Below are 144,179 nucleotides of genomic sequence, written 5' to 3'. Positions count from 1 at the left end.
CTAATTGAATGGTTGGGGAGGTTACCAATCTGGCCCCAAGCCGCTTGATCGACCCTTTCTTTGTTGACTCATAAGTTAAGAGTGAAAGCCTAAGGGATGGGGCAGAAAGATGTTGGGGAACACAATATTTCAAAAAAATTACCTACGATCATGCAAAATCTATCTACGTGATGCATAGCAACAAGCGGGAGAGTGTGTCCACGTATCCTCATAGACCGAAAGTGGAAGTGTTTTATCAACGCGGTTGATGTAGTCGTATGTCTTCACGGTCCGACCGATCCTAGCACCGAACGTACAACACCTCTGTGTTCAGCACATGTTCAGCTCGATGACGTCTCTCGTACTCTTGATCAAGTTGAGACCGAGGGTGAGTTCCATCAGCACGATGGTGTGGCGACGGTGATGATGAAGTTACCGGCGCAGGGCTTCGCCTAAGCACTACAACGATATGACCGAGGTGTGTTTCTGTGGAGGGGGGCACCCCACACGGCTAAAAGATCAACTTGTGTGTCTTTGGGGTGCCCCCTACCCACGTATATAAAGGAGGGAGGAAGAGGAGGCCGGCCCTAGAGTGGGCGCGCCAAAAGGGGGAGTCCTACTTGGACTCCCGGTCCAAGTAGGATTTGCCCCCCTTCCCTATTCCAACTAGGATAAGGAAGGGAAGGAGGAAGAGGGGAGAAGGAAGGAGGGGGGCACCCCCCTCCTAGTCCAATTCGGACCAGCCCATAGTGTGCGCACAACCACCCCTTGAGGCCCTTCTCTCCTTTCCCGTATGGCCCATTAAGGCCCACTACTTCCCCCGGTGAATTCCTGTAACTCTCCGATACTCCAAAAAATACCCGAATCACTAGGAACATTTCCGATGTCCAAATATAGCCTTCCAATAAATCGATCTTTACCTCTCGACCATTTCGAGACTCCTTGTCATGTACATGATCTCATCCGGGACTCCGAACAACCTTCAGTCATCAAATCACATAAACTCATAATACAAATCATCATCGAACATTAAGCGTGCGGACCCTACAGGTTCAAGAACTATGTAGATATGACCGAGACACATCTCCGGTCAATAACAAATAGCAGAACCTGGATGCTCATATTGGCTCCTACATATTCTACGAAGATCTTTATCGGTCAAACCGCATAACAACATACATTGTTGCCTTTGTCATCGGTATGTTACTTGCCTGAGATTTGATCGTCGTTATCATCATACCTAGTTCAATATCGTTACTGACAAGTCTCTTTACTCGTTCCGTAATACATCATCCCATAACTAACTCATTAGTCACATTGCTTGCAAGGCTTATAGTGACGTGCATTACCGAGAGGGCCGAGACATACCTCTCCGAGAATCAGAGTGACAAATCATAATCTTGATCTATGCCAACTCAACAAACACCATCGGAGACACCTTTAGAGCATCTTTATAATCACCCAGTTACGTTGTCACATTTGATAGCACACTAAGTGTTCCTCTGGTATTCGGGAGTTGCATAATCTCATAGTCTGAGGAACATGTATAAGTCATGAAGAAAGCAGTAGCAATGAAACTGTAACGATCATAATGCTAAGCTAATGAATGGGTCTTGTCCATCACATCATTCTCCTAATGATGTGATCCATTCATCAAATGACAACACATGTATATGGTTAGGAAACATAACCATCTTTGATAAATGAGCTAGTCAAGTAGAGGCATACTAGGGACACTGTTTTTGTCTATGTATTCACACATGTACTAAGTTTCCGGTTAATACAATTCTAGCATGAATAATAAACATTTATAATGATATAAGGAAATAAATAATAACTTTATTATCACCTCTAGGGCATATTTCCTTCAAAAGAACCACCTGATCCAAATCTGGCAGAGAGGCAATTCTACCCCTCACCCTTGTCATTCAGTGTGGCAGTGCTGAAAGCATGCTGATACATCCCAAATATATCTATATTTTTTGCTTGTTTCACGGTATAATTATATCATTTTGGCATGGTTTTATAATTATTTTTTTCTAGACTAGCCTATTTTTAGTGCCCGGTTGCTATTTTTTAAATGCTTTTGGACTTTTTAGGAAAATAAATTTTACGGGGCGCAAAAAAATCCCAGAAAAATATTCTTCATGGAGCGATTTCTACCAAGTCACTTCCGAGCTTAGCAAACACTACAAAGTCTATATTTGTCAAAGATGACATCTTTCATGCCCAATATGTGATCATCTTTGATCAACTTGTCGTGATTGCGCATTCCTACATGTCCAAGTCTCCTATGCCACAATCATTATTTCGAAGATATCACAAAAATACATGTACAGACTTGTGTTCCACATAAGAAATTAACAACATAAAGATCACAATCATGAACACTAGTGAAGACCATAGTGTAATCATCTTTGTGAAATACTTGGCAATGAAATTCTATAAATAGCACATGAAATCAAAAGTCGATTAGCTTTTGTACGGAAAGAAGATTTCAACCAAGTGATTCAACAAGGATGACATTCTTGATAGGGTTGATTTTTGAAATGACCACCTTACCAAGGCCTAATACCTTTCCTCTGGAGTTGTCACCAAAAGTGACACTTTCCTTGGGGGCACTATTCTTGTCGAGTCGATGGAACATGTCTCTATCTCTAGTCATGTGCTTAGTACATCCATTATTGGGTACCCATTATTTTCCATCTAAAGTTCAGTTCTTGTGAGTTCTAGACACGAGACACCTTATGATTCTATGACATTCATCATCTTCTTCAACATCATCATCATCATTTTATTCAACATCGTCAATGATACCCACCACATTTTTAGTAGAGATAGATGTTTTGGATTCATTCAAATGGTGAACTTCAAGAGAAGATGATAAGTTGATAACAATAGTTGGCACATCACCTTTCTTGCAAATAAGATCACAATGTTCACGCATTGCTTGGCAAAGCCCGAATCTGTTTCATCACAGTTCCTAGAGAAAATATTAGCTTTGATAAGAATTGGATCAAGTTTTTAAAGAGAAAGGTTTCTCTTAGAATGAAAGTGATGTTTCTCCAAATATTTTTGAACACTGTAAGCACTAGCAAAATTATACAACATCTTTACCATATCCGTAGTGATGTCTCTTATAATAATTTTAGTAGCTCTAGAATTACATAGCAAGTCATGTTCTTCCTTAAGAGTGGCGTGAAGAGGATCCACTGGGGGTGCATGTTCATTTTCAATAGAATCAAGCATTTCAACTTCCTTCAACAAGCTAAGCATCTCAAACTTCTAATAGTCCACGATGGGTGCACGAAGGAGCAACCAACCTATGGCATCATGACGTACTCCCATGGAGGACTAGCCTCACTCAAGGTAGATATTCATGAAGTAGGCGATCTCCAATCCCTTACAAACATATTGGTTTCTTCAGAATCTTAAGGTCTACCAAGAACCTAGCCAATCTAGGAGGTGCACACCCTCCAAAAATAGTAAGATTGAGGTTGCTTGGTGATGAATCCCTTGCTCTTGTGCTTCAAAATATTTCTCCTCCAAACTCAACTCTATCAAGATTTGGCATTTGGATTGGAGAAGTCGGAGTGGAAAGTGAAGATGTGATTAGATCTCAAAGACTTGGCATGTTTGCTGGAGTTGAAAGCTCTTTGAAATCAACACAAGAAGGTGGAGTTCTCTCTCAAAAAATATGATATGAGTGGAGTTTGCTTTGAGTGCACTGGTGGGATAGGTGGGGTATTTATAGGTTGGACCAAAAATATTACTTTACACACACTTTAACACAACTTGGAGGCTCTAAAGGGGTTAGCTTTGAGGCACCAAACAAAGCTAAAGGTGGCAAATTTTGAATGACTCGGATGGTCCGATCGGCTAGCATTCGGAGGCTCCGGCCTAGTGGATTGCCGCAACCGTGGGGCACTTTCTATAAACACTTCAGACATTTTGAGTGGAGGGTTTGAGAATTCCCATAGGGTAATAGAAGGTTTGCCAGTCACATTGGTGTTGCGAGTGGAGGACTTAACCACACTTAAGTGTTAGGGTTTGAAAAAGCTATATCTGGATGAACTGCTCAGTGGCTCTGACTGATCTTGGATCACTAAAATGAAAATGAAGAATCCTTAGCTTGGCCAACACTTGTCTTCACGATAATTTGTGGGGGTCACCGTCCATTTCCTTTGTTCCAACCTAAGGAAAATTCCTATATAAGCAAGTTAAAGATTTAGTCCCTTGAGATATATTGAGACTAGTTTTTTTTAAATCCACCAAGGGGATTAGATGGACTTTCTGCGCCGTCGGGCAAAGTCCGCATGGCATTCGCTGTGACAGGATTTTCTTCTCCCTCTGTGAGGCGTGTTATGATGCGGGGTAGTGCAACTGAGCTGAGACGTGCGAGGACTTGGCATGGTGGCCCAGGGTCGGCGTGATGCCTGACTAGGGGACGAGGAATGGTAGGCGTGGGTGCACAAGCGGTTGTGGGTGCTCTTGAATTTTTGGCCACGGAGTGCGTGCCATGGGGCATGATGGCGGCTTCTTGAGACATGGTGGGAGCTCCCAACACAGGGGTCGAGTGCACTAGAGATGTAGCCGTGACAGGCGTGCATGCGTTAGTGGCGCGATGAGATGGGCCTGGTCTGGACCTTTATAGTCAGCAACTTGGGGGTGACGTGCTGTGGTAAGTGATGTTATTGATGCTAGGGGTAGGAATGTCCCTATGGCAGAGGATCCAGTCCGGGGTGTCTATGGCTATGTAGTGCCATGGCACGGGCGATGTCGGCATCTCCCGTGTTTCGGTGCTCCTTTGGACAATACCTGCATCTCGAGCTTTGAGGGTGCCTCTGTCCCATGGCTTGGCTACCGGAGGGTCGAGGTTGAGCTTTGCCTTGTGATGGTTGCAGCTATAGAGAGTGGGGTGTGAAATCACCATGGCTTTGAGAAGCTACGACGAGTTGATGGGCTGTCTGTATGGATTTCTTTGGGTTGAGGATCAATGGTAAAGCCGACGGAAGCCCCGTTGAGGGAGTCTTGGATTAAGGGGTCCTCGGACGACCGGACTATTAACATGGGCTAGACTGTTGGGCTATGAAGATACAAGATAGAAGACTTCCTCCCGCATCCGGATGGGACTTTCCTTGGCGTGGAAAGCAAGCTTAGCGATTCGGATTTGTAGATTCCTTTCTCTGTAACCGACTTTGCATAACCCTAGTCCCCTTCGGTGTTTATATAAACCAGAGGGTTTAGTCCATAGGGCAGGATCATAATCATACAGGCTAGACTTCTAGGGTTTTAGCCATTACGATCTCATGGTAGATCAACTCTTGTAATACTCATATTCATCAAGATCAATCAAGCAGGAAGTAGGGTATTACCTCCATAGAGAGGGCCCGAACCTGGGTAAACATCGTGTCCCCCGCCTCCTGTTACCATTCGACCTTAGACGCATAGTTCAGGACCCCCTACCCGAGATCTGCCGGTTTTGACACCAACATTGGTGCTTTCATTGAGAGTTCCGCTGCGTTGTCACCAAATGGTTTCATGGATCCATCAATCATCTAAAACAATGCAGTCCAGGGGGAGATTTTCCTTCCTGGACATATCTTCGTATTCGGCGGCTTCGCACTGTGGGCCAACTCGCTTGGCCATCTAGAGCAGATCGACAGCTACGCCCCTGGCCATCGGGTCAGATTTGGAAGCTTGAATTACGTGGCCGATATCCGCGGAGACTTGATCTTCGACGGATTCGAGCCCATGACGGCTGCTCCCTGTCACCATGATGAACATGACCTAAATCTATCATCGGACCGTGGTCAAGAGATAGCACCTATAACTGCTCCGGCCCTAGATCCGGAGCAGATTGCGCCATCTGAGGACAGGATGCTCAACCTGCCACGGAAGCCGCAGACTCAGCGGCGTTGGAGCCGCACACAGGTCCAACCTCGAGCGGGGCCTGTCTCATCGGAACCTCGGATCCGTCTCCGGCCATAAGTTCCGAACCACGTGCATCCATGCCCATCAAACCTGATCAGGCGCCGATCGTCGAGTTCAGCTCCGCGGACATCTTCCAGCACTCACCTTTAGGCGATGTGCTAAACTCACTAAAAGCCCTCTCCTTGTCAGGAGACTCTCAGCCAAACTATATCTGGCTTAAATTGGAAGTTGACGGATTTTGCTTCCCACCCACCACCCACTACATAGCCACTATCGAGGACTTAACTGACATACTCGATTACGACTCCGAAGACATCAACGGTATGGACGATGATGCAGGAGAGGAGCAGGCACAAAAACCACCGCTTACAGGGCGATGGACAGCCACCTCCTCGTATGACGTATACATGGTGGATACACCCAAAGAGAACAATGGCGACAATGGAAATCCAGTCGAGAATAAGCCTCCAGAGATATAGCCAAAGCGCCAGCGTTAGCGCGCTGCTCTAAGCCATGCCATGGTAAAAATAGCAATACCTTCACAGGAGAAAACAATACTCTGGACGATGCCGAAGACAATGAAGACCCCGTTGAGCCAACCTCCGAACAGGACGAACGGGAAGATGGGCGAGTTATCCCTGATCAACAGGCCATGAACAAAGACTCGGAGGACAGTAACTACGTTCCACTCTCCGAGGACGAGGTGAGCCTCGGCGACGAAGACTTTATCGTGCCTGAGGAACCCGTCGAACAGGAGCGCTTTAAGCGCCGGTTAATAGCCACTACAAGGAGCCGGAAAAAGAAGTAGCAACAGCTTCAAGCTGATCAAGATCTGCTCAATGATAGATGAACTAATGTCCTAGCAGCCGAAGAATACGGCCTCGAGCACCCAACCAAAGTTATCCAAAGCGCAAACTATTACGACAGTTTGATGAAGAGGCACTGGAGCCCGTCCTACCAGCGCATAATGCGGCAGACCAGCCACCACGTGGCCGGGACAAAGCAGCACCTCGAGCCGAAAACCAGCCCGCACTAACTCGCCGTAAAAACAGAAATAGAACAACTCAGGGATATACATATGACCTGTGGCATGACCTAGAAAAGAGAGCAGGTCAGACCAGATCGATCTATGGATCGCGGGGGCGTGCCCCGAAGCGCGACAATGACCATCCGGCTGGACGTGAGAAACATAACCACGTCCGGGCCAAAAACCGTAGACGAACTCCATCCGAGCTACACCACGACTTGGCCCGATATAGAGGCGCCACACACCCCCTTTGCTTCATTGACAAAGTAATGGAACATGAATTCCCGGAAGGGTTTAAACCCGTAAACATCGAATCATATGATGGGACAACAGACCCCGCAGTGTGGATTGAAGATTTCCTTCTCCATATTCATATGGCCCGCTGTGATGATCTTCATGCCATCAAATACCTCCCCCCTAAACTCAAGGGACCAGCTCGGCACTGGTTGAACAGTCTGCCCGAAAACTCCATTGCCAGCTGGGAAGACTTGGAAGATGCTTTCCTCGACAACTTCCAAGGGACATATGTCCTACCTCCAGATGCCGATGACTTAAGTCACATTGTTCAATAGCCCGGAGAGTCAGCCAGGAAATTTTGGACTAGGTTCTTAACTAAAAGGAACCAGATCGTCGACTGTCCGGATGCCGAAGCCCTAGCGGCCTTTAAGCACATCATCTGCGATGAATGGCTTGCCCTACACCTCGGCCAAGAAAAGCCAAAGTCCATGGCAGCCCTCACGGCACTCATGACCCGCTTCTTTGTGGGTGAAGATAGCTGGCTAGCCCGTAGCAATAAAAATACAAGCAAGCCTGGCACTTCTGAAGCCAGAAACAGCAACGGCAAGTCCCGACGCAATAGACACAAGCGTCGAAACAACAGTGACAACACCGAAGACACAACGGTCAACACCGGATTCAGTGGCTCTAAGTCCGGTCAGCGGAAGAAGCCATACAAAATAAACAATCCGGGCCCGTCCAGTTTGGACTGCATACTCGATCGTCCATGTTTAATCCACGACACTCCTGATAAACCAACCAATCATACCTACAGAGAGCGTTGGGTTTTTAAACAGGCCGGCAAGTTAAATGCCGAGAATAAGGAGAAGGAGTCGCAAAGCAAGGACGATGATGAGGAGCCTCGGCCACCAAACACAGGGAGACAGAAGAAGTTTACCCCCCAAGCTAAAACGGTGAACATGATATATGCTACCCATATCCCCAAGAGGGAGCACAAGCGAGCGCTCAGGGACATCTACGCGATAGAGCCAGTTTCCCCAAAGTTCAACCCATGGTCATCCTGCCCGATCACCTTTGATCGCAGGGATTATCCGACCAGTATCCGTCATAGCGGTTCAGCCACATTGGTCCTCATCCCAATCATTGATGGGTTCCATCTGACGCGAGTCCTCATGGACGGTGGCAGCAGCCTGAACCTGCTTTATCAGGATACAGTGCACAAAATGGGTATTGATCCCTCAAGGATCAAGCCCACAAAAACCGCCTTTAAAGGTGTCATACCAGGTGTAGAGGCCCTCTGCACGGGCTCAATCACACTGGAAGTGGTCTTCGGATCCCCGGACAATTTCCGAAGTGAAGAGTTGATCTTCGATATCGTCCCCTTCCGCAGTGGCTATCACGCACTGCTCGGACGAACCGCATTCGCTCGATTCAATGTGGTGCCATACTATGCTTATCTCAATCTCAAGATGCCCGCACCACGCGGTGTCATAACAGTCAAGGGGAACACGGAAGCTCCCTCCGTACCGAGCAGCACACCGCTGCCCTTGCAGCAGAAGTACAGAGCGGCCTTTTTAGGCAGAACCTCAATTCGGCGGCCAAGCCCCCGGACACTGTCAAACGAGTCCGAACTACCCTGCAGCAGGACAGTCCAGCTCGTCAAGAGCTTGACTACCAATTCAGCCTCCGTCCCAGTCCTGACCAAGCGGTGACATTCTTACCACACGTACATAACTACGCACATAAAATACCATGGGCATAGACGGAGGCACAGCTAGATCGTGGTCCATAGTACGGCTCAACCGCTCCTGGATCCGCATACTTTTACTTTCCCTTTTTCTTTTTAGGTCTCTTTTCTTTCCTAGGTAGTTCCTGGTGACCTGATCGACGGACCTATAGAGGGACGGATACACCAAGACGGCAAGAAGCATTGACGTATGGGGGAATTTCCAGGTGGTTTCTTTAAATAATGGTTATGCCTGCTTTAAGGACCTGCACGCAGGTCTCCTTGGTCGTGGCATGTTAAATAGCCCTTTTGCTTATTGCACTATTTGTACAAAATACGCTTTGACATATTAATCAAACAACAAAGGAAAATGGTTTGCGGCCCAATTTCTGTGGCATTAGCCTATTACTTCATTTTTCTTTTTCTCTTGATATTTTTATCAATTGCACCCGTACACTATGGTACGTCTCAATCCGCCAGGGGCTTCATTATGCTCCATACTATGGCAACAAAGTCCGAACACTTTTTACAGTACAGTTCGGCACCCCGAACTTATAGCATTATATGCATCGGCTCCGAACCATGTCTTTGGTCAATAGTTGGGTTGCCCGGCTCCTATGCTTTCTACCTTACGTTCCGCTATATCGGCCAGGATAGTAAAGGGAGAACTACTACAATTGTGTCCTAGTTCATCCGGATGAGCACCTCAGTAGAGAAATACAAAAACTAACTGTCATGATGTGGCGTGAGCCGGTCAGCTGTTCGAGAGGTTTTTAAATCTTTTGTGATTTTTCCGCATTGTGCGGGGAATCAGTTTTTATCCGATCAGGTGTTGACAGCATCCCAAGTCCGGACTTCCAAACACTAGGGGCTGCGCCTAAATTTCTATTATCGAACTCCTATGTCTAAGTGTGGGTGATAAAGCCACATAGTCCAATTGCCTTGTTCGTTGCGCTAAGCACCTCCTTTAACGACCAAACTTTGGAGTAAAGAGTGTTTAGATTTATCCCGAACACCCCCGTACTATCTACGTGGGGGCGGAAGCCGTCGACTGGCCAACTCTCAAATTTAACAATACGGCTGCACAGGAGGTAAAATTTTAAATAACAAGCATTATATTACATAACTATATTTTTTCATAGTACATGAAGGGATGACTTATACGTCTCCAACGTATCTATAATTTTTGATTGCTCCATGCTACTTTATCTACTGTTTTGAACTATATTGGGCTTTATTCTCCACTTTTATATTACTTTTGGGACTAACCTATTAACCGGAGGCCCAACCCAGAATTGTTGTTTTTTGCCTACTTCAGTGTTTCGAAGAAACAAAATATCAAACAGAGTCCAAACGGAATGAAACCTTCGGGATCGTGATTTTCCAACCTAACATGATCCAGGAGACTTGGACCCTACTCCAAGCAATGCCCGAGGAGGTCACAAGGGTGGACGGCGCGCCCCCCTACCTCGTGGGCCCCTCGACGATCCACCGACATACTCCTTCCTCCTATATATACCTACGTATCCCCGAATGATCAGAACAGGAGCCAAAAACCTAATTCCACCACCGCAACCTTCTGTATCCACGAGATCCCATCATGGGGCCTGTTCCGGAGCTCCGCCGGAGGGGCATCCACCATGGAGGGCTTCTACATCATCACCATAGCCCCTCCGATGAAGTGTGAGTAGTTTACTTCAGACCTTCGGGTCCATAGCTAGTAGCTAGATGGCTTCTTCTCTTTTTTGGATCTCAATACAATGTTCTCCCCCTCTCTCGTGGAGATCTATTCGATGTAACCTTCTTTTTGCGGTGTGTTTGTTGAGATCGATGAATTGTGGGTTTATGATCCAGTATTATCTATGGAAAATATTTGATTCTTCTTTGAATTCTTTTATGTATGATTGAGTTATCTTTGCAAGTCTCTTCGAATTATCCTTTTTGGTTTGGCCAACTAGATTGGTAGTTCTTGCAATGGGAGAAGTGCTTAGCTTTGGGTTCAATCTTGCGGTGTCCTTACCCAGTGATAGAAGGGGCAGCAAGGCACGTATTGTATTGTTGCCATCGAGGATAACAAGATGGGGTTTTTACCATATTGCATGAATTTATCCCTCTACATCATGTCATCTTGCTTACGGCGTTACTTTGTTTTTAACTTAATACTCTAGATGCATGCTGGATAGCGGTCGATGACTGGAGTAATAGTAGTAGATGCAGAATCATTTTGATCTACTTGTTTTGGACGTGATGCCTATATACATGATCATTGCCTAGATATACTCATAACTATGCTCAATTCTATCAATTGCTCAACAGTAATTTGTTCACCCACTGTAGAATACTTATGCTCTTGAGAGAAACCACTAGTGAAACCTATGGCCCCCGGGTCTATTCTCATCATATCAATCTATATCACTTTATTTACTTGCTTTGTTTTACTTTGCCTTTTACTTTTTACTTTGCATCTATCTATCAAAAATACCAAAAATATTATCTCTATCGGATCTCACTCTCGTAAGTGACCATGAAGGGATTGACAACCCCTAAGCGTTGGTTGCGAGTTGCTATCGTTTTGTGTAGGTACGAGGGACTTGTGCGTGGTCTCCTACTGGATTGAGACCTTGGTTCTCAAAAACTAAGGGAAATACTTAGGCTACTTTGCTGCATCATCCTCTCCTCTTTGGGGAAATCCAACGCAGTGCTCAAGAGGTAGCAAGAAGAATTTCTGGCGCCGTTGCCGGGGAGGCTCACGCAAGCAAGTCAACCATACCAAGTACCCATCGCAATCCCTATCTCTCGCATTACATTATTTGCCATTTGCCTCTTGTTTTCCTCTCCCCCACTTCACCCTTGCCGTTTTATTCGCCCTCTCTTTCCCAATCTCCTCATCCTTTCCCTTTTTTGTTCGCTTTCTTTTGCCTTGCTTCTGTTGCTGCTATGTCTGAAATTGGGGAGATTATCGTTGATATGGACAATAATGATAACGCAGAAAATCCCGAGGCTCCGGCCGATGAACCCCCTATCTTGCATACTAAAAAGTTTCGAATCGGTAGTGGTAACATCATTGGAAAGGGTGTTATTCAAGATTTCTTTACTTGTGCCGGTGCTTTACCTTCCATGGGTTGTTCTATTTTTCATAGAACTAGTAGTCTAGCGGATGCTATAGCTATGCTTGTGGTTGAACTTGAAAGACAATTTATGCATATGCACCCTTGCATACAGAGAATTTTCTTAGAATTCTCTAATATTGAGCACTCTTCTATTAAACGCGCCGTTACTATCTTTTTGGCTCATGAATTTAGATTTATCATAAGAGAAGCCAAAGAAATCTTTGCGCACTATAGGGTGGATGCCGGTCGTCCACCCATAGAAGCAATCCTCTATGATCAAGAGGAAATTAGACGTTTTCAATCTTCGGACTATGTCGCTTTCAATGAAAACCTTAGAAAAAACATCCCTATCAATGTCTTGGTTGATTGCATTAACGAGATGAATAATGATTTTGCCCTTAGAAATAATGATCTAGGATACTCTCTCGAGTATAAGCTCACAAGATTTTGTCAAAAGAATGCTTTCAGTGATGAAATAGTTGTGCACTATGAAGGGCCAAGGGAGGAACCCGTTCCTCCCGTGATTGATCTCGGGGATTTTTGTCCCGCCAAATTTAGCCCTTTTGATTATTTTTGCTTGCCTCAAAGGAAACTCGCTGCCGAACATAGAGAATACGAGATGAGCTTTCAAGATCTATCTTATTATTATGGCACCACCTAGATCTATCCTTGTTTTTATGCCTAGCTAGGGGCGTTAAACGATAGCGCTTGTTGGGAGGCAACCCAATTTTATTTTGTATTTTTTGTTTTTGCTTCTGTTTAGGAATAAATAATCCATCTACCTTCTGTTTGGACGTGGTTTTATGTTTTAGTTAGTGTTTGTGCCAAGTAGAACCTATAGGATAACCTACGATGATAGTTGACTTGATTCTGCTGAAAAACAGAAACTTTGTGTGCACGAGTTTAGTTATTATAAATCACAGGAACGTGATTTTGCGTTGATTCTTTTTTCTGCTGATAAATAAACAAATTGTCCAGGACTTCCTATTTTAGTAGAATTTTTAGAGTTCAAGAAGTTTGCGTTAGTTATAGATTGCTACAGACTGTTCTGTTTTTGACAGATTCTGTTTTTGTGTGTTGTTTGCTTATTTTGATGAATCTATGGCTAGTAAATTAGTTTTATAAACCATAGAGAAGTCGGAATACAGTAGGTTTAACACCAATATAAATAAAGAATGAGTTAATTACAGTACCTTGAAGTAGTCTTTTGTTTTCTTTCTCTAACGGAGCTCACGAGAATTCTGTTGAGTTTTGTGTTGTGAAGTTTTTAAGTTTTGGGTGAATTCTTTTGATGGATTATGGAACAAGGAGTGGCAAGAGCCTAAGCTTGGGGATGCCCATGGCACCCCCAAGATAATCCAAGGACACCAAAAAGTCAGAGCTTGGGGATGCCTCGGAAGGCATCCCCTCTTTTCGTCCACTTCCATCGGTAATTTACTTGGAGCTATATTTTTATTCACCAACATGATATGTGTTTTGTTTGGAGCGTCTTGTATTATTTGTGTCTTTGCTTGTTAGTCTACCACAATCATCCTTGTTGTACACATCTTTTGAGAGAGCCATACATGATTTGGAATTTGTTAGAATACTCTATGTGCTTCACCTATATCTTTTGAGCTTGATAGTTTTGCTCATAGCGCTTCACTTATATCTTTTGAGCGTGATAATTTTTTCTCTAGTGATTCACTTAGATCTTTTAGAGCACGGTGGTGGATCTGTTTTAAAGGAACTATTGATCTCTCATACTTCACTTAGATTATTTTGAGAGTCGTTAATAGCATGGTAATTCGCTTAATGTTAATATACTTGGTGTTCAAGATATGTGAAACTTTCTTTTGAGTGCGTTGAATACTAAGATAAGTTTGATGCTTGATAATTGTTTTGAGATATGAAGATGGTGATATTAGAGTCATGCTAGTTAAGTAGTTGTGAATTCAAAGAATACTTGTGTTGAAGTTTGTGATTCCTGTAGCTTGCACGTATGGTAAACCGTTATGTGATGAACTCTGAGCATGGTTTATTTATTGATTGTCTTCCTTATGAGTGGCAGTCGGGGACGAGCGATGGTCTTTCCCTACCAATCTATCCCCCTAGGAGCTTGCGCGTAATACTTTGCTTTGACAACTTCTAGATTTTTGCAATAAGTATATGAGTTCTTTATGACTAATGTTGAGTCCATGGATTATACGCACTTTTTCCCATCCTTCCACCTTTGCTAGCTTCTCTAAATACCGCACACTTTTCGCTGGTATCATTCACCCTCCATATACCTTCCTCAAAACAGCCACCATACCTACCTATTATGGCATTTCCATAGCCATTCCGAGATATATTGCCATGCAACTTTCCACCGTTCCGTTTATTATGACACGCTCCATCATTGTCATATTGCTAGCATGATCATGTAGTTGACATTGTATTTGTGGCAAAGCCACCGTTCATAATTCTTTCATACATGGCACTCATGATTCATTGCATATCCCAGTACACCACCGGAGGCATTCATATAGAGTCATACTTTGTTCTAAGTATCGAGTTGTAATTGTTGAGTTGTAAGAAAAATAAAAGTGTGATGATCATCATTATTAGAGCATTGTCCCAAGTGAGGAAAGGATGATGGAGACTATGATTCCCCCATAAGTCGGGATGAGACTCCGGACAAAAAAAAGGCCATAAAAAAATAGAAAGGCCCAAATAAAATAAAAAAATGAGAGAAAAAGAGAGAAGGGACAATGCTACTATCCTTTTGCCACACTTGTGCTTCAAAGTAGCACCAAGATCTTCATGATAGAGAGTCTCTCATTTTGTTACTTTCATATACTAGTGGGAATTTTTCATTATAGAACTTGGCTTGTATATTCCAATGATGGGCTTCCTCAAAATGCCCTAGGTCTTCGTGAGCAAGCAAGTTAGATGCACACCCACTTAGTTTCTTTTGTAGAGCTTTCATATACTTATAGCTCTAGTGCATCCGTTGCATGACAATCCCTACTCACTCACATTGATATCTATTGATGGGCATCTCCATAGCCCGTTGATACGCCTAGTTGATGTGAGACTATCTTCCCTCTTTTTGTCTTCTCCACAACCACCCTTCTATTCCACCTATAAGTGCTATATCCATGGCTCACGCTCATGTATTGCGTGAAGATTGAATTTTTTTTGAGAATGTCATAAGTATGAAACAATTGCTTGGCTTGTCATCGGGGTTGTGCATGATTTAAATATTTTGTGTGGGGAAGATGGAGCATAGCCAGACTATATGATTTTGTAGGGATAACTTTCTTTGGCCATGTTATTTTGAGAAGACATGATTGCTTTGATTAGTATGCTTGAAGTATTATTATTTCTGTGTCACTATGAACTTTTGTCTTGAATCTTTCGGATCTGAATATTCATATCACAATTAAGAAGATTTACATTGAAATTATGCCAAAGTATCACTCCGCATCAAAAATTATTTTTTATCATTTACCTACTCGAGGACGAGCAGGAATTAAGCTTGGGGATGCCTGATACGTCTCCAACGTATCTATAATTTTTGATTGCTCCATGCTACTTTATCTACTGTTTTGGACTATATTGGGCTTTATTTTCCACTTTGATATTACTTTTGGGACTAACCTATTAACCGGAGGCCCAACCCAGAATTGTTGTTTTTTTGCCTATTTCAGTGTTTCCAAGAAACAGAATATCAAACGGAGTCCAAACGGAATCAAACCTTCGGGATCGTGATTTTCCAACCAAACGTGATCTAGGAGACTTGGACCCTACTCCAAGCAGTGCCCGAGGAGGTCACGAGGGTGGAGGGCGCACCCCCCTACCTCGTGGGCCCCTCGACGCTCCACCGACGTACTCCTTCCTCCTATATATACCTACGTATCCCCGAACGATCAGAATAGGAGCCAAAAACCTAATTCCACCGCCGCAACCTTTTGTATCCACGAGATCCCATCTTGGGGACTGTTCCAGAGCTCCGCCGGAGGGGGCATCCACCACGGAGGGCTTCTACATCATCACCATAGCCCCTCCGATGAAGTGTGAGTAGTTTACTTCAGACCTTCGGGTCCATAGCTAGTAGCTAGATGGCTTCTTCTCTCTTTTTGGATGTCAATACAATGTTCTCCCCCTCTCTCTCGTGGAAATCTATTCGATGTAATCTTCTTTTTGTGGTGTATTTGTTGGGACCGATGAATTGTGGGTTTATGATCCAGTATTATCTATGGAAAATATTTGATTCTTCTCTGAATTCTTTTATGTATGATTGAGTTATCTTTGCAAGTCTCTTCGAATTATCCTTTTTGGTTTGGCCAACTAGATTGGTAGTTCTTGCAATGGGAGAAGTGCTTAGCTTTGGGTTCAATCTTGCGGTGTCCTTACCCAGTGACAGAAGGGGCAGCAAGGCACGTATTGTATTGTTGCCATCGAGGATAACAAGATGGGGTTTTTATCATATTGCATGAATTTATCTCTCTACATCATGTCATCTTGCTTACGGCATTACTCTGTTTTTAACTTAATACTCTAGATGCATGCTGGATAGCGGTCGATGACTGGAGTAATAGTAGTAGGTGCAGAATCGTTTCGATCTACTTGTTTTGGACGTGATGCCTATATATATGATCATTGCCTAGATATACTCATAACTATGCTCAATTCTATCAATTGCTCAACAGTAATTTGTTCACCCACCGTAGAATACTTATGCTCTTGAGAGAAGCCACTAGTGAAACCTATGGCCCCCGGGTCTATTCTCATCATATCAATCTATATCACTTTATTTACTTGCTTTGTTTTACTTTGCCTTTTACTTTTTACTTTGCATCTATCTATCAAAAATACCAAAAATATTATCTCTATAAGATCTCACTCTCGTAAGTGACCGTGAAGGGATTGACAACCCCTAAGCATTGGTTGCGAGTTGCTATCATTTTGTGTAGGTACGAGGGACTTGTGCATGGTCTCCTACTGGATTGATACCTTGGTTCTCAAAAACCGAGGGAAATACTTACGCTACTTTGCTGCATAATCCTCTCCTCTTCGGGGAAATCCAACGCAGTGCTCAAGAGGTAGCAAGAAGAAATTCTCGCGCTGTTGCCGGGGAGGCTAACGCAAGCAACTCAACCATACCAAGTACCCATCGCAATCCCTATCTCTCACATTACATTATTTGCCATTTGCCTCTCGTTTTCCTCTCCCCCACTTCACCCTTGCCGTTTTATTCGCCCTCTCTTTCCCAATGTCCCCATCCTTTCCCTTTTATGTTCGCTTTCTTTCGCCTTGCTTCTGTTGCTGCTATGTCTGAAATTGGGGAGATTATCGTCGATATGGACAATAATGATAACACAGAAAATCCCGAGGCTCCGGCCGATGAACCCCCTATCTTGCATACTAAAAAGTTTCGAATCGATAGTGGTAACATCATTGGCAAGGGTGTTATTCAAGATTTCTTTACTTGTGCCGGTGCTTTGCCTTCCATGGGTTGTTCTATTCTTCATAGAACTAGTAGTCTTGCGGATGCTATAGCTATGCTTTTGGTTGAACTTGAAAGACAATTTATGCATATGAACCCTTGCATACAGAGAATTTTCTTAGAATTCTAATACTGAGCACTCTTCTATTAAACGCGCCGTTACTATCTTTTTGGCTCATGAATTTAGATTTATCATAAGAGAAGCCAAAGAAATCTTTGCGCACTATAGGGTGGATGCCGGTCGTCCATCCATAGAAGCAATCCTCTATGATCAAGAGGAAATTAGACGTTTTCAATCTTCGGACTATGTCGCTTTCAATGAAAACCTTAGAAAAAACATCCCTATCAATGTCTTGGTTGATTGCATTGACGAGATGAATAATGATTTTGCCCTTAGAAATAATGAGCTAGGATACTCTCTCGAGTATAAGCTCACAAGATTTTGTCAAAAGAATGCTTTCAGTGATGAAATAGTTGTGCACTATGAAGGGCCAAGGGAGGAACCCGTTCCTCCCGTGATTGATCTCGGGGATTTTTGTCCTGCCAAATTTAGCCCTTTTGATTATTTTTGCTTGCCTCAAAGGAAACTCGCTGCCGAACGTAGAGCATACGAGATGAGCTTTCAAGATCTATCTTATTATTATGGCACCACCTAGATCTATCCTTGTTTTTATGCCTAGCTAGGGGCGTTAAACGATAGGGCTTGTTGGGAGGGAACCCAATTTTATTTTGTATTTTTTGTTTTTTCTTCTGTTCAGGAATAAATAATCCATCTAACTTCTGTTTGGATGTGGTTTTATGTTTTAATTAGTGTTTGTGCCAAATAGAACCTATAGGATAACCTACGATGATAGTTGACTTGATTCTGCTGAAAAACAGAAACTTTGCACGCACGAATTTAGTTATTATAAATCACAGGAACGTGATTTTGCGTTGATTCTTTTTGCTGCTGATAAATAAACAAATTGTCCAGGACTTCCTATTTTGGTAGAATTGTTAGAGTTCAAGAAGTTTGCGTTAGTTACAGATTGCTACAGATTGTTCTGTTTTTGACAGATTCTGTTTTTCGTGTGTTGTTTGCTTATTTTGATGAATCTATGGCTAGTAAATTAGTTTTATAAACCATAGAGAAGTTGGAATACAGTAGGTTTAACACCAATATAAATAAAGAATGAGTTAATTACAGTACCTTGAAGTAGTCTTTTGTTTTCTTTCTCTAATCGAGCTCACGAGATTTCTATTGAGTTTTGTGTTGTGAAGTTTTCAAGTTTTGGGTGAATTCTTTTGATGGATTATGGAACAAGGAGTGGCAAGAGCCTAAGCTTGGGGATGCCCATGTCACCCCCAAGATAATCCAAGGACACCAAAAAGTCAAAGCTTGGGGATGCCCCGGAAGGCATCCACTCTTTTCGTCCACTTCCATCGGTAATTTACTTGGAGCTATATTTTTATTCACCAACATGATATGTGTTTTGCTTGGAGCGTCTTGTATTATTTGTGTCTTTGCTTGTTAGTCTACCACAATCATCCTTGCTGTACACATCTTTTGAGAGAGCCATACATGATTTGGAATTTGTTACAATACTCTATGTGCTTCACTTATATCTTTTCAGCTTGATAGTTTTGCTCATAGCGCTTCACTTATATCTTTTGAGCGTGATAATTTTTTCTCTAGTGCTTCACTTAGATCTTTTAGAGCATGGTGGTGGATTTGTTTTAAAGAAACTATTGATCTCTCATGCTTCACTTAGATTATTTTGAGAGTCGTTAATAGCATGGTAATTCGCTTAATGTTAATATACTTGGTGTTCAAGATATGTGAAACTTTCTTTTGAGTGCGTTGAATACTAAGATAAGTTTGATGCTTGATAATTGTTTTGAGATATGAAGATGGTGATATTAGAGTCATGCTAGTTAAGTAGTTGTGAATTCAAAGAATACTTGTGTTGAAGTTTGTGATTCCCGTAGCATGCACGTATGGTGAACCGTTATGTGATGAACTCTGAGCATGGTTTATTTATTGATTGTCTTCCTTATGAGTGGCGGTCGGGGACGAGCGATGGTCTTTTCCTACCAATCTATCACCCTAGGAGCATGCGCGTAATACTTTGCTTTGATAACTTCTAGATTTTTGCAACAAGTAAATGAGTTCTTTATGACTAATGTTGAGTCCATGGATTATACACACTTTTTCCCATCCTTCCACCTTTGCTAGCTTCTCTAAATACCGCACACTTTTCGCTGGTATCATTCACCCTCCATATACCTTCCTCAAAATAGCCACCATACCTACCTATTATGGCATTTCCATAGCCATTCCGAGATATATTGCCATGCAACTTTCCACCGTTCCGTTTATTATGACACGCTCCATCATTGTCATATTGCTAGCATGATCATGTAGTTGACATTGTATTTGTGGCAAAGCCACCGTTCATAATTCTTTCATACATGTCACTCAAGATTCATTGCATATCCCGTTACACCGCCGGAGGCATTCATATAGAGTCATACTTTGTTCTAAGTATCGAGTTGTAATTGTTGAGTTGTAAGAAAAATAAAAGTGTGATGATCATCATTATTAGAGCATTGTCCCAAGTGAGGAAAGGATGATGGAGACTATGATTCCCCCATAAGTCGGGATGAGACTCCGGACAAAAAAAGAGGCCATAAAAAAATAGAAAGGCCCAACTAAAATAAAAAAATAAGAGAAAAAGAGAGAAGGGACAATGCTACTATCCTTTTGCCACACTTGTGCTTCAAAGTAGCACCAAGATCTTCATGATAGAGAGTCTCACATTTTGTCACTTCCATATACTAGTGGGAATTTTTCATTATAGAACTTGGCTTGTATATTCCAATGATGGGCTTCCTCAAAATGCCCTAGTTCTTCGTGAGCAAGCAAGTTGCATGCACACCCACTTAGTTTCTTTTCTAGAGCTTTCATATACTTATAGCTCTAGTGCGTCCGTTGCATGGCAATCCCTACTCACTCACATTGATATCTATTGATGGGCATCTCCATAGCCCATTGATACGCCTAGTTGATGTGAGACTATCTTCCCTCTTTTTGTCTTCTCCACAACCACCCTTCTATTCCACCTATAAGTGCTATATCCATGGCTCACGCTCATGTATTGCGTGAAGATTGAAAAAGTTTTGAGAATGTCATAAGTATGAAACAATTGCTTGGCTTGTCATCGGGGTTGTGCATGATTTAAATATTTTGTGTGGGGAAGATGGAGCATAGCCAGACTATATGATTTTGTAGGGATAACTTTCTTTGGCCATGTTATTTTGAGAAGACATGATTGCTTTGATTAGTATGCTTGAAGTATTATTATTTTTGTGTCACTATGAACTTTTGTCTTGAATCTTTCGGATCTGAATAGTCATATCACAATTAAGGAGATTTACATTGAAATTATGCCAAAGTATCACTCCGCATCAAAAATTCTTTTTTATCATTTACCTACTCGAGGATGAGCAGTAATTAAGCCTGGGGATGCCTGATACGTCTCCAACGTATCTATAATTTTTGATTGCTCCATGCTACTTTATCTACTGTTTTGGACTATATTGGGGTTTAATTTCCACTTTTATATTACTTTTGGGACTAACCTATTAACCGGAGGCCCAGCCCAGAATTGCTGTTTTTTGCCTATTTCAGTGTTTCAAAGAAACAGAATATCAAACGGAATGAAACCTTCGGGATCGTGATTTTCCAACCGAACGTGATCCAGGAGACTTGGACCCTACTCCAAGCAGTGCCCGAGGAGGTCACGAGGGTGGAGGGTGCGCCCCCTACCTCGTGGGCCCCTCGACGCTCCACCGACGTACTCCTTCCTCCTATATATACCTACGTATCCCCGAACGATCAGAACAGGAGCCAAAAACCTAATTCCACCGCCGCAACCTTCTGTATCCACGAGATCCCATCTTGGGGCCTGTTTCGGAGCTCCGCCGGAGGGGGCATCCACCACGGAGGGCTTCTACATCATCACCATAGCCCCTCCGATGAAGTGTGAGTAGTTTACTTCAGACCTTCGGGTCCATAGCTAGTAGCTAGATGGCTTCTTCTCTCTTTTTTGATCTCAATACAATGTTCTCCCCCTCTCTCATGGAGATCTATTCGATGTAATCTTCTTTTTGCGGTGTGTTTGTTGAGACCGATGAATTGTGGGTTTATGATCCAGTATTATCTATGGAAAATATTTGATTCTTCTCTGAATTCTTTTATGTATGATTGAGTTATCTTTGCAAGTCTCTTCGAATTATCCTGTTTGGTTTGGCCAACTAGATTGGTAGTTCTTGCAATGGGAGAAGTGCTTAGCTTTGGGTTCAATCTGAAGGAAATATGCCCTAGAGGCAATATTAAAGTTATTATTTATTTCCTCATATCATGATAAATGTTTATTATACATGCTATAATTGTATTACCCGAAAACATGATACATGTGTGAATACATAGACAAACTTAATGTCACTAGTATGCCTCTACTTGACTAGCTCATTAATCAAAGATGGTTACGTTTCCTAACCATAGACATGTGTTGTCATTTGATTAACGGGATCGCATCATTAGGAGAATGATGTGATTGACTTGACCCATTCCGTTAGCCTAGCACTTGATTGTCTAGTATGTTGCTATTGCTTTCTTCATGACTTATACAAAGTTCCTACAACTATGAAATTATGCAACTCCCGTTTACCGAGGAACACTTTGTGTGCTACCAAACATCACAACGTAACTGGGTGATTATAAAGGTGCTCTACAGGTGTCTCCGAAGGTACATGTGGGGTTGGCGTATTTCGAGATTAGGTTTTGTCACTCCGATTGTCGGAGAGGTATCTCTGGGCCCTCTCAGTAATACACATCACTTAAGCCTTGCAAGCATTGTAACTAATGAGTTAGTTACGGGATGATGTATTACGGAACGAGTAAAGAGACTTGCCGGTAATGAGATTGAACTAGGTATTGGATACCGACGATCGAATCTCGGGCAAGTAACATACCGATGACAAAGGGAACAACGTATGTTGTTATGCGGTTTGACCGATAAAGATCTTCGTAGAATATGTAGGAACCAATATGAGCATCCAGGTTCCGCTATTGGTTATTGACCGAAAATAGTTCTAGGTCATGTCTACATAGTTCTCGAACCCATAGGGTCCGCACGCTTAACGTTACAATGACAGTTTTATTATGAGTTTATAAGTTTTGATGTACCGAAGGTTGTTCGGAGTCCCGGATGTGATCACGGACATGACGAGGAGTCTCGAAATGGTCGAGACATAAAGATCGATATATTGGACGACTATATTCGTACACCAGAAATGTTCTGGGTGATTTAGGAGAAAACCAGAGTGCCGGAGGGGTTACCGAAACCCCCCGGGGAAGTATTGGGCCTTAGTGGGCCTGAGGGGAGAGAGAGGGCAGCAGCCCAGGAGGTGGCGCCCCCCATGAGGAGTCCGAATTGGACTAGGGAGGGGGGCGCGGCCCCTCTTTCCCTCTCCCTCTCCCCCTCTTTCCTTCCCCCTTCCTCCTTCCTAGTTGACTAGGAAAGGGGAGTCCTACTCCCACTAGGAGGAGGACTCCCCCCTCCTTGGCGCGCCCCTAGGGCCGGCCGGCCTCCCCCCTTGCTCCTTTATATACGGGGGCAGGGGGGCACCCTAGGACACACAAGTTGATCTTCGTGATCGTTCCTTAGACGTGTGCGGTGCCCCCCTCCACCATATTCCACCTCGGTCATATCGCAACGGTGCTTAGGCGAAGCCCTGCGTCGATAGAACATCATCACCGTCACCACGCCGTCGTGCTGACGGAACTCATCCCCGACACCCTGCTGGATCGGAGTCCGGGGATCGTCATCGAGCTGAACGTGTGCAGAACACGGAGGTGCCGTGCGTTCAGTGCTTGGATCGGTCGGATCGTGAAGACGTACGACTACATCAACCGTGTTGTCATAACACTTCCGCTTACGATCTACAAGGGTACGTGGACAACACTCTCCCCTCTCGTTGCTATGCATCACCATGATCTTGCGTGTGCGTAGGAATTTTTTTGAAATTACTACGTTCCCCAACAGTGGCATCCGAGCCAGGTTATATGCGTTGATGTTATATGCATGAGTAGAACACAAGTGAGTTGTGGGCGATACAAGTCATACTGCTTACCAGCATGTCATACTTTGGTTCAGCGGTATTGTTGGATGAAGCGGCCCGGACCGACATTACACGTACGCTTACGCGAGACTGGTTCTACCGACGTGCTTTGCACACAGGTGGGTGGCGGGTGTCAGTTTCTCCAACTTTAGTTGAACCGAGTGTGGCTACGCCCGGTCCTTGCAAAGGTTAAAACAACACTAACTTGACAAACTATCGTTGTGGTTTTGATGCGTAGGTAAGAACGGTTCTTGCTTAGCCCGTAGCAGCCACGTAAAACTTGCAACAACAAAGTAGAGGACGTCTAACTTGTTTTTGCAGGGGCATGATGTGATGTGATATGGTCAAGACATGATGCTATATTTTATTGTATGAGATGATTATGTTTTGTAACCGAGTTATCGGCAACTGGCAGGAGACATATGGTTGTCGCTTTATTGTATGAAATGCAAACGCCCTATAATTGCTTTACTTTATCACTAAGCGGTAGCGATAGTCATAGAAGCAATAGTTGGCGAGACGACAACGATGCTACGATGGAGATCAAGGTGTCGCGCTGGTGACGATGGTGATCATGACGGTGCTTCGGAGATGGAGATCACAAGCACAAGATGATGATGGCCATATCATATCACTTATATTGATTGCATGTGATGTTTATCCTTTATGCGTCTTATCTTGCTTTGATTGACGGTAGCATTTTAAGATGATCTCTCACTAAATTATCAAGAAGTGTTCTCCCTGAGTATGCACCGTTGCCAAAGTTCATCGTGCCCAGACACCACGTGATGATCGGGTGTGATAAGCTCAACGTCCATCTACAACGGGTGCAAGCCAGTTTTGCACACGCGGAATACTCAGGTTAAACTTGACGAGCCTAGCATATGCAGATATGGCCTCGGAACACGAAGACCGAAAGGTCGAGCGTGAATCATATAGTAGATATGATCAACATAGTGATGTTCACAATTGAAAACTACTCCATCTCACGTGATGATCGGTTATGGTTTTGTTGATTTGGATCACGTGATCACTTAGATGACCAGAGAAATGTCTATCCAAGTGGGAGTTCTTAAGTAATATGATTAATTGAACTTAAATTTATCATGAACTTAGTACCTGATAGTATTTTGCTTATTTATGTTTGTTGTAGATAGATGGCTCGTGTTGTTGTTCCGCTGAATTTTAATGCGTTCCTTGAGAAAGCAAAGTTGAAAGATGATGGTAGCAATTACACGGACTGGGTCCATAACTTGAGGATTATCCTCATTGATGCACAGAAGAATTACGCCCTGGAAGCACCGCTGGGTGCCAGGCCTGCTGCAGGAGCAACGCCAGATGTTATGAACATCTAGCAGAGCAAAGCTGATGACTACTCAATAGTTCAGTGTGCCATGCTTTACGGCTTAGAACCGGGTCTTCAACGACGTTTTGAACGTCATGGAGCATATGAGATGTTCCAGGAGTTGAAGTTAATATTTCAAGCAAATGCCCGGATTGAGAGATATGAAGTCTCCAATAAGTTCTATAGCTGCAAGATGGAGGAGAATAGTTCTGTCAGTGAGCATATACTCAAAATGTCTGGGTATAATAATCACTTGATTCAACTCGGAGTTAATCTTCCGGATGATAGCGTCATTGACAGAATTCCCCAATCACTGCCACCAAGCTACAAGAGCTTCGTGATGAACTATAATATGCAAGGGATGAACAAGACAATTCCCGAGCTCTTCGCAATGCTAAAGGCTGCGGAGGTAGAAATCAAGAAGGAGCATCAAGTGTTGATGGTTAATAAGACCACTAGTTTCAATAAAAAGGGCAAAGGGAAGAAGAAGGGGAACTTCATGAAGAACAACAAGCAAGTTGTTGCTCAAGACAAGAAACCCAAGTCTGGACCTAAGCCTGAAACTGAGTGCTTCTACTGCAAGCAAACTGGTCACTGGAAGCGGAACTGCCCCAAGTATTTGGCGGATAAGAAGGATGGCAAGGTGAACAAAGGTATATGTGATATACATGTTATTGATGTGTACCTTACTAGAGCTCGCAGTAGCACCTGGGTATTTGATACTGGTTCTGTTGCTAATATTTGCAACTCGAAACACGGACTACAAAATAAGTGAACACTGGCCAAGGACGAGGTGACGATGCGCGTGGGAAATGGTTCCAAAGTCGATGTGATCGCGGTCGGCACACTGCCTCTACATCTACCTTCGGGATTAGTTTTAGACCTGAATAATTGTTGTTTGGTGCCAGCGTTGAGCATAAACATTATATCTAGATCTTGTTTGATGCGAGACGGTTATTCATTTAAATCAGAGAATAATGGTTGTTCTATTTATATGAGTAATATCTTTTATGGTCATGCACCCTTAAAGAGTGGTCTATTTTTGATGAATCTCGATAGTAGTAATACACATATTCATAATGTTGAAGCCAAAAGATGCAGAGTTGATAATGATAGTGCAACTTATTTGTGGCACTGCCGTTTAGGTCATATCGGTGTAAAACGCATGAAGAAACTCCATACTGATGGACTTTTGGAACCACTTGATTATGAATCACTTGGTACTTGCGAACCGTGCCTCATGGGCAAGATGACTAAAACGCCGTTCTCCGGTACTATGGAGAGAGCAGCAGATTTGTTGGAAATCATACATACAGATGTATGTGGTCCGATGAATGTTGAGGTTCGTGGAGGATATCGTTATTTTCTCACCTTCACAGATGATTTAAGCAGATATGGGTATATCTACTTAATGAAGCATAAATTTGAAACATTTGAAAAGTCCAAAGAATTTCAGAGTGAAGTTGAAAATCATCGTAACAAGAAAATAAAGTTTCTACGATCTGATCATGGAGGAGAATATTTGAGTTACGAGTTTGGTCTACATTTGAAACAATGCGGAATAGTTTCGCAACTCACGCCACCTGGAACACCACAGCGTAATGGTGTGTCCGAACGTCGTAATCGTACTTTACTGGATATGGTACGATCTATGATGTCCCTTACCGATTTACCGCTATCATTTTGGGGTTATGCTTTGGAGACGGCCGCATTCACATTAACTAGGGCACCATCAAAATCCATTGAGATGACTCCTTATGAACTATGGTTTGGCAATAAACCAAAGTTGTCATTTCTGAAAGTTTGGGGCTGCGATGCTTATGTGAAAAAGCTTCAACATGATAAGCTCGAACCCAAATCGAAAAAATGGGTCTTCATAGGATACCCAAAGGAGACAGTTGGGTACACCTTCTATCACAGATCCGAAGGCAAGACATTTGTTGCTAAGAATGGATCCTTTCTAGAGAAGGAGTTTCTCTCGAAAGAAGTGAGTGGGAGGAAAGTAGAACTTGATGAGGTAACAGTACCAGCTCCCTTATTGGAAAGTAGTTCATCACAGAAATCGGTTCCTGTGACACCTACACCAATTAGTGAGGAAGTTACTGATGATGATCATGAAACTTCAGATCAAGTTGTTACTGAACTTCGTAGATCAACCTTAGTAAGATCCACACCAGAGTGGTACGGTAATCCTATTCTGGAAGTCATGCTACTAGATCATGGCGAACCTACGAACTATGAAGAAGCGATGGTGAGCCCAGATTCCGCAAAATGGCTTGAAGCCATGAAATCTAAGATGGGATCCATGTATGAGAACAAAGTGTGGACTTTGGTTGACTTGCCCAATGATAGGCAAGCAATAGAGAATAAATGGATCTTCAAGAAGAAGACTGACGCTGACGGTAATATTATTGTTTACAAAGCTCGACTTGTTGCAAAAGGTTTTCGACAAGTTCAAGGGGTTGACTACGATGAGACCTTCTCACCGGTAGCGATGCTTAAGTCTGTCCGAATCATGTTAGCGATTGCCGCATTTTATGATTATGAAATATGGCAGATGGATGTCAAAACTGCATTCCTGGATGGATTTCTGGAAGAAGAGTTGTACATGATGCAACCGGAAGGTTTTGTCGATCCTAAAGGAGCTAACAAAGTGTGCAAGCTCCAGCGATCCATTTATGATCTGGTGCAAGCCTCTCGGAGTTGGAATAAACGCTTTGATAGTGTGATCAAAGCATATGGTTTTGTACAGACTTTTGGAGAAGCCTATATTTACAAGAAAGTGAGTGGGATCTCCGTAGCATTTCTGATATTATATGTGGACGACATATTGTTGATTGGAAATGATATAGAATTTCTGGATAGCATAAAAGGATACTTGAATAAAAGTTTTTCAATGAAAGACCTCGGTGAAGCTGCTTACATATTGGGCATCAAGATCTATAGAGATAGATCAAGACGATTGATTGGACTTTCACAAAGCACATACCTTGATAAAGTTTTGAAAAAGTTCAAAATGGATCAGGCAAAGAAAGGATTCTTGCCTGTATTACAAGGTGTGAAGTTGAGTCAGACTCAATGCCCGACCACTGCAGAAGATAGAGAGAAAATGAAAGGAGTTCCCTATGCTTCAGCCATAGGCTCTATCATGTATGCAATGTTGTGTACCAGACCTGATGTGTGCCTTGCTATTAGTTTAGCAGGGAGGTACCAAAGTAATCCAGGAGTGGATCACTGGACAGCGGTCAAGAACATCCTGAAATACCTGAAAAGGACTAAGGAAATGTTTCTCGTTTATGGAGGTGACAAAGAGCTTGTCGTAAAGGGTTACGTCGATGCAATCTTTGACACTGATCCGGATGATTCTAAATCGCAAACCAGATACATATTTATATTAAACGGTGGAGCTGTCAGTTGGTGCAGTTCTAAACAAAGCGTCTAGCGGGATCTACATGCAAAGCGGAGTACATAGCTGCTTCGGAAGCAGCAAATGAAGGAGTCTAGATGAAGGAATTCATTTCCGATCTAGGTGTCATACCTAGTGCATCGGGACCAATGAAGATCTTCTGTGACAGTACTGGTGCAATTGCCTTGGCAAAGGAATCCAGATTTCACAAGAGGACCAAGAACATCAAGAGACGCTTCAATTCCATCCGGGACCAAGTCCAGGTGGGAGACATAGAGATTTGCAAGGTACATACGGATCTGAATATTGCAGACCCATTGACTAAGCCTCTTCCACGAGCAAAACATGATTAGCACCAAGACTCCATGGGTGTTAGAATCATTACTATGTAATCTAGATTATTGACTCTAGTGCAAGTGGGAGACTGAAGGAAATATGCCCTAGAGGCAATAATAAAGTTATTATTTATTTCCTCATATCATGATAAATGTTTATTATTCATGCTATAATTGTATTACCCGAAAACATGATACATGTGTGAATACATAGACAAACTTAATGTCACTAGTATGCCTCTACTTGACTAGCTCATTAATCAAAGATGGTTATGTTTCCTAACCATAGACATGTGTTGTCATTTGATTAATAGGATCACATCATTAGGAGAATGATGTGATTGACTTGACCCATTCCGTTAGCCTAGCACTTGATCGTTTAGTATGTTGCTATTGCTTTCTTCATGACTTATACAAAGTTCCTACAACTATGAGATTATGCAACTCCCGTTTACCGGAGGAACACTTTGTGTGCTACCAAACGTCACAACGTAACTGGGTGATTATAAAGGTGCTCTACAGGTGTCTCCAAAGGTACATGTTGGGTTGGCGTATTTCGAGATTAGGTTTTGTCACTCCGATTGTCGGAGAGGTATCTCTGGGCCCTCTCAGTAATACACATCACTTAAGCCTTGCAAGCATTGTAACTAATGAGTTAGTTACGGGATGATGTATTACGGAACGAGTAAAGAGACTTGCCGGTAATGAGATTGAACTAGGTATTGGATACCAATGATCGAATCTCGGGCAAGTAACATACCGATGACAAAGGGAACAACGTATGTTGTTATGCAGTTTGACCGATAAAGATCTTCGTAGAATATGTAGGAACCAATATGAGCATCCAGGTTCTGCTATTGGTTATTGACCGGAAACAGTTCTAGGTCATTTCTACATAGTTCTCGAACCCGTAGGGTCCGCACGCTTTACATTACGATGAAGGTTTTATTATGAGTTTATAAGTTTTGATGTACCGAAGGTTGTTCGGAGTCCCGGATGTGATCACGGACATGACGAGGAGTCTTGAAATGGTCGAGACATAAAGATCGATATATTGGACGACTATTTCGAACACCGGAAATGTTCCGGGTGATTTCGGAGAAAACCGGAGTGCCGGAGGGGTTACCGGAACCCCTCGGGGAAGTATTGGGCCTTAGTGGCATGAGGGGAGAGAGAGGGCAGCAGCCCAGGAGGTGGCGCCCCCCATGAGGAGTCCGAATTGGACTAGGGAGGGGGGGGCGCGGCCCCTCTTTCCCTCTCCCTCTCCCTCTCTTTCCTTCCCCCTTCCTCCTTCCTAGTTGGACTAGGAAAGGGGAGTCCTACTCCCACTAGGAGGAGGACTCCCCCTCCTTGGCGCGCCCCTAGGGCCGGCCGGCCTCCCCCCTTGCTCCTTTATATACGGGGGCAGGGGGGCACCCTAGGACACACAAGTTGATCTTTGTGATCGTTCCTTAGCCGTGTGCGGTGCCCCCCTCCACCATATTCCACCTCGATCATATCGCAATGTTGCTTAGGCAAAGCCCTGCGTCGGTAGAACATCATCACCATCACCACGCCGTCGTGCTGACGGAACTCATCCCCGACACCCTGCTGGATCGGAGTTCGGGGATCGTCATCGAGCTGAACGTGTGCAGAACACGGAGGTGTCGTACGTTCAGTGCTTGGATTGGTCAGATCGTGAAGACGTACGACTACATCAACCGCGTTGTCATAACGCTTCCGCTTACGGTCTACGAGGGTACATGGACAACACTCTCCCCTCTCGTTGCTATGCATCACCATGATCTTGCGTGTGCGTAGGATTTTTTTTGAAATTACTACGTTCCCCAACACAATCTTGCGGTGTCCTTACCCAGTGACAGAAGGGGCAGCAAGGCACATATTGTATTGTTGCCATCGAGGATAACAAGATGGGTTTTTTATCATATTGCATGAATTTATCCCTCTACATCATGTCATCTTGCTTACGGCGTTACTCTGTTTTTAACTTAATACTCTAGATGCATGCTGGATAGCGGTCGATGAGTGGAGTAATAGTAGTAGATGTAGAATCATTTCAATCTACTTGTTTTGGACGTGATGCCTATATACATGATCATTGCCTAGATATACTCATAACTATGCTCAATTCTGTCAATTGCTCAACAGTAATTTGTTCACCCACCGTAGAATACTTATGCTCTTGAGAGAAGCCACTAGTGAAACCTATGGCCCCCGGGTCTATTCTAATCATAGCAATCTATATCACTTTATTTACTTGCTTTGTTTTACTTTGCCTTTTACTTTTTACTTTGCATCTATCTATCAAAAATACCAAAAATATTATCTCTATCAGATCTCACTCTCGTAAATGACCGTGAAGGGATTGACAACCCCTAAGCGTCGGTTGCGAGTTGCTATCATTTTTTGTAGGTACGAGGGACTTGTGTGTGGTCTCCTACTGGATTGATACCTTGGTTCTCAAAAACAGAGGGAAATACTTACGCTACTTTGCTGCATCATCCTCTCCTCTTCGAGGAAATCCAACACAGTGCTCAAGAGGTAGCCCAAAGTAGCTGCTGGGGATGGCTTCAGCAAGCTATAGCCGGATTATTAAATCCTTCATGGCTAGTTCGGCCGCCTTGTGCAGTTCGACTAGCAGTTTCAGCTGATCGCTAAAGGGCACCGAATGTTCTGGCGCAAGGTATTGCGACCAAAACAGCTTCTCCATGGAGCTCCCCTCTTTGGCTCGGAAGAATTTCGCAGCGTCTGACACGCTGCACGGTAGATCCGCAAACGCCCCTGGAGAACTCCAAATCCGGGTCAGTAAGAGGAACCTTTTCTTCACATATTTTCTATGCATAATAAAGGCCTTACCCACCACAATTTTTTTGGCCTCCTGGATTTCCTGGAGGGCGCCTTGGGCTTCAACCCGGGCATCGTGTGCGTTTTGGTGGGCCTTGTCCAGTTCGGACTCTTGATCCGCAAGTTTGTGCTCCAAGGACTCGCATTTCTTCACGGCATCCTGGAGCTCATGCTGAACCTCACTGACCCTGGCCTCGTGCTTTTCACGGGCGGCCTTTTCCTTGGCTGCTTTCTCCTCGGCCTCAGCCGGCGCCTTCTTGAGGGTCTCCACCTTGGTCGCCGCTCCTAACAAATCAAATGGCACTTTAGTCAGCACAAATCATTCATCCTTCCTGAATATATACAAGGTTACTTCATACCTTGGCTATCCTCCAGCTACTTTTTAACGCGGCCGAGCTCCTTCTCGGTCCGCTCCAGACTCTGCTTCAGTCCGGAGACCTCAGTAGTGTGAGAGGTCACAGCCAGCAGCGACGCCTGCTTATCCACATAGACATTTTAGGTTAGTCTCTTGCGAAAATTATTTGATCCTCTGTTCGGCTTTTCTTTCCAAACATCGGACAGAGTCTCAGGGGCTACTGTCTATACTGTGACATTCTTTCTGCATAGTTGCATTACTTACCTCAAAGCCTGTTAGAAGGCTTGTGCAGGCTTCGGTCAGTCCACTCTTCGCGGACTGAATCCTCTCAATCACCGTACCCATAAGAATACGATGTTCCTCAATAATGGAAGCGCCTCGCAGCGCTTCCAGCAAATTATCTGGTGCCTCTGGATGGACAGAGGTCACCGGTGGAATAGGCACACCTTCCTCTTTTGAAAGAGGCAGCTGGCCTGATTCCGGAGCCATATGGGTCTCCGAATTGTATTCGGCTGGGGGCCGAATTGGATATGGCCTCCGTCGTCAGTATTCATGGGGGTTTGCTCCCCCATGTGTCTGGCGGCCGAGGCTTCACCCTCCGGCGCCTCCCTGACGGCCTCCTGAATCTCTCCTGGGCATGGGATCCTTCGAGACGACGCTTCGGCGCCATCCATGTCCTTGGGAGAGGAGGCCGCTGGAAGGGTCCCATTGTCCATCACCTCCGGGTCTTGCGAATCCTCCGAAGATAAAGACCGCTCAAGGTTGGACCGAGTCGGAGTGCAAAATACATGATTCAACACGTCAAAATAATGAAGTAGAGGGGCCAGATATATGAATGTGTCCGGATACTTATGATTTGGCCAGGGGCTTGTCCCTAGGGTGCCACTCCAAGGTGCTATCGATGGCCGCGGTGGAGCTGTCCCGAAGGGAAGCTTTCCCCTTCTTGGACGCCTTGGCCTCCAGACGCGTGGAGGTCGGCCTCTTCTTTCTCCCCCATCAGTGGGGGAACGACTTTCTTCTTCTTCCTCCACTTCCTCGTCATCCTCGGCGACTGATGAATGAGTCTCGGCGTCTTCGGACATCGCGTCTGAAGTGCCCTTGCGATGGAGACCACCTCTGGTCCCCTTGGCCTTCTTCTACGGCGCCTGATAAGGCACCGGAACCAGCATCTTCGTCAGAAGCAGGATTTCTGGGTCCTTGGGCAGCGGAGCCGGACAGTTAATCCGCTCCGCCTTCTCTATCCAGGCCTGAAAGAATCAATAGGGAGGCTTAGACGCATTCCTCGAGTATGCAAGTAAAGGGTACACCTTGAAAACATGAAAAAACTTACCGGACTAGCAGGGTGGGTTAAGTCATGCCCGCGATCCTCGGTCGTGGCCGGCCACGCCTCGTTGGCCTTCAAGAGCATCTTCCAAATGTCTTCGTGTGTAGTGCCGAAGAGCTCCAGCAGGGTCTAGTGCTTGGCCGGATCGAACTCCCATAGATGGCAAGTCTGGTGTTGGCATGGAAGGATCCGGCGAATAAGCATCACCTGGATCACATTGACGAGCTTGATTTTCTTGTTTATCATGTTCTGAATGCGCATCTGGAGTGCTGTCAGCTCATCCGGAGAAGACTAGGTCAGGCCTTTCTCTTGCTAGGACGTGAGCCGCATCGGGACTCCGGACCAGAATGCGGGAGCCGCGGCCCAGGTGGTGCCGCGTGGCTCTGTGACATAGAACCACTTTGATTGCCACCCTTTGACAGTCTCCACGAAGGAGCCTTTGGGCCATGTAACGTTGGGCATCTTGCCCACCATGGCGCCTCCACACTCTGCTTGTTGACCGCTCACCACCTTCGGCTTCACATTGAAGGTCTTTAGCCATAGTCCGAAGCGAGGTGGGATGCGGAGGAAGGCCTCGCACACGACAATAAATGCCGAGATGTTGAGGATGGAGTTGCAGGCCAGGTCGTGGAAGTCCAGCCCGTAGTAGAACATAAGTCCATGGACGAACGGGTGGAGAGGGATGATACGTCTCCAACGTATCTATAATTTTTGATTGTTCCATGCTATTATATTACCCCTTTTGGATGTTTATGGGCTTTATTTTACACATTTATATCATTTTTGGGACTAACCTACTAACCGGAGGCCCAACCCGTATTGCTGTTTTTTTTTGCCTATTTCAGTATTTCCAAGAAAAGGAATATCAAATGGAGTCCAAACGGAATGAAACCTTCGGGAGCGTGTTTTTTGGAATGAACAAGATCCAGAGGACTTGGAGTACAAGCCAAGAAGTAGCCGAGGCGGCTAGGAGGATGGAGGGCGCGCCCACCCCCTGGGCGTGCCCCCTATCTCGTGGGCCTCTTGGGCGTCCACCGACCTACTTCTTCCTTCTATATATACCCACGTACCCCGAAAACATCCAGGGAGCCAACAAAAAACAATTTCCACCACCGTAACCTTCTGTATCCGCGAGATCCCATCTTGGAGCCATCGCTGGCGCTTCGTCGGAGGGGGAATCGACCATGGATGGCTTCTACATCAACACCATAGCCCCTCCGATGAGTTGTGAGTAGTTTACCACAAACCTTCGGGTCCATAGTTATTAGCTACTCCCTCTGTTCCAAAATAGATGACCCAACTTTGTACTAACTTTGTACTAAAGTTAGTACAAAGTTGAGTCATCTATTTTGGAACGGAGGGAGTAGATGGCTTCTTCTCTCTTTTTGGATCTCAATACCATGTTCTCCCCCTCTCTTGTGGAGATCTATTCGATGTAACTCTTTTTGCGGTGTGTTTGTTGAGATCCGATGAATTGTGGGTTTATGATCAAGTTTATCTATGAGAAATATTTGAATCTCCTCTGAATTCTTTTATGTATGATTGAGTTATCTTTGCAAGTCTCTTCGAATTATCAGTTTGGTTTGGCCTACTAGATTGATCTTTCTTGCAATGGGAGAAGTGCTTAGCTTTGGGTTCAATCTTGCGGCGTCCTTTCCCAGTGACAGCAGGGGAAACAAGGCACGTATTGTATTGTTTCCATCGAGGATAAAAATATGGGGTTTATATCATATTGCATGAGTTTATCCCTCTACATCATGTCATCTTTCTTAATGCGTTACTCTGTTCTTATGAACTTAATACTCTAGATGCATGCTGGATAGCGGTCGATGTGTTGAGTAATAGTAGTAGATGCAGGCAGGAGTCGGTCTACTTGTTGCGGACGTGATGCCTATATACATGATCATGCCTAGATAATCTCATAATTATTCTTTTTTCTATCAATTGCTCGACAGTAATTTGTTCACCCACCGTAATACTTATGCTATCTTGAGAGAAGCCACTAGTGAAACCTATGGCCCCCGGGTCTATCTTTTATCATATAAGCTTTCAATCTACTTTTATTTGCATCTTTACTTTTCCAATCTATATTATAAAATACCAAAAATATATTTATCTTATCATACTATCTCTATCAGATCTCACTTTCGCAAGTGGCCGTGAAGGGATTGACAACGCCTTTATTGCGTTGGTTGCGAGTTCTTTGTTTGTTTATGTAGGTGCGTGGGACTTCTGAGGAGCCTCCTACTGGATTGATACCTTGGTTCTCAAAAACTGAGGGAAATACTTATGCTACTATTGTTGCATCACCCTTTCCTCTTCAAGGAAAACCAACGCAAGCTCAAGACGTAGCAAGAAGGATTTCTGGCGCCATTGCCGGGGAGGTCTTCGCTCAAGTCAAGAAATACCAAGTACCCATCACAAACTCATCTCCCTTGCATTTACATTATTTGCCATTTGCCTCTCGTTTTCCTCTCCCCCACTTCACCCTTGCCGTTTTATTTGTCCTCTCTTTCCCAATCTTCTCCTCTCTTTTTCACTTGCCTTTTTCTGTTTGCTTGTGTGTTAGATTACTTGTTGCCATGGCGCAAGATAATACCAAATTTTGCGATTTCTCCAATACCAATAATAATGATTTCCTTAGTACTCCGATTGCTCCTCTTAATGATGTTGAGTCTTGTGAAATCAATACTGCTTTGCTGAATCTTGTTATGAAAGATCAATTCGCCGGCCTTCCTAGTGAAGATGCCGCTACCCATCTAAACAACTTTGTTGATTTGTGTGATATGCAAAAGAAGAAAGATACGGATAATGATATTGTTAAATTGAAGTTATTTCCGTTTTCACTTAGAGATCGTGCTAAAGTTTGGTTTTCTTCTTTGCCTAAAAATAGTATTGATTCTTGGAACAAGTGCAAAGATGCTTTTATCTCTAAATATTTTCCTCCCGCTAAGATTATCACTCTTAGGAACAATATTATGAATTTTAAACAACTTGATCATGAGCATGTTGCCCAATCTTGGGAAAGAATGAAATTGATGATTCGCAATTGCCCTACTCATGGTTTGAATTTATGGATGATCATACAAAAATTTTATGCCGGTTTGAACTTCGCTTCTAGAAATCTTTTAGATTCGGCCGCGGGAGGCACGTTTATGGAAATCACTTTAGGAGATGCTACAAAACTTCTTGATAATATTATGGCTAATTATTCTCAAAGGCACACCAAAAGATCTACTAGTAAAAAAGTGCATGCCATAGAAGAAATTAATGTTTTGAGTGGAAAGATGGATGAACTTATGAAATTGTTTGATACTAAGAATGCTCCTCTTGATCCCAATGATATACATTTGTCTACTTTGATTGAGAATAATAATGAGTCTATAGATGTGAATTTTGTTGGTAGGAATAGTTTTGGAAACAATGCTTATAGAGAAAACTTTAATCCTAGACCGTTCCCTAGTAATTCCTCTAATAATTATGGAAATTCCTACAATAATTATTATGGTAATTTTAATAAGATGCCCTCTGATTTTGAGAATAGTTTGAAAGAATTTATGTTTTCTCAAAAGAATTTTAATGATTTGCTTGAAGAAAAATTGCTCAAAGTTGATGATTTGGCTAGGAACATTGATAGACTTTCGCTTGATGTTGATTCTCTTAAACTTAGATCTACTCCTCCTAAGCATGATATCAATGAGTCTCTCAAAGCCATGAGAATTTCCATTGATGAGTGCAAGGAAAGAACCGCTAGATTGTGTGCTAAGAAAGATTGCTTTGTAAAGGCGTGTTCCTCTAGTTTCAATGAAAATAATGATGAAGATCTTAAAGTTATTGATGTGTCCCCTATTAGATCTTTGTTTTGCAATATGAATCTTAATAATAGTGGGACTGGAGATGAGTCAACTTTAGTTAGAAGGAGTCCCAATAATTCGGAGTTTTTAGATCTTGATGCTAAATTTGGTAAAAGTGGGATTTGAGAGGTCATGACTTTAAATAGCATTGAACCCACTATCTCGGATTTCAAGGAATTTGATTATGATAATTCTTCTTTAGACGGTTGTATTTCCTTGTTGCAATCCGCTGTTAATTCTCCTCATGCTTATAGTCAAAATAAAGCTTTTACCAAACATATCGTTGATGCCTTGATGCAATCTTATGATGAAAAACTTAATTTGGAAGTTTCTATACCTAGAAAACTTAATGATGAGTGGGAACCTACTATAAAGATTAAAATTAAAGATTGTGAGTGTTTTGCTTTGTGTGATTTGGGTGCTAGTATTTCCACGATTCTGAAAACTTTATGTTATATTCTAGGTTTCCATGATCTTGATGATTGCTCTTTAAATTTGCACCTTGCGGATTCCACCATTAAAAAGCCAATGGGAAGGATCAATGATGTTCTCATTGTTGCAAATAGAAATTTGGTGCCCGTAGATTTTATCGTTCTTGATATAGATTGCAATCTTTTTGCCCTATTATTCTTGGTAGACCTTTCCTTAGAACGATTGGCGCGATTATTGATATGAAGGAAGGGAATATTAGATTCCAATTTTCATTAAAGAAAGGCATGGAGCACTTTCCAAGAAAGAAAGTCAAATTACCTTATGAATCTATCATGCGAGCTACTTATGAATTGAGTGCCAAAGATGGCACTACTTGAATCTATCTTCACTTTTATGCCTAGTTAGGGGCGTTAAACGATAGCGCTAGTTGGGAGGCAACCAAAGTTTATTTGTGTTTTTTGTATTTGTTTCTGTTTAGTAATAAATTTTGCATCTACCTTCTGTTTAGATGTGTTTTTATGTTTTAATTAGTGTTTGTGCCAAGTAGAACCTATAGGATAACCTATGATCCTAGTTAATTTGATTCTGCTAAAAAACAGAAACTTTTCACGAACGAAATTAGTTTTGTTAAATCACAGAAATGTGATTTTGCGTTGATTCTTTTTGCTTCTGATCAATAGGCAAATTTTCCAGGATTTCCTATTTTGGTAGGATATTTAGAGTTCCAGAAGTTTGCGTTAGTTACAGATTGCTACAGACTGTTCTGTTTTTGACAGATTCTGTTTTTCGTGTGTTGTTTGCTTATTTTGATGCATCTATGTATTAAGTTGATGGAATATATCACCAAATTCTATAAAGAATTATTTGGACATCCTGAAGAGTCTAGTATCTCATTAATGGAGATGGAGATGGATAAAATCAATGAACAAGAAAGAGAGGAGCTTTTGACTCCTTTCTCCTTAAATGAAATTCATCAAGTGGTATTTGGGATGAAGAGAAATAAAAGCCCTGGCCCTGATGGATTCCCTGCTGATTTTTACCAAGATTTTTGGGAAGTGGTCAAGTGGGATTTGAAAAACCTAGTAGATAGTTTTGCTAAAGGGGAAATCAATATTGCTAGACTCAACTATGCCATAATTACTTTGATCCCAAAAACTAATGATGCTAAACAAATTCAGAAGTTTAGGCCCATTTGCCTGCTGAATGTTAGTTTTAAAATCATCACTAAGATTCTGATGAACAGGCTGGCTAAGTGTGTGGCCCCTGTGATTTCTAAAACCCAAACTGCCTTCATTAAGGGCAGATATATTATGGAAGGGATTGTGATTTTACATGAGGCTCTAAATTCCTTTCATAAGAATAAAGAAGATGCCCTGGTTTTTAAAGTAGATTTTGAGAAAGCATATGACAAAATTAAGTGGCCCTTTGTTATACAAATGTTGAAAATGAAGGGATTTCCTGACAAATGGTGTGACTGGGTGATGGAAACTATGAGAGGGGGACATGTTGGAATTAGAGTGAATGATGAAATTGGCCCATACTTTAAAACCTTTAAAGGATTGAGGCAAGGAGATGCCATGTCACCTCTGCTGTTTGACATTGCTGCTGATGCCCTAGCCTTTATAATGAGTAATGCCCTGAAACATGACTTGGTTAAAGGGGTGTTAAATAGTAATAGAGGGAAGGGGATCAATATGCTACAATATGCTGATGATACCATATTCTTGATAAAGGATGAGATAGAAAGTGTTAAAAACCTTAAACTCATATTAGGAGCTTTTGAGCAAATGTCTGGGCTTAAAATAAACTTTCACAAAAGTGAATTACTGTTGTTTGGCAAAGCCAGAGAAAAACAAATGATTTACCAAGAAATACTAACATGTAAGATGGGGGACTTGCCCATAAAATACCTGGGGATGCCTGTATCTGAGAACAGAATCAGAAACTCTCATTGGGGATGTGTAACTGATAAAATTGAAAAAAGATGTGGGTGTTGGCAGGCGAAGCTACTGGGTTCCATTGCAGGGAGAATTACCTTGGTGCAAGCCTGCCTAACTAGTATACCTTTGTTTATGATGTCCTTTTATGCTGTACCTAAGGGGATTATAAAGAAAGCTGATTTCTTCAGATCCAAGATGGTGTGGCAAGAGGATGAGAATATAAAAAAATACCACCTAGTGAATTGGAAAGAGTGTTGTTTGCCCAAAGAAATGGGGGGCTTGGGGATACTGAATATGGAAATAATGAATATTGCACTTCTAGCTAAATGGTTTTGGAAAATGGAAAATGAAAAGGGCCTATGGCAGGATATTTTGGAAGACAAATATAGAAAAGGGGGATGTTTGGCTTTAATATGTAAAAAGCTAGGGGACTCACAATCCTGGGCTAGCTTATTAAAAATCAAAGAGATATTCTATAAATTTGTAAAGAAAAATGTGGGGGATGGGAGAAACACTAGGTTTTGGGAAGATTCATGGGTTGATGATAAACCTTTGAGGGAGGCCTACCCTAGACTGTATGATATATCCTTTGACCACAACATTACTGTGGAGGAGGCCATACAGAAAGGTTGGCATGGATTTAGATTTAGAAGAACTCTGCATGGAGAGATTGTGGAGTTGTGGAACAGTCTCAAAAAAAGATGTGAGGAAATTCAAATGCAAGGAGGGGAGGACAAAATTCTTTGGACCCTCACTGCTGATCATAAATTCTCTGTGGGATCCTTGTATAGGAAATTGATTGTTGTTGGGATGAAATTCCCACAGAAATACCTATGGAAGATTAAGGTACCTGCGAAATTGAAAGTGTTTTTATGGTTGATTAATAAAAAAAGCATCCTAACTAGAGATGTACTGCTTAAAAAAGGATGGAAGGGTGAGAAAAGATGTGTCTTATGTGGGAAAGATGAATCAATTGATCATCTATTCTTTTCTTTCTCGGTTGCTTCATTGTTATGGAGTTTGGTCAGATGTGTATGTGGTTTTAAAACTATGCCAGCTAGTGTGAAAGATTGTTTTGGAGATTGGATTAGAAAATTTAACAAAGATGAAAAGAAACAGGTACTGGTGGGGATTTCAGCCCTGCTTTGGTCAATTTGGAAAAGTAGAAATGCAATTATCTTTGAGAATAAAAGGATAAATGATCCTTTATATGTTGTCAAGCTAATGTGCAGGTGGTTAATTGACTGGGCTATCTTGCAGATAAAGGAGTCGTCAAGAAAAACGTTGGAGCTGGGAGCAAGGGTGCTAGAGCAGGCAGCAAATGAAGTGTTCACAGCCAAGCAGGGGTGGAGGATCAATGTTGCTAGACTGGAATGAAGAAAATCTCTCATGCGGATGGTGAACCTGACGTTTGGTGCTCTTGTAGTTCCTTTGGCTCCTTTGCTACTTTTGCTTCTGTGTTGATGTAATGTCTTTCAGGGTGGTTTGGACCCTCGGTTTGGCAGCTGTAAACTTGGGATTATGTGTGGTGGCTGACCCCTTGTTGATCGTTGGGGGTTGCTATTTGATCCTGTTTAGTCCGGTTGGACTTTTTCGTTTACTTTTGAACTCTTGTGTAGAACTTTGTGGTTTTCAGTAATGAAAATCGGAAGGGGCAAGCCCTTCTTTGATCAAAAAAAATCTATGTATTAAGTGGTATGAACCATAGAGAACTCGAAATACAGTAGGTTTAACACCAATTTAAATAAATAATGAGTTCATTACAGTACCTTATGTGGTGGTTTTGTTTTCTTTCACTAACGGAGCTTATGAGATTTCCTGTTGAGTTTTGTGTTGTGAAGTTTTCAAGTTTTGGGTAAAGATTTGATGGACTATAGAATAAGGAGTGGAAAAAGCCTAAGCTTGGGGATGCCCATGGTACCCCAAGATATTCAAGAGTAGCCAAAAGTCTAAGCTTGGGGATGCCCCGGGAAGGCATCCCCTCTTTCGTCTTCGTTCATTGGTAACTTTACTTGGAGCTATATTTTTTATTCGCCACATGATATGTGTTTTGCTTGGAGCGTCTTGTATGATCTCAGTATTTGCTTTTTAGTTCTCCACAATCATCCTTGCTGTACACACCTTTTGGGAGAAGCCCACTTGATTAGAATTTATTAGAATACTCTATGTGCTTCACTTATATCTTTTGAGCTAGATAGTTTTTGCTCTAGTGCTTCACTTATATCTTTTAGAGCACGGCGGTGGCTTAATTTTGTAGAAATTGCTAGTCTCTCATGCTTCACTTATATTATTCTGAGAGTCTCTTAGAACAGCATGGTATTTGCTATGGTTATAAATTTGGTCCTAGAATGGTAGGCATCCAAGTTGGGTATAATAAAAACTATCATAGGAAGTGAATTGGATGCTATGATCAATTTGATACTTGATAATTGTTTTGAGATATGGAGGTAGTGATATTAAAGTCATGCTATTTGGGTGATTATGAATATAAAGAATGCTTGTGTTGAAGTTAGCAAGTCCCGTAGCATGCACGTATGGTTAAAGTTGTGTAACAAATTTGAAACATGAAGTGTACTTGGATTGTGCATCCTTATGAGTGGCGGTCGGGGACGAGCGATGGTGTTTTCCTACCAATCTATCCCTCTAGGAGCATGCGCGTAGTGCTTGGTTTTTGATGACTTCTAAATTTTTGCAATAAGTATATGAGTTCTTTTAACTAATGTTGAGTCCATGGATTATACGCCCTTTTACCTTTCCACCATTGCTAGCCTCTTCGGTACCGTGCATTGCCCTTTCTCACCTTGAGAGTTAGTGCAAACTTCGCCGGTGCATCCAAACCCTGTGATATGATACGCTCTATCACACATAAACCTCCCTATATCTTCCTCAAAACAGCCACATACCTACCTATTATGGCATTTCCATAGCCATTCCGAGATATATTGCCATGCAACTTTCCACCGTTTTGTTTATCATCATGACACACATTACTTTTGTCATATTGCCATTACATGATGATGTGGTTGACATCGTATTTGTGGCAAAGCCACCATGCATAATTTTTCATACATGTCACTCTTGATTCATTGCACCATCCCGGTACACCGCCGGAGGCATTCATATAGAGTCATACCTTGTTCTAGTTTTGAGTTGTAATTCATGTGTTGTAAATCAATAAAAGTGTGATGATCATCATTATTAGAGCATTGTCCCCCAAAAAAGGAAAAAAAGAAAGGAAAAAAAAAGGCCAAAGAAAAAAAAGAAAAAAAGAGAAAATAAATAAAAGGGGCAATGTTACTATCTCTTTTTCCACACTTGTGCTTCAAAGTAGCACCATGTCCTTCATATAGCGAGTCTCATATATTGTGCTTCAAAGTAGCACCATGTTCTTTATATAGCGAGTCTCATATGTTTTCACTTTCATATACTAGTGGGAATTTTTCATTAAAGAACTTGGCTTGTATATTCCTATGATGGGCTTCCTCAAATGCCCTAGGTCTTCGTGAGCAAGCAAGTTGGATGCACACCCACTAGTTTTCTTTTTTGTTGAACTTTCATTCATTTATAGCTCTAGTGCATCCGTTGCATGGCAATCCCTACTCCTCATGTTGACATCAATTGATGGGCATCTCCATAGCCCGTTTATTATCCTCGTCAATGTGAGACTTTCTCCTTTTTTGTCTTCTCCATACAATCCCCACTATCATATTCTATTCCACCCATAGTGCTATATCCATGGCTCACGCTCATGTATTGCGTGAAAGTTGAAAACGTTTGAGATTATTTAAGTACGGAAAAATTGCTTGGTTTGTCATCGGGGGTGTAGAATTTAGGAACATTTTTGTGTGACGAAAATGAAGCATAGCCTAACTATATGATTTTGTAGGGATGAACTTTCTTTAGCCTTGTTATTTTGAGAAGACGTGATTGCTTTTATTAGTATGCTTGAAGTATTACTATTTCTTGTGTCAATATGAACTTTTATTTTGAATCATTTGGATCTGAACATTCATGCCACAATAAAGAAAATTACATTGAGAATTATGCTAGGTAGCATTCCACATCAAAAATTCTGTTTTTATCATTTACCTACTCGAGGACGAGCAGGAATTAAGCTTGGGGATGCTTGATATGTCTCCAACGTATCTATAATTTTTTATTGTTCCATGCTATTATATTACCCCTTTTGGATGTTTATGGGCTTTATTTTACATATTTATATCATTTTTGGGACTAACCTACTAACCGGAGGCCCAGCCCGTGTTGCTGTTTTTTTTTGCCTATTTCAGTATTTCAAAGAAAAGGAATATCAAACGGAGTCCAAACGGAATGAAACCTTCGGGAGCGTGATTTTTGGAACGAACGTGATCCAGAGGACTTGGAGTGCAAGCCAAGAAGCAGCCGAGGCGGCCACGAGGGTGGAGGGCGCGCCCACCCCCTGGGCGTGCCCCCCTATCTCGTGGGCCCCTCGGGCGTCCACCGACCTACTTCTTCCTCCTATATATACCCACGTACCCCGAAAACTTCCATAGAGCCAATGAAAAACAATTTCCACCACCGTAACCTTCTGTATCCGCGAGATCTCATCTTGGAGCCTTCGTCGGCGCTCCGCTGGAGGGGAATCGACCACGGAGGGCTTCTACATCGACACCATAGCCCCTCCGATGAGTTGTGAGTAGTTTACCACAGACCTTCGTGTCCATAGTTATTAGCTAGATGGCTTCTTCTCTCTTTTTGGATCTGAATACCATGTTCTCCCCCTCTCTTGTGGAGATCTATTCGATGTAACTCTTTTTGTGGTGTATTTGTCGAGATCCGATGAATTGTGGGTTTATGATCAAGTTTATCTATGAGAAATATTTGAATCTCCTTTGAATTCTTTTATGTATGATTGAGTTATCTTTGCAAGTCTCTTCAAATTATCAGTTTGGTTTGGCCTACTAGATTTATCTTTCTTGCAATGGGAGAAGTGCTTAGCTTTGGGTTCAATCTTGCGGCGTCCTTTCCCAGTGACAGCAGGGGCAGCAAGGCACGTATTGTATTGTTGCCATCGAGGATAAAAACATGGGGTTTATATCATATTGCATGAGTTTATCCCTCTACATCATGTCATCTTTCTTAATGCGTTACTCTGTTCTTATGAACTTAATACTCTAGATGCATGCTGGATAGCGGTCGATGTGTGGAGTAATAGTAGTAGATGCAGGCAGGAGTCGGTCTACTTTTCGCAGACGTGATGCCTATATACATGATCATGTCTAGATAATCTCATAATTATTCGCTTTTCTATCAATTGCTCGACAGTAATTTGTTCACCCACCGTAATACTTATGCTATCTTGAGAGAAGCCACTAGTGAAACCTATGCCCCCCGGGTCTATCTTTTATCATATAAGCTTTCAGTCTACTTTTATTTGCATCTTTACTTTTCCAATCCATATTATAAAATAACAAAAATATATTTATCTTATCATACTATCTCTATCAGATCTCACTTTCGCAAGTGTCCGTGAAGGGATTGACAACCCATATATTGCATTGGTTGCGAGTTCTTTGTTTGTTTGTGTAGGTGCGTGGGACTTCTGAGGAGCCTCCTACTGGATTGATACCTTGGTTCTCAAAAACTGAGGGAAATACTTATGCTACTATTGCTGCATCACCCTTTCCTCTTCAAGGAAAACCGCAAGCTCAAGACGTAGCAAGGGAATCCCAGCCCGCGGACGAAGTGGGAGATGAACACCACCCTATCATGGGGGCTCCAGAGTGGGTACGATCTGTCCCTCGACCGGAAGCCGATGGACGATTTCCTTGGCCAAGTACCCGGCCTCCCGGAGCTTCGTTATGTCCTTCTCCTTGACGGAGGAGGCCATCCACTTGCCCTGTGCTCCGGATGCGGACATGGTTGGAGTGCTTTTTAGGGGTGGAGAAGATGAGGACTTGGGCGCTGGAGCTCGGGAATGGGATGGGCAGAGAGAGAGAAGGCATGGGTGAAAAAGGGTGAACCCTTATCCCTTTATAAAGGCAGTGAATATCATGCGCCTCCCCACTCGCCTTAAAACTCGCCTATTCCCCAAGGGCCGTGCAGGTGGCACGGTTGGGTTACCCATGCCCGTATTGATGAGAATTGGGATTTGTTTTGCAGAGCCGGACACGTTTTTTGTGTTCGAAGACTATTTTGGAGTATTCGGAGAAGGAACCCGCCTTGCAATGCCGAAGACAATCTGCGCACCGGATACCTCGTCATTGAAGCCTGGTTCAGGGGCTACTGAGGGAGTCCTGGATTAAGGGGTCCTCGGATGGCCGGACTATTAACATGGGCCGGACTGTTGGGCTATGAAGATACAAGATAGAAGACTTCCTCCCGTGTCTGGATGGGACTCTCCTTGGCGCGGAAAGCAAGCTTGGCGATTCGGATATGTAGATTCCTTTCTCTGTAACCGACTTTGTATAACCCTAGTCCCCTCCGGTGTCTATATAAACCGGAGGGTTTAGTCCATAGGGCAGGATCATAATCATACAGGCTAGACTTCTAGGGTTTTAGCCATTACGATCTCGTGGTAGACCAACTCTTGTAATACTCATATTCATCAAGATCAATCAAGCAGGAAGTAGGGTATTACCTCCATAGGGAGGGCCCGAACCTGGGTAAACATCGTGTCCCCCGCCTCCTATTACCATCCGACCTCAGATGCACAGTTCGGGACCCCCTACCCGCGATCCGTCGGTTTTGACACCGACACCCGTCTTCAACCATGGCCGGAGCCAAGACAATAGAGTCAATGGATGCCATGAACTTTAAGGCGTCGTTGGACTACTTGGGTTCCCTCTGATGTAGACACATTTGGGGAAACCCTAAACCCGATGAGGTCAGATGATGGCAGCGTCTTGATGTTGTCCCCCCCTCTCATGGGCATCATTTTTGGAGCTTCATCCAGCTAGCGGGGCAGCGACGATGGTGTCTTGGCTTCTGTGGCAATGACGGTGGGGTTAGTGTGTCATGGTTGTGGTAGTCGGCTCTTCTTTGGCGTGTTCGTGGATTTTGTCTTGGATTGTTTGTTTTTGTGAAGTTGGAGCTGTGGTGACGGGGTCTATGTGGCAGTGATGACGAGCGACATGTGGTTTGTTCAGGAGCTAGCTTTGCATTGTTCTCCTTCGTAGCTCTAGATTAGCAGAGCTTCTGCTGCATTGTCCTGTCCTGGTGGCTGGCTATTTGACATGAATTTTTATGTGGCTTTGCATGGCCTTTGCGGACTAGGCTGAGTCAACGGTCATATGCGGTGAAATCGGAGTCGCTTGCTCATGAAGAAGGGATGGCAATGACGCTGCTCGGGAAAAGTGATGATGATGATGACTCCAATGTGCTACCTTGATGAGACTTTCTTTGCGGTAGTGTGTGTGAGGTATCTTGTGTGCCGCTCAATGGGTTGTCATAGTTTTCGGTTAATTAAGCAGGTGACTCCCTTCTTCTCTATTAATGGACTAGGATTTTGTTTTTGCCTTTGCTTTGAAAATAAGAATACAAATATAGGGTAAAAATTGAAATTCACTCTTAGATTCATTTCTCAAACACTACAGATGTCATATGCGATTCGGTTCCCCTAAAGTGATTCTTTTTTAGAGAGATTCTTTCAAAGATTCCGCAAGTACAAAGACCTTACGTTTTCCTATTGGCGCTAGAATGCCTGAACCAGTAAATAACTATGGGAACGATTTGTTCGCTGATGACAACCACACACAGCCGGCATCAGGAAGTACGGAGATTAGAGTAATCGGCTGCCTCCATTTCCTTATAGCTGAAGAGAAGAATATTTTATACCAGAAATGTCAACCTGCTTGCCACGTTTCGCCGTGCCATCGGTACGTACTACATGGCTACTGGCTAATCACCATTTCTTAGCGCGCGTAAACGGTAAACTTCTACTAGTATCGATCTTAGGGCCTTCAAATAGAGTTTATTTTATAGTAGTATGTGTTGGTCATGTCACATGGTTGGTGGCGTAATTCAAGGAAAGGCGAACGATTTTTTGGCTAAAGTTGATGGTGCGTGAAAATCTAGGTCCCGTACAAGTTAATCCAATATACTCTCTATATTATTGTAGTACGGCCCCTTTGGACTAAGGAAATTTCATACGAACTTTTAAGAATGTCAATTCATAGAACTTTTTCTATGGAGACCCCTTGAATTATTGGATTTGGGTCACCAAGTTCATATGGAATTCATTTCTGCACTCATTAATTTCGTAGGAATCTCAACATCAGATGAAACCTCATTTTCAAATCCATTGGCACTCTATTCCTTCCTACTTTCCCTCATTAATTCTCTAAAACTCATGTGTTTTTTGGGCGCACCATAGAAAGACACCTCTTTAAAAATTCATTTTTTTTCGAAAAGGGAAAACACCCCGGCCTTTGCATCATCATGATGCACACAACCAACCTCTTTAAAAATTCATATGTCTTAAAATCCTGTAGAAATTCATAGTAGACACGATATGTTAGTCCTATGTTTTTCTTATTGCTACGTTTTCAATTTCCTTGGGAAGAGGCCCGTACTCTATCGTTGAACATCTAGAAGAAAAAGAACAACATTACTGGAATGAAATTAACCATGCAAACATTTACCAACTGTTCGCTAAGCAAATTTTCATCTTACAAAGATTTGACCTTAGGGCTTTGATTACATCTTCATTCAAGACTTTGAGCTGCAGGTCTTGGTCAGATCCAAGGAGATTAGTTGGAAGTTGGGAAGCAGGAGCGTACCTTGTCCGGGAGTAAGGGCGCCTCCATTAGTTTAACCACCTTTTTAAGTCAGTGCAATAAGTGCATTATAATTAGAGCAAGTGGAGCTCACGGAGCATGTGGGGGGAATCGAGTACATGATCTTGAGAATTTGGGTTTATCTCCTAACAGCCTGTGTTTTCTCTCTCTCCATTGGACAACTGTCCTTTGTTTGGATAGTATAGTGGTACTGCAATCTTATATTGGGACGAACCAGCCTAGATGTGTGTGTAAAGAATCAGGCTTATAAAACCTTTGTACAGCTAACCTCTGATAATAGCTGCTATTAACAACATTAATCTCCTTCACTCTCTGCAGAATCATCAACCAACCACTGTCCAGTGCCTTCTGCTCCTACATCTACATGTAAGATATCCATTCTTCAGCAACTTTCTCCTTGAAAACCTTGGTATGTACGTACTCTCCAATACTATCTTATAGGTATAAGTGTATAATCTACTTAGCCAGTAGTACGAATCACCCTTCAATTATTGTAGATATATACTTCCTTTCTACAGAAGTTGAGCTTGAGTTCTCTTGCTTTAATTCATGGCCAGATACAACTGCACTCTACAGCTTACGTGGTTCTCGTGCTAACCAAAACCGATCCATGTCCATCTTCTCGGTAGAGAGAGCATGCAAGTGATGTACGCTGTGTTGACAACGCATACGGATAACACGGATCCGATAAGTCTACGTGTTGATGCTTGCGGCCAAACAACCCCATGGCCGTGGACCCAGCGGGCACCTGCATTGCCAAGAACATCCATGGCGGCTAATATCTTTCTCGCAGCTTTGCGGGCCTGAGATTCGAAACTGGGAAGCGGATAGGCCTTACCGAGAATGCACAGGGCACAGGTCAACACGGGCAGTAGCGGCATCGAAAACTTGCCATTAGAAGGGCGATGAGCTGGGTGGTTGGTTGAGCCTGCCGTCGAAAGCTTCCGGTTCCACGCAGATGAGCCCGAGAATGAGATGCAGGCCATGGAAAATGGCTCATCGGCAGCATGTGCATGTGCATGCATGAGGGTGATGGGATTATTGGCTGTCGTGAATGGGTTGGATTAATTGGCCGAAATCGGTCCAGGATCCGGCCGAGTTGTTACACGGCGGGCTTTACAGTTCAGATAGTAGAAAGGAGTGCACCGTCAGTGACAGTACGGACACTAGAGATAGCTCAGAGGGTAAAGGTGCGTATGCTGAGTAGATAAGCAGCCACTCAGCTACTGTTGCTCTAGCACAAGGAATGGTCTGTCATCTTAGTCCGCAGGTTCAACACTCGCAAGTTGCAAGGCGCAGAGAGAAAACTAATGGGAATTAATGGATGGGCGGAGGGAGGAGCAGTGGCCGGCTCCTTCGGAATCCCGGGGCGAGGGAGGGAGGTAGCGGATGACGACACGTCCAGGGGCGCGGGGGCGGGTGGTCCCGTCGTGGGGGAGTCCGGAGCCAGCCGCTGGTCGACGCGTGGGGGATCCCTTCCTGTTCCTACTTGGCCCGCCACCATGTGCCTAGGCCCCTTGTTCCCGTGCTAGCAAGCTACCCCTACTCCCGCAGCCACAGTCTCGCCTGCGCCGCTCGCTGCATGACTTTGATTTGATCTTGATCTTGATCTTGATCTTGATCTTGATCTCTTTCTTTACTTTCCCTTCCTTCCTCGATCGCCGGCCACTAAACATCATCCCCTGCTCATTTCCGGGCCTCGCCCCTACACATACACAGTATGAATGCATGCACATATCTCTCCTTGTTGAGCTTATCCTAGAGCACATGCACGCGTCCTTTAATTTGCAGCTAATTCAGGCAGGTTGTGGTTACCGCATGCGTTTGTCATGCATGGCCGAATTGCCACTCGATCACTTCTTTCCCTTCATGGATATTGCGTGACCGGATAGATATCCCTTATCCGCACTGATCGATCGGATGGATCATGCAAACGCAGAGCCAGCGTGCATGTGTACCTTCTCGATCGTCGTCGACAGATAGATATGAGTTGAGGTCTCACTCTCCCTCTTTTTTGCTAATTGACACGTTTAATTTCCGACCTCGATCACCATCCTCTTCCTAGCTAGTAAAATAATTAACCGAGCTCTTCTACGTTGCAGCGTGAATGCATGTAGCACGGCGATGTATAACAAGTCAATCCACTGCTAGTTGTTGCGACGAAAGGTCGTTCGATCGCATTGGGCAGTTCAATTTAGAATCCACCGAGCCCTGTTTACTTTTGTCGCTAGCTAGGTAGTAATTTTGAAATTACTAATAGCTGCTACTACTACTAATTGGAGATCGAGCAGCTTTATAAAGCTCATGGAGAGTAAACAGTCGGCTATATCATGAGTAGTACACCACGCATCAAATTCAAAACTACGTAGTTGCCTGTATAACTATAAACTAGCTAGAGTGAGTTAAGGACCGGAGGGCCGATCTTTTCGACGAAAGCGAGAGCCCTTTCCAGGAGCTATAGCGTAGCAATGGTCACCTGTCGAGCCGCTCTCTTGTTTACGCCTGGGAGGCCGTGCATTCCCCCACTAACCCCCAAATTAAGCACTGTCAAATGCCATCCCGACTCCGGACCCCTACTTCCACAAAGTAAGAGAAAGAGACGGATAACAACAACTTTTGGTCGCGTGATAACGACGATCAAAACCGGATACAGTGACGGATAATCTGTTTGATTTTCGATCGCTCCAAGTAAATTGATGCATGCATATACGCTTTCCTTTCCGTGCTGCAAATTAACTGAACTTGTTGCTTTATTTTTTTTTCGGGTAACAAAACTGAACTTGCTGAAGCATGCATGTCATCAGAATGCAGAACTCAGTAAATCAATCTCCAAAATTACGTGATATAGACTATATATACAGGTCGTCAGCAAACACCCGCAAAAGAAAAGAGAGTTCGTCAGCAACGAGAGCAGATAAGGGCATGTACAATGCATAGCCTCAAGGTGATGCCTCGCATGCCATGTAGGATCGGATATGACGTAAAGTAGGTTCGGATAGGGAAGCGAGATCTTCTCAAGGAGGCAGGTGTTTGAAGAGAAAAAGTGTGGTCCGGTGACAAAAACTGAAAAGGTTGGAGTGAAAAGTAAAGATGCATATATACTACAGTCTTTATTTTTTATTTCTTAATTAGGCCCACTAGTGGTAGCTTTCATTGGGGAGAAAAAATAAATGTAGGTGCCTCAAATTACTTTTTGTCGTGAAGCATATGTATCCATATGCCATCATTGTACATGCCCCCTAAAGGCGCCGGCGAGCGAGGAAGTGAGTGAGTGCAACAGTATACGTAGTACTTGGCTGCATCATACGTTTGCATCTCCCCGCCGGACGGCCTGGCTCGGAAAGCACCTAGCCGGAGCCCCACCGGCGATTGCCGCTGGGCACCTTTGCCACCTATATATATTACTCCTAGGTCTCTCCCTCGAGACACGCACTCCCCTCCTCCTTACTTAACATCAAATAGTGCCTTGCGGTGGTCCTCCTCTCGATCCAGTTCCTCACCACACCAACACAACACAACCCACCGGGCCTCCCCTCCAACCTCCCCACCACCCCCCTTCTCTCCCCTCCTCAGCTCCCAACAGCAAGCATGGACAAGCAGCAGGTCTTTGGTTCCTCCTACGTGGACATGCCTTTCTTCGCGGCCAATGGTACGTGCGACGCCGCGCGCGCCCGGTGTTTCTTTGCGCATGCGATGATGCGGCTGTTTCACCGGCCAGGAGCCCAGGACACGCATGTGATGCCTTTTTTTCGATTCCGTGTGTGTAGGTGCAGCCACGGCACAGGGGGAGAGCCGGCCGAGGGCGCGGCGCAGGAGGCGGAGGGCCGCGAGGTGCGGCAGAGGGGACGGTGACGGCGGGGAGATGGACGGGGGAGGGGACCTCAAGAAGCGGCGGCTGACCGACGAGCAGGTGCACGGTCTGGAGCTGAGCTTCCGGGAGGAGCGCAAGCTGGAGACCGGCCGGAAGGTTCATCTCGCTGCCGAGCTCGGGCTCGATCCCAAGCAAGTCGCGGTGTGGTTCCAGAACCGCCGGGCGCGACACAAGAGCAAGCTTATGGAGGAGGAGTTCGCCAAGCTCAAGCACGCCCACGACGCGGCCATCCTCCACAAATGCCACCTCGAGAACGAGGTATGCTTGCTCGCACACACTCACACTGGCATACATATGGCGCCGTACATCATCAATTCTTCTCTGTTCTTGCACAAGCTGACTGACACACGTATGGCCAGGTGCTGAGGCTGAAGGAGAGGCTGGGAGCGACCGAGGAGGAGGTGCGACGCCTCAGGTCGGCAGCTGGGAGCCACGGAGCATCCGGCGACGGCGGAGACGCCGCTGGCGCCGTTGGCGCGTGTGGCGGGAGCCCGAGCTCGTCCTTCTCGACGGGAACCTGCCAGCAGCATCCGGGTTTCAGCGGCGCAGACGTGCTGGGGCCGGACGATGACCTGATGATGTGCGTCCCCGAGTATGGTGGCTACGCCGATAGCAGCGTGGTCGAGTGGTTTAGCCTGTATGGGCTAATTTGATATTGAGACGAGCTGGGTATCACTATCAACTTCATGCAGATCGATTACTATTCTAGTTAGCCATAGTGTTAATTAAGCTGGGGTGATCTCTAGGCGTGCCTGTTTAATTATGTAGATAGTGTTGATTAATGGCAAAAGCTTGCAAGCTAGCAAGTGTAGTACTGGTAGCTCTGTTGAAGTTCAGAGATGATGTGTGTTATCATTTGATATATATTTTACTTCAGCAGTAAATAGTCTTCTTGGGTAGTATGTGCTAGTTGGCAATCATCTTAACTAGAAGTGGTGCTGCTGCATTGTTCTAAATGAAGATCTAAATATTGATGATGGTGGTGGTGACTGGTAGTACAGTATACAATTTCGATCTGTCCAGTAATAACGAATTAAAATGACGATTAATCGCTGGTTTTGGTAAACTGAATGTAAAATTCAAAAGGATGACACTTTTCACGGCCACTGCGCTCTTACGAAGTTTTGTATGTTAGCCCTTGTGCACTAATATAACTTTGTAAAGCATGAACTTTGTTTATACACTACTAGAATTTGGTTTTGTCCCGAGTTCCAAGACTTTGCCAAGTTCATTCTATCTAGAACTCGGCGAACTTCTGTCTGCCGAGTTTGATTCAAAATCTGACTCGGCAGCGATAAGCAACTCGGCGGAGCTGTCCTTTGCCAGGTTCTGATGAAAAACGATTCGACGAATAAACAAAAACTCGGCAAAATTACATGTTCACCGAGTTCCCATCGAAAGAGACTCGGCCATAATCACTACTGGAATTTTCCTCTTTGCCGAGTGTTAGGCTCTTTGCCGAGTGCATTATGTCGGGCACTCGGCAATACTATCTTTGCCGAGTACCTAACTCGGCAAAAACGCGAAATTCGGCAAACATGTACTTTGCCGAGTGTCATGGATAAAACGCTCGGTAAAACAACAAAATTCGGCAAACAGGGCTTTGCCACTACACTCGGCAAAAGGGGATCTTTACCGAGTGTCACGCTCGGCAAAATGGGGTCGTCACTAAACTGGATGGTTTTGGCTGTAGAGGTTGCATACGACCTTGGATGAAGATGGTCCAAAAATCAAAGTTGTTCATTTTGACGAGACGGAAAACTTCAATGTTGAGAACTTTTTCATTTTAGGCCATATTAATTACACTTTTTGGCATGCCAAATATTAATATAGTCTCAAATGACCAAGGTGATGGCCATATTCATTGCATAGTTTATTATAATGTTCCCAAATTAGACACATGCGTGCGTCTTAACATTACAAACAATGTTGCCAAATAGAGTTGCTGACGTTTTTGTACAAAAAAAATTTAATTTTCATTTTCTAAGTGTCAAAAATGGGTGTTTTTTGTGAAGCAAGTACAAAAATCAGGGTGCAAAATGGCACCACTCCAATTATCACAGTAAGTAGACCATATTTTATGGGCAATTTCTAAGTTTCATATCTTTTCTAGTTTTCTAGCTAGTTTCGCACATTTAAATGACTTTATGGCAATTTCCCGAAAGTAATTCAAAATTGAACTGCAAGTGTGATAGCTCAGTCATAAAAATTAGCAAAACATATTTTTAGATACACAAGTAGTCATTATATGGGAGAAACGCTCAGAGTTTTGAGAGATTCAACCCCTTGTGAAGAATAGTCATGTCGATCATTTTGACCCGTTTTGGAAAAAACGAAAGAAAAATAATATAAAGTTTAAAAAATGCAATCCTTTCGCATGGAGTCATTTTATGTGTACTAGTTGCAATGGAAATACCAAACTTTCAATATAACGAATTTGAAAAAAAATCCTTCACAAAACGTGCTATCATGTATGAACATTCACGAAATTCAAGTGAAAGGATCAAGGTGATAGTCATATTCATTGCATAGTTTATTATAATGTTCCCAAATTAGGCACATGGGTGCATCTTGACATTACAAACAATGTTGCCAAATAGAGTTTCCTAGTTTTTTGTACAAAAAAAATTCAATTTTCATTTTCCAAGTGTCAAAAATGGGTGGTTTTTGTGAAGCAAGTACAAACTCAGGTGCAAAATGGCACCACTCTAATTATCACAGTAAGTAGAACATATTTTATGCACAATTCCCATGTTTCATGGATTTTCTAGATTTCTAGCTACTTTCGCACATTTAAATGACTTTACTCCAATTTCCCGGAAGTAATTCAAATTTGAACTACAAGTGTGTGATAGCTCTATCATAAAAAGTAGCAACAAATATTTTTAGGTACATAAATAGTCATTATATGGGAGAAACACTTAGAGTTATTAGAGATTCAACCCCTTGTGATGAATAGCCATGCTGAGAGGAAGACGAAGAAGAAGAGCAGCGCGACTCGGATGCGACCATTGAGGGGACGGGGGAGACCTCTCCCCGGTGCAGGGCCAGCATCCTCCGCACCTTGCCATACGACGACGAGGCCGATGCCACGCGGGAGGAAGAGGATCCACCTGCGATCGCGAAGAAGGACAGGTCGACGCTAATCTCCCGAGGGGCTGCTTCTGCCCAGGCACCGCCCGAAGCCGCCTCCAGCCCTTCTGCTGCGCCCTCTTCCGCTCCTGGACCTCTTGAGGCTGCACCCCGGACCACGAGGCTCTCGGGCTTCAAGCTCGGCAAGAGGTCGGTGACCTATGCCGCGATTGACCAGTAAGTGCTCAAACTCCATCTTATTCTTATTTTTGCTGCCAGGGCTTGACGTTCTCCATCACTTGGCTAGGCCGCCGGTTGCGGCGAAGAAGAAGAAGGGGGACACGGCGACTCCGTCTGGGGCAGACTCATCTGCCACGGCCGCTCCTTCATCCGTGGGAAGGGGAGGCGACGATGTTCGCACCTCCCCTTCCCTATCGTCCTTGCGAGGCCCGAAGGATCGCTCTGGTGGGGTGCCAGCCCCCGTGGCCCCGCTGGCTCCGGAGGTGCCGGTGCCTGATGCTGCTGTTGAGGTGCCCAAGGCTCAGGAGACCCCAGTCTCCTGAGCCGTGGTTACGCTGCCGCCTCCTCCTCCTGCGCCGCTGGTTCCGGGTTCTTCTGCCTTCTCTGTTGTCTTGGACTGTGCCCTTTCCGAGTTGGGACAGCTGCGAGGTAACCTCCAAGGCACTGACTCCCACCTAGTAGCCGGGCGCCTGGAGCTGGTCTCCGGCTGGATTCATTCCAACGCCCCCGTCCGAGCGGCGCTGAGGCGGGCCGAGGCAGCTTCTGAGGAAGACAAACAAGCCGCCACCAAGGCCGCAACCTCTTGCGAGGCGGCATTGAAGGATGTCGGAGTCGCCCAGGACTGCTTCAAGGTGCTGGAGGCTGAACTGCAGGGTTTGCACGATGAGCACACCAAAGAAGTTCGCGACCGAAGGAGGAGAAGATGAAGGCTCCGGAGGACGCTGTCACGGACCGCGACACTGAGCTGACGCGGCTGTCGGAGTCGCAGGCTGCTGAGCGCAGCCGGCTGGAGACGCTGGAGCAGAAGCTGAGGGCGGAGAGGGCCGAGCTGGATGCCAAGGTGAAGGTCCTAGCCGAGGACCACGTGGCCTTCGCAGTGATAGCTCATCGGACGAGGACCAGTTCAGGCCTTTCTCGGGCCAGGACGTGAGCCACAGTGGGGCTCTAGATCTGAACTCAGGAGCCACAGCCCACTTTTTGCCGCGCGGTTCGGTGATATAGAACCACTTCTGCTGCACTCCTTGTTGGAGTCATTGAAGGCGCCCGTCGGCCATACACCCTTGGGCATCTTGCTCACCATGGCGCCGCCGCACTCGGCGTGCTCGCCACTCACCACCTTGAGCTTCACATTGAAAATCTTCAGCCATACGCCGAAGTGAGGCGAAATTCAGAGAAAAGCCTCGCACACGACGATGAACGTCGAGATATTAAGGAAAGAATTTGGGGACAGATCATGAAAGTCAATCCCGTAATAATACATGATACCGCGAACGAATGGGTGGAGGGGAAACCCAAGCCTGCGGACAAAATGAGGAAGAAACACGACTCTCTCGTGGGGCTCCGGAGTAGGGAGATCTATCCCCCTGGTGGAAGACGGTGGCCGATCTTTTTGGCCAGGTACCCAGCCTCTCTGAGCCTCTTGATATCCTTCTCCTGGACGGTAGAGGCCATCCATTTGCCTCCTGCTCCAGATCCGGACATCTTTGGAGAACCTCTCTTTGGTGGAGAAGAAGAGTGCTTGGGCGCTAGGGCTCGAGCAGAGGGGAATGTACTAGCAGAGGGAAATGGCGTGGGTAAAAAGGAAGAGACCTTATCTCTTTATAGAGGTGGTAAAAGCTTTTGCGCCTCCCCACTTTCCTGGTGGAATCCGCTCGTTCTCCACTCGCCGCGATTAGCGGTGCGTTTGGATTACCCGTACCCGTATTGATGAGAATCCCGCAATAAGGGGACACGATCTCTGCTTCGGCGAGACATGCAGAGGAAACCGCCTCGTGATATGCGCTGCGGATGGTTGTGGGAAAACGGTTCGAATAATGGCTCAACCATAGTACCATGTCGCTACATCTAAATCTGCCAGCAGATCAAATTTATGCTATGCTCTCTACGACGATATGTGAAGATCATCTTACAGATCCGGACACGATCCAAGTGTTCGATAATTATTTTGGAGTATTCGGAGCAGGAACCCGCCTTGCAATGCCGAAGATAAACTGCGCGTCGGACTCATCGTCATTGAAGCCTGGTTCAGGGGCTACTGAGGGAGTCCTGGATTAGGGGGTATCTGGACAGCCAAACTATATACTTTGGCCGGATTGTTGGACCACGAAGATACAAGACTCAAGACTCCGTCCCGTGTCCGGATGGGACTCTCCTTTGCGTGGAAGACAAGCTTGGCGATCCGAATATTATATTTCCTTTCTTGTAACCGACTCCATGTAAACCCTAGCCCTCTCTGGTGTCTCTATAAACCGGAGGGTTTTATTCCTTAGAGACAGAATCATGATCATCATAGGCTAGCTTCTAGGGTTTAGCCTCTACTATCTTGTGGTAGATCAACTCTTGTACTACTCATATCATCAATATCAATCAAGCAGGAAGTAGGGTTTTACCTCCATTGAGAGGGCCCAAACCTGGGTAAATATTGTGTCCCTTGCCTCCTGTTACCATTAGCCTAAGACGCACAGATCGGGACCCCCTACCCGAGATCCGCCGGTTTTGACACCGACAGCAGCCCCGGTTGTTGCGCTCGGGGCGTCGACCGAAGCGTCCTTCTCGAACGGCCCTGAGCTCCTGGCATTCGTTGGTGTTGTGGGTGTGGAGGTCATGATAGGCGCAGAACGGTCGACTACCCTTGGACGACTCCGGCTGGTCCCTGCCATGCTTCGTGTCTGGTTCTGCTGCAAGCACGACTGCTCCTTTGCACTTCACGTCCTTGGCCTTGGCCTTCTTCTCTTTTGGGTCAGCAGCTGGAAGCTCGAGGAGGGAGAGGCGTCCCCCCTCAGCTCTTGCGCACTTGGTCGCCAGGTTGAATAGCTCCAGGGATGTGCACAACTCCTTGTGGATGGCGAGATCCTCCTTCATCTTGACGTCGCGGACACCATCAGAGAGTGCTGAGATGATGGCCTCGTCGGTCACCTTGGGGATCTTAAGGCGGGCGCTGTTGAAGCGCTGGATGTATTTCTGCAGGGTCTCTCCAGGCTGCTGCTTGATGCGGCGCAGGTCACCCGCGGCCGGGGGGGGGGGGGGGGTCGCGAGTGCCTTGGAAGTTGGCGATGAAGCGGCTACGCATCTCGTCCCAAGAGGAGATCGAGCCGGGAGGCAGGTTCAGGAGCCAGGTGCGGGCATCATCCTTGAGCGCCATGAGAAACCAGTTCACCATGACCTTCTCGTCTCTGTTGGTCGCCTCGATGCCCAGCTCATAGAGCTGCAGGAACTCCGCGGGGTCGGCAGTACCGTTGTAGCAAGGAGGCAGATCTAGCTTGAACTTGCCCAGCCAGGCGACGCTACGCAGCTCCGTGGTGAAGGCACGACAACCTGCCGTGGCCACCAGAGCCCTTTGCAGACGCGGGGCTTGCTCTTGGTGGTACCCGCGCATCGCTGCTAGGGGCGGCACGAGGTCTTGGCGCGCTGGTGCAGGGACGCGGTCTTGTCGTGCTAGTGAGGGAGCACGTGAGCACCTTCTTGAGGTCGAGGGATTTCTTGGCAACTTCTTTCTTGTCGCGCGGGCGCTAGACGCGGTGGGTCACGTCCTGAAGCCATGCGCCTTGGAGCTAGGGTGCCGTCTTGGGGGAGAGGTGGCAGAGGCGCTCCCTGAGCTGCATCACCCATGCATGACGGAGGGTGAGGCAGCGAGAGGGACGGCGCAGGAGAGACCCCTGCGACGCTGACAAGCTCGGTGATGCGAGCTAGCCATTCTTCGTAGAGGTCGTCGATGGGGCGGTAGTGCAGGAGCTCACGTGCCAGGAGCAAAGCGGCATGCGCGTCCGTGGGGGCGACGAGCGTGAGACGATGAACCAGCTGGGGTTAGAGATGGAGTGGCGGTGCGGCCTTCCCGCCGCACTGAGGGGTGCAGCGAGGATGCTTGCTGCTCGTTCCCCGCCAGGCCGGTGGCGCCGTTGGCGGCAGGCGATGAAGAACGACGAGGAGGGCCACCGACGGGAGCCATCTGGGCAACGCGGGCGGCGAGAGTAGATCGGCGCTCGGCACGAGCTCGGCGAGCATCTGCCATGGATGCGACGAAGTGATGGGACGTAGATCAGCGGAAAGAAGATTCTGGCGCACCCCTAGCTGGCGCGCCAAATGTCGGATATCGGGTTTCGGCAAAATCCTTAAGGTTCGAACTCTGGGGTGCACACGAAGATCTCTCCCTACCGAAACACGCCTTCAGCCTTGCCAGGATCCCTTGGCTATATCGATGAACAACACAAGAGACACGAGGTTTATACTGGTTCGGGCCACCGTTGTGGTGTAATACCCTAATCCAGTGTGTGGTGTGGTGGATTGCCTCTTGGGCTGATGATGAACAGTACAGAGGAAGAACAGCCTCGCGAGGAGAGGTGTTCTTGGGTTTGATGGGTGTGCTTGAGTAGGAATCGACCCGTCTTTGTTGGCTCTGGATGATATGCCTTCTACTATGGTGGCTAGCCCTATTTATAGAAGCCCTGGTCCTCTTCCCAAATATTGAGCAGGAAGGGATCCAACAACGGCCATTTTGAAAGGGGACAACTAGTACAAGCTATCCTGACTAAAGGTGGTCTTCGCCTACCAAAGGCACTGGTGATGACGCCGTCTTGGGCTCCACGGTGACCTCCGTCCTGCCGCTCCGTTGGCCTTGGTCTCGTTGCACCGATATGGAAACCTTTGCCTGATGCCTCGGTACCCCGCGCCTGCGCTTGCCCCCTTTGCACCAAAGAGGAAACGAGGACACTGCGCAGGCTGACGCCCGCCTAGCACCCACCTGGTCTTGATCGTCATGGCTTGCGTCACGGGCACCTCGCGAGGTACCCCTTGCCTTGATCTCTCCGCCTCCTCGCGAGCCTGCCTGGCGAGGCCACTCATGAGGAGGCCTTGTGTCGTCCGCCCCATGAGGCTTGGCCCCTCGCGAGGGTCTTGAGCTTTGATTGATGAAGACGGGCTTTATTGGGCCACTGGTTGAGCCACGCTGCAGGCCGCAGGCAGGCAAGTCTGGGGACCCCCGTTCCGAGAACACCGACAATGAGTAGCGTAGTTCTCTTAGTGAGGACGTAGATTTCTAGATAGATATGCTATGACTCTGCCTTCTTGCATCAGAACACCTCCAAGCCCGGTTCTTGATGCATCACAATATATCACAAATTCCTTGTGAATATCAGGTGTGGCCAGAACTGGGGCGGTGGTTAATCTCTTCTTGAGCTCTTGGAAGCTCTCTTCACACTTCGGTGTCCATTGAAACTTCTTGTCCTTCTTCAAGAGCTGAGTCATAGGCCGGGCAATGCTTGAGAATCCTTCGATGAACTTGCGGTAATATCCCACGAGTCCGAGGAAGCTTCTGACTTCCTTCACATTGCCTGGGGTTTTGCCATTCAGTCACGGCTTGAATCTTGGTGGGATCCACTGACAACCCTTCGAATTTCAAGACATGACCCAAGAATCCAACTTCACGTAGCCAAAATTCACACTTGGTGAACTTGGCATAAAGCTGGTGCTCTTGAAGCTCATCTAGGACCATTCTCAAGTGTTGCTCATGCTCTTCTTCAGACTTGGAAAATATGAGTATGTCATCTATGAAGACGACAACAAACTTGTCCAGGTACTCCATGAAAACTTTGTTCACGAGGTACATGAAGTAGGCAGGGGCATTGGTTAACCCAAACGACATGGTTGTGTACTCATACAAGCCATACTGGGTTACGAATGCCGTCTTCGGAATGTCTTGGGGTCTAATCTTCAGCTGATAGTACCCATACCTGAGATCGATCTTGGAAAATACCTTGGCACCATTCAGCTGATCAAACACGTCTTTTATCTTGGGGAGTGGATACTTGTTCTTGATTGTGACATCATTAAGGGAACGATATTCAACACATAATCGGATGGTACCGTCCCTCTTTTCCACAAACAGAACAAGTGATCCCCAAGGTGAGGCATCAGGACAGATGAATCCTTTCCTCAACTGCTCGGCCAGTTGCTTCTTCAGTTCTGCTAATTCCTCCGATCCCATTCTATAAGGCTTCTTAAAGATGGGTCTTGCTCCGGGCATGAGCTCAATAATGAACTCAATGTCACGATCAAGAGGCATTCCCGGTAACTCATCAGGAAAGACATCGGGGTATTGACATACAACTGGCACTTGCTCCAATCCAACTTCAATTAGACAGTTGACTTGGGTGGCTTGGGCAGAGGAGGGGTTGGGGTAAACTCAACTTCAACTCCTTGGTCATTGGCCATTGTGACAGTCCGGTTGGCACAATCTAACAAGCCTTGGTGCTTGCTGAGCCAATCCATTCCCAAGATCACGTCCAAGCCTTGTGATCTTAAGACGATAAGGTCTGCTAGGAATTCTACCCCGTTAATGTTGATCTCGACTCCTTGAGACCCTATCTTGGCTCTCATCTATTCTCTGGGGGTTTATACCACCATGGGATTATTCAGGGGTGTAGGGGTCATGCCACTTTTTAATGCAAACATTCGGGTGATAAATGAATGCGTGGCTCCAGAATCAGACAAGATAGTTGCAGGTGATGAGTTGACAAGGAACGTACCCAGCACAACGTCCGTGTCTTCCTGAGCTTCTTCTGTAGTGATGTGGTTCACACGCCCCTTGCCATTGTTGGGCGGGTTGCGGGGAGCTTGGTTCCTTGGTGGCATTCCTTGGCCTTGTCTTGGGTTCCGCGCATTGGGGCACGAAGCATCGGGCTTCTTGTTGGGGCACACCCTCGAGACGTGTCTTGACTGACCACATCCAAAGCAATTGACTTGGTTTGCATTGTTTATCTTGTTGCCACCATTGTTATTGGGGTTGTTGTAAGCTGGCCTGGGGTTGGTGTATTGCTGAGGCTGATAGTTGGTGCAGGGTGCGGGAGCTCTTGGCTGCTGATAGGTCGGCCTAACTGGGGCTGGCTACCATTGGCGAGGCTTCTGGTTGCTGGAGCTACCCTTGCTGATCATCTTGCGCTTACGGGTATCATCCAAAGCACATTGCTTGTCTTCAAGCATGAGTGCCTTGTTCACCAGATCAGGAAAGGTTGGGCAGTCACACACAACAAGCGAGTACTGAAGAGTCTGATTAAGGCCTTCCATGAAGCGCTCTCTTTTGGCAGCATCAGTGCTAACATCCTCAGGAGCATACCTCGACAGAACACTGAACTTCTACATGTACTCCTTGACAGTGCCACTTCCTTGCTTCAGGGCTCGGAACTCACGCTTCTTGATGGCCATGATTCCAGAAGGAATATGGGCCTTGCGGAATTCTGCCTTGAGGTCATTCCATGTGATGGCTTGCCCAACATGCATGACCTTGAATCCATCCCACCAAGCTCTAGCAGTTCCCCCGAGACAGTGGGCAGCATAAGCCACCCTCTCACAGTCTTCAGTGCAGCCAACTAGTTCCAATAGATCGTCAATGGTGCAGACCTAGTAGTCTGCATCCAGGGGTTCAGCAGTCTCAATGATGGTGGATGGTGCATGCTTCTTGAACTCAGGCAACATGGAACGTCCATTGCCGTTCCCTGCTAGCTGGCGGTTGTTGGTGACAGCTTGAGCAATCATTTGGAGGGCTGCAGTGTTGGCTTGGCATTCCTCTCGAAAGGCTTGGAGAAGCTGAGCACGTCCATGTTCGGAGGTGGAGGCGGTGGTGGAGTTTGTCCTTGGGTTTGGTCCTAGCTGGCTCCTCCTTGGGTGGATCCTCCGGCTCCTTGTTGTTGGGTAGAGTTACCAGTACGGGTTACAACAGGCATCCTATTGGAGCGGTCAAGGTATCATAATTGGGAAAGATGATGGGAAAGCAAGATAGATGGGATTCCTAGTAAGGGGGTTGGTATGACACAAGTTATTTTTATGCAAGGGCCAAAAGGGCCAAACACATTCATTAAGAAATCCAAATAGGTGATGTAGTCGTTTACAAGTTCCCGAAGGAAGAGTACGACTTCCATCAAGCACGACCAAAAGCAAACACAACACTACATGGTTTCATTTGAACCATTAATTGGACTCAACTTCGCATAGGGGATACACGACCTATCCTACCTTAGGGTTATGGACTAGCTCACCCTAGTCTAGAGAGGTGCCTATGTGGGGGAATGCTCGGTCGCGTACTCTGGCTCTTCAGGGTCTTCCTCCTTGTCATCATCAGCCTGACTTTCTTCATTACTTGAAGGAGTGGGGGAGTGGGGGAGCTCAACGCGGCATTGCTTTGCTGGTGGGGTGATGAAGAGCTTGCGGTTGTCCCTTGCCGTCATACGTCGTCGCTGGGGTGGTTCTCCATCATTGGCAGGTGCATCAACTGGGGGCCTTCGGCCTCGATATGCGACTGCGGGTTGTCCAGGGGGAGCACCTTCCTTCTTGATCCTATCCGTCTTCCCTTGCACTTGGCAAAGAAGTGCCTTAGTCTCGTGGAGTTCCTTTAGGAGCTCCATTGACTCTGAGGCCAAGTGTTGTGCCAAGCTGTCGGCACAAAGGCTGAAGTAGGTCTGGAATCGGAGTGGAAGTCCTTCCTCGAGTGGTGGAGCTGATGCACTGCTCTCGTCCTCACCCTCCTTCCGATGAGGCAAGAAGCTGGTTGCTAACTCGTCTGCCATCTCTAGAAGAAGGCCTCGAAGGCGAGTTAGTGCCTTGAGTGTTGTAGTCTCGACGACAAGGACCAGTGTTGCCATATGTGGCCCCTCCAAGAACCAACTTGTTGGAGGGTCATTAACCTTCTCGATTACTTACACATGGTACTCCGTCTTGGTGTCATTGATCCAATGCTCATGGTGTTGGGGAACGTAATAATTTCAAAAAAATCCTACGCACACGCAAGATCATGGTGATGCATAGCAACGAGAGGGGAGAGTGTTGTCCACGTACCCTTGTAGACCGAAAGAGGAAGCGTTAGCACAACGCGATTGATGTAGTCGTATGTCTTCACGGCCCGACCGATCAAGCACCTAAAGCACGACACCTCCGAGTTCTTGCACATGTTCAGCTCGATGACGTCCCTCGAACTCCGATCCAGCCGAGTGTCGAGGGAGAGTTCCGTCAGCACGACGGCGTGGTGATGATGATGATGTTCTACCAAGGCAGGGCTTCGCCTAAGCACCGCTACGATATTATCGAGGTGGAATATGGTGGAGGGGGGCACCGCACACGGATAATAGATCTCAAGGATCAATTATTGTTGTGTCTAGACGTGTCCCCTGCCCCCGTATATAAAGGAGCAAGGGGGAGGGGGCAGCCAGCCAGGAGGGGGCGCGCCAGGAGGAGTCCTACTCCCACCGGGAGTAGGACTCCCTCCTTTCCTTGTCCAAGTAGGAGAGGGGGAAGGAAGGGTGAGAGGGGAGGAAGGAAAGGGGGGCGCCGCCCCCTCCTTGTCCTATTAGGACTAGAGGGGGATGGGGCACGCGGCCTGCCCTGGTTGCCCCTCCTCTTCTCCACTTTGGGCCCATGAGGCCCGTTAAACCCCCGGGGGGTTCCGGTAACCCCCTGGTACTCCGATATATATCCGATAACTCCCGGAACCATTCCGGTGTCCGAATATAGTCGTCCAATATATCAATCTTCATGTCTCGACCATTTCGAGACTCCTCGTCATGTCCATGATCACATCCGGGACTCTGAACTATCTTCGGTACATCAAAACACATGAACTCGTAATATAATTGTCATCTAACTTTAAGCGTGCGGACCCTACGGGTTCGAGAACTATGTAGACATGACCGAGACATGTCTCCGGTCAATAACGAATAGCGGAACCTGGATGCTCATATTGGCTCCTACATATTCTATGAAGATCTTTATCGGTCAAACCGCATAACAACATACGTTGTTCCCTTTGTCATCGGTATGTTACTTGCCCAAGATTCGATCGTCGGTATCTTAATACCTAGTTCAATCTCGTTACCGACAAGTCTCTTTACTCGTTATGTAATGCATCATTCCGTAACTAACTCATTAGCTACATTGCTTGCAAGGCTTATAGTGATATGCATTACTGAGAGGGCCCAGAGATACCTCTCCGACAATCGGAGTGACAAAACCTAATCTCGAAATACGCCAACTCAACATGTACCTTGGGAGACACCTGTAGAGCTCCTTTATAATGACCCAGTTACGTTGTGATGTTCGGTAGCACACAAAGTGTTCCTCTGGTAAACGGGAGTTGCATAATCTCATAGTTGTAGGAACATGTATAAGTCATGAAGAAATCAATAGCAACATACTAAACGATCAAGTGCTAAGCTAATGGAATGGGTCAAGTCAATCACATCATTCTCCTAATGATGTGATCCCGTTAATCAAATGACAACTCATGTCTATGGTTACGAAACACAACCATCTTTGATTAACGAGCTAGTCAAGTAGAGGCAAACTAGTGACATTATATTTGTCTATGTATTTACACATGTATTATGTTTTCGGTTAATACAATTCTAGCATGAATAATAAACATTTATCATGATATAAGGAATTAAACAATAACTTTATTATTGCCTCTAGGGCATATTTCCTTCACATGGTAGTTGAAAATGGGGGCTCGGTGAAACTAGCACTTCCGGAGGCTATCCTCGAGAAGCACAGGGAATCCGGTAGTCAGGAAGTCTTCGGGTATGGCAACCATCTACAAAGGTTGAAAGGGAGAGGTCAACAAGGGAAGTATATCTTGGGTTGGGGAAGCTTCAGAAAAGAAGAGAAGTTTAGATGGTTTAGAAAAATGGTCTCATCCTAACTCACGTCTAAGGGAGTCCTGGATTAGGGGGTATCCGGACAGCCGGACTGTGTACAACGTCCGGACTATTGAAGCATGAAGATACAAGACTCAAGACTTCGGCCCGTGTCTGGATAGGACTCTGCTTGGCGTGGAAGATAAGCTTGGCGATCCGAATATTGTGTTTCCTTCCTTGTAACCGACTCCATGTAAACCCTAGCCCTCTTTGGTGTCTATACAAACTGGAGGGGTTGGTCCTTAGAAGGCCGATCACAATTACAATCATACCATCATAGGCTAGCTCTTAGGGTTTAGCCTCTACGATGTTGTGGTATATCTATGTCGGATTTCGGGTTCCGGCAGACCCTCAAGGTTCGAACACTGGGGTGCACGCGGAGATCACACCTCCAGCCTACCCATGTCTCACCGCCTCGCCAGGATCTAAACTACATGAAGAACAACACAAGGGACACGAGATTTATACTGGTTCAGGCCACCATTGTGGTGTAATACCCTACTCCAGTTTGTGGTGTGGTTGATTGCCTCTAGGGCTGACGAGGAACAGTACAAGGGAAGAACAGCCTCGCGAGGGTCTGTTCTTGGATGGTGCGATGAACTGCTAGGGGAAGTTCAGTCGCTTCTCTCTCTCTCTCTCTATCTATCTATCTATCTATTTATTTATCTATCTATATATCTATCTCTCTCTCTCTCTCTGTATTTTTATCCTTGTTCTTTCAATACCTCTACCCTGTGGGTGGCTAGTCCTATTTATAGGCGAAGGCCCCGGGCCTCTTCCCAAATATTGAGCGGGAAGGGCACCAACAGTTGGCCATTTTGAAGCGGAACATCTAGTACACTTATCCTGACTAAAGTTGGTCCTCGCCTGCCAAAGACCCTGACGATGACGCCGGCTTGCGCTCCATGATGACCTCCGTTCTGCCGTCCTGCTAGTCTTGGTCTTGTTGCACCGAAATGGTTGCCTTTACTTGATACCCTTGCCCGTGCTTGCCCCCTTTGCACCAGAGGAAACAAGGACTCTGCGCAGGCCGACGCCCGCCTAGTGCCCGCCTGGCCTTGGTCGTCATGGCTTGCGTCATGGGAACCTCGTGAGGTACCCCGCCTTGATCTCGCTGCCTCCTCGCGAGCCAGCCTGACGAGGCCGTGCCTGAGGAAGCCTCCAGTCGTCCGCCCCGCGAGGCTTGGCCCCTCGCGAGGGTCTTGGGCATGCGTTGATGAAGATGGGCCGTACTGGGACACTCCTTGAGCCACGCCGCAGGCCGCAAGCAGGCAAGTCTTGGTACCCCCATTCCCAGAACGCCGACAGTAGCCCCCGGGCCCAAGGCGCGCCCGGACTTGGCTTAGCAGAGAAGCGAAGAGGCAAGTGCGAAACGCCGCGGGCCCAAATAGCCTGCGGCCTAGGGCGTCGTGTGGCGATTGATTGTACGTGGGCGTCTTGGCTCCCCCACGACGCCTCGGTAACTGCGCGATTTGACAAGCCCATGCATGCAAAACGGGTCCGATTACCTGTGATCGTGGAAGCCGACGGTTGGCCTCCCTCGGCTATATGTACGGAACAGCGCGAGCCCCTTCAGTTCATCCCTCCTTCCTACTCTCCGTCTTCTTCTCGGCCGCTTGCCATACCCATGGCCCCACCGAAGAGGTTCTCGGCCGCGGAGAAAGGGAAGGCTCGCCAGGAAGGGCCCAGCTCTCCTCCGGCCAAGCGTGGCCGGGGCCGCCCTCGCAAGCACCCTACGGCCCCTGCTGCGGCCTCCCGTGGCCGTGGAAACGGCCCTCTGCGCAGCGGTGGGCGTCCAGCTACCATCGAGAGGTACGCTGGGGTTGCACGACCCCCAAGGCCGCGCTTCCGCTCGGTGGAGGTGCTGCCGGATTTTGTCGTGTGGTCGGCGGACCCGACCGGCACGTGGCTCCAGCTCCCCAACTTCTTCATAGGTGAGCTTCCGGCTGGTGCCCCAGGCGGCCTTTGGCTTCAGGCAGATGGTTGCTGCAGCAGGGTCTCTTGGGCTACCTTGGAGGTCTCCACCGCTGGGGAGGCGGCCTTGACCCGCGGCTGGCAAACATTTGCCCGCGCGCGCGGCCTGTGCCGACGATGCACTCTGCACTTCAAGTTCGATGGCGATGCCACCCTCTATGTGAGGGTGTTCAAGGAAGATGGCCGCCGTGCCGGATGCTGCCCCGAAGACGATGACCGCGGCCGCGCGCCCAGCCCCGGCGTTGGTCGGGGTGAAGGTGGCGAAGGGCGCGTGGGCAGCGGGGCCCGAGGCCCGCCAAGCTCCGGTGACTCCCCTTCTGATAGCAGCTCCTCCAGTGGTGGTCGCGACCAGCCCCCTCGCCACCGCGCTCGCCTGGGAGAGGGCAGTGGGTCGGTCCGACGTCACGCCTCGATGAAGCGGGAGGCGGAATCCATCTGAGCTCCGGAGGCAGTACGAGCCTTCCCTGAGAGGTGGCGCTGGGCAGGTCGTGCCCCCTTTTGCTTTCCTTTCTTTCCTGCGCAAAAAGAATGTAGTCTGGTCCCCCACGGGGGTGTGTTGAATTGTTGCTATTTAATTGGCACGCTGTTTCTACCGTTTCTGTGCTATATTTTGTTTCGTGTGCTTATGCGTGGAAATTACTTATCTTGGCGCGGGGGGGGGGGGAGCTTGTTGCGATCCTCGCCTCTTGAGGCTAGGGCCTTGTCGTGCGCCTTGTGTCCCGCAGGGTTTAGCCAGTGGGGATAATCTCCAGCGTTGGTAGCAAGGACAACTAACCCAAGTCCCGTGACTACGTTGCGATGCCCGTGGGGCACGGAATGGGAGGGGTGCTCCCGCAGCGGACTCGGATAAGGAAGTTCCAAACCACCGGGGCAGAAAAACACTCGCGAGGGTGCCCGTGTTCCTCCCTCGTGAGACTTCATGCGAGAGAAAACGAAAACCAGCAAGTGAAACAGACGAGGGGTTGCGAGTCCGGAATGGTAATAGCTTCAGAAAAACTTCAAATAGGAAAAAACAAGCCAACTGCGGAAAGCAAATGAAAGAAGCCGCGTCCGGACCTAATCTAGTCTTCGACGTCTTCTCACCAGCGTGGAGCTAAGTGCTGCCACTGGGCATGGGCGGGAGCCCCCGAGGCTCGAGGGCGGCACTCCAGAGACTCCGGGGCATGTACAGCCCCACTCATTATTACGTGAGAGTGTCACGGGCGGCGAGCTTCACAGGCGTTTGCCTTCTTCATAGGCATCGGGCCTTTTCCAAAACACAGCTACTTCACAGGTATTCGCCTTCTTCACAGGCACCAGGCCTTTTCCAAAACACAGCTACTTCACAGGCATTCGCCTTCTTCACAGGCACCGGGACTTCTCCAAAACACAGCTACTTCACAGGCATTCGCCTTCTTCACAAGCACCGGGCCTTTTCCAAAACACAACTACTTCACAGGCATTGAACTTCTTCACAGACACCGGGCCTTTTTCAGGGGTAAAACCTTTGGAGATGTTGGATGTTCCACGCGTTCTGGATGGGCACCCCCTCCTGGGTCTCCAAGCGTGCGGAGCCAGGCCTGGAAACATGAACAACCTTAAACGGGCCCTCCCACATGGGAGAGAGCTTATGCAGCCCCTCCCTGGAGAGAACCTGTATGAGCACGAGGTCCCCTACCTCGAGAGTCCTGGGGCAGATGTTGCGGCAGTGGTATCGCCGCAGTGCTTGTTGGTACCTTGCTGCCCGCAGCGCGGCTTCTTGGCGATGCTCCTCCCCCAGCAAGAGATCCGTCCCCCGCATGGCGTCCTGCTGTGCTTCGTCGAATGCCAGGACCCGTGCGGAACGACGTCTGACCTCGTGAGGGAGAACGGCTTCAGCTCCATAAACCAGAAAGAACGTGGTCTCGCCAGTTGGCTTGGTTGCGGTCGTGCGGATTGACCACAGCACGGACTGGAGCTCGTCGTACCAGCCCCTGCCGTAGGCCTCCAGCTTCTTCTTGAAGTTCCTGGTCTTGAGGCCCATCAGGACCTCTGCGTTGGCTCGCTCGGCCTGACCGTTGCTTCGCGGGTGCGCCACCGAAGCGTAGCATACCTGCATTCCAAGGTTAGCATAGTATGTTTTGAAGAGGTTACTGGTGAACTGCGAATCTTTGTCGGAGATGATGCGGTTCGGCACCCCGAATCGGCTCACGAGGCCCTTGATGAACTTGACCGCGGAGCTTGCGGGGATGGTGCAGACAGCTTCCACCTCAGCCCACTTGGTGAATTTGTCCACGGTGACGTAGAGGTAGCGGTAGCCCCCTGGCGCCCGAGGGAACGGGCCCAGGATATCCAGTCCCCAGACTGCGAAGGGCCATGAGAGGGGTATAGTCTGCAGACCTCCCGCCGGCTAATGGATCTGCTTGGCATGGAACTGATAGGCCTCGGAAGCTTTCACCAGTTCCACAACGTCATTGAGTGCCATGGGCCAATAGAACCCGCTGCAGAACGCCTTGCCAACGAGGGTTCATGACGACGAGTGATGCCCACAGTCGCCACCATGTATGTCTGCCAGTAGCTCCTTCCCTTGCTCCCTGGAAATGCAACGTAGGGACACATCATTCGGTCTTCTTCGGTAGAGCTCCCCATCCTTAAGGCAGTATGCTGTGGCCTGCCGTGCCACATGCTTCGCTTCCTCCTCCTTTTCCGGCAACGTGCCTCATGTCAGGTAACTCCTGAGCTCCGTGATCCAGCACCCCTCCTGAGGTTCCAGCGCCAGGAGCAGGCGCGCTCTAGATGTCGGGCCGCCACTACTAGGAAAAGGCCTACTAATGGCGCACTGGTTTTGCCTACTAATGCCGCATTACCAGTGCGCCATTAGTAGCACGCCACTAGTATTTTTTTACTAATGGTGCACCACTGGTGCGCCATTAGTATCTGGTATACTAATGGCGCACCAAGCAGTGCGCCATTAGTTTTGCCCACAGTGCGCCACTTGTGTCTTCTATACTAATGGAGCATCACATGGTAGTGCGCCATTAGTAACAATTTTTTTAATTTTTTTCTTAATCTCAGGTCACTATTTCACCTATGAGATATCCAACACATATATATACAACAAGCATCCATATAAAAATCATAGCCAACACACAAGTTCCATCATATATACATACATAGCCAACACACAAGTTCCATCATATATACATACATAGCCAACACACAAGTTCCATCATATATACATACATAGCCAACACATAGTTCCATCATTACATATTACAAAAGTTTCACATTGTTCATCCAACACAGTTATCCATCAATTCACAAAAGTTTCACATTGATACAAAATAAAAACACAAATGGAAAAGAAGCACTCCATCCACGCAAGCTTCCATCAATTAAATCAAATCTGCAAAATGATAAACAAGAAGTTAGAAGAAGAAAAAGAAGAAGACTAGAAGAATACTAGAAGAAGAAGAACACTAGAAGAAGAATAAGAAGAATTTTGGAAAAGAAGAAGAATTAGAAGAAGACTATAAGCTTATTATGTAAACTTGATCATTTTGTGCTAACATAAGTTATTTTGGAGCTAACCTATAGGAAACTAAGAATATAAGCTCTAAGTTAGTATATTTGAGCCAACTTAGGTAAAATGAAGCTAACCTATGTCATTTTGGAAAAGAAGAAGAATAAGAAGAAGACTATAAGCTTATTATGTAAACTTGATCATTTTGTGCTAACATAAGTTATTTTGGAGCTAACCTATAGGAAACTAAGCATATAAGCTCTAAGTTAGTATATTAGAGCCAACTTAGGTAAAATGAAGCTAACCTATGTCATTTTCGAAAAGAAGAAGAATAAGAAAAAGACTATAAGCTTATTATGTAAACTTGATCATTTTGTGCTAACATAAGTTATTTTGGAGCTAACCTATAGGAAACTAAGCATATAAGCTCTAAGTTAGCATATTAGAGCCAACTTAGGTAAAAATGAAGCTAACCTATAGGAAACTAAGCATATTAGAGATAACATAGGTAACTAAGTATATATATATCATTTTGGATAACTAACCTATAGGAGATCTGACATACCTGACAACGTTCAGTTCTCATGCATTGTTCTTCTCCTTCTCCTTCTCCTTCCTCTCCCTGATGCGCCTAGAGCAGCGAGGCGGTGGAGGCAGTGGAGGCAGTGGGATGTAGTCTTCTACCACAATTGGCATGGTCATGTCGCCCAGCTGTGGGATCGCCGGCGCCACCACCGGTGCGTGGTCATTGTCAGGCACCACCACCATCGCGAGGCCACCTTCAGGCACGACCATCGCTAGGTCATCCTCAGCCATCTCCATCTCTTGCCCATGGTCAGCCACCACCATCTCTTGCCCTTGGTCAGCCACCACCAGCGCTAGGTCATCCTCAGCCTGATGCCCATTGCCATCCTACAGCTCCTCACCCTCACTCTGCTCCTCTTCTCCCGCACTCCAGTCCGGATCGTCCTTCTTGTTGTCTATGCTGCTGCCAGAATCGCCGCTGCTTTCGCTACAGCCAGAATCGCTGCTGCTTTCGCTACAGCCATAGTCGCTGCTGCTTTGGCTGTAGCCAGTGTCGCTGCTGCTGCCCCAATTACCTGTCCAAAATGCAACAATGACCGTTAACAATCAATGTGAGACAAAAGCCAAATGTAGAAGAATAAGAAGAGGCAGAACGTACCGGCATCATCATCGGCAGCGTAGCGCAAGCGACACATCGTCATGTTGAACACCTTCACGATGAGCATGGTGGCGTCGTCGTACCTGAAGAGAAGGAAGTATCCTAGCCACAGATCATAGGCACGGTAGAACTTCTCCCACCCACGAGACAAGTACATGTGGCCCTTCTTGATCACTAACTCCACATCCCACTGCCTACGAAACCCGCTGCCGGCCTATCGCAGCTTCACATTATTTGGCGAATCTTCACCCATCAGCATGTTCATAAAACTGTCAGGCAGCCTCTGTAGTTTGGGACAATGAGTGATGTAGCAAACAACAGATATCATAATGAGATGGGTGAAGGGGAGATATCTCATTTTATATACCTGCGTCATGGATGATACTGAAGTCTCAAGTATGATAGTGAAGAACTCGGAAGCATCCAACTCGTACTGCGGTATCGCAGAGCGACGGTGGCTGCTTCCCGCCATCTCTGATAAGCAGCAGAAGAGACCAATTAGTACCCTTAAAACAGATCATAAAACATGCATGATAACAGGCATTAGTCACAAGTACCCCATATGTCCTATTGTTAGCAAAGTCATGCTAAAATTCACGGAAAATTTCAGCATTACCTTTGCTGAAAATAGGACATATGGAGTACCCGAATTTGCCGGAACGGAAGTTAATCGACATTCCGGCAAACTCAAGGGCCTCTCGGGGTACCTGCAAATTCATCACGATACAATGGTCGGAGACAAGACCCAGCAAACTAGCACCACAATGTGCCTCTACTTTCATATGGATGAAAAGGCCACAGACCATATGGTCCTCTGCTTTCATATGGACACAGAAAGAATAGAAAGTTTGATGCCTATTTAAACACAGAAACAAAGCACTACTTGAAACTTCTGCTACATTTGGACCATGGCAATTTACTTTCATGGAGCATGACAAATGTATTTTACGGATCGTGGCATTGTTTTTAATATATGCACCATGGCAAATTTCTTTTCTTTTTGCAACATGGCAAATTTCTTTTGCACCGGGCCATGGAAAATATAGTCTATGCATCATGAAAATTATAGTGTATGGATCATGATATTTTTTATTCTACATTTTTATTCTATGGATCATGCCAGGAAATTATAGTCTATGCATTTTTTTAATCTCTGGATCATGACCCAACAAAATTGCCATCTCCCATGGCAAATATAGCCTATGCATCATGGAATTTATACTACTACAACCACTGCAACCACTACTGCAACCACTGCAACCACCATCTCCCATGGCAAATATAGCCTATGCATCTCCCATGGCAAAATTATAGTCTATGCATTTTGAATTTTTTCCATGCTTTTCTTAGGAATCAAATATGTTCGTAAACCTTGCCATTGTAAAAAAATTGGTGCACAAGGCATGGAAGATGGTGCACAAGGCATGGAAGTTCCGCTTAGTTAAACACAATGCATATGCAAGAAACTAAATCTAATTGATCTCACATGACTCTGCTACATTGCAATTAATCCTAAGGATGGTTTGAAAACTGCACCGTACCTCAACTGAGCCCGCATGAAATTTTTTGTCAGCCCAACCTCAACTGAACCCATTTAAAAAATTAACAACCAAACTTAAACCAAACCCACCAGATATTTTCACCGAACTGAACTAAACCGAGTGCCCATCTATGGGTTAAACCCATTTACTGAGTGGGTTGAAAACTGTTTGCTCTAATGGGTCAAGACATAAGGCAGCTCGCAAGGTCACATTCTGGAGGTTCAGCAAGATGGGCACCCGCAAGGTCCTGTTGGGATCCACGCCTGACAAGGTGCCATTGAACCTCGTCGCTAATTAGTACTAGATCAATTAATCCTATTTTGCGTTTTGATCTTGCTTCTCGATTCTCTCTGAACCTTTATTGGCAGTGCAACGTAGGGCACCTGCCGTGCTCGTCATGCAGCACTTCAATGGCGAGGCCTTCGGCCGCACTGTCGCCACCGTCACGGTGCCGTGCGAAGATACATCTGCGAGCGAGGTGGATGGCATCACCTACGCTGAGGCCGTGGACCACCATGGCGTCCCTGCGGCTGAGCGGCGGCGCATGCTCCTCCACGAGCAGCCGTGGAGCAACCATGCCTAAACTGTTCTCGCAAACCGGGTATGACCCATGGGTTTAACTACTTGGAACCAAAACTGTTTGATCCCATACTTGATTATACCCAACCATTTGGTAGACAAAACCAAACTAAACTAAACCATTGCCAGAGTCCGCCCGTTAACACCTGAACTACACATACCAACATAGAGGAACCGACCCAAGGAACCCGGTTATAGCAAAACCATTCTCAGATTTAATTGCAATTATCTAATTGTAAGATGTTGTGCACACAATAAAACATGGATAGCATACAAGAAGACAACAGTAAAGAATTTGCATAAGTTTGGATCAAGAATTACCTTCAACCTGGGAGAAGAACACCACTGCAATCTGGGAGAAGATTACCACTGCAACCACCAGTACACCACCGCAATCTCGGACAAAACAGCAGGTCAACCTGCGAAATAAAAACCAGCAGAGGATCAGGGTTCATGTCGAGCTGCTCGAATGAAGACCACATGATTCAAAATACCTTCAACCTGGGAGAACAACACCACTACAACCAACAGTACAGCTTGGCAATCTCGGACAGAATAGTAGCTAAACCTGAAAAAACAAACAACAGAGGGTCAGGGTTCATGTCGAGTAACCCGAATGGAGAGGGGGGTGGAGATGGGGCTCGGGAGGAGATGTGGACAAGTACTAGGTCATAGGAAAGGGATGGAGATGGGAAGGTAGCAGGCGGCAGAGGTCCGAGACGACGGCAGCGCTGAGCAGCCCGCCACGGACGCCGTGATGGGGATTAGGGATGGTGGTGGGGGGCGGTGTGGAAGGCGCGGGCTTTGGAGGGGGAGCGCGGCGGGTGGCGGCGAGCCGGGGAGCTTCAGACTTGGGGGCGGGGCTGATAGCGGGGAGGAGGGTGGAGGGCGTGGCGTTGTCGGCTGCGGGAGTGGCATTGGTGCGCCTGGGGGAGGCCGGCGTAGGCGCGGAGGCGGAGGCGCGGGGGAGGCCTGCACGGGCACGGAGGCGGAGGCGCGGGGGAGGCAGGCGTGGGCGCGTCACGGGGTGGGGAAGATGGCCGGAGAGGGAGGTGCCAGCGAGGAGATGGACGACACTGACTTAGGAGGGGAGGGGTCTGGCAATGGCCGCGGCTAACACGGCGGCAAGACTCGGGATCTGGCGGAGAAGGCAAGCGGGGGAGAGGGCGGGCGAGCATGGTGGCGCGGCGATGACCGGGCGGCGGAAGGAGGGGGCGGCGGAAGGAGGGGGCGCGCGTGTGGCGGCGGGGGGAAGTGAATCTGGCGAGGGTGTGGGACTGCCGAATTAGCTAGGGGGCAAGATTACTAATGGCGCACCCACTGGCGGTGCGCCATCAGTATGTTTTTTTAATTATTTTTTGCCATAAGTGAATTTATTATTATTATTTTTTGTTGCATCTAATAATTTTTTAGAAAATGAATATGAATATGAAACAGTAATAATTTTTTAAAAAATATCATCAAATTTGTTATTTGAAAATATTGATGAATATGAAAAAATATCATCAAATTTATTATTTGAAAATATCATCAAATTTTTTATTTGAAAATATAATCAAAATTGTTTTTTATTTTTAGTTGCATTCATTTGTGACGGTGGAGCGGGGGAGGGTGCGGGGTGTCGGCGGCGGCGGTGGAGCGGGGGAGGGTGCGGTGGGTCGTCGATGGCGGTGGAGCGGGGGGAGGGTGCGGGGGGTGCTCGGCGGCGGTGGAGCGGGGGAGGGTGCGGGGGTCGGCGGCGGCGGTGGAGCGGGGGGAGGGTGCGGGGGGTGCTCGGCGGCGAGGGGGATCTGGCGAGGGGGATAGCTATCGAGAGGGAGGGGGATCGAGATCAAGTGTCCTCATGAATATTCAATATTTTTTCATATTCATAAATATACTAATGGCGCACTTTCTATCTGGTGCGCCATTACTAGTTAGAACTAGTAATGGCGCACTTCGGTCGGATGCGCCATTAGTATGTATGTAAAAATGAAAAAAAAATATTACTAGTGGCGCACCTTTTATCTGGTGCGCCATTAGTGTCTTCCACTCTAATGGCGCATCACAAACTAGTGCGCCATTAGTATATAGTAGTGGCACACTACAGGCCCGATGCGCCATTAGAGTCAATCCTATCTATAGCCCTTTTCCTAGTAGTGCGCAGACCGGGGCTCCCGAGGTAGGCGGCTGGGGGAGCTCCCCCTGAGGCTGCGCCGTGCTTGACAGTGATGGCGTCACCGAGGGCTTGAAGAGCCGCTCCTCGAAGACGCCGGGCTCCTGAGGTAGCCGCCTGGATGCCCTTTTGGCGATGTCATCAGCCTCTTGATTGGTGCCGCGAGGCACATGCTGCAACTCCAGCCCCCAAAACTGCTTCTCCATCCTGCGGACCTCCGCGAGGTAGGCTTCCATGTGCTCATCCTTTGGTTCGTATACTTTGTTGGAGAAGTTGACGAGGAGCTGCGAATCGCCCTTGATGGTGGGGCGCTTCACCCCCAGGGCGACCGCAGCCTTCAGGCTTGCTATCAGGCCTTCATATTCTGCTATGTTGTTGGAGACCTTTTCCCCGTGCTGGAAACAAAGTTGTACGGCGTAGTAGAGCTTGTCTTGAGTGGGGCATATGAGCATCGCACCAGCCCCCGCGCCGTGCCGAGAGAACGCCCCGTCGAAGTACATGACCCATCCGTCCGGTGCCTCGTTCCCTGGGGAGAGCGATCGATCCTCGCCAGCTTCGAGGCCTGGCGCCACTGCCCATTACGCCATGAAGTCCACAAGCGCGGCCCCTTGATGACTCTGGTTGTGCTGAATTCTATCTGAAATGCTTGCAGCTCGATGTTCCACTCAGCGACTCTTCCAGCTGAGTTGGGGCTCCTGAGCACCCTTTCCAAGGGGTATGCTGAGACAACCTTGATGGGATGACCTTGGAAATAGTGCCGCAGGTTGCGCAAGGCCACCAATAGCACGAGGAGGAGTTTCTGAGGCATGGGGTACCGCGCCCTTGAGTCCCGTAACACCGTGCTGACAAAGGACACAGGGTTCTCGACTAGGTTGGGAGTGCTGGCGCCGCTAGTGTCCTCCGGAGGCCGGGGCGCCTCCTGAGACAACGGAGCCCCCAGCGACTGGTCGCCTGGAGGAGGGGCCTCCTCTGCTCCGGGTGTGCTTCCCTGCTGTGGCTGGTCCTCTCGGCTGCAGCCACGGTCTCTGTGAGGCCCTCTTGGCCCTGCTTTGCTTTAACCCAGACGGTTGCTGCGGCCTTGGCCCTACGCTCCTCCCTAACAGCCACCAGGGCTGTGCTAGCAGAGTAGGGGGTGGCCGCAAGGTAGAGCACCAGGGGCTCCTGAGGGCGCGGAGCCACCATCACCGAGGGGCTGGTCAACTACCTCTTGAGATCCTGGAACGCCTTGTCGGCCTCTTCAGTCCATTCAAAGGGGCCCTTCTTCTTCATCAGCTTGAAGAAGGGCAACGCTCATTCCCCCAGTTTGGAGATGAAGCGCCCTAGCGCGGTTACGCACCCGGTGAGCTTCTGCATTTCTCTGAGGGTCTTTGGCGGGCTCATGTCCTCGACTGCTTTTACCTTTTCTGGGTTGGCCTCGATGCCCCGATGGGATACGAGGAAACCCAGGAGCTTGCCCGATGGGACTCCAAACACACACTTCTCCGGGTTGAGCCACAGGTCCACTTCGTTTAGGCTCGCAAAGGTTTCCTCCAAGTCCTGTATCAGGGTTTTTGCCTCCCGAGACTTCACCACAATTTCATCAACGTAAGCCTCAGCATTCCTCCCGAGCTGCCGGCCCAAGGCGATGTGCATCAGCCGCTGGAAGGTCGCACCGGCATTGCGCAGCCCGAACGACATGCATGTATAGGAGTACACTCCGCATGGGGTCAGGAAGGCCGTCTTTTCTACATCTTCTACTGCCATCTTGATCTGGTGGTAGCCGGAGAAGGCATCCAGGAAGCACAACAAGTCGCACTCAGCGGTGGAGTCGGTGATGTGGTCGATGCGAGGGAGCGGGAACGGATCCTGGGGGCAGGCCTTGTTGAGGTTGGTGAAGTCGACACACATGCGTTCCTTCCCCCCTTCTTCGGCACGACAACCGGGTTAGCCAACCAATCTGGGTAACGGACCTCGTGGATGACCCCCGCCGCCTCCAACTTGCGGGTCTCTTGGACGATGAAAGCTTGCTTCTCAGTGGACTGCCGCCTCGCCTTCTGCTTCACGGGGCGCACGTTGGGGCACACATTGAGGTGATGCTCAATTATGCCCCTCGGGACCCCTGCCAGCTGATCAGGTTCCCACACGAATACCTTCTTGTTCGCATGTAAGAACTTCACCAAGGCTTCCTCCTGTTCGGGCTCGAGGTTGGCGCCTATGGTGAAGGTGGCGCTGGTAGATCCGTCTTCGTCGACCAGTACCTACTTGGTTTCCGCCTTGTCCTGAGTGAATAGCTGCTTCTTCTTGGCCGGTGCAGCCCTCTTGGGTTCAGGGGCGTCTGAGTCGGCGGGCTGCACCATCGCCGCGGCCTTGAAGGCAAGCTTGAGCGCTTGCAACGCATCCCCGGTGTCTCCAGACACGGTGAGGACGCTGCTACTCCCGGGCATCTTCATGAGGTTGTGCGCTGGGTGAGTTGCGGCCATGAACCGGGCTAGTGCCGGGTAACCAAGGATGGTGTTGTATGGGAGGCCGATGGGGGCGATGTCGAAGTAGATTAGCTCCGTACGGAAGTTGTCGTAGGTGGCGAAGGTCACCGGAAGGCGGATCTGCCCCAGGGAGCCGGTGGAGCCGCCTCCGACGCCCAAGAAGGGCCTGCTGGGCTGCAGCCGCTCCACCGGTACGTGGAGAAGGCTGAAGGCCTCCACTGAGAGCACGCTGAGGCCCGCACCACCGTCGATTAGGGTCCTGGTGACGGCCACCTGACAGATGGTGGGGGTGCATAGCATTGGGAGCGTGCCCGAGCTGGCCGAGTTGGAGGGGTGATCATCCGAGCTGAAGGCCAGATCGGCTTTAGGCGCCGCCCAGCCCGGAGGCGCCCCACGCGGCGCGGAAGCGGCACCGATCTGGCGGACGAATGACTTGATGTGGCGGCCTGAAGGTGGTGCCTGCGAGCCACCTAGGAGTGCTGCGACGACCGGGTGCGCCGGTGTAGCGTACTGGGCGAGGAAGAGGCCGCGCAGCTCCTCCCAGGAGGCCACGGAAGCTGTCGGCAGGTGGAGCATCCACATGCGCGGGACGCCAGTGAGGGCCATGGGAAACCAGTTAGCCATGACCCTGTCGTCGCCCCCGGCCTCGAGGACGGACTCCTCGTATGCCAGCAGGAAAGCTAGCGGATCGGCCGTGCCATCATAGCGCGGTGGCATCTCCGGCTTGAACTTGTTCGGCCACTACACCTGTCGCAGGGCGGGGGCCAAGGCTCGGAGCCCCCTGGCCCCCGTGCTGGCGACCGGAGCGGGTGGCGCGTCGCCCATCATGAGGGCGGACCGCGGTGCTGGCGAAGAGCGGGTTGGTGGAAGGGAAAGCTCTGGCGCACCCCTACCTGGCGCGCCAAATGTCAGATTTCGGGTTCCGGCAAACCCTCAAGGTTCAAACACTGGGGTGCACGCGGAGATCACACCTGCAGCCTACCCATGTCTCACCGCCTCACTAGGATCGAAACTACACGAAGAACAACACAAGGGACACGAGATTTATACTGGTTCAGGCCACCATTGTGGTGTAATACCCTACTCCAGTTTGTGGTGTGGTGGATTGCCTCTGGGCTGACGAGGAACAGTACAAGAGAAGAACAACCTCGTGAGGGTCTGTTCTTGGATGGTGCGATGAACTGCTAGGGGGAGTTCAGTCTCTTCTCTCTCTCTCTCTCCCTGTCTTTCTATCCTTGTTCTTTCGATGCCTCCACCCTGTGGGTGGCTAGTCCTATTTATAGGCGAAGGCCCCGGGCCTCATCCCAAATATTGAGCGGGAAGGGCGCCAACAGTTGGCCCTTTTGAAGGGGAACATCTAGTACATTTATCCTGACTAAAGCTGGTCCTCGCCTGCAAAAGACCCTGACGATGACGCCGGCTTGGGCTCCACAATGACCTCCGTTCTGCCGTCCTGCTGGTCTTGGTCTTTTTGCACCGAAATGGTTGCCTTTAGTTGGTACCCTTGCCCATGCTTGCCCCCTTTGCACCAAAGAGGAAACAAGGACTCTACACAGGCCGGCGCCCGCCTGGCCTTGGTCGTCATGGCTTGCGTCATGGGCACCTCATGAGGTACCCCGCCTTGATCTCTCCGCCTCCTCGCGAGCCAGCCTGACGAGGCCGTGCCTTAGGAAGCCTCCTGTCGTCCGCCCCGTGAGGCTTGGCCCCTCGCGAGGGTCTTGGGCATGCGTTGATGAAGATGGGCCGTACTGGGCCACTCCTTGAGCCACGCTGCAGGCCGCAGGCAGGCAAGTCTGGGTACCCCCGTTCCCAGAACGCCGACAATCTACTCTTGTACTACCCATATCTTCAATATTAATCAAGCAGGAAGTAGGGTTTTACCTCCATCGAGAGGGCCTGAACCTGGGTAAACATATGTGTCCCTTGCTTCCTGTTACCATCAGCCTTGACACACAGATCGGGACCCCCTACCCGAGATCCACCGGTTTTGACACCGACATTGGTGCTTCCATTGAGAGTTCCTCTGTGTCATTGCTGCTAGGCTCAATGGCTCGTCTCATCATCAGGGACAACATTACCTCTGGGGGAGCTCTGGCTGTAGGCCAAACTCTCCGACTTGGAGGCTTTATCATGGCCGCCCCATCGGCGGTAGCGCCGGCGATGGCCTCTCGGGTCATCAATCGTAACCTTCGCATCAGTTCAGAACTTGCCGAACAGATAGATCCGATGGAGCTCTTATCCCTTAATGAGCTCTTGGATCGCATCACCACTCTGGGAGTCACTATGGACTATGATCGGATCAGGCTTAAACCCGACCAAAGGGACATCAGATCCCCGCCGGCCACCCATGAGATAGCAGTAGTGGAGGAACCACACATGGACCGCCCCTCGACTTTGAGGACGAACTATGTCCGGATCACCGAACTCCTTGAGCTGAATACCTGCTCAAAGGAAGACATAACCCAAGTCCTGGACTTAGAACCGGGCATTGGGCCGAAGAAATTGGGCGGCACTCCGGATCCCGAGCTGTCAGGCTTGGAACCTCCCACACCCCTGAATGTTAGATCGGATCAGAATCCGGATTCAGCTAACAACACCCACTAGGACCTAAACCGTCTCTCCCGCATCATGCAAGAGCCCCAGGAGACTGTACATCGCTACTGGGCCAGATTCCTCCTTGCGCTTAACAAGGTCGAGGACTGCTGCGAGGAGGACGTAGTCTTACTATTCTACAAAAACTGCATGGACAAAGGACTCCTTAATGCTATAAGCCGCCGTGACATAGTACGCTTCTCGGATTTAGCAATCATAGTACATAAGTACTGTGCGATGGAAAGCGCCTGGAAAACCCAAACATAATTTTGGGACAGTACGGCTCTCACCAAGACCTTTGTCCGAACTAAATGGGCGAACCCTCGTTAGTTGGCCGATCTTGTCCCCAAGAAACAAAAACACACCCCGGGGCTGGGAACCATATTGGAAGAATGGCTCAATGGACCATGTAAACTCCATAGTATTCCGAACACGACACCAACTCATAGCCTTAGAGCATGTTGGATACTCCGGCAGGTTGCAAAAAGTGGCGAGGACCTTCTTGCAAGCCATAAAGCAGAACAACATCCTGCCAACGAACACCATGCGGTATTAACAGTCTTCGAGACTTTCACCTCAAACAATAGGCGCAAGCGAGCTCACCGAAGCTCCGCCGAAATTTGCCATGTGGCAAAGATAAACCCCTGGAACGACACTGCTATAACCTTCAATGCCAGTGATGAACCTCGATTCCAGAGTGTCCGGGCGCCGGCCGCTCTGGTCCTTAGCCCAATCATGGACGGTTTCCGGCTCACCAAAGTACTCATGGACGGCGGAAGCGGATTAAACTTGATCTATGAAGAAACGCTCAACAAGACGGAAATTGATAAAGGCCACATCGAGCAAAGCGGCACCACCTTCAGGGGAATCATCCCCAGTCGGGAAGCGCGGTGTGCGAGAAAAATCACACTCGATGTGGTATTCGGCACCCACAAAAATTACAGGTCCGAAGAAATCACATTCCAGGTGGCTCCCTTTAGCAGCGGATACCATGCCCTTTTAGGGCAGGACGCGTTTACAAGCTTTCAAGCCATACCCCATTATGGGTACATGAAGCTTAAGATGCCCGGGCCCAATGGAATCATCATTCTAGCCAGTGATCTGGACGTCGCACTTCGCACCGAAAACAAAACCGCAGCACTGGCCCTAGAAGCATTATCCGAGGCCCTAGCAGCCGAAGAATTAACAATGCTACAGGCCACCATGGACAGGGACGACGTGATACACGACAAGCGACCCAAGTCCACCTCATTTAAACCCGCAGATGAGATAGTCAAATTCCAAGTCCATCCAACAGACCCCATGAAGATAGCTTCCATCGGCACACAGTTGAGCCCCATAATGGATGCCGCACTACGAGACTTTTTACGCGAAAATTGGGACATTTTCGCCTGGCACCCATCGGATATGCCGGGCATCCCGCGTGGATTGGCCGAGCACAACCTTAATATACTAAAGGGATATAAACCTATCAAACAGACCCTAAGGCAATTCTCAGAGCCCAAATGACAAGCAATGGGGGAAGAGCTAGCTAAGCTACTTGAGGCCGGATTCATCAGAGATATTAAACATCCGGATTGGCTGGAAAATTTGGTAATGGTACCAAAGAAGGACAAATCCTGGCGCCTATGCGTCGACTTCAAAGACCTCAACAAGGCTTGCCCCAAGGATCCCTTTCCCCTCCCTCGCATCGATCAGATCATCGATGCCACAGCTGGACACGACTCGCTGTGTTTTCTCGACGCATACTCTGGATAACATCAAATAAAGATGGCAGAGTCTGACCAAGCTGCAACAGCTTTCATAACGCCAAATGGCCCTTTTTGCTTCAACAGTATGCCTTTCGGGCTCAAGAATGCCGGCGCCACCTATCAACGCATGATTCAAACATGCCTGGAAAAGCAAATCGGCAAAACAGTGGAGGCATATGTGGACGACGTGGTCATCAAAACAAGACACGTCGAAACCCTAATAGATGACTTGAGGCTTACATTCAATAACCTCCGGACATACAACATCAAGTTGAATCTAGAAAAATGTGTTTTCGGTGTCCCCTCTGGGAAACTGCTGGGCTTCATTGTTTCCAATAGAGGAATCAAAGTGAATCCGGCAAAAATCCGAGCTCTATCGCAATTGGCTATACCAACAGACCTCAAGCACATCCAGAAACTAGCCGGGTGCGTGGCTGCTTTGAGCCGCTTTATCTGCAGGTTAGGAGAAAAGGCATTACCTCTTTACCGCCTCCTTCGGCGCATCAAACACTTCCTGTGGACGGATGCAGCCGCGGCCGGACTCGATGAAATAAAGACTTTACTGGCTAGTAATCCAGTCCTAACAGTGCCGAACATTGGCGAGCCTATGCTACTGTACATAGCTGCAACACATCAAGTTGTAAGCGCAGTACTCGTCGTCGAACGAGAGGTTGACGGATACAAATTCCCGCTCCAAAAGCTAGTTTATTACGTATCCATAGTCCTCACTCCATGCAAATCCTGATACCCACACTATCAAAAATAGCATACGCAGTCTTCATGGCATCCCGGAAGCTGCGACACTACTTTCAAGAGTGTTTGATTATAGTAGCCTCTGAAGTACCACTCAATGACATAATAAATAACCGCGATGCTACGGGCCGGATTGCTAAATGGGCTATCGAGCTCCTTCCGTTCGACATAATGTACAAACCATGATGGGCCATGAAGTCGCAAGTACTGGCCGACTTTGTCGCCGAATGGACGGAAGCCGAACTCCCTAAAGAGTACAACGCATAATCCAACTGGATCATGCACTTTGACGGCTCTAAAATGCTGGCCGGATTGGGAGCAGGTGTAGTCCTGACGTCTCCCACCAGAGACACGGTCCAGTACGTCCTCCAAATATTATACACAGACTCCAACAATGCAGCCGAATATGAGGCTCTGTTGCATGGTCTTCGGATGGCAGTCTCTATGGGCATCCAACACCTGGAAGTGCGCGGGGATTTGAACCTCACAATATCACAAATAAACAGAGACTTTGATGCCAAGGATCCGAAAATGGCGGCCTACCATAATGCCGTCCTCAAAATGTCAGCTCGGTTCGAGGGGCTCGAATTCCACCATGTGGCTCAAGAAAACAATCAAGTGGCTGATGTCCTCGCCTGCATTGGCGCTAAACGTGACCCTATCCTACCTAACATATTCTTGGAAAGGTTGTTCAAGCCATCCGTAGTATGGGAAGGGGAGTCCGGCAGTACTAGCACGGATCCAAACATTCCCCAGATTCTGAACCATCAGACACAATCGGAGGCTCTGCCACCGAAATAACATCTTCGGCCCACGAAATCATGGCTGTAATCGCCCCGTGGACTGAGCCTTTCTTGGTGTACCTAAATAGGAAGGAGCTCCCCGAAGACCAAAATGAAGCACACTGCATTGTCCGGCGTTCTAAAGCTTACAAAGTCCATGAAGGGGAACTCTATAAGAAAAGCGCGACCGGAGTGCTCCAAAGGTGCATCTCCGAAGAGGAAGGGCAGCAGCTCTTGGCCAAAATCCATGCCAGACTGGGCGGACACCACACCGCGGCTCGAGCTCTAGTCAGCAAGGCCTTCCGTACAGGCTTCTATTGACCGATGGCCCGAGCAGACGCACAGGACCTTGTCCAACATTGTGTCGATTGCCAGCTCTTCGCCAATCAAAGTCATATGCCCCCTACCGCTCTCCAAACAATCCCCATAACTTGGCCCTTCGCGGTCTGGGGGCTGGATACGGTCGGACCTCTTAAAGGGGCAAGCCATAAGAAAAAAAATACTTATTGGTCATGATGGACAAGTTCACCAAATGGATAGAAGCCAAACTAGTCAAAACGGCCGAATCCGGACCGGTAATAGACTTCATATCTGGGGTTGTACACTGATATGATGCCCCCCACAGCATCATCACTGATATTGGCTCAAATTTCACAGCTGATGAAGTGAAAACTTGGTGCGGAAAAATGGGCATTAAGCTCGACTACGCTTCCGTATACCATCCCCAAACAAACGGCCAAGTCGAACGGGCAAACGGTCTCATCATGAGCGGCACCAAACCCATACTAGTGCGATCTTTAACAGAATCGGATATGCACTGGGTGGAGGAGCTTGACTCTGTACTCTGGGGGCTGCGGACCACACCGAATTGCACCACCGGATATACACCATTTTTATGGTGTACGGTGCGGAAGCAGTACTAATGTCGGTGTCAAAACCGGCGGATCTCGGATAGGGGGTCCCGAACTGTGAGTCTAGGCGGATGGTAACAGGAGACAAGGGACACGATGTTTTTACCCAGGTTCGGGCCCTCTCGGTGGAGGTAAAACCCTACTCCTGCTTGATTAATATTGATGATATGGGTAGTACAAGAGTAGATCTACCACGAGATCAAGGAGGCTAAACCCTAGAAGCTAGCCTATGGTACGATTGTTGTTCATCCTACGGACTAAAACCCTCCGGTTTATATAGACACGGAGAGGGCTAGGGTTACACAGAGTCGGTTACAATGGTAGGAGATCTACATATCCGTATTGCCAAGCTTGCCTTCCACGCCAAGGAAAGTCCCATCCGGACATGGGACGAAGTCTTCAATCTTGTATCTTCATAGTCTTCGAGTCCGGCCAATGATGATAGTTCGGCTATCCGGACACCCCCTAGTCTAGGACTCCCTCAGTAGCCCCTGAACCAGGTTTCAATGATGACGAGTCCGGCGCGCATATTGTCTTCGGCATTGCAAGGCGGCTTCCTCCTCCGAATAATTCATAGAAGATTTTGAACACCATGGTAGTGTCCGGCTCTGCAAAATAAATTCCACATTCCATCGTAGAGAGAATAATATTCACACAAGTTCAATCTGCTGACGTATTTCGCGGCATGACGTCACACCACGGCCAAGCCTTTACTTGAATTGTTTTTATTGTTCCACCTCAGCGCGTTTAGCGAAGCGGTTTCCTTGGCACGTCTTGTCACAGCAGAGATCGTGTCCCCTTATTCCGGGATCCTCATCAATACAGACGTGGGTAACCCAACCGCGCCCGTTGGCACACCCCCTCCATCGAAGGCGAGTCCCAAACGGTTAAGGGGACGGCTCTTCGTATTCAACCCCTTTATAACAAGACCAAGGCCTGTCCCTTTTCTTCAATCTTCAATCGAATCCGCCCCTCGCCCCGAGTTCCAACACCCAAGGCTCCAGATTCAGGCGCTTCAGACCTTCGACAATGTCCGGCTCCGACCTACAGGGCCGGTGGATGCCTTCTTCCATCACAGAAGAAGACGTGCTAAAGCTGAGAGACGCCAGGTATCTAACCAGCGAGATTTCGCATAGGCTGCCCGCCCAAGGGCAAGTCATTCCCACTCCCGAGCCTGGTGAGAGCGTGGTGTTCGTGTCTCACTTCCGTCGGGGTTTAGGCTTCTCGATGGACCCCTTCATGAGGGGGCTCATGTTTTATTATGGGCTGGAATTCCATGACTTGGATCCGAAGTCCATCCTCCACATCTCATTGTTCATTGTCGTATGCGAAGCCTTCCTCCACACCACTCCTCACTTCGGATTGTGGCTCAAGACCTTCAACATGGAGCCGAAGATGATCGAGGAGCGACAGGCAGAGTGCGGAGGGGCAGTTATAAGCAAGAGAGCTGACGCTCTGTGGCCCGAGGGCTTTTTTCAAAAGGAGCTCGGTTTGTGGCAATAGGAGAGGTTCTACATGACCGCTCCCAGGGGCACCAGATGGGTGGCGCCGCCTGCCTTTCGCTCGGGCCCTCCACAACGACTGGCGTCATGGGTCAACAAAGGGCTTGACTGGGGGCCGTCCAAGGACGTTCCATTATTGCAGGGCCGCATTCGAGATCTCCAAGAGAGGGAGATCAATCTGGTTGTAGTGGCGCAGGTCATGATGATTCGGCGCCTTCTGCCCTGCAAACGTTGCCCCCTCCGCTTGTGGGAATTCAATCTGGAGGGACCGCGAGCTCTCCAACACTTCATGGGTGCGATGCCCGTGGAGATGTATAAACTGTTCTTCGGATCACAAGAGATGTGTCCGGACTTGACCGAGGACGCAGGCCTGAGCTGCAATCGCCCGGATACTCAAGTAAGTAGTCCTGTGCCCGGACACGCTGTCCATACATTTATCATAAACTTGCCCTTTAACCAGCTATCCCTTGAACAGGAGTGGATAGCAAAAGCAAAACTGATACGGTGTCCGGCCCCCCTCCCTGAGACCATGCCAGATCCTGTGTTAATCAGGATGCTGGAGGCTGCGCCTTCGGAAGAGGGCGAAGGGGAAAACAGGAAAAGTACCGCCTCCGCTACGGAGGCTCTCAAGAAAGGGGGGATCGAGAATCCCTCCCTCCTGTGGGAGAAGAGGACCGCTTCTAAAGATCCGGAGGCCAAGGCCTCAAAGCGGGGGAAGAAATCTTCACCAGAGGGCCCTGCGCCAGGAGAAGCCCCGGCCGCACTATTTCCCCAAGGGAATCAGCCTTCCAGCGAGCCGTAAGTAGAAAGGGGAGTTTTGTAATAAGGGACATCCCTGTTTTTATTTCTGAAGATAACCGAAGTTTTACCTTGTAGTTCGGATCTCAGCCCTTCTCAGCAGAGCTCATCTTCGGGGGATCTTCATCCGGAGATGATGGAGAGCGAAACGCCTCCATCTACCGCGCCATCAGGCGGGGCGGATGACCCTGAGGTGTCGTCGCGGAGGGTCACCCCGAGTCCGGCGGGGCCAGAGAGTTCGGCACCAACTGGTGTATGGCCGGAGGAGCTGAAGGATCTGCTCGGGCGGGCGTCTATCTCAGAAGATCACCGTACATTAATGAGTATGGTGATTGAAAGGATTTCATCCGCTGAGAGCGGGTTGCATGAGGCCGTCAGAAGTTTACTGATGGGGTTTGAGGTACGCGAAAATGATATACCTTTTGATAGTTTTGCACATAGAATGCGCCCTGTATAGATAGTAGCCCCTGAGACTCGGTACGTTGTCGAAAGCGACAGCGTGCCGAGGATCATAATCTCAGTTGTAAGATGTCGCCCTTCCTATATAGGTGGCGGAGCATTCGGTGGCCAGCCGGACTGATGGAGTTGCCGAACTGAAGCGGCAACTTGACGTTGCAGATGCGGACATCACGCTGGTCAATAAACGACTTGACGAGTCACAAGGTATGTGGCTTCTCCGCGGACACCTGGTAAGGGAGCTTGATGCCCGTGCCTTACAACATGTATGCTTAATGCAGATGGCGCCGCTGCTATGGAGGACCTTCGGGCGGAGCTTGCCCGAACCAAGGAGCAAGCCAGAAAAAGTAATGCGGCTGCCTTGAAGGCGGCCGAAGAGCTAAAAGCCGAACAGGCTGCTCACTGCCGAAGCAAGGAGGGAATGGCCGAAATGGCCGTGAAGCTGAAGGATGATACCGACCGCTATGAGTTTCTTGAAAGAGAACGCCGAGCGGAGCAAGAGGACCTGAAGAAGGCCACCACCGAAGCCAAGGATGCCCGCTCCGCGATGAGGGCTATAAAGGAGGAGCTACGTCAGGCCGGGGATATTGCGGCTGGAAAGCCTTTTCTGCTGCGTAGGAAATTCATGGATCCAAAGTATGCTCAGTTGGGCCAGTTGTGGGGTGCTCAGGATGCTTATCTGAATTTGGCGGCAAGTGCCGCAGACGCAGTCGCACACTTCCGGGGCCAAAAGGATCACGGAATGGAAGAGCTTTTTTGGTCGCTATTCCATAGTCCGGAGCATCCACTTCCATTAACCGATCGGTTAGCCGAGTGGGCTGAGCTGAATAGGTTGTCCGGACTTGCCATGAAGGATGTCGTGGCTCATTTGTGGCCGAAAAGGCCCGAGCCGAAGAGTTATTTTGGCTTGGTGCAGCAGTTCCTTGATGCGGTGCCGCATATCAAGGCGATGAAGCGGTCGACATGCATAGAGGGTGCGCGGATGGCTCTCGCCTGTGTTAAAACATACTTGGCAGAGATGGAGGCCACCGACGTTGCATCCCAGGATTCGGACAGAAGCCGATTACCAACCGAGCACTATTTGGGGGAAGTCCTGCAGGGCGCTCGTTTAATAGAGATGCAGTGCTCGAAAAATGTTATGTTCAAATGACATGTACGATTTGTGAAACCATGTTTCAAATATAATATAAGGGCTTTTTATAATTGAGCGTTCAAGTGTTGGAATACCTCCTGTGCGGCTGTTTAACGTATATGTGTATATAACCTGAAAGATGGCAGTCTTCGGCTTCTTCCCCCACACACATAGTGCGGGGGTGTTTGCAAAAAAGGTGCATTTTCACACTTAATCCAACGTCTTGGTCCTGTGAAGGAGATGATAGCGTAGCAAACTAGGCAACCGGACTATAATGCTTTATCACTTTCACTTAGCCATAGGAGTTCGACGGTGGGGCTACTATATAGCCCCTAGGGGCACTGCTCTCTCCGAATTTCGAGGCGCGTATGTGCCTGACCGGGAAATGGTCCTTCGTTAAAGCGGAGGAATTCTAAACATTCCGGTGGTCGATCGAGTGGTTGAACAGTCTCTCGCTATATCATGACAGTCAGTTTTTGGCTTTCTCTACTGAGGTGCTCACCTGGGCGAACCGGGGCACAATCGCAGTAGTTCTCCTGGTGCCGCGTTAGCCAATAGAGCGGAACGTAAGGTAGCAAAACACAGGAGCCGGGCAAACCCAACATTTGACCAAAGACATGATTCAGAGCTGATGCATATACGGCCTAACTCGAGGCGCCGAACACTCCCTAAGGTATTCGGTCTTTATGAAAATGGGCAGAACAATGCCCTAAGCCCCTAGTGACTAGGTACGCGCGAAAATTTCTGGCGCGGCCGATGCCAAAACGCCAGCCTCCTCCTTGGTTATAGCAAAAACCAGGGGATGTGTATCAACAAGAGACAGTAAAAAAGGTTTACGTAGGGTCTTAATCTGAAAAGAATCCTTGCAACGGGTCCCTACTGGACGTCTGCGCCTGTGTCTCCGTTGTGCCGTATCCTGGACGGGTGTAGCACGGTCTTCATTTGTAAAAGAGAAGAACTTAGCTGCAAAAAGAGTTAATGCGAAAGATGTATTTCAAAATAAACAGAGTATGATTCAAATAATGAATAAAATTGAGCTTTATTGTATCTTTTGTACATGCGTGGAGCCCCTTGTAAAGGGGTATTTGGCTAGTAAGCCCCTTGTTTATTTATACCGGACTCGCCTAACCGTGTCTGGGGTCTGAATGACCTGTTTAGGGGCTTTGATCAGCAAAGCCGGATTAGTGTATGGCTGTCAAGGCAGTCTCACGTTCTTCCGTAGTCGAGGAACACTCAAAGTTACCCTTTAATGAGATGATGCCGCGTGGACCGGGCATTTTAAGTGTAAGAGACGCGTAATGCGGTATTGCGTTAAAGCGGGCGAAAGCTTCGCGTCCCAATAGTGCTTGATAGCTACTTTTAAATGGGGCGATGTGGAAGATTATCTTTTCGCGACGGAAGTTGTCGGATGAACCGAACACAACTTCTAGTAGTAGAGAGCCCGTGCAATGGGCATATTGTCCTGGCATCACTCCTTTAAAGGAAGTGTTGTTATGGCGTATTTTGGTTTGACTATCCCCATTCTACGGATTGTATCCTGATATAGCAGGTTTAGATCACTGCCGCCGTCCATTAGGACTTTTGTAAATTGTAGTCCATCGATTATTCGATCTTATATCAGAGCAGTCCATCCTGCATTCCGGATACTTCCGGAATAATCCTGATGGTCGAAAGTGATTGGTTTTGACATCCAGTGTCGGGACTCCGCTGGGGTGGACCGTGCAGTGCGTACTTTAATGGGCGCCACTCTATTTTTGCCTGTTGTCACATGAAGTGAGTTTACTGTTTTGACCTCCTGTGGGAAGTTCCTTTGTTTTCCGGTGCTTTGCTTGTGGAGTTCGTCATCGTCCTCACTTGGTGTTTCGAGCCCCTTGTGTTCGGCATTAAGTCGGCCGGACTGTTTGAAGACCCAACAATCTCTGTGGGTATGGTTTGCAGGCTTCTCGGAGGTGCTGTGGATTTGGCATATCTTGTCCAAGATTTTATTTAGGTTGGATAGCTCGTCGCTGTTGTCCTTGAGAGGCAGTGTTTTGTTGTTCTGCCGAGAGCTTTTGAACCTGGCGTTGACTGCCGTGCTCTTTGGGCCATTTCCCTTAGTCCGGCGTTGGTCCTTTCTGCGTCATGGTTTCCCATTTCCATCCCTTACCTCGGATGTACTTGGGTCGTTGGTGCTGCATCTTGCCAGCCAGCTTCTCCCGCGCAAAAGCGGGTCATGAGGCTTGTTAGTGCGGCCATTGTTCTTGGCTTTTCCTGGCCGAGGTGTCTGGCGAGCCATTCATCTCGGACGTTATGTTTGAAGGCTGCTAACGCTTCGGCGTCCGGACAATCGACTCTTTGGTTCTTTTTGGTGAGGAACCTATTCTAGAATTTGCGGGCTGACTCTTCGGGCTATTGAGTTATGTGACTTAAATCGTCTACATCCGGAGGGCGGACATAAGTCCCCTGAAAATTTACCCGAAACGCATCCTCGAGCTCTTCCCAACTTCCAATTCTATTTTCTGGGAGGCTTTTGAGCCAATGCCGGGCTGGCCCTTTGAGCTTGAGGGGTAAGTATTTTATGGCGTGGAGGTCATCTCTTCTAGCCATATGTATGAGCAGGATGTAATCCTCAATACAGACTCCGGGGTCTGTTGTTCCGTCGTATGACTCTATATTTATGAGTTTGAATCCTGCTGGAAATTCACGATCCAGCACCTCATCGGTGAAACATAGGGGGTGTGCGGTGCCCCTGTATTTGGGTGTGCCGTGATTTTCGAATACTCGACGTGTTGTGTTGCTTTCTGGAGCTTGCTTTCTTGGCCCGTAGATGGACCTCACCGGGCCATCCTTTTTGCAAGGATCCTTATGTGAATCATGTGTCGGCTTGTGTGTGGCGCCGCTTGTCGCTCTTTGTTTGTCATGTGGTCGTCTAGCCGACCTGGTGGCCTCTTTGTTTTTTGATTGTGGGGGCTCTACGGCCTCCTCGTCAAATTCAGGCAATAGCTTGCGCTTCGGGTAGCTCTTCGCTTGGCGACTATCGCCGTATTTGTCTGCGGTCTTGAGTACTTTGCTCCATCTCATTCTGAGTACGTCTTCCGCTGTTTTGAGCTTCCGCTTCTGCTTCTTCAGACTTCATGCAGTGGCAACGAGCCTTTTGTGGAGGTTCTTCTGCTCCAACGATGTGTCCGGCGTGAGATCATCCGGACTGTTGTTTCCGCCGGGGATGGGTTGCTTATCCAATTCATCCTGTTCAGATGGTTTCTTGGGGGCATGTTCGTCCTCCACTGGTTCGCCCTGCTCTATGGCCGGGTCTGTATGGGTGCTGTTGTTGTCGAGGCGGGACTTTGGCAGCGCTTGCGTCGCCATTTCGACTGTTTTTTGGGGGAATTATCCTTCGGAGCGTCCCATTGTTCCTCGTTATCGCTTTCTTTAGGTGTATCCACCATATATACATTGTGAGTTGAGGTGGCTTTCCAGTGCCCTGTGGGCGCTGGTTCTTGGTCGTCTTCGGCATTGTCGTTCATACCGTCGATATCTTCGGAGTCAAAATCTAGCATGTCGGTTAAGTCATCGACAGTGGCTACGAAGTGGGTGGTGGGTGGGCTTTGAATTTCGTCGTCCGCGTCTCAACCATCCTGGCCATAATCCGGCCAGGGCTCTCCTGATAAAGAGAGGCACTTTAGCGAATTCAGGATGTCGCCGAAAGGCGAGTGCTGAAAGATGTCTGCAGCGGTGAACTCCATGATCGGCGCCCAATCGGGTTCGATTGACAGGAGCGCGGAAGATTCGGGGTCCAGAGAAGAGTCCGTCACCTTGGAGTCACGAGCTTCACAAGGGACAGGGTCGGTATTCGGCTCCGTCGCTGTAGAGGTAGCAGCCCCCGAGGCGGTGTCTAGCCACCCATCCTCGATCGGCACAGTCGGCTCCGAGTTAAGGGTCGGAGCGGACTCTTGTGCGGCCTCCAGGGCACTGTCCGTCACAGAGCTAAATCATGCCCATCGTGATAGTGCGGCGCGCTCGGCTGTGGCTCGAATCCGTCGAAGATCAAGTCTCCACGGATGTCGTCCGTATAGTTCAAACTTCCAAATCTGACCTGGTGGCCACGGGCGTAGCTTTCGATCTGCTCCAGATGGCCAAGTGAATTGGCCCGCAGTGCAAGGCCGCCGAATACAAAGATCTGTCCGGGGAGAAAAGTCTCACCCTGGACCGCGTCGTTGTTGATAATCGAAGGAGCCATTGGGCCTATGGGCGACGACACAGAGGAACTCTCAATGAAAGCACCAATGTCGGTGTCAAATCCGGCGGATCTCGGGTAGGGGGTCCCGAACTGTGCGTCTAGGCGGATGGTAACAGGAGACAAGGGACACGATGTTTTTACCCAGGTTCGGGCCCTCTCGGTGGAGGTAAAACCCTACTCCTGCTTGATTAATATTGATGATATGGGTAGTACAAGAGTAGATCTACCACGAGATCAAGGAGGCTAAACCCTAGAAGCTAGCCTATGGTATGATTGTTGTTCATCCTACGGACTAAAACCCTCCGGTTTATATAGACACCGGAGAGGGCTAGGGTTACACAGAGTCGGTTACAATGGTAGGAGATCTACATATCCGTATTGCCAAGCTTGCCTTCCACGCCAAGGAAAGTCCCATCCGAACATGGGACAAAGTCTTCAATCTTGTATCTTCATAGTCTTGGAGTCCGGCCAATGATGATAGTTCGGCTATCCGGACACCCCCTAGTCCAGGACTCCCCCAACTACCCTGCGACATAATACATGATTCGCCACGCGTACGCATGTACGAAGAGAAGGAAGCCGAGTTAGATTGGCAGAACAACTTGGATGCCCTGGAGGAGGAGCGCGACATCGCAAAAGCCCGTTCCGCATTCTATTAGCAGCAGGCTCGACGATATCAAAGCAGAGAAGTGCGGGCCAAAACTTACAATATTGGCGAGCTCATTCTACGCCTACCGGAGAAGAAGAAGGACAAACTCAAATCCAAGTGGGAACGTCCCTTCATCATAGACAAAGTTCTCACCGGAGGAGCGTACCGCTTACGTAATGCATCCGATAATAGACTCGAGCCGAACCCATGGAACGCGGCCAGACTCCGGAGATTCTACGCCTAAACGCCGAACTCAGTGTTCGTCTCCTTACTCCCTCCCTTTTACTTATGCTCCACCCCACTTTTCCTGTCTCGACCCTTTTTCTCTTCACACAAAGTACTTAATACAGTGCGGACTCCCGGATTATTCCGACCGCAGTCTGTGTGTAAGCAATACCTGGGGGCTTCCTATACGAAAGCTAAAAATAATTACGCAAATGGCTTTTTGCCCATCACATATGAGTTTCTTTTTCATATGTGCCTTTTATTCACCATTATATGCATCGATATGACTTAAGACATGGCCAAGCTAGGTTGCCTGGCTCCTGTCTTTATGCCCTATGTTCGCGTTAATTCGGCTAGGGTATAAGGGGAGCACCTCTGCGATTGTTACTGCCGGTTCAGCCGGATGTGTACCTCAGACTAGGTGAAGCCGAAAGCTAGTTTCCTTAAGAGAATATTCGATCAGTGAACAAAAGACGTATTCGTTTATTACAATAAATCCCTAGAAGTCTTGTATTCTGCACCATAGTTCGCAGGCCGGGCATGCGTATTGCCGCATGCATACCCAGGGAAAGGAACCCCTAACGGAGCTATTCTCCCTGGAAGATGTTTCTTACTATCCGTGTAATATAACATAACTAGCTGGGTACTTTTCTTTTCAAGCACTTATGACCCCTATGCCCGGTCTCCACGCATACCCCGGTTTTGTATAACTGAGCGGGTATTCGGACACACCCTGGACTGTAGGATCCGGGGGCTGAAGCGAAAAGGTCCGCCATGACAACTGATTTTAATCCGGCTAGGGGCCAATTATGCCCATTAAAATACATAGTCACTTGGACTGACTATATTCTTCCTCTACACCATCTAACAGGCTATCTAGTTTACAATCCTGTTGAGAATACTTAGCGGCTAATGCTACCTGGTCATACACCAGACTTATGGGAATTTCTTGCCCATCGGGCCCCGCCGGTCCTACTTTGGCCATATGGTTCAGATCCAGCTTGGTGTAGCGCGTCTTCACCATTGCCCAGACTTCTCTTGCACCTTGCCGGCATGCTGATATCTTCCACAATCGGAAGCGCCGCCTATCGGTGTTCTGGGAACGGGGGTCCCTAGACTTGCCTGCCTGCGGCCTGCGGCGTGGCTCAAAGGGGGCCCAACAAGGACCATCTTCATCAACATAAGCTCAAGACCCTCGCGAGGGGCCAAGCCTCGTGGGGCGGGCGACAAGGGGCTTCCACAGGCACGGCCTCGTCAGGCTGGCTCACGAGGAGGCAGAGAGTTCAAGGCGGGGTACCTCATGAGGTGCCCATGACGCAAGCCATGACGACCAAGGGCGCCAGTCGGGCGCCAGCCGCGCATTGTCCTCCTTTCCTCTTTGGCGCAAAGGGAGCAAACGCAGGCAAGAGAATCAAGCAAAGGCATCCATTTCGGTGCAACAAGACCAAGACCAGCCCAATGGCAGGAAGGAAGTCATTGTGGAGCCCAAGAAGGCGTCACCACCAGAGCCTTTGGCAGGCGAGGACCAACTTTGGTCAGGATAAGTGTACCCGATGTTCCCCTTCAAAATGGCCAATTGTTGGCGCCCTTCTCGCTCAATATTTGGGAAGAGGCCCAGGGCCTTTGCCTATAAATAGGACTAGCCACCCCCAGGGGAGAGACACCTGAATCGAGAGAGAGAGACTAGAGAGAGCGAGTGAACTCCTCCTAGCAGTTCATTGCACCAGCCAAGAACAGACCCTCGCGAGGCTGTTCTTCCTTGTATTGTTCATCAACAACCCAAGAGGCAATCCACCACACCACACACTAGAGTAGGGTATTACACCGCAATGGTGGCCTGAACCAGTATAAACTCAGTGTCTCTTGTGTTGTTCCTTCCGTAGTTTAGATCCTAGCGAGTCGGCGAGGAGCAGGTAGGTAGAGGGCGAAATCTCCGCGCGCACCCCAGTGTTTGAACCTCAAGGGTCTGCCAGAACCTGAAATCCGACATTTGGCGCGCCAGGTAGGGGTGCGTCGGAATTCGTCTTCCGCCGCCCTGTTCTTCTCCGACCATCGCATCCATGTCTGACGCTCGTCGGGCCCGCGCCGAGCGCCAAGCCGCCATTGCTTTCTTGTCGCCCAGACGGCTCCCGTCAGCGGGCGCCCTCGTCGTTCCCCGTCACCTACCGTCAACGCCGCCACCGGCCCGGCGGGGAACGAGCAGCAAGCATCATCCCAGCATCCCTCCGTGAGGCAAGACGGCCGCACTGCTACCCCCTCGCTGACCCCAGCTGGTTCTTCGTCTCGCGCATTCCGCGCGCCCATGGAGGCTTGAGCTGCGCTCATCGCGGCAAACGAGCTCCTACGCTACCGTGCCGTCGACAACATCTACGAAGAATGGATCGACCGCGTCGCCGAGCTCGTTCGTGCCGTAGGGGGCTCTCCTGCGCCGTCCGTCCCGCTGCACCGCACCCCGCCCTGCGCGGGCGACGAAGCTCTGGGGGCGCCTCAGCCGCCTCCCCTTGAAGAAGGCGCCCTGGCCCCAAGGCGCGTGGCCCCTGGGCGGAACCCGCTCCGTCAAGCGCCGGCGTGGCAAGAGCAAATCTGCCAAGAAGTCCCTCGCCCGTGAGAAGCTGCCCGAGCGCTCCCTGCTCTGGCTCGTCGCGACTACGTTCCTGCTCCAGCACGTCAAGATCCCGCGCTACTCCCAGCTGGAGTGCATGGGGACCCGCAGGACCAAGCTCTTCGTCACCCAAGGCCTCCCGTGGCCACAGCGGGTTGCCGCGCCTTCACCACCGAGCTGTGCAATGTCGCGTGGCCCGGCAAGTTCAAGCCAGACCTGCCTCCTCGCTACGACGGTATGGCTGACCCGGCAGAGTTCCTCCAGCTCTACGAGCTGGGTATCGAGGCTGCCAATGGAGACGAGAAGGTCATGGCGAACCTGGCTCCTGAACCTAGCTCCAGGCACGATCTCCTCCTGGGACGAGATGCGCACCCGCTTCATCGCCAACTTCCAGGGTACTCGCGACCGGCCACCCGCCATGAGCGACATGCGCCTTATCAAGCAGAAACAAGGGGAAACCCTACAGAAGTACATCCAGCACTTCAACAACGCACGCCTCAAGATTCCCAAGGTGACCGAGGAGGCCATCATCTCAGCCTTCTCCGACGGCGTGCGCGACGTCAAGATGAAGGAGGAGCTGGCGATGCATGAAGACCTGTGCACTTCCTTGGAGCTGTTCAACTTGGCGACCAAGTGCGCCAGGGCTGAGGAAGGGCATCTCTCCCTCCTCGAGCTGCCTGCCGCAGACCCAGAAGAGAAGAAACCCAAGGCCAAGGATGTGAAGCACAAGGGGGCTGCCGTGCTCACGGCAGAACCAGACACCAAGCGGGGCACAAATCAGCCCGAATCTTCCAAGGGCAGTGGGCACTGCGTGTACCATGACCTCCACACCCACAACACCAATGAATGCCAAGAGCTCCGAGCCGTGCGCGAAGGAAGGATCGGTCGATGTCCCGACCGCTGCGACCGACGCTACGACCGAGGAGGAGGGAGGAACGCAGGACGCTGGGAAGACCGCGGCCCTCGCCAAGGGTGGCGCGACCAACCTCGTGAGGATCGCTGGCAGGACCCGCCTCGCGAGGGAGACTGGAGGGATCAACCTCGCAAGGATCGCCTGCAAGGCAACGCAGGCCTCCCTCCACTGCGGCCGCAGCCAAGGAGAAATGAGGACCATCATCAGGACGAGGGTGCTGGGGGCTTCCAGGAGCCACGTGCGATTGCCTACATCCTGGGTGGAGCTCAAGCCCCAGCCTCTCAATGCATCTTCAAGCAGTTCGCCCGCGAAGTAAATGCAGTCCTCCCCAAGCTCGAGGCCACGCGCTCTCTCAGGTGGTCGGTGTGCACCATCACTTTCAGCTCAGCGGATCAGCTCAAGTGCGCGGCCACGGCTGGATTCCTCCCAATGCTTTGTTCCCCAATCATCAGCAACGTGCTAGTCACCAGGACCATCATCGATGGCGGGGCATGGCTCAACGTCCTGTCCGTGGAAACATTCAACAATCTCCAAGCGCCCTACAATCAGCTTCAGCCAACCAAGCCTTTCTCCGGAGTCACCGACGGCTCCACGGTCTCGATTGGGCAGGTCCGCCTCCTTGTCACCTTCGGGGCACGCGACAACTACCGCACCGAACTCATGAACTTCGATGTCGCCCACATTCGCCTGCCATACAACACCATCCTCGGGTACCTAGCGCTGGCCAAGTTCATGGCCGTAACCCACCATAGCTACAACGTCCTCAAGATGCCAGGAAGTGGCGGAGTCATCACGGTGCCCTGCGAAGAGAAAGACGCAGTGTGCTCCCTGGAACGAGCCTTTCAGGCCGCATCACTAGAAGACCCGGATCGCGGAAGCAGGAGGCTTCCCGAGACCGCCCCCAAGAAGAAGAAGACATCATACAGCCCGGCCCCTCAGGAGGCAGGCCCCTCAGGGCCCGCGCCTGCTCAGGGGGAACCTCCTTCCATCGCATAGGGAAGCACGCCCGGCGCCCTCCTCAGGCAGGGCTCGGGGGCTCTCCCCTGGAGGGCCGCCGACCTCGCCAGGGTCACGAGGGAGGCGCTTGGGCACCACTTGGAGGCGTGTTTCAAAGCACGTTTCCCTCAAGAAGGAGCAAGGCAAGGAGGGCCAAACCCTCAGGAGTTCGTCAGCAAGGCCATTCAGGAGCTACAGGAGTCAAGAGTCATGAGAGGCAGCCGCCGCTTACCCGCTGTGGCCCCCCATCCAGGCGAGGATGGTGGACTGCGCGTCTGCATCGACATACCAAGGCTCAACCGAGCCGCCTCTCAGGAGCGCCTCTGGCCCTCGCAAGTGGGGCGCTGCGAAGGTCCACCCCACAGCTACGTTCGCATGCCTTACGGCTTGCCAAACGCGGTTGCCACGTACCAGCGCCTCATGAGGGGCATCCTGGAGGCTCAAGAGGTCAGGCGTTCTGCAGCCCTGGCGGAGATGGAGATGGCCCGCGAGGAGCCACCAGTGCCTCCGGAGCCTCCCGAGGCCCCAGGGCCTGGGGGCTCGTGAGGATCGGCTCCCGTAGCCCACCGAGTCTGCTACACCAACACCCCTTCGTCGTCAACACTATTAGGTGACATGTTTCAAGTTTGTCATTTTGGAAAGGGCCCAGAGCCTGTGAAGAAGGCGAATGCCTGTGAAGATTATCTTTTTGGAAAGGGCCCAGAGCCTGTGAAGAAGGCGAATGCCTGTGAAGATTATGTTTTTGGAAAAGGGCCAGAGCCTGTGAAGAAGGTGAATGCCTGTGAAGATTATCTTTTTGGAAAAGGCCCAGAACCTGTGAAGAAGGCGAATGCCTGTGAAGATTATCTTTTTGGAAAAGGCCCAGAGCCTGTGAAGAAGGCGAATGCCTTTGAAGATTATCTTTTTGGAAAAGGCCTAGAGCCTGTGAAGAAGGCAAGTGCCTGTGAAGCTGTCGCATTTTGGAAAAGGCCCGTAGCCTGTGAAGAGGGCCAATGCCCGTGAAGCTTGCTTCCCCGAAGAAAGGCCCGGAGCCTGTGAAGAAGGCTAGCGCCTGTGAAGCTCGCCGCTCGTGACACTCTCACGTAATAATGAGTTGGGGCTATACACAGCCCGGAGTCTCAGGAGCGTTGGCCTCAGGCCCTGGGGCTCCCTCCCACGCCCAGTGGTAGCACTTAGCTCCGTGCTGGTGAGAAGACGTCGAAGACTAGACTAGGTGCCTGACGCGGCTTTTTCATTTGCTTTCTGCAGTTGGCTAGTTCATTCTCATTTGAAGTTTTATTGAAACTATCGCCGTCTTTTGACTTATGGCTCTTCGACTTTTTGCCCTCCTGCCTCGATTTCTCTTGCGCAAGGTCTCGCGAGGGGGCAGCCTGAGCACCCTCGCGAGTGTTTTTGTCCTTATCATTCGAGGTTTCACAACCCGGGTCCACTACAGGAGCACCCCTCCAATTCGTGCCTCACGGGCACCGCGACATGAATACAGGGCCTGGGTCGGTCGCCCCCACGGCTGAGGCTAGGAATTACCTACGCGCGGGCGTGCGGCCGGAAGGAACAATACAAAAATAACAGAAACAGTGCAATGATTAACAACGGTAACCCAAACACGCCCCCACGGGGCCCCACACTACTGTCTTTTTACGCAGGTAAAAGGAAAAGAAAGAACAGATCAGGCGCGGCTCGCCCTACACCGGCCCTCAGGGAAGACTCGAGCCGCCTCCGGGGCTCAGGCGGACTCCCTCTCACACTTCACCGAGGCGCGACGGCGGGCAGACCCGCTACCACCCTCCAAGCAGTCACGACGGCGTGGAGGCTGACCACGGCCGCTGCTAGAAGAGTCGCTGCCCGAAGAAGAACCAATGAAGCTTGAGGAACCCTGGGCACCGCCAACCACGCACACGCTGTCCTCTTCGTCCTCGCCGGGGCTGGGTCCCCGGCCGCGGTCGCCGTCTTCAGGGTAGCACCCTGCGCGGTGACCATCTTCCCCGAACACCCTCACGTAGAGGGTGGCATCGCCATCGAACTTGAAGTGCAGGGTGCACCAACGGCTCAGGCCACGCGCGCGGGCAAACGTCTGCCAGCCGCGGGTCAAGGCCAGGCTCCCAGCTGCGAGACCTCCAGCGAAGCCCACAAGGCCCGGCTGCAGCAGCCATCTGCCTGGAGCCAGAGGCCGCCCGGGGCGCCAACCGGGAGCTCACCTAGGAGGAAGCGAGGGAGCTGAAGCCGGGCGCTAGTCGGCTCCGCCGACCACACAACGAACTCCGGCAGCACCTCCGCAGTGTGGAACCGTGACCTACGGGGTCGCACGGCCGAAGCACGCCCCCCGGTCGCGGCCAGCCGCCCGTCACCGCGCGGGAAGTCACCTTCGCGACCGCGGGGAGCCGCCGTGGAGGCCACAGGGTGTTTGCGAGGGCGGCCTCGACTGCGCTTGGGCGGGGGAGAGGCAGGCTCAACCTGGCGGGCCTTTCCTTTCTCTGCGGCCGAGAACTTCCTTGACGGAGCCATGAAGAAGAAGGAGAAGCAAGAGGGGATAAACTGGAAGGGCACGCGACGTGCCTACTTAAAGCTAGAGGAGGCCAACCGCCGACCTCCACGATCGCAGGTAATCATGACCCGCTCTGCATGCAGGGACATGTCAATTCGTGCAGTTGCCGAGGCGTCATGGGGAAGTGGAGACGCCCGCGTCCAATCAAGCGCCACGTGGCACCCAAGGCCGCAGGCTGTTAGGGCCCACGGCGCTTCGCACTTGCCCATCCGCCTCTCCGCTCGGCCAAGTCCGAGCGCGCCTTGGGCCCGGGGCTACTGTCGGCATTCTGTGAATGGGGGTCCCCAGACTTGCCTGCCTGCGGCCTGCGGTGTGGCTCAAAGGGGGCCCAGCAAGGCCCATCTTCATCAACACAAGCTCAAGACCCTCGCGAGGGGCCAAGCCTCGCGGGGCGGGCGACAAGGGGCTTCCACAGGCATGGCCTTGTCAGGCTGGCTCACGAGGAGGCGGAGAGTTCAAGGCGGGGTACCTCACGAGGTGCCCATGATGCAAGCCATGACGACCAAGGGCGCCAGTCGGGCGCCAGCCGCGTAGTGTCCTCCTTTCCTCTTTGGTGCAAAGGGAGCAAGCGCAGGTAAGAGCATCAAGCAAAGGCATCCATTTCGGTGCAACAAGACCAAGACCAGCCCAACAGCAGGAAGGAAGTCATTGTGGTGCCCAAGCAGGCGTCACCACCAGAGCCTTTGGCAGGCGAGGACCAACTTTGGTCAGGATAAGTGTACCCAATGTTCCCCTTCAAAATGGCCAATTGTTGGCACCCTTCCCGCTCAATATTTGGGAAGAGGCCCAGGGCCTTTGCCTATAAATAGGACTAGCCACCCCCAGGGGAGAGACACCTGAATCGAGAGAGAGAGAGAGTAGAGAGAGCGACTGAACACCTCCTAGCAGTTCATCGCACCAGCCAAGAACAGACCCTCGTGAGGCTGTTCTTCCTTGTATTGTTCATCAACAGCCCAAGAGGCAATCCATCACACCACACACTAGAGTAGGGTATTACACCACAATGGTGGCCTGAACCAGTATAAACTCTGTGTCTCTTGTGTTGTTCCTTCCGTAGTTTAGATCCTAGCGAGTCGGCGAGGAGCAGGTAGGTAGAGGGTGAAATCTCCGCGCGCACCCCAGTGTTTGAACCTCAAGGGTCTGCCGGAACCCGAAATCCGACACCGCCGGGCTCCTTGAAGCAGGTCCGCAAGCTCCCCCATGCCATTCGGCAGGAGGCTTGATGGCCACAAGGCCTGAGCAACACCGTGCATCACCCACCGAGCTCGCTCGTGCAACTGTGAAAGTTCTTGCAGTAAATCACTTGCAGATGAGGGCATCTCCTCTTCAGGGTGACCCGTTAGCATTCCTGCAAGCACTATTCTTTCAAAATACTTCCTCGCCGAACTATCATATAGTTTGTCTGGGTACTCACGATAAATGCCACGCCGAAGCCTTTTGTTCTCCTTCATGGAGTCCGCCAGTTGAGCGCAGACATCTTTTAATTCCACGTCCAGCCGAATATTGGCATCTTGGAGATTGTTCTTATCTTGCTTCACTTGCATAAGGATGCGATCGCCAGCCTTTAGCTGCCTTTTAAGATGCGATTCATCATCCGTCACGCCCTCCGGGTTCACCCTGGGATTGTGTGCAGAATCTTCTGTTAGACTAGTCATACCAGCCATTCACTAACTGGTGCATCTTCGTACAGTTAAGACAAATGTTACCAGAGGAGGCCTTCTGAGATTCCTCTAACTTGGCTACCGCGTCCCTCAGCTGGGACTTACATTCCTCCAGCTCCCGAGCCAATTGATCATTCTTGTCCACAAGAACCTGTGCATAAATTGATCCTTCAAATAGTTTTTCCAACTATTTCAAGTCTCAGGGGCTACTACTATACATACTTATCGAAATTTCTTACCCGTATATCTTTGGCATACTGGTTCATCGCTCGGGCAAGCCCGCCTTGAGCAGCTCGGTCGTATGCGTCTGCCAAATTAAAGGCATTAAAAGCCTCTTCGGAAAAGATGTTGTTCCGAAGCACGGCCCTCTAGCGCCGGTGATTCATGGCACTCTCCACTTCGGAGTTCGTGGCCGAACACATATCCGCATCCTCTGTCGGAGAACTATGCGGTACTGGCCCTATGTCCGCCTCCGCCCTCGAAGCCGGTTCTGGAACCCGGCTGGTGGAGGCGTGATTGGCGGGATCCCCGGATATAGTCCGGCTGCTCCTCTTCCTCCCAGACACAAAGGGCACTGTCATATTTCAAATACTATAATCATAGGACAGGTTATTACTTTACCTCTGTAGCGGTGTGTCAACCCTCACTGCCTTCCTCTTGAGCCTGCCCGATCCGGACGCCCGTGGTTGACGAGTCCCTAGGGGCTCGGCCCCGCGCTCCGACCGTCATCTCTGCAAATAGCACGACGACTCAAGTGTAAATCATGATACCTGAGGGGAGTCCCCTTCGGAGGATAGGGTTGTTAGTTCGTCTTACACGCAACACAGGGAGCAGTCCGGGATAGTCGGCCGTAATGGCCACTGAGGCGATATCCCAGCTCGCTTGATAAAATACCCCCCGTTGACAAGCTCCACGGTAATATTCGGATCTTCTTTGAGTCCCAGATCGAGGGCCCTTCCGGGGTCCTCTGGTTGCGGGGAGGGGTTGAAGATTCCCTCTACGGCCCTCCTCAGTTCCTTCTCGGACATCGATGTAGGTAATCTTAGCAGAAGGATGCTAAAGTAAGCAAATTAGGGCAAAGAATGACAACTTACCCACTCTGGGGGGTTGTACATGGAGAATCCGTCCCGCGTTTTAATGCGAAGGAATTCCTCCTCTTCCCCTTTGTATAAATTGGACAATATCCTTGCCAAAGCAATGGCGGAGTCTGGACCCTTACGGCCGTAGCGGGTGGCGTCGTCTTCCCCGTTGAAGTGCCACATGGGCTTCCCCCGATATTGAAGCGGTTGCACCCCCCGCCTTATGCATATCGCCATGACCTCAACTATCATCAGTCCGGATTTGGCCAGTAACTTTATCCTGCTCATTAGGAAGTGTATTTCCCTCGTATCCTCTTCTTGAGGGCCCTAGGGGCACCAGCATAGGCGTGCCCTCGGCAGGGCATTACTAAACTTGGGGTGACCTGTCCGGACTGGATCCGGAAGGGGAACATCATCAATGTAAAACCACTCTGAAGACACATTTTCTGGTGCCTTCTTAGGAGTGCCGGACAGGTATCCGGTCTCGGCGATGCGTCATACTTCGGCCCCGCTGGCATAGGGATTCTCCCTGGACGCAGGGGACAAGGCAGAACAGCTTCCTCCATAATCCGAAGTGTGGTTCGCAGCCTAAAAGCAGCTTGCAAAGGGCGACGTACCCCGCTATATGCAGAATGGAGGTAGGGGTAAGGTTGTGCAACTAGAGGCCATAGAACTCCAGGAGCCCGCTAAGAAACGGGTGGATGGGAAACCTGACGCCCCTTAGCAGATGCAGGATGAGGCATATACGCTCCTCTGGAGATGGATTAGAAAATCCCTCCGCTTGTTCCCCTCCGTCGTAAGTGGCTATTCCGGCTCGGACAGGGACCATGAACGCCGGTGGGAGAAACCCATGGAGTTGTAACTTTATCAAACGGCTATGAGGAACTGAACACTCTCCCCAATCCCTCGACTTGGAACGAGGAAGGCAAGCAGAAGAGCTGCGATAGACGGCCATGTTGGAATGGTTTTTCGCGGAGCGCTCTACTGGATGCTAGCTCAGGGAGGGAGAGTGGGGTTTGGATCTGAGGATCCCCGTCCCTTCAAATAGGCGTTCAGCCCGGAGGATTGAGGGTGTCAAATGCAAAAATGCCTCGGCTCCTCACATTCGCTCGACACGTGGAGGTGGTCATTATTGAGGCACTGAAGCCGAGGAGCACAACATTGATTGGAGGCCAGACACTATTCGTCGTAACAGGTACTCTGGAGTATACGGAGATGGAACACGCCTTGCAATGCCGAAGACAAGACTGCGCACCGGACTCATCATCATTGAAGCCTGGTTCAGGGGCTACTGAGGGAGTCCTGGATTAGGAGGTATCCGGACAGCCGGACTGTGTACAACGTCCGGACTATTGAAGCGTGAAGATACAAGACTCAAGACTTCGTCCTGTGTCCGGATAGGACTCTCCTTGGCGTGGAAGGCAAGCTTGGCGATCCGAATATTGTGTTTACTTCCTTGTAACCGACTCCATGTAAACCCTATCCCTCTCCGGTGTCTATATAAAAAGGAGAGGTTGGTCCTTCGAAGGCCGATCACAATTACAATCATACCATCATAGGCTAGCTCTTAGGGTTTACCCTCTACGATCTCGTGGTAAATGTACTCTTGTACTACCCATATCTTCAATATTAATCAAGCAGGAAGTAGGGTTTTACCTCCATCGAGAGGGACCGAACCTGGGTAAACATCTATGTCCCTTGCTTCCTGTTACCATCAGCCTTGACGCACAGATCGGGACCCCCTACCCGAGATCCGCCGATTTTGACACCGACAACGTCCATGCTACTAAGGCTTCCTATAGTCAGGATGGCTCTGATACCAGCTCTGTGGGGACCCCGACTCATAAGTCGTGATCACTGAATGCATGTGTATACTGATCTCAGATATCAATGCTCACTGAACACACAGAAGCTGAATAACAAAGTGTTGTAACGGCCCGGATACAACTTTCCATATTGGTAACTCCAACTCTTGCCTTTTCCGGAGATGCGATATGATATTTCCTTCATAGTTGGGTTTTTGTCTTTTGTTTTGCATTCTGTTCATGGCATTCATCTCATCTCATAGCATCATGCGCATTGCATCTGTATGTTTTCATAAAACATGCATCCGCTCGTAGTTGCCGCTCCTCGCTTCTCTCCGTTGCGTTCGTTGACCGTTCCGAGACCAACCGGGTTTTTCGAGTCCCTCTTGTCTGGACGCTTCTCTCTTTGTCTTCATTGACCTGTTGTCAGACCACTTGTCCTTGTTGACCTTATCTCAGACCAATTGGACTCCTCTCTTCTCTCTTTCTCCGAGACCAACAAAACCTCTCCAAAACAGCCCAATAACCCATCTAAGTCACTTCCATGCTCTCCGCCGTCGGATCACGATCGTGTGGGCGAAAACCGCACCTCATTTGGAGCCTCCTACCTCCCTCTACCTATAAATATAGCCTCTCCCCCGAAATTCATGGGCAAACCCTAGACGAAATCGTCCCTGTCGCCACCGGACACGTCCGGCCGCCGCCGGACGAATCCCGCCGCCGCCCGCGTCCATCCAGGAGCTGCCACGTGGGCAGCCGCGCCCACATCGCCGCCGCCTCCGCGCAGGCCCGCCGGGCCCAGGCGGGGCCCTCCCGGCCCACGCGCCCGGGCCGCGTTCGCCGCCCCGCCGTCTAGCGCCTCCGGCTCCAGCGCCCGTCGTGGCCGTCTAGCCCGCCGGCGACCGCCGCCGTCCTCCGCCTCCGGGCCGGGTCGCCGCGCGCCGCGCTCATCAGCCGCGCCGCCCGAAGCCCGGCCGCGCCGCCCGCCGCCCCGCCGTCCGGCGTCGTCCTCGACCGCCGCCACCCCAGATCCGACCACCCCGACCCTCCTACTCCGACGACGCCCGCGCCCTCCGACGAACCCGCTCCGGCCATCCTCGATCCGTGCGCCCGGATCGAAATCCACCCTGGTTGACTTCTTCCCCGAAATTCGTCCAAGTCCTTATCTGTCATTAATTTTGTTGCATGTTCATCGCACCACAGCTTTGCACCCGTGGCTCCGTTTTGGGCATGTAGCATACCGGGTTGTTCGCCTCGATGAGTACATCATTTCATCTCACTGCATCATTTTCATTTGAGCTCATCTTGATGCCCGAAATGCTGTTGGAAGAGTGCTTCATAATGTTAGTTTCAGATTCTTATCAGAACGAGCTCTTTTGTCATTTTTGCCATGATTGATGTGTGCATCCTATGGACTTGATCCCTAAAGGTGTTTTGAACTATGATATGCCATATTTACAGAGGTGCTTACCATGTATTTTTGTGATCAATGTGGTGACTAGCATAAGCATGCAAACTAGGCTTCGTGATAATGCTGATTTTAGTCCCTGTTTTGCTGTTATTGTGATGCCATGTAAACATGTTGCTACAGAGAGATACATGCATATTTTGAGATACTTCAGTAAGGGTGTTTTGAACATATGGTTATGCTCTATCCATTCGTGCCCCTGTATGAAATTATGGAGTAGTATAGCATGTCATTTTCGTGCTCTACTTTTGCTACAAAATGTTTCCTGGCAGATTGTTTACATGATATTCAATTTTTACAAGGTTGTTGTAGTTGATCCGTGTATGCTATGATGTTGTTCTTGCCATGTATAGCTTCTATGCCATGTCTTCTTGATGGATGTATGCTTAGTTTATCATGAAATGCTCTATAGTGAGTGCATCGAGCTCACGAAGGTGCCTTCGTAATTCTGTCAATGCCATGCCCAGTTTGCTGAATCTGTTAACGAAACTTGCTATGTTTACATGCATGCATCATTTCTTCTGACCCTTTTTGGCTTATGGTCAGTAAGGGACTTTTGATCTATACTTTGAGTAGATTCCTACCATGTCTTGTTTTGCTATTAAAAGTTCCTGTAGCTTGTTGTTTGCTTGCTCTAAACATGCCTTCCTGATGTTAATTTCTGGCATATTAGTGTTTTCACTAAGTCTGTGAATCTGATATCTTTTGCCCTTTTCCCATGCCTGTTTGAACCTGCTATGGTGTGATTTAGCCGTAGCTCAGTGTTCCTCTTTTGTCAAGCGTCTCCTGTAGATCACTGCCATATGCTTTGTTTTTATGTTGGGGTGCTGTAGCATAGTTTCTTGTTGCATGATAAGTAGCATCGTGCTGTTAATCGCAGCTTTGTGCCATTATTGTTTTGCTTGCCATTTGCAAACCGTGCATCCGTTTCCGGTGATCTTCACATCGATTTCAACCAATATCATCTCATCTTTCCGTCGGCATACTTGGTTTGCCAAGTTGATGCCTTGTTCATCCTTTTTCCTCCCGAAGCACACATATGCATTGCATATCACATCTCGCATATCATGACATGTATTGCATCATGTTGCTTGTGCATTGCACTGTGATTTATTGTGTTCCATTGCTTGTGTTCTTGCTTTGGGTAGAGCTGGGAGACGAGTACGTGCACGAGGAACCTGTTGAGTACGCTAACGAGGATCAAGCCTTTGACAACTCAGAGAACTTTGCAGGCAAGATGACCATACCCTTGAAATCACTTCTATCTTTGCTTGCTAGATGCTCGCTCTTTTGCTATGCCTATGCTATGTTACCTACCACATGCAATATTATGCCACCCATATTGCCATGTCAAGCCTCTAACCATCCTGTCCTATGCAAACCGTTGTTTGGCTATGTCACCGCTTTTGCTCAGTCCCTCCTATAGCGTTGCTAGTTGCAGGTGAAGATGAAGTTTGTTCCTTGTTGGAACATGGATACTTTGGGATATCACAATATCTCCTGTTTAATTAATGCACCTTATATACTTGGTAAAGGGTGGAAGGCTCGGCCTTATGCCTGGTGTTTTGTTCCACTCTTGCCGCCCTAGTTTCCGTCATACCGGTGTTATGTTCCTTGATTTTGCGTTCCTTACGCGGTTGGGTGATTTATGGGACCCCCTTGACAGTTCGCTTTGAATAAAACTCCTCCAGCAAGGCCCAACCTTGGTTTTACCATTTGCCACCTAAGCCTTTTTCCCTTGGGTTTTCGCGAGCCCAAGGGTCATCTTTATTAAACCCCCCGGGCCAATGCTCCTCTGAGTGTTGGTCCAAACTAGAGCCACTTGCGGTGCCGCCCTGAGGCAACTTGGGGTATCCTCGGTTGCCGTACGTACTGCTCATCCGGATGTGCCCTGAGAATGAGATATGTGCAGCTCCTATCGGGATTTGTCAGCACAATCGGGCGGCTTTCCTGGTCTTGTTTTACCATTGTCGAAATCTTATGCGAACCGGGATTCCGAGACTGATCGGGTCTCCCCGGGAGAAGGTTTATCCTTCGTTTACCATGAGAGCTTATGATGGGCTAAGTTGGGACACCCCTGCAGGGTATTATCTTTCGAAAGCCGTGCCCGCGGTTATGAGGCAGATGGGAATTTGTTAATGTCTGGTTGTAGATAACCTGAAGTTGACCTTAACTAAATTACATCAACCGCGTGTGTAACCGTGATGGTCTCTTCTCCGCGGAGTCCAGGAAGTGAACACGGTGTTGGAGTTATGTTTGACATAAGTAGTTTCAGAATCACTTCTTGATCGCTACTAGCTTCACGACCGTGCCTTGCTTATCTTCTCGCTCGCTTTTGCTAATGTAGTCACCCTATATGCTAGTCGCTTGCTGCAGCTCCACCTCACCACTCTGTCCTACCTATAAGCTTAAATAGTCTTGATCTCGCGGGTGTGAGATTGCTGAGTCCCCGTGACTCACAGATTCTACCAAAACAGTTGCAGTTGTCAACGATGCTAGTGCAGATGACGCAACCGAGCTCAAGTGGGAGTTCAACGAGGAACGTGGTCGTTACTATGTTTCGTTTCCAGACGATCAGTAGTGGAGCCCAGTTGGGACGACCGGGGATCTGTGTAGCATTTGGGGTAGTCTTCTTTTATTTTGGTTTCGTAGTTGGACCTTGAGTGTAATCTGGATGATGGATGTTTATTTATGTATTGTGTGAAGTGGCGACTGTAAGCCAACTATGTATCTCTTTCCCTTATGTATTACATGGGTTGTGTGAAGATTACCTCACTTGCGACATTGCTTTCAATGCGGTTATGCCTCTAAGTCGTGCTTCGACACGTGGGAGATATAGCCGCATCGAGGGCGTTACACTAGGGATTGTAGCGACGCTGAGAGAGAGATTCGGTAAGGGGAAATCTTCATGCACACCCCAGTGTTCGAACCTCAAGGGTTTTGCCGGAACCCAAAATTCGACATTTGGCGTGCCAGGGCGCCGGAGCTTTTCCTTTCATCGACCTGCTCTCTGCCAACACCGCACTTCGCCCTCATGGCGGACATCGCGCTTCCGGCTCCGTCGACCGGTGCCAACACTGGGGCCAGGGCTCCGAGCTTTAGCCCCCGCCTTACGGCAGGTGCAGTGGCCGACCAAGTTCAAGCCAGAGATGCCGCCGCGCTATGACGGCACGACAGACCCGGCAGTTTTCCTGCTGTCATACGAGGAGGCCGTCCTCAAGGCCGGGGGCGACGACAAGGTCATGGCCAACTGGCTTCCCATGGCCTTCACTGGCGTCCCGCGCGCATGGTTGCTCAACCTGCCAGCATCTTCTGTGGCCTCCTGGGAGGAGCTGCACGACCTCTTCCTCGTCCATTATGCAGTGCCGGCGCCCCCGGTCGTTGCCGCTCTCCTGGGTGGCTCACAGGCGCCACCCTCACACCGCCACGCCAAGGTGTTCTTTCGCTAGATCAGCACTTCCCTAGTGCGGCAAGGAGCTCCCCCGGGTTGGGTGGTGCCCAAGGCCGACCTTACCTTCGACTCAGAAGATCACCCCGTCACCACCACCTGCTCGGGTTCGCTCCCGATGCTCTACACGCCCACCATCTGCCAAGTGGCAGTCACCAAAACCCTCATCGACGGTGGTGCCGGCCTCAATGTGCTCTCGGTGGAGGCCTTCAGCCTCCTCCACGTGCGGCTGGAGCGGCTTCGACCCGGCAAGCCCTTCTTAGGAGTCGGAGGTGGTTCCTCGAGTCCCCTGGGGTAGATCCGTCTTCTCGTGACCTTCGGCACATGTGACAACTACAGCATGGATGAGGGAGTCCTGGACTAGGGGGTGTCCGGATAGCCGAACTATCATCATCGGCCGGACTCCAAGACTATGAAGATACTAGATTGAAGACTTCGTCCCGTGTCCGGATGGGACTTTCCTTGGCGTGGAAGGCAAGCTTGGCGATACGGATATGTAGATCTCCTACCATTGTAACCGACTCTGTGTAACCCTAGCCCTCTTCGGTGTCTATATAAACCAGAGGGTTTTAGTCCGTAGGACAGACAACCATTACAACAATCATACCATAGGCTAGCTTCTAGGGTTTAGCCTCCTTGATCTCGTGGTAGATCCACTCTTGTACTACCCATATCATCAATATTAATCAAGCAGGAGTAGGGTTTTACCTCCATCGAGAGGGCCCGAACCTGGGTAAAAACATCACGTCCCTTTTCTCCTGTTACCATCCGCCTAGACGCACAGTTTGGGACCCCCTACCCGAGATCCGCCGGTTTTGACACTGACATTGGTGCTTTCATTGAGAGTTCCTCTGTGTCATCACCGATAGGCTTGATGGCTTCTTGAATCAACAACAACGCAGTCCAGGGTGAGACTTTTCTCCCCGGACAGATCTTCGTGTTCGGCGGCTTCACACTACGGGCCAATTCGCTTGGCCATCTGGAGCGGATCGAAATTTACGCCCCTCGCCATCAGGTCAGGTTTGGAAGCCTAAACTTCACGGCTGACATCCATGGAGACTTGATCTTCGATGGATTCGAGCCACAACCGAGCGCGCCCCACTGTCACAGTGGGCATGATTTAGCTCTGTCACCGGACAGTACCCTAGAGGCCGCACATGAGTCCGCTCCGACCCATAGTTCGGAGCCGACCGCGTAGATCGAGGACAGGTGGCTGGACACCGCCTCGGGGGCTGCAATCTCTATGGCGATGGAGCCGAATACTGACCTTGTCCATTGCAAAGCTCGTGACTCCGAGGCGCCGGACTCCTTGCCGGACTCCGAACCTCATGCGCCCCTGCCAATCGAATCCGATTGGGCGCCGATCATGGAGTTCACCGTTGCGGACATCTTTCAGCACTCACCCTTTGGCGACATCTTGAATTCGCTGAAGTACCTCTCGTTATCTGGAGAGCCCTGGCCGGACTGCGGTCAGGATGGTTGGGATGCGGACGATGAAGAAATTCAAAACCCTCCCACCACCCACTTTGTAGCCACTGTCGACGACCTAACCGACATGCTAGACTACGACTCCGAAGACATCGACGGTATGGACGACGATGCCGGAGACGATCAAGAACCAGCGCCTACGGGGCACTGGAAGACCACCTCGTCATACGACATATACATGGTGGACATCCCAAAGGATGGGGACGGCGAAGAAGCAGCGGAGGCAGATTCCTCTAAGAAACAGCCCAAGCGCCAACGTCAGCGGCGCCGCTCTAAATCCCGCCACAGCAAGAATGGAGATTCAGGCACCGGAGATAATAACACCCCAGAGAGTGCCGAAGACAACCCCCTCCAGCAAGACTCAGCACAGGAGGACGGAGAAGCCAGCCCTCAAGAGAGGGCGGCAAACGAGGAGATAGAGGACGACAATTACATGCCTCCCTCCGGAGACGAGGCAAGCCTCAACGACGACGAATTCGTCATGCCAGAGGATCCCGTCGAACAAGAGCGTTTTAAACGCAGGCTAATGGCCACGGCGAACAGCCTAAAGAAAAAGCAGCAACAGCTTCGAGCTGATCAAGACCTGCTGGCCGACAGATGGACCGAGGTCCTCGCGGCCGAAGAGCATGAACTCAAACGCCCCTCCAAAAGCTACCCAAAACACAAGTTGCTCCCCTGCTTAGGGGAGGAGGCATACAAACCTTCATCACCAGCGCACAATACGGCTGACCGACCACCTCGTGGCCACGACAGAGAGGCATCTAGGCCCTCCACCAGAACCGTACCCCGGCACCGCTCGAAAAGCGCGAAGCCACGGGGGAATGCGCCGGACTTGCGAGACGTATTAGAGGACAAGGCAAAACAATCAAGGTCTATCTATGGATCACGCGGGCGCCCCACGATCCACGACGACTATCGTCACGCCGGATACAGCAACTCCGGCCGGGCCGAACACAACGGACAAAGCTCTCTTGAGCTACGTCGTGATATTGCCCAATATAGAGGCGCGGCACACCCACTATGCTTCACAGATGAAGTAATGGATCATCAAATCCCCGAAGGGTTTAAACCCGTGAACATTGAATCCTATGATGGCACAATGGACCCCGCGGTATGGATCGAAGATTATCTCCTTCATATCCATATGGCCCACGGTGATGATCTCCACGCCATCAAGTATCTCCCACTCAAGCTTAAAGGACCAGCTCGGCATTGGCTTAACAGCTTGCCAGCAGAATCAATTGGGTGTTGGGAGGACCTGGAAGCCGCATTTCTCGACAACTTCCAGGGCACATATGTGCGACCACCAGACGCCGATGACCTAAGCCACATAATTCAGCAGCCAGACGAATCGGCCAGACAGTTCTGGACACGGTTCTTAACAAAGAAAAATCAAATCGTCGACTGTCCGGATGCAGAGGCCCTCGCAGCCTTCAAACATAACATCCACGACGAGTGGCTGGCCCGGCACCTAGGACAGGAAAAGCCGAAATCCATGGCAGCCCTCACATCACTCATGACCCGCTTCTGTGCGGGGGAGGACAGCTGGCTAGCCCGCAGTAACAACCTCAGCAAAAATTCTGGCAGTCCGGACTACAAGGACCGCAATGGCAGGTCGCGTCGTAACAAAAACAAACGCCGCGTTAACGGCGATAACACTGAGGATACGGCAGTCAACGCCGGATTCAGAGGCTCAAAACCCGGTCAGCGGAAAAAGCCATTTAAAAGAACTACCCCGGGTCCGTCCAATTTGGACCGAATACTCGACCGCTCTTGCCAGATACATGGCACCCCCGAAAAGCCAGCTAATCACACCAACAGGGATTGTTGGGTATTCAAGCAGGCAGGCAAGTTAATTGCCGAAAACAACGACAAGGGGCCGCATAGCGATGACGAGGAGGAGACCCGGCCGCCGAACAGTAGAGGACAGAAGGGGTTCCCCCCACAAGTGCGGACGGTAAACATGATATACGCAACCCACATACCCAAGAGGGAGTGGAAGCGTGCACTTAGGGACGTATATGCGATGGAGCCAGTCGCCCCGAAGTTCAATCCATGGTCCTCTTGCCCGATCACTTTCGATCGAAGGGACCACCCCACCAGTATCCGCCATGGCGGGTTCACCGCATTGGTCCTAGACCCAATCGTCGACGGATTTCACCTCACCAGAGTCCTGATGCACGGCGGCAGCAGCCTGACCTTCTTTATCAGGATATAGTGCGCAAGATGGGCATAGACCCCTCAAGGATTAAACCTACAAAGACGACCTTCAAAGGCGTCATACCAGGTGTTGAGGCCAATTGTACAGGCTCAGTCACACTGGAAGTGGTCTTCGGATCCCCGGATAACTTCCGAAGCGAAGAGTTAATCTTCGGCATAGTCCCGTTCTGCAGTGGCTATCACGCCCTGCTCGGACGAACCGCGTTTGCAAAGTTCAACGCGGTGCCGCATTATGCATACCTCAAGCTCAAGATGCCAGGCCCTCGTGGAGTCATCACGGTCAATGGAAACACTGAACGCTCCCTCCGAACGGAGGAACACACAGTGGCTCTCGCGGCGGAAATACAGAGTAGCCTCTTAAGGCAATTCTCGAGCCCGGACGTTAAACGGCCGGACATAGCCAAACGCGCCCGGAGCAACATACATAAAGACCATCGGGCACGTTCCGAGCATGCGTAGCAATAAGGCCCCAACCCCAGCCCTTGCATGATTGCAAGACTAGCCCTCCGCGTACATCATTACGCTCTGGAGATACCATGGGCATAGGGGGAGGGGCACGACCACGATAGGCCTAGAGTGCGGCTCAACCACACCAGGGGCTCCCAAGTGTGTCGCTCTTTTTCTTTTTCATTTTTTTTCTATTTATCCACAGGACTCCGTTCACTAGAGACCCTGTCCGGCGGTGAATCTTCCGAACTCACAATGCAACAGCCAGGGAAGGAAAAAGGCTACGACGAATACTTAGGTGGTCTCCATTATGAGCATTAAATCTGTTAAATACACCATTCCGCAGCCTCCCCCTAGAGGGAGACATGTCTAATAGTCCAATCCCTTGCTTACCGCACTATTTGTATTGTTCTGCACTCATGGCAGAATTCCTTGAATAAACAATGCATCACTTTCCGCTTATAATTGCATTCCCTTTTTACATATATGTTCATTTATGAAGTTTTGCATCCGTACACTTTGGTACGGCTGAATACACCAGGGGCTTATGTTCCCCGCATTACGGTGTGATAAGTCTGAACACTTTCACAAGTGCGGCACTCCGAACTTATAGCATTATATGCATCGGCTCCAAATCATGTCTTGGGTCAATAGTTGGGTTTGCCCGGCTCCCATGTTTTGGTACCTTACGTTCCGTTCTATCGGCTAAGGTAGCACTGGGAGAACCACTGCGATTGTGCCCCGGTTGAGCTGGGCGAGCGCCTCAGTGGAGAAAGCTAAAACTAACCGTCATGATAAGGCGAGAGCTGGTCGCTGTTCGAGAGGTCTTTTCGAGTCCCTAAAGACTTATGCCGCTTAGAGCGAGGAACCGGCTGTCGTCCGGCCCAGGCGTGGATAGCGCCCCGAACTCGGTCTTCCGAACACTAGGGGCTTCGCTGAAATTTAAAATTATAGAATTCTATGGCTAAGTGAGAGTGTTCAAGCATTATAAGTCCGGTTGCCTTGTTCGTTGTGTTGAGTGCCTCCCTAGATGGACCCAAAAATGGGAACAAGAGCGCTCAAGTTTATCCCGAACACCCCAGCACTCGTGGCATGGGGGCTGAAGCCGATGACTTGCCATCTCTCAGATTTGATAAACGGCCGCACAGAAGGTAATATTTTAAATTAATAAGCGTTGCTTAGCACATATGAACAAAGTTTTCAGCGCACAGGATAACACATTGCGAGTCTACTCAAATATTACATCTTTGGGGCACTCGTCCGCAATCTTGCGGGCACCCTTCAGGACACTCTTATAATACATTTCGGGCATACGATACTCCTTTCCCGCCGGTGGAGCGTCTGGCAGAAGCCTCTCAGCATCCAGCCTGCCCCAGTGCACCTTTGCGCGGGCAAGGGCCCGACGGGAACCTTCAATGCAGGCGGAGCGCTTGATGACTTCCACCCATGGGCATGCATCCACCAGCCGCTGCACGAGGCCGAAGTAGCTCCCAGGCATGGCCTCTTCAGGCCACAGCCGGACTATGAGGCCCTTCATGGCCTGCTCGGCTACCTTGTGGAGCTCGACCAGCTGCTTCAGCTGGTCGCTAAGGGGCACCGGATGTCCGGCCTCAGCATACTGAGACCAGAAGACCTTCTCCGTTGAGCCCCCCTCCTCGGCCCGGTAGAATGCGGCGGCATCAGACACACTGCGAGGCAGATCTGCAAACGCACCTGGAGAGCTCCGAATCCGGGTAAGTAACAGGTAATTCACACTCACATGCTTGCTTTGCATGAAAAATGCCTTACCCGCCACTATTTTCTTCACCGCCTCAATCTCCTGGAGGGCCTTATGGGCCTCGGCCTTAGCGGCTTTGGCACTCTCAAGAGCCGAGGCAAGCTCGTACTCTCGAGTCTTCGAGTCGCGCTCCAAACTCTCATGCTTTTCCATGAGAGCCAGGAGCTCTTGCCGCACCTCCGCCACCCGCGCCTCCTGCTTCTCTTGCTCCACTTGTTCCGCGACCACATTATGTTCGGCCGCGGACACGGCCTCCTTCAGGGTCACCACCTCATTCGTGGCCCCTGCAGTGCCCACGTTATCCTTCTTATTTCCATTGTAACCAAAATCCTTTTCTATAAGGTACAAATTTAATACAATGTTACTCACCTTCTTTGTCCTCGAGCTGCTTCTTGGCAAGGCTGAGCTTGTTCTCGGTCCGCTCGACGTCCTGCTTCAAAGCACCGACCTCTGCAGTCAATGCGGCAGAGGTCAGCAGCGCAGCCTGCAATCCCATATTGACATAATTTTTAGAACTCCTGCGTATATCTTTTTAGATCCTCAGTCCGGCTTTTCTTTCCGAACACCGAACCGAGCATCAGGGGCTACTGTCTATGCGTTATTACATTACATATTTCAAAGCCTGTTAGAAGGCTACTTCAGGCTTCGGTCAGCCCGCTCTTGGCGAGCTAAACCTTCTGAATCACCGCACTCATGATAGTGCGGTGTTCTTCCTCGATGGAAGCGCCGTTGAGCACCTCCAACAAGTTGTCCGGCGCCTCCGGTTGGACGGAGGCCGTCGGTGCCACGGTCCTGCCCTTCTTACGAAGGGGCCGCCTGCCGGACTCCGGAACCACTGCAGGTTCCGTGGCGGAGTCCAGTGCGAAGTCCGGGAGGTTGCCCTGTGGCACCTCCGGAGCCGCACCCTCTTGGCGGGTCCCCTCCTGGGACCCCACCTCGGCGTCCTCGGCGTCGCGAGGGGTGGAGGCGGTCGGAATGGAATTCACATCCGACGGAGCCAAGGACCCGCTCGAAGAAGCGGGAAAATTGTCCTCGGCCGGACTACAGGTTGTATGCGGCATTAGAAGGACACTGTGTGGCCAAAAAGAGAAATTATAAATCATTCAGGAATCCGGATACTTACGATCTTGCCGGGGGCTTGGACCTTGAGGGCCACCCCTCGTCGCCTTCGTCGGCATTGGCGGAGCTGTCCGGAGGAAGGGTCCTTCCCCTCTTGGACCCTTCGGCCTCCCCCATTGGGGAAGCCTTCCTCTTCCTCTCTCCCCCCTTCGGGGGAGAGTCCTCTCCCTCCTCCTCGTCTTCAGGGGAGGAGTCCGCCTCGGAGCCATCGGATGATGAGTCCGATACCACCTGGCGCCGGGAACTCCTTCGGGTTCCCGCGGCCGCCTTCTTGGCCTTCTTCTCCGGCACCACGTAAGGGGCCGGAACCAGCAGCCCCGTCAAACGGGTATCCGCTGGGTCTTCGGGAAGGGGAGCCGGACAATCAACCTGTCCGGACGTCCTCTGCCAGTCCTGTTAAAGGCATTGGGAGTTTTAGATCCCACGTGGAGTCAAACTATGAAAAAAGTAAGTGTCCCATAAAGGATAGCAAAGCTTACCTCGCCGGCTGGGCGCTTTGTGCTGAATCCGCGATCTTCAGTTGCGGATGCGGGGGCTTCTCTGCCCTTGAACAGCACCTTCTAGGCAGCTTCGTACGTCATGTCGAAGAGCCTGCTCAGGGTCTGGTGCTGTGCCAAATCAAACTCCCACAAATTGAAGGCCTGTTGTTGGCAGGGGAGAATCCGGCGGACGAGCATGACTTGGATCACGTTGACAAGCTTAAGCTTCTTGTTCACCAGGGTCTGGAGATAGGACTGGAGTCCTGTCAGCTCCTCCGAACTACCCCATAGCAAGCCATTCTCTTTCCAGGAGGTGAGCTGCATGGGGATACCAAATCTGAACTCGGGGGCGCTGCCCATTTAGGGTCACGCGGCTCGGTGATGTAGAACCACCCCGATTGCCACCCTTTGATGGACTCCACGAAGGCACCTTCGAGCCAGAGGATGTTGGGCATTTTGCCTGCCATGGCGCCTCCGCACTCCGCTTGGACGCCCTTCACCACCTTCGGCTTAACATTGAAGGTCTTTAGCCCCAAGCCGAAGTGGGGCTGGATGCAGAGGAAGGCCTCGCACACGACGATAAACGCCGAGATGTTGAGTATGAAGTTTGGCGCCAGATCGTGGAAGTCCAGGCCGTAGTAGTACAGGAGCCCCCGGATGAAGGGATGAAGTGGGAAGCCCAGTCCGCGGAGGAAGTGGGGAAGGAATACGACCCTCTCATGGGGCCTGGGGGTGGGGATGAGCTGCCCCTTGTCGGGCAGCCGGTGCACGATGTCGCTGGACAAGTATCCGGCGCCACGTAGCCTTTCGATGTGTCCCTCCATAACGGAGGAGGCCATCCATTTGCCTCCCGCTCAGGACATGGCTGGAGAAGGTTGAGACGAGATGTGCGGACTTGGGCGCTGGAGCTCGAGTGCGCGGAGATGGATAAGCAAAAGGAGGAAGAAGGCGTAGGTAAAGAGGGTGGATCCTTATCCCCTTATATATGCACAGTTACCATCCGCCTAGATGCACAGTTCGGGACCCCCTACCCGAGATCCGCCGGTTTTGACACCGACAATGGAGCTTGTCGGCGTTCTAGGAACGGGGGTCCCCAGACTTGCCTGCCTGCGGCCTGTAGCATGGCTCAACAAGTGGCCCAGTACGGGTTGTCTTCATCAGCAAACACTCAAGACCCTTGCGAGGGGCCAAGCCTCGCGGGGCGAACGACACAAGGCCTCCTCAGGGGCGGCCTCACGAGGGAGTCTCGCGAGGAGGCTGAGAGATCAAGGTAAGGGGTGCCTCGCGAGGTGCTCATGATGCAAGCCATGACGTTCAAGACCAGGCGGGCGCTAGGCGGACGCCAACCTGCGCAGTGTCCTCGTTTCCTATTTGGTGCAAAGGGGGCAAGCGCAGGTGCGGAGTACCAAGGCATCAGGCAAAGGTTTCCATATCTATGCAACGAGACCAAGATCAGCAGAGCGGCAGGATGGAGGTCACCGTGGAGCCCAAGATAGCGTCATCGCCAGTGCCTTTGGCAATCGAAGACCACCTTTAGTCAGGATAGCTTGTACCAGCTGTACCCTTTTAAAATGGGAGTTGTTGGCTCCCTTCCCGCTCAATATTTGGGAAGAGGACCAGGGCCTCTATAAATAGGGCTAGCCACTATAGTAGAAAGGGGGAATCTGATCCAACCTAGCTCATCCACACTCCACGACCACAAGAACACTTCTCCTCGCGAGGCTGTTCTTCCTCTGTACTATTCATCATTAGCCCGAGAGGCAATCCACCACACCACACATTGGATTAGGGTATTACACCACAATGGTGGCCCGAACCAGTATAAACCCTGCGTCCCTTGTGTTGTTCATCGTGCTAGCTTAGAAATCGCGGCGAGGTTGTGGGCGTGTTTCGGTAGGGAGAAGATCTTCGTGCACAACCCAGAGTTCGAACCTTAAGGGTTTTGCTGGAACCCGATTTCCGACAATTGGCGCGCCAGGTAGGGGTGCGCTGAAATCTTTTTCGCTGATCTGCGTCCCATTGCTTCGTCGCATCCATGGCAGACGCTCGCCGAGCCCGTGCCGAGCGCCGAGCTTCTCTCATCGCCCGCGTTGCCCAGACGGCTCCCGTCAGTGGGCCTCCTCATTGTTCTCCATCGCCTGCCGCCAACGCCGCCACCGGCCCGGCGGGGAACGAACAGCAAGCATCTTCGTTGCACCCCTTGGTGCGGCGGGAAGGCCGCACTGCCACTCGTTGTCTAACGCTCGTCGCGCCCCCACGGACGCGCATGCCATGTTGCTCCTGGCACGTGAACTCCTGCACTACCGCCCCGTGGATGATCTCTATGAAGAATGGCTCGCTCACATCACCGAGCTCGTCAGCGCCGCAGGGGCTCTCCCGCGCCGTCCCTCTCACTGCCTCGCCCTCCGTCATGTGTGGGCGACGTGGCTCAGGGAGCACCTCCGCCACCTCCTCCCCAAGAAGGCGCCCTAGCTCCAAGACGCGCGGCCCCTGGGCGTGACCCACCATGTCCGGTGCCCGCGCGGCAAGAAAGAAGCTGCCAAGAAATCCCTCGGGCTCAAGAAGGTTCTCATGTGCTCCCTGCACTAGCACGACAAGACCGCATCCCTGCACCAGCGCGTCAAGACCCTGTGCTGCCCCTAGCGGCGGTACGCGGGAACCATTAGGAGCAAGCCTCGTGTCTGCAAAGGGCTCCGGTGGCCACAGCAGGTTGCCACGCCTTCACCACCGAGCTGTGTAGCGTCGCCTGGCCCGGCAAGTTCAAGCCGGACCTGCCTCCTCGCTACGACTGTACTACCGACCCCGCAGAGTTCCTACAACTCTAAGAGCTGGGCATCAAGGCGGCCAATGGAGGCGAGCCGGTTTCCCATGGCGCTCAAGGATGGTGCCGGCACCTGGCTCCTCAACCTGCCTGCCGGTTTGATCTCCTCTTGGGACGAGATGCATAGCCGCTTCATCGCCAACTTCCAGGGCACTTGCGACTGCCCCCCGGTCGCAAGTGACCTGCGCCGCATCAAGCAGCAGCCTGGAGAGACCCTGCAGAAGTACATCCAGCGCTTCAACAACGCTTGCCTCAAGATCCCCAAGGTGACGGATGAGGCCATCATTTCCGCGTTCTTTGATGGCATCCGCGACGTCAAGATGAAGGAGGAGCTCTCCATCCACGAGGATCTGTGCACATCCCTGGAGCTGTTCAACCTGGTGACCGAGTGCACAAGAGCTAAGGAGGGACGCCTCTTCCTCCTCGAGCTTCCAGCTGCTGACCCAGAAGAGAAGAAGGCCAAGGCCAAGGACGTGAAGTGCAAAGGAGCAGCCGTGCTTGCAGCAGAGCCAGACACGAAGCGCGGCAGGGACCAGTCGGAGTCATCCAAGGGCAGCCGATTCTGCACCTACCACAACCTCCACACCCAGAACACTAACGAATGCTAGGAGCTCAGGGCCGTTCGAGAAGGACACTTCGATCGACGCCCCGAGTGCAACGACCTGGCTACGACCGAGGAGGAGGATGAGGCGGAGGACGATGGGACGACCGAGGACCTTGCCAGGAGTGGCATGACTGACCTCGTGAGGATCGCTGGCAGGACCAGCCTCGCGAGGGTGCTTGGAGGGATCAGCCTCGTGAGGACCGCCCTTAGGGCAACACAGGCCTTCCTCCTCTGCTGCCACCGCCAAGAATGAACGACGACCACCACCAGGATGAGGGGGCTGGGGGCTTCCAGGAGCCATGTGCTATCGCTTGCATCTTGGGCGGTGCCCAGGCCCCAGCTTCTCCGTACATCTTCAAGCAGTTTGCTCGCGAGGTGAATGTAGTCCTCCCCAAGCTCGAGGCCACGCGCCCGCTCAGGTGGTCCAAGTGCGCCATCACTTTCAGCTCAGCAGATCAACTCAAGTGTGCGGCTACCGCTGGCATCCTCCCGATGCTTTGTTCCCCAGTCATCAGCAACGTGCAAGTTACCAGGACCCTCATCAATGGCGGCGCAGGGCTTAGCGTTCTATCCGTCGAGATGTTCAACAACCTTCAAGTGCCATATGATCAAGTTCAGCCTACCAAGCCTTTCTTAGGAGTTACTGACGGCTCCACCACCTCGATAGGGCAGGTCCACCTCCCTGTCACTTTCGGGGAGCGCAACAACTACCACACCGAGCTCATCGACTTCGACGTCGCCCACATTCGCCTGCCATACAATGCCATCCTCGGGTATCCAGCCCTGGCCAAGTTCATCGCGGTGACCTACCATGGCTACAATGTCCTCAAGATTCCAGGGAGCAGCGGAATCATCACAGTCCCCAGCGAAGAGAAAGATGCGGTGTGCTCCTTCGAGCGTGCCTTCCAAGCTGCATCAATCGAGGACCCGGGCAACAAGAGCGAGAACCCTCCTAAGGCAGTCCCCATGAAGAAGAAGACATCGCCCAGCTCAAGGCCTCAGGAGGTTGGCATTTCAAGAGGTGCCGTATCTGGATCTGCGCCCATGCAAGGGGCGCCTCCTTCCATTGCATAGGAAGGAGCGCCCGGAGCCCTCCTCGGGCAGGGTTCGGGGGATCTCTTCTGGAGGGCCTCAGACTTTGCCAAAATAATGAGGGAGGCGCTCGGGCACCACTTGGAGGCGTGCTTCGTGGCACGTTTCCCTCAGGAAGTCTCAGGGCGTGAAAAGCCCAACCCCCAGGAGTTCATCACCAAGACCACTCAGGAGCTTCAGGAAGCAAGAGCCATGCGCGGCGATCGCTGTTTTCCTGGCGTAGCTCCCCATCCAGGCGAGGATGGGGCTGCGCGTCTGCATCGATGTCTCAGGGCTCAACCGAGCCGCATCCCAGGAGCGCTTCTGGCCCTCGCGCATGGGACATTGCGAAGGTCCACCGCACAACTATGTTCGCATGCCTTTCGGCCTGTTGAACGCGGCTGCTACTCACCAGCGCCATCTGCTGAGCATTCTGGCGGCTTAGGAGGCCAGGCACCACGCAGTCCTGGCGGAGATGGAGATGGTCCTCAAGGAACCGCCTGGACCCCTAGAGCCTCCCAAGGCTCAGGGCTCCGGTGGCTCGTGAGGGTCACCCTCTTCACCGCGCATCATCAGCTACTCTGACACCCCTTCTACAATGGTATCAGGTGACATCTTTCGAGTTCATTTCAGCTGGGAGCACCCTCAGGGCTGCATCATTCCCAGGCCACATGGGTCTGTCCCTGCGGAATGTATCTCTTTTGCTTATGACTTTAGTTTACCTTGTCGGGGGCGCCCCTCGGGCTGCATCATCCCCAAGCCGCTCGGGCCTAACCCAGTGGCATGTATCCATTCTGCATTCATCTATGTTGATTTTCCCTTCATGCCTAACCTGCCTATGATTATAGCCTACTCAATTGACACCTACCTTTGGAGCCGCTCGCGCTGGCACGGCGCTTGCGCATGGGTCCGTCCCTGCAACATCGACAAATCTGAGTGGTCGAGCTCTGGTCTGCAGCAGCCCCGCAAGCGTCACCTCAGCAGGCCCTCAGTGCCCTCACCCCTCTCTCAGAGCAACTAATGGCCGGTCGACAATCATGATGGCAACCCGTGCTTTTCTTGTGTTGGTTGACAGGAACCTCCTAAGGTCTGAAGCGGGTGGCATCACGTGCTCTCTCTCTCTCTCCCACGTGATCCGCTTGCGCATTGAAAGGGGGGACTCCTGAGCATCATGACTCAGGAGCTCTTACTGGCTCTCCATCCCTCACCTCTGGCCTTGTCCACGGCATCGCGACCTGGCATACCAGCCACGACTGAGCTCGCTCGAAGGCCGGGACCTGAGGACGTAGAGCACAAAGGAGGGTGTGGGGAAGAGAGGTGAAGCTCGCGAGGGCCTAACCCAGCTAAATCCCAGCTGCCGACGTACAAGTCCGGCGCAACACGAAGGAACGACTCCATGTTTTCGAGATAAGTTTCGCGCTCGGAATAGCTAATTGATGCGGCACAAGATCTCCACCTAATGCGGCTCTGTGACGGTGATGTTGCCTTCCTTTATCACCTTTCGGCGGCTGCTTGTGCACTAGAGGGGAGCTCCTGAGCATCGTGCCTCAGAGGCTCTTCCTGGACCTCAGGCCGCTCACCTCCTGGCCTGGACCACGACATCGCGACTTGGCATACCAGCAACGACTGAAGCCTGCCTGGGGACCGGGACCTGTCAGCGTAGAGCACCAAGTCGTCGCGAGGTCAGAAAGGGGGAACCAAGCCAGGGAAGGACCAACATTCGCACCACTTCATAATAACGATAATATCAACAAAATACATCACGGACCCTTTACATGCCCCCACGGGGTGTTTCCTTGATTCCTCGTAGGGAACAAAAGACGCGAATCCTAAGGAGCCCAAACTACGCGTGCCTCCATGGCCGACGTCATCATCAACAGTGGGCCATGGGAGGCCGGCATCAACCCCATCTAGATCAGCTGCGGCGATGGCCTGACGCAGCCGCCTTGCTCCGGGCACGGCGCGAGCTCGGGGGCACGTAGCTGTCGTCGCTCGTCTCCGGAGTTGACACGTCTCCAACGTATCTATAATTTATGAAGCATTCATGCTATTTTATTATCTGTTTTGAATGATTACGGCTTTATTATACACTTTTATATTACTTTTGGGACTAACCTATTAACCGGAGGCCCAACCCATATTGCTGTTTTATTGCCTGTTTCAGTATTTCGAGGAAAAGGAATATCAAACGGAGTCCAAACGGAATGAAACCTTCGGCAGCGTGATTTTTGGGAAGAATATGATCCTGGAGACTTGGAGTTCATGTCATAAGATCCTTGAGGAGGCCAGGAGATAGGGGGGCACGCCCCCTACTGGGCGCGCCCCCTATCTTGTGGGCCCCTCGAGCACCCCCCGACCGACTCCTTTCGCCTATATAGTCCCACGTACCCTAAAAACATCCACGAAGAAGATAGATCGGGAGTTCCGCTGCCGCAAGCCTCTGTAGCCACCAAAAACCTCTCGGGAGCCCGTTCCGGCACCCTGCTAGAGGGGGAACCCATCGCCAGTGGCCATCTTCATCATCCCGGTGCTCTCCATGATGAGGAGGGAGTAGTTCACCCTCGGGGCTGAGGGTATGTACCAGTAGCTATGTGTTTGATTTCTCTCTCTCTCTCTCTCTCTCTCTCGTGTTCTCTCTATGGCACGATCTTGATGTATCGCGAGCTTTGCTATTATAGTTGGATCTTATGATGTTTCTCCCCCTCTACTCTCTTGTGATGAATTGAGTTTCCCTCTTGAAGTTATCTTATCGGATTGAGTCTTTGATTTGAGAACACTTGATGTATGTCTTGCCGTGTTTATCTGTGGTGACAATGGGATATCACGTGACACTTGATGTATGTTTTGGTGACCAACTTGCGGGTTCCGCTCCTGAACCTATGCATAGGGGTTGGCACATGTTTTCTTGACTCTCTGGTAGAAACTTTGGGGCGCTCTTTGAAGTACTTTGTGTTGGTTGGATGAATCTGAGATTGTGTGATGCATATCTTATAATCACGCCCACGGATACTTGAGGTGACAATGGAGTATCTAGGTGACATTAGGGTTTTGGTTGATTTGTGTCTTAAGGTGTTATTCTAGTACGAACTCTTGAATAGATCGATCCGAAAGAATAACTTTGAGGTGGTTTCGTACCCTACCATAATCTCTATGTTTGTTTTCCGCTATTAGTGGCTTTGGAGTGACTCTTTGTTGCATGTTGAGGGATTGTTATATGATCTATCTATGTTATTATTGTTGAGAGAACTTGCACTAGTGAAAGTATGAACCTTAGGCCTTGCTTCCTATCATTGCAATACCGTTTACGCTCACTTTTATCATTAGTTACCTTGCTGTTTTTATATTTTCAGATTACAAATACTTTTATCTACTATCCATATTGCACTTGTATCACCATCTCTTCACTGAACTAGTGCACCTATACTATTTACCATTGTATTGGGTGTGTTGGGGACACAAGAGACTCTTTGTTATTTGGTTCCAGGGTTGCTTGAGAGAGACCATCTTCATCCTACGCCTCCCACGGATTGATAAACATTAGGTCATCCACTTGAGGGAAATTTGCTAATGTCCTACAAACCTGTGCACTTGCAGGCCCAACAACGTCTACAAGAAGAAGGTTGTGTAGTAGACATCAAGCTCTTTTCTGGCGCCGTTGCCGGGGAGGCTAGGTAAGCGACACTCACACCTCGTCAACTAAGCTCTTTTCTGGCGCCGTTGCCGGGGAGTTGAGTGCTTGAAGGTATATCTTTAGATCTTGCAATCGAATCTTTTTGTTTCTTGTTTTATCACTAGTTTAGTTTATTAAAAAAATGGAGTTAAGTTTGTCTCATACGCTTCATCTTTTTAATATCTTTTGTGAGTATGATGAAAAGGAAAATTGTGCTCAAGTGCTAGAAGAAGAAATCTATAGAATGTTTGACACTAAGTCTTTGAATGATGAGCATGATTGCAATGTTGTTAGTATGAATTCCTTGAATATCCATGATGCTAATGATATGCAAAGCCACAAGCTTGGGGAAGCTATGTTTGATGAATATGCTATTTTTTGTTCCCCAAGTTTTGATGAGAATATTTATTATGATGAAAGCATGCCTCCTATTTATGATGATTATATTGATGAAAGTGGGTTTGGAAGAGTGTCAACTTTAGGAAGTAGTGATCCTACAATTTTGGAGGATGTTGAATTTTATTGTGATGAATACGGAAGTGGATTTGGAAGAGTGTCAACTTTATTTAGTGATTCCACTATCTTGGGAGAGGTTTCAATCGATTATGATGAGAACGAAGTTGCTACTTATGATGATTATTGTGATGAAACTTATGATATAAAAAGTAGTGATGATTATATTTACAAATCTTGTCATGATTATGATTACCCTTTTTCTGAACACTACTCTTTTAATGTGGAAACAATTTTTAGTGTTCAAGTCTCTTATGATACTCCCACTATTCTGAATGAGAAGAATTTTGCTTATGTGGAGAGTAGTAAATTTTCTATGCTTGTAGATCATGAAAAGAATGCTTTAGGTGCTGGTTATATTTTTGAATTCATTCATGATGCTACTGAAAATTATTATGAGGGAGGAATATATGCTTGTAGGAATTGCAATAATGTCAAGTTTCCTCTCTATGTGTTGAAAATTTTGAACCTATGCTTGTTTTACCTTCCTATGCTAGTTGATTATTGTTCCCATAAATTGTTTGCTCACAAAATCACTATGCATATGAAGTGGGTTATGCTTAAATGTGCTAGTCATATGCTTCATGATACTCCCACTATGTTTCAATTCTTATCTTTTATGTGAGCATCATTGTCATTATCATGCCTAGCTAGAAAGGCATTAAAGAAAAGCGCTTGTTGGGAGACAACCCAATATTTATCCTTACTGTTTTTGTGTGTCCACATGATTATTATACTGTAGTAATCATGTTTTATAGCTTTTGTTTCAATAAAGTGCCAAGTAAGACCTTTAGGATAGCTTACGGTGATAGTTGTGTTGATCCTGCTGAAAATCAGAAACTTTTGCACCCAGTAAATTAGTTTTGTTAATTCACAGTAACGTGCCTCTGATCTTATTAGTTTTGCTCTGGATTGGTACACAAATTGCTTAGGACTTCCTAATTTGGTAGGATTTTTCGAGTTCCAGAAGAATACATTTGATACAGATTACTACAGACTGTTCTGTTTTTGACAGATTCTGTTTTCTTCGTGTTGTTTGCTTATTTTGATGAATCTATGGCTAGTATTAAGTGGTATGAACCATAGATAAGTCGGAGTACAGTAGATATTACACCATTATGAATTTAGAATGAGTTCATTACATTACCTAAATGGTGGTTTTATTTTCTTATACTAACGGAGCTTACGAGTTTTCTGTTGAGTTTTGTGTTGTGGAGTTTTCAAGTTTTGGGTAAAGATTCGATGGACTATGGAATAAGGAGAGGCAAGAGCCAAAGCTTCGGGATGAACAAGGCTCCCCAAGGTAATATTCAAGGACAACCAAGAGCCTAAGCTTGGGTATGCCCCGGATGGCATCCCCTCTTTCGTCTTCGTTCATCGGTAACTTTACTTGGAGCTATATTTTTATTCACCACATGATATGTGTTTTGCTTGGAGCATCATTTTATTTTGTTAGTATTTGCTTGCTGTTATTTAGATTAGTGTTTTGCATCTTTAGTTTCAATAGAAATGTCAAGGATAGCCTTTACCATGCTTATTTTGCTACTATACATGTTGCTGTTTGAAAACAGAAAGTTTACCGCTGTTGCAAAAATTCCCTAGAAAAGTCATAGAATGATATAATGATGAAACCTTTTGAATAATGAGCTCTGATAATTCTTCTACATCTTAGTATTTTTCTCATAATTTTTGGAGTTAGGGAAGTACGATGAATCTTGCATTCTTTACAGAATGTACTGTTTTGGCAGATTGCTGTTATGTTGGCATTGTTTGCATATGTTTGCTTGTTTAATGATTCTATTCGAGGATAGGAGTATTAAATATGCAGAGGCATTTAGTATGCAATGTTGAATAATAATTTTATAAATTTTTTACCGTAGAAAATGATAAGGTTTTGCATTGGTTTATACTAACCTATCTCACGAGTTCTTGTTGAGTTTGGTGTGGATGAAGCTTTTGATAAAAGAGAAACCATGATATGAGAGGAATTAAGGAGACACAAAAGTTCAAGCTTGGGGATGCCAAAGGCACCCCAAGATAATATTTCAAGAAGTCTCAAGCATCTAAGCTTGGGGATGCCCCGGTAGGCATCCCACCTTTTTTCTTCAACAACTATCGGTTAGTATCGGTTGAACATAAGTTTTTGCTTCTTCACATGAGTTGTGGTATCCTTGCAATGTCATTTTATTTTGTTTTGCTTGCTGTTTGAATACAATACCAAGATCTGAAATTCTTAAATGAGATAGAGTCTTCACATAGTTACATAATTATTTAGCTACTCATTGATCTTCACTTATATATTTTTGGAGTAGTTTGTCATTTACTCGTGTGCTTCACTTATATCTAATGAGTAAATTGTTGAATGAGTTGATTGTCATAAATCTGAAATTAAATATGTTTCATTTGCTTATCCCATGGGAAGTGATGACTTCACATCTAAGAAGTAGAGGTTGTAAATTTATTGAAGGTTAGCAAGCATTGTATTGGTCATTTGAACAATTCATGAAAGAATATTTAAGGAAGAGAGATTTCACATAAATACACTATCCTAGATATCTTTTATAATTGGGAGCACTCATTAAGTATGACATGATAAAGAGTTGATGTTGGACAAGGAAGACAACGTAATGGGTTATGTTTTCCGACATCTCAGTTAAAGTATATTGTCGTGGATCATTCAAACATGTTGAGCTTGCCTTTCCCCCTCATGCTAGCCAAAATTCCTTGCACCAAGTAGAGATACTACTTGTGCTTACAAATATCCTTAAACCCAGTTTTGCCATGAGAGTCCACCATACCTACCTATGGATTGAGTAAGATCCTTCAAGTAAGTTGTTATCGGTGCAAGCTATAAAAATTGCTCTCTAAATATGTATGATCTTTTGGTGTGAAGAAAATAGCTTTATACGATCTTGTTATGGAAGCAATAAAAGTGACGAACTGCATAATAAAGGTCCATATAGAAGTGGCAATATAAAGTGACGTTCACTCGCATTAAGATTTTGTGCATCCAACCCTAAAAGCGCATGACAACCTCTGCTTCCCTCTGCGAAGAGCCTATCTTTTACTTTATGTCTTTTACTTTTATGCAAGAGTCAAGGTGATCTTCACCTTTCCCTTTTTCATTTTATCCTTTGGCAAGCACCTCGTGTTGGGAAGATCCTGATATATATATCCAATTGGATGTAAGTTAGCATGAACTATTATTGTTGACATCACCCAAAGGTGAATACATTGGAAGGCAACTCTATAAGCCCCTATCTTTCTCAGTGTCCGATTAAAACTCCATAACCATTAGTATTGCGTGAGAGTTAGCAATTGTAGAAGACTATATGATTTGAGTATGTGGAGTTTGCTATTCCTAAAAATAAGATGAATTGTAATTGTTTGATGACTGAGAATGAAGTTTGCTAGTTTTGAAGAAAGTTTATGGTCTATGCTTTGACATGTGAATTTCTTGTTACTTTATCGTGAGAAGTTTTATGAGATGAACTACTGTTATGACATATTATCATGCTAGAAAAGGTGATTGAAATTATCATTGATCAAACTTGTGCACCTGCTAGCATTCACACTTCATAAATTCTTCCTTTTATCATTTACCTACTCAAGGACGAGTAGGAATTAAGCTTGGGGATGCTGATACGTCTCCAACGTATCAATAATTTCTGAAGCATTCATGCTATTTTATTATCTGTTTTGAATGATTACGGGCTTTATTATACACTTTTATATTACTTTTGGGACTAACCTATTAACCGGAGGCCCAACCCATATTGCTGTTTTATTGCCTGTTTCAGTATTTCGAGGAAAAGGAATATCAAACAGAGTCCAAACGGAATGAAACCTTCGGCAGCATGATTTTTTTGGAAGAATATGATCCTGGAGACTTGGAGTTCACGTCAGAAGATCCTCGGGGAGGCCAGGAGATAGGGGCGCGCCCCCTGTCTCGTGGGCCCCTCGAGCACCCCCCGACCGACTTCTTTCGCCTATATAGTCCCACGTACCCTAAAAACATCCACGGAGAAGATAGATCGGGAGTTCCGCCGCCGCAAGCCTCTGTAGCCACCAAAAACCTTTTGGGAGCCCGTTCCGGCACCCTGCCGGAGGGGGAACCCATCACCGGTGGCCATCTTCATCATCCCGGCGCTCTCCATGACGAGGAGGGAGTAGTTCACCCTCGGGGCTGAGGGTATGTACCAGTAGCTATGTGTTTGATCTCTCTCTCTCTCTCTCTCTCTCTCTGGTATTCTCTCTATGGCACGATCTTGATGTATCGCGAGCTTTGCTATTATAGTTGGATCTTATGATGTTTCTCCCCCTCTACTCTCTTGTGATGAATTGAGCTTCCCTCTTGAAGTTATCTTATCGGATTGAGTCTTTGTTTTGAGAACACTTGATGTATGTCTTGCCGTGTTTATCTGTGGTGACTATGGGATATCACGTGCCACTTGATGTATGTTTTGGTGACCAACTTGCGGGTTCCGCTCATGAACCTATGCATAGGGGTTGGCACATGTTTTCTTGACTCTCTGGTAGAAACTTTGGGGCGCTCTTTGAAGTACTTTGTGTTGGTTGGATGAATCTGAGATTGTGTGATGCATATCGTATAATCATGCCCACGGATACTTGAGGTGACAATGGAGTATCTAGGTGACATTAGGGATTTGGTTGATTTGTGTCTTAAGGTGTTATTCTAGTACGAACTCTTGAATAGATCGATCCGAAAGAATAACTTTGAGGTGGCTTTGTACCCTACCATAATCTCTATGTTTGTTCTCCGCTATTAGTGGCTTTGGAGTGACTCTTTGTTGCATGTTGAGGGATTGTTATATGATCTATCTATGTTATTATTGTTGAGAGAACTTGCACTAGTGAAAGTATGAACCTTAGGACTTGTTTCCTATCATTGCAATACCGTTTACGCTCACTTTTATCATTAGTTACCTTGCTGTTTTTATATTTTCAGATTACAAATACTTTTATCTACTATCCATATTGCACTTGTATCACCATCTCTTCGCCGAACTAGTGCACCTATACAATTTACCATTGTATTGGGTGTGTTGGGGACACAAGAGACTCTTTGTTATTTGGTTCCAGGGTTGCTTGAGAGAGACCATCTTCATCCTACACCTCCAACGGATTGATAAACCTTAGGTCATCCACTTGAGGGAAATTTTCTACTGTCCTACAAACATGTGCACTTGCAGGCCCAACAATGTCTACAAGAAGAAGGTTGTGTAGTAGACATCAGGAGTCACGAAGATCTCGGGAGAGTCGCTGGACTCCCAAGCATCGCCGCTGCTGCCGGAAGAGCCGTTATGGAAGCGGATAGCAGGCCTAGCCCCTGCCACGATGATGTCCCGGCTGCCTCTTCTGGGACAGCACTCTAGGCGTGTCGGTGTCAAAACCGGCGGATCTCGGGTAGGGGGTCCCGAACTGTGCGTCTAGGCGGATGGTAACAGGAGACAAGGGACACGATGTTTTTTACCCAGGTTCGGGCCCTCTCGATGGAGGTAAAACCCTACTCCTGCTTGATTGATATTGATGATATGGGTAGTACAAGAGTGGATCTACCACGAGATCAAGGAGGCTAAACCCTAGAAGCTAGCCTATGGTATGATTGTTGTTCGTCCTATGGACTAAAACCCTCCGGTTTATATAGACACCGGAGAGGGCTAGGGTTACACAGAGTCGGTTACAATGGTAGGAGATCTACATATCCGTATCACCTAGCTTGCCTTCCACGCCAAGGAAAGTCCCATCCGGATGCGGGACGAAGTCTTCAATCTTGTATATTCATAGTCTTGGAGTCCAGCAAATGATGATAGTTCGGCTATCCGGACACCCCCTAGTCCAGGACTCCCTCAGTAGCCCCTAAACCAGGCTTCAATGATGACGAGTCCGGCGCGCTTATTGTCTTCGGCATTGCAAGGCGGGTTCCTCCTCCGAATAATTAATAGAAGATTGTGAACACCAGGATAGTGTCCGGCTCTGCAAAATAAATTCCACATACCACCTTAGAGAGAATAATATTTACACAAGTTCAATCTGCTGACGTATTTTGTGGCATGACGTCACGCCGCGGCCAAGCCTTTATTTGAATCATTTTTATCATTCCACCTCAGCGCGTTTAGCGAAGTGGTTTCCTTGGCACGTCTTGTCGAAGCAGAGATCGTGTCCCCTTATTCCGGGATTCTCATCAATACAGACGTGGGTAACCCAACCGCACCATTGATTGTGGCGCTTGGGAGATAAGCGAGTTTTACCAGGCTGGTGGGGACGCATAGTTTCGTCCGCCCATATATAAGGGGATAAGGATCCACCTTTTTACCTACGCCTTCTTCCTCCTTTGCTTATCCATCTCTGCGCACTCGAGCTCCAGCGCCCAAGTCCGCACATCTCACCTCAATCTTCTCCAGCCATGTCCGGAGCGGGAGGCAAGTGTTTGGCCTCCTCCGTTATGGAGTGGCACATCAAGAAGCTGCGCAGCGCCGGATATTTGTCCATTGACATCGCGCACCGGCTCCCCGATGAGGGGCAGCTCATCCCCACCTCCAGGCCCCATGAGAGGGTCGTATTCCTTCCCCATTTACTCCGTGGACTGGGCTTCCCACTCCACCCCTTTGTCTGGGGGCTCATGTTCTACTACGGCCTGGATTTCCATGATCTGGCCCCAAATTTCATCCTCAACATCTCGGCGTTTATCGTCGTGTGCGAGGCCTTCCTCTGCATCCAGCCCCACTTCGGCTTGTGGCTAAAGACCTTCAATGTCAAGCCGAAGGTTGTGAAGGGCAGCCAAGCGGAGTGCGGAGGCGCCATGGTGGGCAAGATGACCAACGTTACTTGGCTCGAGGGCGCCTTTCTGGAAACCATCCAAGGGTGGCAATCGGGGTGGTTCTACATCACCGAGCCGCGTGACCCTGAATGGGCAGCGGCCCCCGAATTCAGATCTGGCATCCCCATGCGGCTCACTTCCTGGAAAGAGAAGGGCCTGCTGTGGGGTAATTTGGAAGAGCTGACCGGACTTCAATCCTGTCTCCAAACCCTGGTGAACGAGAATCTCAAGCTTGTCAATGTAATCCAGGTCATGCTCATCCGCTGGATTCTCCCCTGCCAGCAACTGGACTCCAACTTGTGGGAGTTCGATCCGGCATGGCACCAGACCTTGAGCGGGCTCTTCGACACTACGTACGAAGAACCCTGGAGGGTGCTATTCAAGGGCGCCGAGGCTCCCGCATCCGCTAACGAAGATCACGGATTCAGCTCGCAGCGCCCGGCTGGCGAGGTAAGCCATGTTATCCTTTATGGGACACTTGCTTTTCATAGTTTGACTCTATGTGGGATCTAAACTCCCAATACCTTTAACAGGCCTGGCAGGAGACGTCCGGACAGGTTAACTGTCCGGCTCCCCTTCCAGAAGACCCAGCGGATGCCCGTTTGATAGGGCTGCTGGTCCCGGTGCCTTACGTGGTGCCAGAGAAGAAGGCCAAGAAGAAGGCCACGGGAACCCGGAGGAGTTCCCGACGTCAAGTGTTATCGGATTCATTGTCCGATGACTCCGAGGCGGACTCCTCTCACGAGGACGAGGAGGAGAACAAAGAGGCCTCTCCCCAGCGGGGGGGAGAGAAGAAGAGGAAGGCCTCCCCAACGGGGGAGGCTGAAGGGTCCAAGAAGGGAAGGACCCTTCCCCCAGACTGCTCTGCCAACACCGGCGACGGCGACGAGGAGTGGTCCTCAAGGGCCAAGCCCCTGGCGAGATCGTAAGTATCCGGACTCCTGAATAACTCATAATTTTCTCATTGTCGCATGGTGTCTTTCTAACACCGCATACAACCCTGTAGTCAACCCAAGGACGATCTTCCCGCTTCGTCGAGCGGGTCCTTAGGTACGTCGGATGTGAATAGTACTTCACTTCCGGCCACCTCCTCCCCCCGTGACGCTGACGCCACCGAGGTGGGATCCCGGAAAGGGACTCACCAGGAGGAGGAGGCCCCGGTGGTGCCGCAGGGCAACCTCCCGGACTTTGGACCGGACTCCGCACCGGAACCTACAGTGGTTCTAGAGTCCGGCGGGCGGCCCCTTCGTAAGAAGGGCAAGGCTGTGACGCCGGCGGCCTCCGTCCAACCGGAGGCGCCGGATAACTTGCTGGAGGTGCTCAACGGTGCTTCCATCAAAGAGGAACACCGCACTGTCATGAGTGCGGTGATTCAAAAGGTTCAGCTCGCCAAAAGCGGGCTGACCAAAGCCTGCAGCAGCCTTCTAACAGGCTTTGAGGTAAGAATTTTAAGATATCTAATATAATACCGCATAGATAGTAGCCCCTGATGCTCGGTTCGGTGTTCGGAAAGAAAAGCCGGACTGAGGATCTGAAAAGATATACGCAGGAGTCTTAAAAATATGTCAATATGGGAATGCAGGCTGCGCTGCTGGCCTCTGCCGCACTGACTGCGGAGGTCAATACCTTGAAGCAGAGCCTCGACCGGTTCAAGAGCGAGCTCGGCCGTGCCAAGAAGCAGCTCGAGGACAAGGAAGGTGAGTAACACCTTATTACAGTTGTACCTTACAGAAAAGGATTTGGTTGCAAGAGAAATGACAAGGATAACGTGGGTACTCCAGGGGCTACGAACAAGGTGGCGACCCTGAAGGAGGCAATGTCCGCGGCCGAACGCAATGCGGCCGCGGAACGCGCCGAGCGGGAGAAGCAGGAGGCGCGGGTGGCGGAGGTACAACAAGAGCTCCAGGCTCTCGTGGAAAAACACAAGAGTTTGGAGCGTGACTTGAAGACTCGAGAGTCGGAGCTTGCGTTGGCTGTTGAGAGTGCCAAAGCCGCTAAGGCCGAAGCCCACAAGGACCTCCAGGAAATCGAGGCATTGAAGAAAATAGCGGCGGGTAAGGCATTCTTCATGCAAAGCAAGCATGTAAAAGTGAATTACCTGTTACTTACCCAAATTCGGAGCTCTCCAGGAGCGTTCGCGGATCTGTCCCGTAGTGTGTCCGATGCTGCCGCTTTCTAGAGAGTCGAGGAGGGGAGCTCGACGGAGAAGGTGTTCTAGTCTCAGTACACTGAGGCCGGACATCCGGTGCCCCTTAGCGACCAGCTGAAGTAGCTGGTCGAGCTCCACAAGGTGGCCGAACAGGCCATGAAGGGCCTCATAGTTCGGCTGTGGCCCAAAGAGGCCATGCTTGGGAGCTACTTCGGCCTAGTGTGGCGGCTGGTGGATGCTTGTCCATGGGTTGAAGTCATCAAGCATTCTGCCTGCATTGAAGGTGCCCGTCGGGCCCTTGCCCGTGCTAAAGTGCACTGGGGCAAGATGAATGCTGAGAAGCTTGTGACGGACGCGCCATCGCCGGGCAAGGAGTACCGCACGCCTGAGATGTATTATAAGGGTGTCCTGAAGGGTGCCCGCATTATTGCGGGTGAGTGCTCCAAAGATGTAATATTTGAGTAGACTCGCATTTTGTTATCCTGTGCACCAAAAACTTTGTTCGTATGCGCTAAGCAACGCTTGTTAATTTAAAATATTACCTTCTGTGCGGCCGTTTATCAAATCTAAGAGATGGCAAGTCGTCGGCTTCAGCCCCCATGCCACGAGTGCTGGGGTGTTCGGGATAAACTTGAGCGCTCTTGTTCCCATATTTGGGTCTATCTAGGGAGGCGCTCAACACAACGAACGAGGCAATCGGACTTATAATGCTTGAACACTCTCACTTAGCCATAGAATTCTATAATTTTAAATTTTGGCGAAGCCCCTAGTGTTCGGAAGGCCGAATTCGGGGCGCTATCCACGCCTGGGCCGGACAAAGCCGGTTCCTCGCTCTAAGCGGCATAAGTCTTTAGGGACTCGGAAAAACCTCTCGAACAGCGACCGGCTCTCGCCCCATCATGACGGTCAGTTTTAGCTTTCTCCACTGAGGTGCTCGCCCAACTCAACTGGGGCACAATCGCAGTGGTTCTCCCAGTGCTACCTTAGCCGATATAATGGAACGTAAAGTACCAAAACATGGGAGCCGGGCAAACCCAACTATTGACCCAAGACATGATTCGGAGCCGATGCATATAATGCTATAAGTTCGGGGTGCCGCACTTGTGGAAGTGTTCGGACTTATCACACCATAATGTGGGGAACCTAAGCCCCTCGTGTATTTGGCCGTACCAAAGTGTACGGATGCAACATGTCATAAATGAACATATGTATAAGAAAGGAATACGATTATAGGCAAAATGAAATGCATTGTTTATTAACAAAAACTACCATGAATGCAGAATGATACAAATAGTGCGATAAGCAAGGGATGGAACTATTTAGCATGTCCCCCTCCAGGGGTAGGCTGCGGAATGGCGTATATAAAACATGTATAATGCTCTTAATGGAGACCACCTGGATTCGCGTCGTAGCTCTTCTCCTTCCCTGGCTGTTGCATCGTGAGTTCGGCAGGTATGCTGCCGGAAAGGGCCTCTGGTAAATGGAGTCCCGAGGATAAGAAAGAAAAAAAGGAAAGAAAAAGGATGACACACTTGGGAGCCCCTTGTGTGGTTGAGCCGCACTCTGGGCCCGTCGTGGTTGTGCCCCTCCCCCTATGCCCATGGTATCTCCAGAGCGTAATGATGTATGCGAAGTATTGGTATTGCAATTTTGCGAGGGCTGGGGTTGGGGCCGCATTACTACGCGTGCTCGGAACGTGCCAGGTGGTCTTGTTGTAGGTTACTCCGGGCGTGCTTAGCAGTGTCCGGTCGCTTAATGGCCGGACTCGAGAATTGCCTTAAGAGGCTGCTCTACACTTCTGCCGCGAGAGCCGCTGTGTGTTCCTCCGTTCGGAGGGAGCGTTCAGTGTTTCCGTTGACCGTGATGACTCCTCGAGGGCCTGGCATCTTGACCTTGAGGTATGCGTAGTGCGGCACCGCATTGAACTTTGCAAACGTGGTTCGTCCAAGCAGTGCATGGTAGCCGCTGCGGAACGGAACTATTTGGAAGATTAACTCCTCGCTTCGGAAGTTATCCGGTGATCCGAAGACCACTTCCAGTGTAACTGAGCCTGTAGAATTGGCCTCTACACCTGGTATGACGCCTTTGAAGGTCGTCTTTGTGGGTTTAATCCTTGAGGGGTCTATGCCCATCTTGCGCATTGTGTCCTGGTAAAGCAGGTTCAGGCTGCTGCCGCCGTCCATCAGGACTCTAGTGAGGTGAAACCCATCGACAATTGGGTGTAAAACCAATGCGGTGAACCCGCCATGGCGGATGCTGGTGGGGTGGTCCCTTCGATCAAAAGTGATCGGGCAGGAGGACCATGGGTCGAACTTTGGGGCGACTGGCTCCATCGCGTATACGTCCCTGAGTGCATGCTTCCGCTCCCGTTTGGGTATGTGGGTTGCGTATATCATGTTTACCGTCCGCACTTGTGGGGGGGAACCCTTCTGTCCTCTATTGTTCGGCGGCCGGGTCTCTTCCTCGTCATCGCTATGCAGCCCCTTGTCATAGTTTTTGGCAATCAACTTGCCTTCCTGCTTGAATACCCAACAATCCCTGTTGGTGTGATTAGTTGGCTTTTCGGGGGTGCCGTGTATCTGGAACGAGCGGTCGAGTATTCGGTCCAAATTGGACGGACCCGGAGTAGTTCTTTTGAATGGCTTTTTCCGCTGACCGGGTTTGGAGCCTCTGAATCCGGCATTGACTGCCGTATCCTCCGTATTATCGCTGTTAATGCAGCGTTTGTGCTTGTTGCGACGTGACCTGCCGTTGCGGTCCTTAGTATCCGGACTGCCAGGATTTTTGTTGAGGTTGTTACTGCGGGCTAGCCAGCTGTCCTCTCCCGCGAGAAGTGGGTCCTGAGTGATGTCAGGGCTGCCATGGATTTCGGCTTTTCTTGTCCTAGGTGCCAGCAAGCCACTCGTCGCGGATGTTGTGTTTGAAGGCTGCAAGGGCCTCTGCATCCGGACAGTCGACGATTTGATTTTTCTTGGTTAAGAACCGTGTGCAGAATTGTCTGGCCGATTCGTCTGGCTGCTGAATTATGTGGCTTAGGTCATTAGTGTCTGGTGGTCGCACATATGTGCCCTGGAAGTTATCAAGGAATGCGGCTTCCAGGTCCTCCCAACACCCAATTGATTCTGCTGGCAGGCTGTTAAGACAATGCCGAGCTGGGCCTTTAAGCTTGAGTGGGAGGTATTTGATGGTGTGAAGATCGTTACCACGGGCCATGTGGATATGAAGGAGATAGTCTTCGATCCAAACCGCGGGGTCTGTTGTACCATCGTAGGATTCAATGTTCACGAGTTTGAACCCTTCTGGGATTTGATGATCCATTACTTCGTCTGTGAAGCATAGTGGGTGTGCGGCGCCTCTGTATTGGGCTATATCACGACGTTGCTGAAGCAAGCTTTGTCTACTGTGTTCGGCCCGGCCGGAGTTGCTGTATCTGGTGCGACAGTTGTCGTCGCGTATTGTGGGGCGCCCACGCAATCCGTAGACCGATCTTGATTGTCTTGCCTTATCCTCCAATATGTCTCGCAAGTCCGACGTATTCCCTCGTGGCTTTGTACTTTTCGAGCGATGCCGGGGTACGGCTTTAGTGGAGGGTCTAGAGGCCTCTCTGTCTCGGCCACGAGGTGGCCGGTCGGCCATATTGTGCGCTGGTGATGTAGGTTTATATGCCTCCTCCTCTAATCGGGGCAGCAGCTTGCGTTTGGGGTAGCTTTTGGAGGGGCGTTCGAGTTCATACTCTTCGGCCGCAAGGACCTCGGTCCATCTGTCGGCTAGCAGATCTTGATCAGCTCCAAGCTGTTGCTTCTTTTTCTTGAGGCTGCTTGCCGTGGCCATAAGCCTGCGTTTAAAACGCTCTTGTTCGACGGGATCCTCAGGCACGACGAATTCGTCGTCGTCGAGGCTTGCGTCGTCTCCGGAGGGAGGCATGTAATTATCGTCCTCTACCTCTTCGTCTTCCGCTCTTTTGTGAGGGCTGGCTTCTCCGTCCTCCTGTGCTGAATCTTGCTGGAGGGGGTTGTCTTCGGCACTTTCCGGGGTGTTATTGTCTCCGGTGCTAGAATCTCCATTCTTGCTGTGGCGGGATTTAGAGCGGGGCCGCTGACGCCGGCGCTTAGGCTGTTTCTTGGAGGGGTCTTCCTCCGCTGTTCCCTCGCCATTCCCATCCTTTGGGATGTCCACCATGTATATGTCGTATGAAGAGGTGGCTTTCCAGTGCCTCGTAGGCGCTGGTTCTTGGCATCTCCGGCATCGTCGTCCATACCGTCGATGTCTTCGGAGTCGAAGTCTAGCATGTTAGTTAGGTCATCGACAGTGGCTACAAAGTGGGTGGCGGGTGGGCTTTGAATTTCTTCGTCGTCCGCATCCCAACCGTCCTGACCGCAGTCCGGCCAGGGCTCTCCTGATAACGAGATATACTTTAGCGAATTCAGGATGTCGCCAAAAGCCGAGTGCCGAAAATGTCCGCAACGGTGAACTCCATGATCGGCGCCCAATCGGATTCGATTGGTAGGGGCGCGGGAGGTTCGGAGTCCGGCGAGGAGTCCGGCACCTCGGAGTCACGAGCTTCACAAGGGACAGGGTCGGTATTCGGCTCCATTGCCGTAGAGGTAGCAGCCTCGAGGCGGTGTCTAGCCATCCATCCTCGATCAGCGTAGTCGGCTCCCAGTTAAGGGTCGGAGCGGACTCTTGTGCGGCCTCTAGGGCACTGTCCGGCAGCAGAGCTAGATCATGCCCATCGTGATAGTGCGGCGCGCTCGGCTGTTGCTCGAATCCGTCGAAGATCAAGTCTCCGCGGATGTCGGGCGTGAAGTTCAAACTTCCAAATCTGACCTGATGGCCAGGGGCGTAGCTTTCAATCTGCTCTAGATGGCCAAGCGAATTGGCCCACAGTGCAAAGTCGCCGAATACGAAGATCAGTCCGGGGAGAAAAGTCTCACCCTGGACCGCGTCGTTGTTGATGATCGAAGGAGCCATCGGGCCTATAGGTGACGACAGAGAGAACTCTCATTGAAAGCACCAATGTCGGTGTCAAAACTGGCGGTCTCGGGTAGGGGGTCCCGAACTGTGCGTCTAGGCGGATGGTAACAGGAGACAATGGACACGATGTTTTTACCCAGGTTCGGACCCTCTCGATGGAGGTAAAACCCTACTCCTGCTTGATTGATATTGATGATATGGGTAGTACAAGAGTGGATCTACCACGAGATCAAGGAGGCTAAACCCTAGAAGCTAGCTTATGGTATGATTGTTGTTCGTCCTATGGACTAAAACCCTCCAGTTTATATAGACACCGGAGAGGGCTAGGGTTACACAGAGTCGGTTACAATGGTAGGAGATCTACATATCCGTATCGCCAAGCTTGCCTTCCACGCCAAGGAAAGTCCTATCCGGACGCGGGACGAACTCTTCAATCTTGTATCTTCATAGTCTTGGAGTCCGGCAAATGATGATAGTTCGGCTATTTGGCCCCCCTCTACTCCAGGACTCCCTCAGCGGCCCTCTGCATCGAAGACCTTGAAGAACATCAAGGAGGCGCCATCGTATTCAAAATGAATCACGAGGGCACCCCCTGTCCGGCAGACCCGCGCGACCTCTCCCCAGCCTCGGGTCATGAAGACCTTGCCCAGAGCGACGACTTCAACCTTCACTCCGGTCGCCGGAGCGCCGCAGTCGGCATGCTATAGCCAAAGCTTGGGAGGCCCCCTCGGCGGCATCTCGAAGGCGAAGAATGTAGGGAAGCGGATCCTGGTCCTTGGAGGCATCACAGTGTGAAGCACAAGCTCACGAGAGGAGTCCGTGACATGGACTCCAGGAGCAACAACGCGTGCCGCCATGGCTCGTCGACCTCGCCTGTGGCGCGGGCGGCATCGCCCGCCGTCTCCTTCTCTAGGGCCCTCGGCCCAGGCGTACAGGGGTAGCGGGAACCTAGGAGGTGGCCGCTTGCACCAAGGCCTCGTCATCTCCGGCCACGAAACCTCGTTGCGACGGCATGGGACCGGCCGTTTCTTTAGTGGGAGCGGGTCAGGCCCCTCCCGGGGGGGCCTTTCCTTTCTCTGCGACTTAGGACCTGTGGATCAGTGCCATTGGGGTCGAGAATGGAGGTGGAGCAAAGGAGAAGAAGCAGGCGGAGCAAGAAGAGACGGGCAAAGGGGGCTCTCGCCTCTCCGTACTTATAGTCCCAGGGAGGCCAACCGTCGACCTCCACGGTCGCAGGTAATGATGACTCTTTTTTGCATGCAGCAGGGACTCGTCAAATTGGGCAGTTGTTGTGGCAGGCGTGGGGAAGTGGAGACACCCACGTCCAATCAACCGCCACGCGGCGACCAAGGTCGTAGGCTGTGGGGGCTCGCGGCGCTCCGCATTTGCCATTTGGCTTCGCTGCTAAGCCAAGTCCGAGCGCGCCTTGGGCCCGGGGGCTACTGTCAGCGTTCTGGGAACGGGGGTCCCTAGACTTGCCTGCGTGCGGCCTGTAGCGTGGCTCAGCAAGTGGCCTAGTACGACCCGTCTTCATCAGCAAACACTCAAGACCCTCGCGAGGGGCCAAGCCTCGTGGGGCGAATGACACAAGGCCTCCTCAGGGGCGGCCTCACCAGGCAGGCTCGTGAGGAGGCAGATAGATCAAGGCAAGGGGTGCCTCGCGAGGTGCTCACGACGCAAGCCATGACGTTCAAGACCAGGTGGGCGCCAGGCGAGCGCCAACCTGCACAGTGTCCTTGTTTCCTCTTTGGTGCAAAGGGGGCAAGCGCAGGCGCGGAGTACCAAGGCATCAGGTAAAGGTTTCCATATCGGTGCAACGAGACCAAGACCAGTAGAGCGGTAGGATGGAGGTCACCGTGGAGCCCAAGACGGCGTCATCACCAGTGCCTTTGATAGTCGAAGACCACGTTTAGTCAGGATAGCTTGTACTATCTGTCCCCTTTCAAAATGGCCGTTGTTGGCTCCCTTCCCACTCAATATTTGGGAAGAGGACCAGGGCCTCTATAAATAGGGCTAGCCACCATAGTAGAAAGGGGGGAATCTGATCCAACCTAGCTCATCAACACTCCACCACCACAAGAACACTTCTCCCCGCGAGGCTGTTCTTCCTCTGTACTATTCGTCATTAGCCCGAGAGGCAATCCACCACACCACACACTGGATTAGGGTATTACACCACAACGGTGGCCCAAACCAGTATAAACCTTGAGCCCCTTGTGTTGTTCATC

At 49.3% G+C, this 144,179-nt stretch overlaps 1 protein-coding gene across 1 annotated transcript; it reads left to right on the top strand.

Annotated features, from left to right (window-relative positions):
* The first annotated feature begins 51,689 nt into the window (after nucleotides 1-51,689).
* On the top strand, nucleotides 51,690-53,033 carry LOC123041086 (homeobox-leucine zipper protein HOX14). Its single transcript, XM_044463785.1, has 3 exons — nucleotides 51,690-51,912; nucleotides 52,031-52,392; nucleotides 52,494-53,033. Exons 1-3 carry the CDS (start codon nucleotides 51,852-51,854, stop codon nucleotides 52,785-52,787), a joined length of 717 nt encoding a protein of 238 aa, XP_044319720.1. The 5' UTR covers nucleotides 51,690-51,851; the 3' UTR covers nucleotides 52,788-53,033.
* The last annotated feature ends 91,146 nt before the right edge of the window (nucleotides 53,034-144,179 follow it).

The sequence above is a fragment of the Triticum aestivum genome, chromosome 2B (assembly GCF_018294505.1).
Source record: "Triticum aestivum cultivar Chinese Spring chromosome 2B, IWGSC CS RefSeq v2.1, whole genome shotgun sequence".
Taxonomy (NCBI): Eukaryota; Viridiplantae; Streptophyta; class Magnoliopsida; order Poales; family Poaceae; genus Triticum; species Triticum aestivum.
This window is presented reverse-complemented; position numbering and strand designations above follow the sequence as displayed.

What these genes read in the sequence shown, in the direction of transcription:
- LOC123041086 (XM_044463785.1), top strand. Translation starts at nt 51,852, where the DNA reads ATGGACAAGCAGCAGGTCTTTGGTTCCTCCTACGTGGACATGCCTTTC. An exon ending in GCCTTTCTTCGCGGCCAATG is followed by an intron (nt 51,913 to 52,030) that starts GTACGTGCGACG and finishes CCGTGTGTGTAG; the next exon opens with GTGCAGCCACGGCACAGGGG. An exon ending in AATGCCACCTCGAGAACGAG is followed by an intron (nt 52,393 to 52,493) that starts GTATGCTTGCTC and finishes ACGTATGGCCAG; the next exon opens with GTGCTGAGGCTGAAGGAGAG.